Source organism: Myxocyprinus asiaticus, chromosome 36 (genome assembly GCF_019703515.2).
Source record: "Myxocyprinus asiaticus isolate MX2 ecotype Aquarium Trade chromosome 36, UBuf_Myxa_2, whole genome shotgun sequence".
Classification (NCBI taxonomy): domain Eukaryota; kingdom Metazoa; phylum Chordata; class Actinopteri; order Cypriniformes; family Catostomidae; genus Myxocyprinus; species Myxocyprinus asiaticus.
In genome coordinates this window covers 13,891,224-14,034,170 of record NC_059379.1, presented here as the reverse complement: position 1 = coordinate 14,034,170, position 142,947 = coordinate 13,891,224, and the positions used below count along the sequence as shown (strand labels likewise).

At 38.8% G+C, this 142,947-nt stretch overlaps 1 protein-coding gene across 20 annotated transcripts; it reads right to left on the bottom strand.

The window, feature by feature from the left end:
- Positions 1-29,290: 29,290 nt before the first annotated feature.
- On the bottom strand, positions 29,291-136,314 carry tcf7l2 (transcription factor 7 like 2). 20 transcript variants are annotated; one of them, XR_007894866.1, is made up of 15 exons: positions 134,867-136,312; positions 134,638-134,704; positions 134,354-134,478; positions 98,992-99,093; positions 52,615-52,747; positions 48,391-48,493; positions 46,138-46,224; positions 41,530-41,670; positions 41,176-41,338; positions 40,756-40,863; positions 38,765-38,828; positions 38,010-38,060; positions 36,258-36,330; positions 35,192-35,264; positions 30,268-30,412 (listed from the first exon to the last, which is right to left on the bottom strand). XR_007894866.1 is itself a non-coding variant. In XM_051673990.1 (15 exons), exons 1-14 carry the CDS (start codon positions 135,053-135,055, stop codon positions 32,875-32,877), a joined length of 1,449 nt encoding a protein of 482 aa, XP_051529950.1. In that variant the 5' UTR covers positions 135,056-136,314; the 3' UTR covers positions 30,272-30,412; positions 32,857-32,874. The 20 variants fall into 20 exon arrangements, 18 of the variants coding, with proteins under 18 accessions (XP_051529936.1, XP_051529940.1, XP_051529934.1 ...); XM_051673990.1 differs by lacking the exon at positions 35,192-35,264 and adding an exon at positions 32,857-32,917 and having other exon boundaries at positions 30,272-30,412; positions 134,867-136,314; XM_051673992.1 differs by lacking the exon at positions 35,192-35,264 and adding an exon at positions 32,857-32,881 and having other exon boundaries at positions 30,272-30,412.
- Positions 136,315-142,947: the final 6,633 nt, after the last annotated feature.

Here is a 142,947-nt window from a genome sequence, read left to right as displayed (position 1 = left end):
TTCTTTATTTGTGCTGTGGCGGTAAAGAAAGACAGAAGTTCATGGTAGAGTGACATGGATTGCAGAGTGATGACATGCTCCTTGTCCCTCTGTTGAGGTTCCTTCAGCTTCTTATGGTTCAGTGGTGCTACTCTGTTCACACTGGCATTAGACGCTGGGTTCACAGTTAATGAAGGAAAGAGCCATATGAGACATCTGACAAATAAGCAAGTATATAAAAAAATCAATAAAAAGATTCCTCCTAATTTGCAGCTATTTGGCTTTTTTGCAGCTGTTACATTATAAAAAAAAAAGGATATAAAGTAGTAAGGGGAGAGTAAAGGAAGACACATCAGTGCATAAACTATGTTGTGGCTGTCACCCCCTTAAATGTGAATGTGCAGCAAAATAAGATTTGTAATGGAGTTGTGCATTAGAAAACCTATTTCTCTCTCTCTCTCTCTCTCTCTCTCTCTCTCTCTCTCTCTCTCTCTCTCTCTCATTTATGTTCATATTTATATTTGATGTAAATCATTCTCATAATCCCAATCCCAGTTAAATATAACTTAATTCTTGACATGAGGTACAACGTGGGGCAAGTTGTGTACCTGGACCACTTTTTTGTGAAGTAATTTTTTTATGTCCCTATATTTTAGACCAGAATTTGTTTTAAATACTGTATTATTAAGTATATTAGTTTTACTTATATCTAATTTCTCTTTGCCTAGAGAGCAATTTAAGTAAAAGATGGCACAGTTTACCTCTTTCTCCCCTACTGAATTTTGATTATACAGTAAATTACATATTTTCAGATCAGATCAGAGAAATGTTTTATTACTGCAGTAAATTGCTGTAAGATTATAACAAGAAACTTACAACAAGCTAAGCTTAACCTAAAACCTGCATGATCAGCACAAAGATAAAGCTCATGTGAAAGTATTTTCACACATGTATTGTGTTTGTGTGTGCGTTGCTTGCCCTGCAGCAGATACTGAGCACACAGGTGAGTGGTACACAAGGGAAATTCTCTGCCATGAGGAAGAATTTATAGAACCTTGCTGAAACCTGATAAACTTACATTCCCATAACATATCCGTTCCTGTGTGTGTATGGATCTAATGCCTTACAATTTACCCCAAGGTCCTAAAATGACCTTTCCTCCAACCTGTCTCTTTCTTTAATCTGCTACTACTCCAAATTTAACTGCTTTGTTGACTTTTCGATCCATAATACCACATGCACTATGTCTGTCTTTTGTGAAATGCACTGAACAGGGCTTCTGAATTTCATTCTAACCCTGTACACATGGCTGCATAATGATGTGCACACCAAAACATATATCTTTACATCTGCCAAGCTTATATTCACCAATAAGATGAATGTCACAATGACAGTGTAATCCTCTTCCGTCAGCCCATTCTTATGCATGCATTTGATGAATGATTGGCAAGCCTTGCCATGTGTAGATTCTCAGCAGGATGACCAGCAGGAACATTAAGCTGTTGGTTCAAGCATGGAACCTCGTTGCACAGCACAAATCCTGTACCTGACATGTGATGTGTGTGTGTCTGTGTGTGTGTGTGTGTGTGTGTGTTGTTTAAACAGGCATGGAGACCACAAAATGAGATATTTATTTAAATAAATTATGGCAAAAAAATTATTGTTTGTTTTTACCTTAGATAAGACCTTTCAGCTTTCATTCTTGCATAGATCTACAATATATGCAATGTAGTAGTGTCAAATTTGTTCTATTAATATGTACTGTAGAAGGTAAACAGTAGGCTCTAATGTTTATTATAATTTGGACCATAACATGATTTACAAAAATCATAATAAGAAATCATTGTTGAAGCATAGTTTTTTAACAAGCGAAGTGAAATATTTTTAACAAATTGATTTATTTTAGAACTATATATATATATATACACTGGCAGCCATAAGTTTGGAATAATGTACAGATTTTGCTGTTTCGGAAGGAAATTGGTACTTTAATTCACCAAAGTGGCAATCAACTGATCACAAAGTATATTCATATCTGTACTGTACTGTACTGTGAGGACACCTGATGTAAGACTATAATGGAAGAACAGACCAGATGTTGGATTTATGGCCGATGAGGTAAAGTGCGTGCCAGCCCGGTTTACCGTGTATTACCTCACCACAGCCCACAGGTTACTAACCACCAACGTTATCGTCACTCTAGGCCTTCCCATCTCCAGTCCAGGCGCGAGCACATGAACATATAACAATAACAATAATACTAACAACTAACAATAATTTAATTATATATTAGACGAACGTCATGTATTCTGATAATTATTTAAGAGCTTGGATCTGGGCCAGTTCGTCACAATTGTATTGAAGCCTATCACAAACAGGAACTATTTATTTAAAGGGATAGTTCACCCCAAAATAAAAATTGTCTCATCATTTACTCTCCCAGGTCACCCTCATGACAGCCCAGATGTAAATGTCTTTCTTGCTTCTGCAGAACACAAACATAGATTTTTAGAAGAATATCTCAGTTCTTTTGGTCCATTCAATGCAAGTGAGTGGTGGCAAAAATTTTGAAGCTCAAAAAGTTCATAAAGGCAGAATAAAAGTAATCCATTTGACTCCAGTGGTTAAATCCATGTCTTCAGAAACTATATGATAGGTGTGGGTGAAAAACAGGTCAATATTTAAGTCCTTTTTTTACTATAAATTCTCCTCGCTGCCCAGTAGGTGGTGAAATGCACAAAGAGTGCAAATCACCAAAAAACAAAAGAAGAAGAATGTGAAAGTGAAAATGAAGATTTATATTTTTTTTAAAAAAGGACTAAAATATTGATCTGTTTCTCACACTCACCTATCATATCTCTTCTGAAGACATGGATTTAACCAATGGAGTCGTATGGATTTAACTTTATGCAGCCTTTATGATCTTTTTGGACCTTCAAAGTTTTGGCCACTGCACTTGCATTGCACTTGCATTGTATGAACAGAGTGAAATATTCTTCTAAAAATCTTTGTTTGTGTTCTGCAGAAGAAAGAAAGTCATACATATCTGGGATGGAATGAGGGTGAATAAATGAGAGAAATGTAGTTTTGGGTGAACTATCCATTTAATGACTGCAGATACTGATCAAATGTGGTCAATTCTGATCGCAAGAGACTAGGAACATCAATAAAATTATATACATAACATTGTATATATTTTTGTTTTCTAGCATTGTGGGTACTTCTGTCTATTGATGTCTGTTGTTTTTGTACTGAGCTAATGTTATTTTCTATTTTGCAACCCTATCCCTAAACCTAACCCTCACAGAAACCTTTCTGCATTTTAACATTTTATTAAGACATTAATTAATAAGTGTATTAAGCTGTTATCCTTGTATACTTGATTTCAGGTTGTACTGCCTTTGTGGGGAAATAACAAAACCAAACACACACACTCTCACAAACATGCACAGGCTCACGCACATCAGGTTTGATGGATGAGGAAATAGATGGCAAATTGCTGTGTCCACTCTGATGGATGACATCATTTGGCCAATGTGCTGATCATGTATGCCTAAAAGTTGAGTCTCCCTTTTCCTCCTCGCTTTTTCACCATTGATTTTATCAGCTTGTTCTGCTCTCTTTCCCTTTGAATCTAATTCAAGGAGAGGACCATACGTAAAGGTCCTGTCTTAACCCATCAGCATCTGCTCCACAACATCTATCTCTATCTGAGGATCAATGGGCATGATAAATAAACATTCCCCTGACACACACCTGTCATTTCACCTAAATATTTTTCATTCTTTCCATATGATCCAATGTCCACAGTTTCCGTTCTTCTCACTGGGCTGATGGGAGGATGGTTTGTTTCATGTCATTAGGTCAGCTCGTGTTTAATGCAAGAGCAGCAGGATTTTGGTGTCTGTGAATCCAGTGAGATTTCCGGTGCATTTGCAAATAACTGTAGACCTATACTAAAACTGAATTTATCATTATGACTAGGGGTGGGCAGTCTTATATCAAGGTGTGAGTAATTTTATTATATAAAGATATAGTCATGTTTGCTTGTAATTCAACCCAAAAATGTTTTATATATTGCATAACCAGGTAGTATCTATTTTTCAATAATCTTACTAACTTAAATACTTAAATCAAAGGAACTTCATCTCTCTATCTCTCTCTCTCTCTCTCTCTCTCTCTCTCTCTCTCTCTTCTTTTTTTTTTTTTAGTTTTTTTTTTTTTTGTCTAGTTTCAGTGCAAAAACAGCTTCACTTTATCTGACACTTGAGTTAAAAACAAAAGACCTAAAGCTGTAATACATTATATACTGTATAGTATATGATTGGACAAGCCACATTTAAAGCCATTGTAAAACAGCCAATATATGCAATTGCACATCTGTGATGGTGTGATTATACATCAATTAAACTCTATATAAACCTGAGTCAAGTTGCAATGATGCTCAACAACTATTAATATTGTTTTGCACCAGACAAAATAAATCGCTCCCTATATTATCATCGAAGCATTGTACACTGGAAGCTGACTGGAAGCTACATGCATTGTTTTCTGCTTGATGTCTGATTTGTTTTTAAAGTTATAGCGGAATCTCTAGCAGCAGACAGATTTTTACTATATAGCATACATTATACAGTATACATCTAGTCTGTATTTTTGACTATAAAATATATTGGATACATGTTTTAAATACATATTTTCTCTGCTTTTGTGTGAATGTCTTAAGAGAGATTAATCTTGCTGTGAATTGTGGCAGTCATTCATTCAGGGTCTTATATTCATTGTTGGGGCAAGGTGATGAGGACAGCCACTGACTGATGGAGAAGATACTTTCGAGGTGGCCGGGTTTATGAGCCACGTTGCATTTGAATATTGAGAGCGTGTCTGTGTCAACCACCCCATATTATGAATTATTTGACAATATATTTTGTTCAAAACCTGTCACACAAAAATATAAGTTAGGTCTCCCTAGTGTGTGAAATTATGGAGTATGCCCATGAAGAATGCCCTTATAGGCCTTTACTGGGGACCTTACAGATCTGCTCCCAAAATGAGGTTCATGCTCCCAATGGAACAGTTAAAAAAATAAAATAAACATAAAATAATGTCTGATATGTTTAGTTTAAATGAGTGAGTTTCATGCAACATATTTGATCTTGACTTTGTTCTTGGGTTTATATGCTACAATTGTCAGTATGTACTTTTAAATCATATGGTTGCTTTATTACCTGCCTAAAGAAAGAGATACACATAAGCTTTATGTATATTCTTTTGCACTTGATTTATTTATTTATTTTTACCTTGTTGAATATTTTGCAGAATTTTTATTTATTTATTTATTTATTTATTTTTTGCAAATTTACTCTTATTATTGGTCGATTGATGACATCAATGAACAAACAATCAGAGACAAAGTTTTGTTTCTGGTTGATGTGGCATTATTTCTGTAATGTTGTCTTGTGTTCTTTGATTGAGCCGAATTGCATAAGGGTTACTAAATCTTGCCTCACATTGGTAGAGATAATTTCTCTGCTGAGTTTGGGAGAGTTTCAGTGGGGTCTGATGAATTGCATTGGGAAATAAGAAATCTGCCTGTTAGCTATGGAAGGAGATCTGAGAGTGAAACCCTTAAAAATACATAGTATTCAGTGCATTATAACAGAGTCCGGTGCTAATTGTCACACCGGGAAGTTGTCACAAGGGCTATATCTCATTAATTATGAGGTTTTGAGACTAAAGTCCAAATGCACAAATGCTTCTTTTGTCTAGTAGTGGTTTGGCCTGTTGGTTGCAAACACCTAGTTCAAAACTTAGATTCTAAATTTAAATTAGGATAGAATGGGGCATGACATTCATGCCCAGGGTTGGGCGGATTACATTAAGAAAGTAGTCTGGGCTAAATACTGAATACGCTCTCTTAAATGTATTCAGTAAAGTATTCCAAATACATCAAATAAAAAGTAATACATTCAGCATACAAGAATACTTTTAGAATACATATTTATAAAGGCAAGGCACAACTGGAGGAATTAAGTGTGATATGTCATTATTATATTATCTGAAGTGCTACACCTCCAATTTTAACTAATCTACGTGAATCTGAATAGATTGTTTCTTTAAATCAGATGTAGAATTGGACACTAATGTTTTTTCTTTATGGAAGGAAAAAACAAACAAAAGGCAGTTTGTGGTCAACTACAATATTTTAATATTTTAACAACATTTTAATTTTCTTCTTAACCCATTATTTGATAGGTCTGACAAAGAATAATACATTTTTACACAAAATTAGATAAGAAATGCAAATAAACCATATTTATTATCGAGATGATAACTGGATGCCATAAAGTAGTGTCATCATGTGACAACAATATATATTAATAATTTGTAACTAGGCTTGCTTGTATATTTACATATTTAGGCCGATTTATACATTTCGTTTTCCATCTCTTTTATTACCAACACTTTTTACTCGTCCTTTTTTTATTATTGTTTTATATAAATATATATATATATATATACATTTTTTTTTTTTTTTTTGTGAATCGTTCCCTACGAGATGTTTTTTTTTTTTTTAAAAAAAAGAGAAATAATATTAATATGCCTGTATGTTACAATATGTGTCGGACTGAACTAGCCCAATACGTCTATAAGCCACAAATTTTACAGTAGTTATTTACATGAGGTTTTTCTGTCGTCGTTTGGACTCGATCTACTTCAAGTCCGTTCCCTCTTTCAGTCTTTGCAGTAGGCCTACTTTCTCTATATTTATTTTTTTACCTTTTCATAGTAGTCTATTATTGTTGTTAATAACTGCTATTTCTCAACAGTTCTGCAAGATTTTGATGTGGACGTGATTTATCATGAGCTGTCCGTCTTTACTCTGCTTTTACACAAGAGCCGCATCTGCAGCTACATAAATGTATTTACACAGCAACAATCATGGGAAACAATGTGCGCAAATGTTATATTTGTGGAAATAATGTTGCCGACTGTATTGATATTGCTGCACAGCTGACAGCGCGCTGATTGTTAAGATGTGCCGGTTGCCAGATATTCAATCCGGGAATCATTGTACATGAATAAGACGTTGCATTTCCATTCTTTATTGCCTACCATCAGACCTTTTGGTGACTGCGGTCCATTTTTAAAGGATCCCAAAAACCACGATTGTGTTTTCAAATGAGCCCAATTTGGCATGAAACCCTGGCAATGCTGCAGTCACCTGCTGCTGCTGCTGATCTGGGGAAGAGAGAGCTGAAGACACATTTGCAACATGCATCAGTGCTGTTCAGAAAAACTCTTCAGAAAAACAATCAAGTTTCTCACTTGATTGACAATATTTTTTTTCTTTATGCCTTATTTTGTGGTCATTATGAGAGAAGTATTCTAAAGGTATTTTATACAAAATTGTATAAAGTAACGGTATTCTGAATACAGGTGCTTGAAAACATTACTTCATTTTTGTATTTTGAATACGTAACACCGTTACATGTATTCTGTTACAGCCCAACCCTGTTCATGCCCTATTCTTTTTATCGGGGCAAGTCACATATTTTAAATGGTGTAATTTTCTTATTCCATCCATCCATCCATCCAACCATCCATCGTTCCACTACTGTGGCCTCAGTGAAGAACTTGAGAAAGTGTTTTAGAAATGAGTCTGAAAATCTGATAATTTCACATCTTTGTCATCAATCTGAGCTTGAGAGAGAGAGAGAGAGAGAGAGAGAGGGTGGTGGGGGGGGGGGGGGGGGGGGGCCTGGGGGGCCCATAAAGCCCTGTAAGTGGTCAAAAGGGCCCATTCCTCTTCACCCTCTACAAATGACTGACAGATGTAAAATAAAGCTACATGACTCAAGGGAATATTATATTGACTTGTGCTGTTGGTAAAGAAGCTGTTGAAGGGCTAAATTAATTTCCAAAAGCCCTCTTCAGTTTGACAATGTTTTTCATGTTATTATGGTGAAGGGCATTAACCCCTAAGGATTCTTCCTCACAATCTCCTGCTGAGCTGCCTAGTCTTCATGTAAGCCAGCTGAACTCCTCCACCAATCTGGACTCAGCATGGCACCATGTAACAGAATATGTCTTCCTCATTTTTGTCTGATTAGCTAGCTGTAGAATTGTTTTGAATAGTGGAGGTCTGCCTGCTAACTCACAGAACACTGTTTGCTTGTTTTTCATTTATTCAGACTGGATCAGAAACTGTAATTCTCTCAGTCAGAGGGTCTCGTATAAACAGACATCCCTGACTTTAATTTTGGGTTCTAACAATTCCTCATTAGCTGGTACTTGACCTCACTAGAGTGGCTCTAGCCAGCCTCTGCCGTGTTCGTTCCCTCCCTTGATTCATTGTGGTGACAAAAGTCCTCCTACACATTGTAACAGGGTGTGATCGCTTTCACAGAGCAACACAGGAGCCGTCAGCAGTAATATCTTTGCTCTGCCTCTCTCTGTCTGATTCCACACTCACCGTGTCCTGCACATTCTAATTGTCTCTCAGCGTCTGTTGCACCAAACTGCATGAAAGTAACATGGTGCCAAAAGTTGAAAATGTCAACAAGTTATCTGAAAGTGAAAAATAAATAAATAATAACAATAAAATACATATATAAGTACTTTTTGAATATGTCTGAGCTTTAACATCAAACTAACAATTCTTACAGTTTAAAAAAAAATGGAATTCTACTTCAGATATATATATATATATATATTTTGTCTGTGTTCTTAATTTTTTTTTAAAAAATTAAAAAACCAGAGAGCACAATATTAGCTCTTGAAGAGCCTATATTTGGCAATTAGTTAGTTGGTGCATAACGATTGCATTAAAAGGAGGACCAACAAACTTCTATCTTTTTTTTTTTTTTTTTGGTTAACTAGCAGCAGTAAGAGGCCAATCATGGCAAATTTGTCCTTGCATTAAAAAATCTAAACGCGGCAGCACAAATAGAGCAAATAGGTGTCTTGAGACATGTTTTTAACAGTTGATGTTTTTTTAACTTGACATGGCACCTAAGAATGTGGCACTCCTGCACGAGATGCTGAAAAAACAGTGACGGTCAAATAAATCCATCTAGCGCATGTTTATATAAGAGAACATATGAAGAACAGAGTGGACAAATTATGCAATTATTATGAAATAATTCTAAAATTATTTTAGCAGTTCAGTTTGGTGCTGGATTGGAGCAGGTCTTTTGACTGTTCTTTTCTGCTCCCCATGGCTCAGTATCTAGCCTGCTCAGTGCATCCACGTGAGAGCTAACAAACTCATTGACTATTTATACACAGACACTAATTGCAATTTTAAAAGCCACAGGTGTGGGAAATTAACCTTTAATTGCCATTTAAACCTGTGTGTGTCACCTTGTGTGTCTGTAACAAGGCCAAACATTCGAGGGTATGTAAACTTTTGATCAGGGCAATTTGGGTGATTTCTGTTGCCATTATGATTTAAAAAGGAGCCAAACAACTATGTGATAATAAATGGCTTCATATGATCACTATCCTTAAATAAAAGACTTCTTTTTTTTTTGCATGATCAGTCCTATTTTCAAAATCAATGCCAAAATTTCACAATTTCTGCCAGCGTATGCAAACATTTGAGCACAACTGTAACTGTGGTCAGAGCTCTTGAGTAAGCAAATATTTAATTATACGAAGCAAATGTATGTGACTCAAAAGTCTGAAGATACATGCAAGCCCTCAATTTTCCCCTCTAAAACTTTTCTGCCTTTCTTTCTGCATGCCCTGAAAAAGTCAAATTAGTTGTAAAATCACTCTTCTTGCCCGCGGGACTGAAATCACCTAGCCACATGCCTGGTGGGCTTGCTCTAAGCTGAGCAGGTTTGAAATGCATGATTGTCATTCTCCAAACTCTCACAACTCCTCCATTTCACTCTTTGTTGACACACAGATAAATAAGGAACATTTCAAAGGGAGGCGGTCGTATGCTCTCTCCACCCGGAGCACTGGCGCCCCCCTATCTCAATCTTCTTTAATTTTGCAGATAAAATCAAAGAGACTTATTTTCGCCTCTTCATTTGAAGCAGGGCATTGGACCATGGGGCTTAGAGGAAAATCAATGCGGACTAAGTGAGAGATCAAACGCAATATGTACATTTAGAATTCCAGTGACAGTATCTTCATTACAGCAAACAAACCTATCAGCAAATGATGCACGAGGGAGAGTGTTTGTACTGATTGGATGTGTCGAATTGTGTTCACATTCTGTCTAAAAAATCTTTAAGTCATTTTCAAATGTTTCAGGATTGTTATGCCTTTGAGCTATGGTGAAAAGGATGAAAATTAAGTTGGTGGACATGTACAGGTAGCTACACACTGCAGTTTTGGGAGTGACAACCGCATTTAAATGTGGGAGTGAATCCCCAAAATTATTGTTTTGTGTGTGATGCAAAGCCAGTCTGCTGCTGAAATCGGTCCGAGCTTATGCCAGTGGCTGAAGCTGGAAGAGTTGTTGAATGAATGGGCTTGTCTGACCTCCAGTTTCTGGGTGAAATGTCCACAGACTGGTGCCAAAAGTGAGATGAAAAGCAAGTTGTTTTTATTAGTAAATTATGTTATAGAGTCAAAAGGAATGCTTTTTTTTATTAACCATATGCCCTAACCTAAACCCCAACCCGAAACCCAACCATCGGTGGAGAAAAAATTTAATCTTGGAGAGAAAAATGCATCCTCCAAATCGTACTCATTATTAATTACGTGAACGCAATTACATCCTGGTTTTCATGGAACCAGAACCAGTGTCTCTAAGGCTACTCGTGCAACATGCTATTAGTAGCGCCACAGGCAAAGGTAAACACATTTGAATTGATGCAAAGATGTCTGATGGGAGATGCCGCTTGTCAGTAGCTCGGCAGAATGGGGTTGTGTCATGTTACCAAAACATTCGGTAGCAACATGTCGAGTTCCTGTGTTATCATGTTGCTCCCGAATTTTCAACGATTGACTGGTAGGCCGCAACAATGGTCACATTTGTGACCTCTCTCTGTTATTTGATTGTACTGCACTTGGAGAAAAAAGAAACATTTCAGATGTGCTTTTATGTACGTCATTAACAACTAGTTGTTCAGTTCAGTTCTGTACACCCTACACAGATTTTATACAAATACGGTTGTCACTACCTGAGTTTTTTGGAAGTTAATTTACTTGTAGAATATGCTTGTCACCAGTGTTGAGTAAGTTACTCAAAAATTGTAATTCACTACAAATTACTAATTACAAATCAAGTTACTGATTACTTCATCGAAAACATAATGACAAAACTAATTACTTTACTCTTAAGTTATTATATTTTATATAATAATATTTTAGAAATGTGTAACAAGTTATTTATTGAAAAATAATTAACTTAATTAAAAGTCAATAACTGTAATCTGATTGCAATAACTTTAATTATGCATTACACTACTATTTGACTTTAAAGGGATAGTTCACCCATGAAAATTCTCTCATTATTTACTCAACCCCATGATATCTCAGGTGTATATGACATTCTTTCTTCACCAGAACACATTTGAAGAAAAACAGAAAAAATCTTAGCTCAGTAAATCCATGTATCATTCGTTCATTTCATATTCAATTAGGAATTCAAAATCAGAAAAACTAAAAATTACTTATTTCATTGTTCGTTTACAAAACCAACATTAAAAAACAAATAATGACTTGTTTTTTTGTAATTTCGATTTAATGCTCAAGTTAAATTAGCAAAATTGGAAAAATAGACATGGGACGGTCCGTGTACTTTTGCTTTTTAAACCCAAAAATGAAAAACGAAAAATGCAGTTTCTTCTTTATTGGTTTTAACACTGATGAATAGAATAAGCAGAACAAACTCATTTTCTGTTGACTATTTCATTTTCTGTTTAAAAAGGAATAAAGAGAAAGGGGGAAATTGCTCAATTTTCATTTTCTTTCATTGTTTAAAAAATTTATTTACGGCTTGAATATTTGATACGCACATGTGAGTGGCACTGAAACGTCCCTTTTATCTAATTGGTGAACCCACCCCGTCTTCTGTACTGCCTTACTCCTATCGGCCAGAATTAGAGTTGGGATTGCTCTGCAAATTTGTCTTAATTTTCATTAAATATTGTCCCGAACCACAACTAACTGTAAACTACGCATGCCATATGTATTAGAATCTTGTTGCTGGGCACATCATGGTGTTGTTGCGAGGTGTTGCCTTAAATGGACGATGCGTGAGAGATCACAAGCCACATCACTTGGCCATATGCTTACTGGGAGTTGGTCTATTATATATTATTTTTATTCTTATTTATTAACATTGTATGATTTTGTAGTACCTGTGTATTCGTGTCCCATTGATAAATGTAATGTAAATAAAGAGTTCTGGTGCTTTGGATAAAAGCGAATGCTAAATTAATGTGTAGGCATCATGAACATGGATTGGAGTGGACATAAAATTCTAATAGCTAAGATTCGGACACAAGGCGTCCCGACTGTAAGTCCGTCAGGACGTGGGACACGGCGTGTAAAATCAGGACTGTCCCTGTTATTGGGACGTCTAGTCACCCATAAGTGCAATGTTAATTTCTGCAAGCCGTAGATTGCTGATAGAGTGTGCTGCCGATGTAATTGCCTCAGCCTGGATGAACATTTAGTAAATATATTATTAAATGTCAAAAATAAACTTGTGTTAACTCATATTAACTCGTGGGGCTTTGATACAAAGTGATGCAACTTTTTTAAATTACATTTATCAATGGGATGCGGCACTACAGTCACTACAAAATCATACAATGTTATTACAAATAAAAATAATATATAATAGACCAACTCCCAGTCAGCATATGGCCAAGTGATGTGGCTTGTGATCTCTCACACGTTGTCCATTAGAGGCAACACCTCACAACAACACCATGATGTGCCAAGCAGCAAGATTCTAATACATATGGCATGCATAGTTTATAGTTAGTTGTGGTTTGGGACAATATTTAATGAAAATTGAGACAAATTTGCAGAGCGATCTCAACTCTAATTCTAGCTGATGGGATTAAGGTAGTACAGAAGACTGGGCAAGTTGACCAAACAGATGAAAGGGTTGTTTCAGTGTCGCTCACATGTGCGTATCAAATATTCAAGGCGTAAACTAATTTTTAAACACTCAAGGAAATAAAATAATTAGCTTTTTCCCCCAATCTCTTTATTACTTTTTAAATAGAAAATGAAATGGTCAACAGGAAATTAGTTTGTATCTGCTTATTTTATTAATCAGTGTTAAAAGCAAAAAAGAAATTATTTTTTTTTGAGTTTTTCATTTTTGAGTTAAAAAAAGAAAAAGGAATGGACGCAAAAGTACATGGACGTACATGGATTTCAGTAGGTCCTTAAAATGCAAGTTAATGGAGATTTCTCTTTTGAAGCTCCAAAAATCACAGTCAGCATAAACGTCACTGTTATGACTCCAGCAGTTAAATTAATGTCTTCTAAAGTGATACGATCACTTTTGGTGCGAAAAAGATCAATGTTTAAGTACTTTTTAACTATAATCAAACACTTCTGGTAAGCTTCACGAGAGGGTGGAGTTCAAGCGGTCTTTTTGTGTGACGTATTGTACTGCTACAGATGTAATCTCATGTTCTCTACTCAGTTGAAACATCCAGAATAAGCATATAAATGCACCATTGTGAGTAAAGAAACAGATAAATACAGATCTAAACCAAAACCAACCAAGTTACTGTACAGCATTCCTCCTGCTCACTTGTAAACAGCGCTCTTCCGGCTGTGATGCACGTGCGTCAGTTCTAGCGTGTTTCAAATGCCAATGCGATTACGTCTCATGCGCATACCGCTGCGGAACGGAAGCATGAATTAGATTTTTAAAAAAGTACTTAAATATTGATCTTTTTTCACACCAAAAGTGATCGTTTCACTTTAGAAGACTTTAATTTAGCAGCTGGAGTCGTATGGATGACGTTTATGATGACTGTCTGTGATTTTTGGAGCTTCAAATGAGAAATCACCATCCTCTTGCATTTTAAGGACCTACTGAGCTGAGATATTTTTCAATTTTTCTTACAATGTGTTCTGCTGAAGAAAGAAAGTCATACACACCTGGGATATCATGAGAGTGAGTAAATAATGAGGGAATTTTCATTTTGGGTGAACTATCCCTTTAAAAGTAATTAGATTTATGTAACTAATTACTTTGTAATCAGATTATAGACAACACAGCTTGTCACTCATGTGCAGTAAATAACTAAACTCTGTGTGTACTGAACGCAATTAAGCACTCAGTAAAAGAGTGAAAAACATATTTTGCTGCAGTGTGCGTGGCCTTTGCTTTATCATCCTTATAATGTCAATACCCCTGTTTCACAGTGGAGGGTAATATTACACATAGATTGCATCACTTCCATCTTTGTCACTGTGTTAAGAAAACTGCTATGGTGTTTTTTTTTTTTTTTTTTTTTGCTTAATTCAAAAACATTCTCCAAAACAATCTTCTGTTGAAACGGTGGACTTTATCCATGTTTAGATTCCACTCACTCCAATCAAGTAGTTGGTGGAACTTACCTCAGTATGACATCAGTGCTCACATGCACGATGCACTTTTGATGTGTTTGTACAACCTTGGGTGTTCTGTCTCACACAAGAATCAAATCAGCTATTCCCCAATGAGGAATAGCAGCTGTTTACCATTTAAATTTACAGCATATATATATATATATATATATAGAGAGAGAGAGAGAGAGAGAGAGAGAGAGATAGATAGATAGATAGATAGATAGATAGATTTTTTTAAAGGCATCCCTTTTAAAAGTCCTGACAAAGCAGCGGAGGCTAAGAATGTAATTTCTCTACAATACCTGTCTAATGAGGCTCTATTGCACACTTTCAGCTCAACATAATATGAATTATTTGTCTTCTCTCTGTGTGTGTGTACGTGTGTGTGCCTTCAGAAAGGTTGAGTAAATCAGGATGAAGGAAGGCCTTGACGGAGAGATGTGGCATTAGCCCGAGGGCTCGTAGCACAGTGAGGGTAGTTAGCTCACAACATACTGCCATCATTAGGACTGTAGCTGGGCCACTGCAGTCACACACACTCACAGCCCTTTCAAAAACTCCCAGCATATCAAGCAGTACATGTCACCTCCTATACGCCTGTCTTCCCTTCCTCGAACTATCCAAGATAGGGGGAGCTGAGCTTTGGTCACTAAATATATGCAAAAAAACGGCATGGCCAAGCGATTTTATTAATATCAGTTTGCTTGTGGTGACAACAGAAGTGAAATCTCTATGCTGCAGCCTCAATAAAACAGGCAACACACTTTCAGGGGTGTTTTCAACTTTTTACAGTACTGTCTGAAGCACAGGTACAGCAAAACAGTGTACCCTTATTGGGAGTCTGGGGACATGATCCTCCAGGAGAAACTTTTATCAAAAACAGCACTAAAGCATTTTATTCTGCTGACTTTAGGAGCAGCATTTTTACCTTTTCACAAGTATATATCTTGTGTAGCAATTAATGTTACTATGGGCTACAAAGCATTAATAAAAGACTTCTTCACACAGCACATCCAGCACTAGTTAAAGTTTCTCAAAATCAGCTACCTTTAAAAAAGAAAGAAAAGAAAATAGCCTCCTGTGGCAGGACCATGGCTTTGTAATGGTATCAGATGGTAATACTGCGGTGCATTGATGTACACCATGGTATTTACATAGTACTCCAATGCACATGTAAAAAAAACATGCAATGCCACTTTTTGATACCTGTTTGGTTGGGAAAATGGCTTTACCTTGAGTTGTTCAAAAGCTGCACACGCAGGTGTTGAACTTAAAGACATTATTCATCCCTGTCAAACGAAGGATGCACTTGCAGGTTTTGATTCAAAATATCGGCGTCACCGTATGATCGGGGAGAGCCGTAAACTGACACCTACATTTCGCAAATGTTTACATGTTTATTGTAGTAAACTCCACACATTTTTCACTCCAATAGGATTGTTGAGTGTAAAACATGTTGAAGATTAGTGGACAGGTGGCCAGTTCATTAAGTTATGCGCTGTTTCCTTACAAAAGCAGTTTATTATTCTTGTATCTTTTCTCCTCGCCAGTGAACCACCATAAGAATGTTTATTGGACCATTGCATTACGCTTTTTTTGCTAACTTTGCAGGCTCGCCTTGGTAGAAGGGCTCTGGTTGTTATAAAGCAGGGTCCAGGCTGCTAGGTTATGGGGGCTGCTCCACCATTACTGAGAGTTTTTGTGAGACTTGCAGTTGGAGTGCGCTTAATAAAGTTTCAACAGTTAAGTTTACCTCCTCATCTGCTCTGTGTATCATGACAGTAAATATTCCACTTGATTGTTTTCTGTTTATTTCATTTCTATTTTTACGGAGTGAAAAATGCTCCAAACGATACAGTGTGTAAGCTGTTTGATCAATTTTGACCATTTTGCTAAACTGTTTGATTTATTCTTTGAAGGAATCGACTCAAATGAGTAATTCATTCGTAAATTGGGCATCACAGGTTCTGATTCTAAACGCGGGACACACGACATGATTGCAAAAATATTGTCAGAGAAAATGTTTCTTCATACAGTCTTCATACAGAGGATAATCTGCTGGCTGTTACAAACATTTGCTCGGGGTGCTACGGGGATGCAATGGATTTTCTTGGGGAGGCTGAAGCGCACGCTAGCTAGCCTCTCCCTAGTGCCGCCTCTGCAACCAGATCATTGAGTCAGTTAGTTGAACTCCAGAACCAGATCAGCCTGGGTTGTGAATGAATCATTCCAGCCTGATCTCATGACAATTATATGACTGCGGCGGCATTTTTGCAAAATGACATTATATGGTTCAAGAAGCTACCACAATACATAGAAAGAGCTACCAAAAAAATGTTGGAAAAATGTTGGTATAGTAACATGTTTCTATGAAACCAGGTTGAATCATTCAGACTATCAAATGATTAGCTGAAAATATTCAAAATCAATGCAATGTAATTACACAGGAAAAAATTACCAGTAAATTCTTCAAAATTCCTCCTTTTGAGTTTCACAGAAGAAATAAAGTCATACGGGTTTAGAACAAATGAGATAAGTATGAGTAAATTATAACATAATTTGCATTTTTGGGTGAATTATCCCTTTACCCTTTACTACTGGCATACAAAATATAGTCTACAGTAGGAGAAAAGTGGCATTAAAATAATTTCAGAATCACATGTCTCTAAAAGATATGCATTGAAAGAAAGACAGATCATGTACATAATCATATAAACATAAATTGTATGTTTTTGTCATAATAACTGCCAAATGTGTGTAATGTGTAAGAATCAAGTTTAAAATTACTTCACATTTCAGGGTATTTCCCTTGTTGAGATGTTTTGCATTTGATTGTAAAGTATGACGCATAATCAGTGCAACAGTGAAGGCACCATCACAAACCCCTCAGCTCAGGATTACCATTCTGCTGTCAGTCCATTTCTCATCTGCTCCTCCACCCAAAGCCGTCCTGTCATCCAGATTCGGGCCACCAGCAACACTCATCTCATTACCAAAGTACACAGTGCCTCTGTGGGATTCCGGCCCTGTCTCTGTCTCCTCTCTCAAAAGCACATATACACTCAACTTTTTTTCTTTTTTTTCACCGAGCTTAAAAAGTATTAATTCTCCCATGAAGTACTGACAGCTTGAGGCGACAACTGGATGAAGTGACAGTAGGAAGCCACTCATTATGATCACCTCTTCCTATTTCTATCCTTTTCCTCTTTTTCATTTCCCTTCTTTATTCCTTCCTCCTGTGCTTGTCCTTCTTCCCCCTTGACCTGGTCATGATATATTAACCAACACCTCCATGTCATACCTGTCACAGAGGAAAGCAGCAGACCACTCCATAACATCATTCCCATTTCTAATCCCACAAAACATACTCAAGTCATATTTCTTTGTAGGGATATCCCTATACCGATACTGGTATCAGGTCTGATACCGCGCACATGTACTGGTACTGGTACTTGTACTCGTAAAAATGCTCCGATACCAAAAACTGATACCATATGTCATACAAATGTTATTACATAAACATTCAGCCCAAAAATTAACGTTATGTAACGTGTCTAAAAAAAGTAACGTCACGTTATGTCCTAGTGAGATTATTTAAACGCAAAAGCTGTGATTTTATGAGATAAATATATACTTTGCATGTAATTCAAATGGGTGCGCTTGTGAATGTGTGGAGACAGTGTTATGCAGACAATGGCTGCTCATACCTTTTAAAGCTCCTCCTTGGCTCATACAGGGAAAACACTGTCATGAGCATCGCACGCTCTGTCTGTAGCAGATGACAGTAAACAGAGTGCAAATTCATGTTGTAGTGCGAGGCACATACAGAGTACATACTTATTTAAATAAATAGCAGCCTTTTGCAGTTTAATAATCACTCTGAGTCACATAGCAACCGGCTTTTCCAGAGTGGAAATCTGCCCTCAGAGCTTCTATGTCAATGCAACACAGAAACATTTTAAAATAAAAGCTCAGTCAAGATTAAAGTTACATTTATAGGAAACAAGTATGACAGAAATACACTATATTGCCAAAAGTATTCGCTCACCTGCCTTTAGACGCATATGAACTTAAGTGACATCCCATTCTTAATCCATAGTGTTTAATATGACGTCAACCCACCCTTTGCAGCTATAACAGCTTCAACTCTTCTGGGAAGGCTTTCCACAAGGTTTAGGAGTGTGTTTATGGGAATTTTTGACCATTCTTCCAGAAGCGCATTTGTGAGGTCAGACACTGATGTTGGACGAGAAGGCCTGGCTCACAGTCTTCGCTCAAATTCATCCCAAAGGTGCTCTATCGGGTTGAGGTCAGGACTCTGTGCAGGCCAGTCAAGTTCTTCCACACCAAACTCACTCATCCATGTCTTTATGGACCTTGCTTTGTGCATTGGTGTGCAGTCATGTTGGAACAGGAAGGGGCCATCCCCAAACTGTTCCCACAAAGTTGGGAGCATGGAATTGTCCAAAATCTCTTGGTATGCTGAAGCATTCAGAGTTCCTTTCACTGGAACTAAGGGGCCAAGCCCAGCTCCTGAAAAACAACCCCACACCATAATCCCCCCTCCACCAAACTTCACAGTTGGCACAATGCAGTCAGACAAGTACCGTTCTCCTGGCAACCGCCAAACCCAGACTCGTCCATCAGATTGCCAGATGGAGAAGCGTGATTCGTCACTCCAGAGAACGCGTCTCCACTGCTCTAGAGTCCAGTGGCGGCGTGCTTTACACCACTGCATCCGACGCTTTGCATTGCACTTGGTGATGTATGGCTTGGATGCAGCTGCTCGGCCATGGAAACCCATTCCATGAAGCTCTCTACGCACTGTTCTTGAGCTAATCTGAAGGCCACATGAACTTTGGAGGTCTGTAGCGATTGACTCTGCAGAAAGTTGCCGACCTCTGCGCACTATGCGCCTCAGCATCCGCTGACCCCGCTCTGTCATTTTACGTGGCCTACCACTTCGTGGCTGAGTTGCTGTCATTCCCAATCGCTTCCACTTTGTTATAATACCACTGACAGTTGACTGTGGAATATTTAGTAGCGAGGAAATTTCATGACTGGACTTGTTGCACAGGTGGCATTCTATCACAGTACCACGCTGGAATTCACTGAGCTCCTGAGAGCGGCCCATTCTTTCACAAATGTTTGTAGAAGCAGTCTGCATGCCTAGGTGCTTCATTTTATACACCTGTGGCCATGGAAGTGATTGGAACACCTGAATTCAATTATTTGGATGGGTGAGCGAATACTTTTGGCAATATAGTGTATATCACTACTGTAAAGTTATGTAATACTTACTGTACTACTACTATTACTAATAATAATAAATCAGTAGTAATTGTATTATACTTAAGCAGTATCTAACATCTGTGATGCTCTGTATGCAGTACTTTATTTGACAAAATATGACTCCAATGTTGTATTTTGGATTGTGCTGTGAGGTTCTGTATGTAAGCACTTTATTAGATAAACAATAATACAATATTATGTTGATTAAAGTTTTAATGAATTAATTTAATTAAACACCATTTTGATAATAAAACTGTTGATATGAAGTTTAGGAAAATAAACAGGTATAGGACTCGGTATCGGCGAGTACCAAAAATGAAGTATCGGTACTCGTACTCGTTCTCAAAAAAAAATTGTATTGGGATATCCCTATTTATTTGTATAGTGCTTTTCACAACAAGCAACACAACAAAATTTCAAAGCAGCTTTACAGAAAATTATGCTGTAACAGAAAATTATGCTATTAAAGTCCTTATTATGCAGTTCAAATGAATAATGAGATAAAAAAAAAAACTTTGGTACATATATTTTTGTGACATGCGCTAAAACAAGCTAGAATGAAACAAACGCTGGTGTCTCGAGATACATTTTCTGCAATTTTTTTAACTTGACAGTGACAATGTGTCTAAAAAAATATTAATATGAATGTGTGCATCATTTGAAGTCTGAATTGAACATAATCATGTGATTAAAGCACTGAACTGAGCAGAAACTTCAGCATAATCGTCATATGTTGAAGCGCTAATGACAGACGTCACTGCTTTCAGGTCATAGCGATTCACTGATGCCCAGCATTTTTTGCTCCTCATCTGAATAAACTTGAGCATTTATCAACTTTTTGACACTCTCGGCTGCTCTCAACTCTTGCTCCGTGCTGCTGTCAACCCCCCTTGTGAGCGTGGTGCTGAGTTCCTCTTGAGTTGATCCCACTTACCTCCACGGCAGTGACTCCATTCATGCGTGTCTATGAGTAAGATCGCGTGCGCAAAACAAGTAGGCTGATTTATTGTTTCATAAGTTACAAAGTAATACTTGAAAAACTGACTCAAACCCGGCCCGAAACAAACAGGTTTTCAGGTCCAGTATGGGCACCAAAAGCGAGTTGTGAAGCGAGTTGTTTTCAGCTGTACAGGCTGTAAAACAGTGTAGAAGAATGCATATTTTATAAACTGTACTCCCAACCCAAATCTAAACCTAACCATTAATATAGTAAAAATTTAATTGTGACAATTCACTAGTTCTCTCTTTGAAGGAGGAAGCTCTCACTGCAACAAAGAACTGCTGTTAGAGATAATTTCCCACAGCTGTCAATCCTTACTGTTCTTCCTCTCCAGGCCTCGCTCACTACAAACGTGGTTCGGCCACACCCCCATCTCCACATACCCCCATCGCACCACCTAGGCCGGGGAGCCATCAGGCCTTTCGCTTACTTACTCCAGCATTTCTGGATAATAAATCTGCAGTGAGAGCTTACGACTAATGTACAGCACGGGGTGCTCCTCCTCCTCCACCATCTGGGACAGTACGGCTCCCACCTCCTTGTCCAATGCATCCATCTGCAATATAAAAGGGAGAGTGAAGTCAGGAGGGTACAATAACGGCCAGCCGCAAAGGTCTGCTTTCACCCACGTGAATGCCTGCTGACACGGCTCCATCCACTGGAACAGATCTGGTGCCCCCTTTTTAGTGAGATCAGTCAGCGGGCTGGTGACGGTCAAATAATTAGGCACAAACCTGCGATAATAGCCAACCAGCCACAGGAACTGTCTCACCTCCTTTTTGGTCTTAGGTCTCGGCTGCAATCGGCTGCGGTTTTATCAATTTGGGGCTGTACCTGCCCGTGACCCAAGTGGAAGCCCAGATACCGTACTTCCACCCGCCCAATTGTGCACTTCTTTGGGTAGGCCGTGAGTCCCGCCCATCTCAACGACCACAGGACAGCCCTCAGATGCTGCAGGTGCCGCTGCCAATCATTATTGTAAATAATGATATCATCTAGATAGGCAGCAGCGTATGAAGCGTGCAGACTGAGGATTCGGGCCATGAGCTGCTGAAACATAACCGAATGGAAGCATCATGAATTGATGTAATCCGAACGGTTTGGAAAATGCAGTCTTTTCACGGGACATAGGAGTTCAGGGGATCTGCCAATATCCCTTTGTTAAATACAGTGTTGAATAAAAGCAAGCCGTGCTTAACCATTTGAGAAGTTCATCAATCCGAGGCATTGGATATGCATCAAATCTTGACACCACATTGACTTTTCTATAATCCACAGAACCGCAACGAGCCATCACTCTTCGGAACAAGCACCACCGGGTTGGCCCAGTCACTGTGGGATTCTTCTATTACCCTCATATATAGCATGGCCTGTAATTTTTACAAACCACTTTTTTTCGGGTAATGGTAGGGACGACTGCGTACCTCTACCCCTGGGGTTGTTTCGATATGGTGCTCTATGAGATTCAAATGACTGTGATCAGGCGTGAACACATCTGAGCATTTTCTTTGCAACCTGGCAACCTCCGTGACTTGTGACGTGAGAGGTGATCTCCGCAAGTGACCGGGATGACTCGATCGGTGGCTTTTAGGTTCACCTCCGGTCCGAGCTCCTCACTCTCCGGAACCACCATTGCCAAAGTCACGGGGACCGCCTCTCTCCACGGTTTTAGGAGATTGAGGTGGTAAATCTGATGTGCTCCACCTCTATCCATTCATTGTGTGACCTCAAAGGGTCCTTGCCACTTGGTGAGTAATTTAGAGCTCGATGTAGGGAGCAATATAAGGACTTTATCTCCCGGTGTAAATTCCCATAGCTGAGTACCCCTATTAAACAGCCAACTTTGATGTTCTTGAGCCTGAAGCATATTTTCCTGTGTTAATTGCCCCAGTGTGCGGAGTTTTGCTCTCAGGTCAAGAACGTATTGAATTTTGTTTTTGCTGTTTGAAGGTCCCTCCTCCCAATTTTCCCTTAGGACGTCAAGCACGCTGCACAGTCAACGCCTGTACACTAATTCAAATGGGAAGAACCCCATGGAGGCTTGTGGGACCTCTTGTACTGCAAATAATAGAGGCTCGAGCCACTTGTCCCAATTCTGAGTGTCTTCGTGCAGGAATTTACGAATCATATTCTTTAGTGTCTGATGAAATCGTTCGACCAAGCTGTCCGTTCGGGGGTGGTAAATGCTGATCTGAATCGACTTAATCCCTAATAATTCATACAGTTCAGTTAGTGTACATGACAAACATTGTGCCCTGATCAGTGAAGATTTCTTTCGGAATCCCCACTCAAGAGATTATTCTGAAGAATACCTCCGCAACACTACATGCTGAGATGTTGTGCAGAGGCACTGCTTCTGGATATCGCGTTGCACAGTACACCCGAACCAACACAAAGTGATGCCCATGTGCTGTCCGCTCTAATGGCCCGAGGAGGTAATGGCCCGAGGAGGCAATGGCACTATGGGATGGCCAGCGGATTCACCAGCTGACGTTCACAGCATGCCGCACACCACCTGCGAACATCCCCGTGAATGCCCGGCCAATAGATACGGGCCATTTGATGGTTCAGTGTCTTTTCCTGCCCTAAGTGACCCGCTATTGGGTTATAATTAGCTGTCTGGAATAACATTTCCTGATGGCTCCACAGTATTAACAATTGTGTTGTACCCTCCTTTGTCTGAGCGCCCTGCATCACTCGATACAACCGATCCTTGATAATTGAAAAATACGGATATGCGAGTGCAATGTCTGGCTGGAGGCACTTACCATCAATCACTTTCACTTGGTTAAAGGCGTGCCTAAGAGTCTAGTCTCATATCTGCTCCAGAGGAAAATCCCCAGCAGGGAATCTTCTAAGGGCTGGAGAAGGGCTCCTGACGTGGAGCTGACTTAGACAGCCCTGGCTACGCCTCCACAGCCAGCGAGTCACACACGATACACTTTGTTGCAGGACCCATCCACACACATTCCCCTTAATAAGGTAGTAAATGCTGGCCAATTCGTTCCCAGAATTAGCGGACGGGTGAGGCAGGAATTAACAGAAGCCTCGACACTATGTTTTTGTCCCCGAAATTGAATAGTGACCATCACTACAGGGTAACTTTGGATATCCCAGTGCACACACCTTACCTTACAAGGCCTGATATGTACCCCTCTTAATACTCACAGGTATCCGGTACACACCTGCTTGATCTGGGGCGGCCTGTGGCGCATCGCGGACCCGGACCAATGCCTCCACCTCCATCGTGGGGCATCGGTCCTGGAAATGCCCAGGTTCCCCGCAGCTCCAACAGACCTGCCCAGACTTCATGCCCACATCCGCGGCAGGGAATTCACCAGCCTGTGGGGTAGGACGGAGAGGGTTAGGGGAAACCAGTGGGACGAATGGCCCATGGGACCGGGAAACCGGTTTTGGGGTAGGAATTCCCCATTTCCGGGGAATAAGAACAGGATGAGGGGAAGGAGAGGGGGAGGGAGGAGAAAGATAGGGAGATAGAGAGAAGATGAGGGCTCGCTGGCCCCCAAATATGCCGCTATATGGTCCTCTGCCAACTGGATCACCTCAACCAGCGACACCGGGCAGTGGCACTGGACCTATTCTGCCATCCCTTTTGGTAGTCGGTTAATCAGCTGCTCCAGCACCACCAGGTTGACTACAACCGTGGCGTCATGTTTTGCTGCCAGCAGCCAACGCTGTCATGGAGCTGTTGGGCAAAGGCAAATGGGCGGCCTAGCTCGCCAAGCATCAGTGACCGGAAGTGCAGGTGGTGCTGCTCTGCACTGCGGCCGACCCGTTGCAAGATGGCATGTTCCAAGTCCTGATACCCCAGGAAGTTGGCGATGGGTAGTTGTTGGGCTGCCAGTTGCGCTTCTCCTGATAGCAGCGGCAGCAGGCAGACCACCCACTGGGACTCTGTCCATCCCGCTACTTCCAAGGTCACACCAGTGGAAGCCCCCTGGGGTATTAAGCTCCGTAGCACCTGCCGGTCCTCTGCTTGAGCTTGAAGGATGACCTAGAATCGCTGCTCCTGTTCCTGGTGCAGCTCAAGCAGAGCTTGATGTTGCATTTGGTGGATGCTGGTGAGGGTCTTGATCAGCTTGGTGAAGGGCAACGACCCCATGATGGCGTAACTTCCTCCAAATCACGGGTTTTGACACCACTGTGACAGTTCACTAGTTCTCTCTTTGAAGGAGGAAGTGGGAGCCGGATAAACAATCTACGTAATCTTTTATTCACACACTTCACTCTAAACCCATAAAGCTTTGCTTTTCAGCATAACAAATGCACACACACAAGAATCTCTCTCCCTCCTCCAGTGGTCTGGATTGCCTCTTTTAACCCTCTCCAGCTCTCACTGCAACATAGAACAGCTGTTAGAGATAATTTCCCACAGGTGTCAATCATTACGTTCTTCCTCTCCTGGCCTTACTCAATGAACGCGATTACTTAGGTTTCAACGCTGGATCCAAACTCAGGTCTCCCACACCGCTAACGCAATGCGCTTCTGGTCGCGCCACAGTGGAAGATAAACACACTGGAGCCGATGCAAAAATATCTGATTAAAGATGCCACTTGTCGGTGAGTTGCCATAATGTGGCCGATCCTAGTGTACCGGAACTCTCGGAAACTACATGTTGACTTTCTGTGTGATCATGTTGGTTAAATAGTTAGCTCCAGGAAATGTCCAGAAAGAAAAATAAATAAATAAGTATCATGTCAGTAGGCATCAACTTTAACCTTTAAACTATCTCTAAACTTTAAAATTAAATGAGGGCAAGTGTTGCTACAGTAATAGAAGAAATGTTAATGAAAGTGTATAAATATCTATATCTAAAATATAGATTTGTATTCATGAGGTAACATGGTTTACGAGAACATATATCTCTTATCCATCCTAAACCCTTTTGACCTCTTTCGTCTGTCAGGCAATTTTGCTTCTTTGAAAAAGAGTAAGTAAACTCATCTGTTTGACCTTCTCTTCAATAGATCTTCAGTCCATCACTGTCATTCACACGAAAAGGGGAAAGAAAGAATACTGAGTCTAATTTAGACAAAATGCAGCACACTCAAAGAGTTCCTATGAAATGAAAGGAAATGGTCTAAATGGTAATAATGGAATTAAAAGGTGAATTGATGGTCCTTCCAAGGTCAAGAGGGAATCCAAATAAACAACATCACAGTGAAAAGAAGATGATGCTGAACAATACGTTTCGCAGTGGAGTATATTGGAGCAGATTGTAATTACTTTTTTTTTAGGTAGATAAATGGAACCACCCTGAGTGTGAGAAAAGGGTAGGTAGGGACTGTGCTGGTAAACCATAAACTCAACATAAACATACTGTGGATGCAAAATACATCATTTAAAAGTATTAGTTTTTAAAGCCTCAATGTGAATTTCAAAATCTATGAGTAGGCCTATATAAATTAATTCCTATTGCAATAAAACACATTTTGAAATGGAAAGATATACATGGTTTCAAGCCTTAACTATATATTATTTAGTATTAGCCAACACTAGACAACAAAAATGTTTGTAAAACTGCACCGAAATACTACAGCATATAAAATATGGATACAAATACATGAATAATTCTGAGTGCTGAGGGTTTTTTCTCTTGAATATATATATATATATATATATATATATATATATATATATATATATATATATATATATATATATATAAAAAAAAAAAAAAAAAACCCAAGCCCAAGGAACTTAACTAATTTGTAACTTCTTATTTTTCCCTTGGTTCAAAAGTCCAACAGAACACTTTGTTAGGATTTCAGAAAAAAAAAATATTCCAAAAATGTATTCCATCTAGCAAAGTCCTTGACCTTCCTGTACACTTTTGTCCTTCATGGTAGAATAATTATTTTAAATTTGTGGATTTAATGTGCAATAGTTGAACATTGTGTTTATGCATACTTTATTTGGATGCAAACTTCAAATGCAATAAATCTCTTTTTTGATAAAGAGCTCCAAAAAAATAAAAATAAATAATAATAATAATAATAAATAAATTAAAAAATAATATTTTGAACTGTTTTTTAAAGCATACACAATTTTTTTTGTGGGGGAAAAAAAAACAACTGTGTTTGTATCTCCCTTAGCATGGTGAATAGGCGCACAGAGACTGTTGAGTTGATCTGCTGACCTTTGGGAACAATGCCGAAGGATTGTTGATATTCTTGTGAGGCAAAGCTTTGTAGAAGCTTTGAACAGACTTGTTGAAGAGTGGTCTGCATCGACTGAGGTCTTATGAAGCTTGTTTACATCTATTCAGACTGAAGAGACGTTTCAGAATCTCCTCGAAAGAAAGGAATGAAACATTGCTTGTCTGGAATGAAAGGCTGTTTTCAATGGATTAAACTAGTTAGGAGCTTGATACACAACTGTCCCAGAATAAACAAAATGTTCATTTATTTTTTTGTTTAACAGTTCAGTGCATATAAACTGGAAAAAGCTGGAATTATAGGCTAATTGATCCTGGGTTACAGTGAGGCACTTACAATAGATTTATTTTATTTTTTAAATGTAAAAAATAAAATAAAAAAAATAAATTAAGCTTAACTTGTATTGAACCCTAGTACATTTATTTAACAAGCCAACAATAAAAGGTTATGGGTTTCATGTTAAGCAAATAATTTAAACAGATAATAAAACTGTGGGGGAAAAGTTAGAAAAATCAAACATCTTGAAAATAGTTTGTATCTCAATTCAGAACAGGCACTCTTGATCACTTTTAGATCCAGAACTGAATAACTGAATTATTTTGCCTAGTTAAAGTAACAGATCCTGCCAAGGGAATGCTTGTTGTGGAATTCCACACTAAATGTAAACCAGCTGCACAGTGGTGTGTGATAGATTTATGTTGCCCCAACATAGGAGTCTTCTAACTATAGGTCGATTTGGCACAGTTTTATCTCCATTCATCATTATTACTGCTGTCCTTAACAAATGCAGACTACATAAAATTTAGATTACACCTCTTGAGAAACCAAGATGTACCCTGGATATTTACTGTAAAGAGCCACTCATCGAATATGTCTAAAATAGGGCATCATAATCAGATTAAAACATATGAACAAAATATAATGCAAGTAAATTTGGCCAGAAATTAAGCAAATATAGAGATAGAAGACAGAGAAGGCTAGCTCACATACTAACTTGCGTTTATTAATACAGAACTGCATGCTACAGAGACTGTACAGCATTAACATTTATTCATTACAAAAACATGGTTTTTGGGAACCATTTCAAATAATGAAAAACAAAACAAAATAAAAACAAAAATAAACAAAAAATAAAACAAAAATAAAAAGATAAGAGCATAAAATAGGAACAGGAACATCACAGCCGTTAAGGAAACATTCAAACTATTCATCATTAGCATCTTAATAAACCAGAGAAGAAATCGACGGGTTACAGTTGCGTCATGTCAACTACAATGGCACCGAATGGATGATTCTCTTGTAGATTTTTTTTTTTTTTTTTTTTTACAGCTTCTTGCAACATCAACATGCCTATTTTGTCTATCTACCTATATGTAGTAGTGTACTTAAAAGTGGCAGTTTGTGTTTTTTTGTAGTATTTCATAGTTTTTTTACGAACCTCCTAATATACATAATTTGGCCATTGAGGGTTTATACAGTATGACGTCCGTCTTTTATTAAGTTTAAATTTTATTATTTGACAATCTGCTACCAAACACATTTGTTATAGCAACATTTATACTACATACATAGCAATCTATGTAACGTCACAGCAAATTATGGTTGAAAAAGAAAAGAAAAAAAAAACATTTGACAACAAAAGAACTTACAGCGTCATAAGAGGTGGAAAGGAAATTATCTAAAATTTTGGCACGGGAAATCTGTACACAAATCTACAGTCTGGCAGAGATGACTGTGCATTAGAAAAAATAATAATAAAAGGCTGCAGACGAAATTTAACTACTGAAGACATAGAACCCACTGTCCCCATTTCAAGTTTCCTTTTCACCTATTGTAAAATGGCTTATAGATATGTTTCTAGAAATAAACTTGTGCATATGTCTGTTCATTTTTTTGTAATTTTTTTTTTTGTTTTTTTGTAGTTTTTGTTTTTAAGATTTTTTTTGTTTTGAGAATCTACACTGTAGTTTGGGTGGAATCCTGTTTTTTAATAACAATAATAATAATAAAATAAAAAAAATCATGTCAAAACAATAAAAATGTTCAAAACCTCCTTGTAAAAATGGATCATATATATATATATATATATATATATATATATATATATATATATATATATATATATAAGAAAAAGAAAATGTATACAATGTATTAAGAAAAACAAAAGATTTAAAAATGGGACAACATACAAGATACAACAAGCAATCTCTAAAGCAATAAATACTACTGGTCCTAGCATTGTGACAGTTTGTACTGAACATCCCAAACCCACCCCACCCTACCCCAAAATATCCCTCTATTCGAGTCCAACCACCCCAACCCGAGTCAAACTCCCTCCCCTGGTAAACAACGACAAAAGAAAAAAGATAAAACAGACAACGCAATGGAACAATGTATATTAACACAGTAATCCCCCCATATTTCTGTAGATTTAAACAAGAACAAGTGACATCACAATTAAAAGTGGTTCCTCATATGGAGAGGTGTTTCCACGGTCCTCGTGCCCTCTGAGTTTTGGACAGTTGTAAAATGATTGGTTCACAAGCTCGTATTTAATACAAATAATGAAGGAGAACCAACTCTATGAGAAAAGGGCTTTCTGAATCCGCACCTACATTGTATATATGTCTTTAAACATGTCTATGCAAAACTACATAACAATTATGTATTTTTCTGTTGTACAGCTGAAAAGAATGCAAAAAACAAAATCAAAATTCATAAAAAATTTGGCAGATTCACAAAGCTATACTCTACAACTTAGTGTATTTTATTATCAATATTTAATCATAATAATTTCATTTTTTTAGATAATGACAGGTCAAATATTGACCAATGAACTTTGATAAAAAATGAAAAAACATTTCAAAGCCATATCACACAGAAAAACAATTTAATCGAAACATATATATAAAAAAAAAAAAAGACTGAAGACACACGACAAAGAAAGCTGGTTTAAAAAAAAAACGAAGCTAGTCTATTGACTTGGTTACGAGCGAAAGGGGTTGTGTCAGGCTGGAGCTGGACAGTAGAGAGTGGGAATGACATGCCGATGTGGGCCTGGAGGAGGCGGAGCCTGTGGGTCGGGATGACGACATGTCTGAGGGATCCAACGAGCCGTTGTGTGCCGGGCCGGATGTTTTACCAGTCCCGGAGCTGTCCAACAGAACTGAAGGTGGAGGCGGAGCCATGGAGAGGTGTTGGTGTTGGGAGGACGAGAGCAGGGGGGGTGGTTTCATAGTCAGTGAGAGAGGTTGCATTTGTTCAGTCTGTGGTTTGGACTCATTCAAGGATGGGGAGGGAGAGACCACGGAGGGGGAGGATGGGGGGGACTCTAGTAAGCTTCCGTCCGAAGAGGGAGGACTGGCACAGCTGCCTTCACCTTGAATGTAGCGAATGCACTTCTTTTTTCTCCTAAAACATATAAAAAAGACTTGTTTAACCTCTCTCTATTTCGGTTTGCACACCAGAGCTTTAACGTCCATTTAAATGCACTTGACCATCACATGACTCAGTTTAGGACACCCATGCTGATCTTAATATCAACTTTTCTTGGACCAACTTTAGACTCTGCATGAAAATGGACGCTAGAGCTGAACGACAAAGCCCAAAGGACAAAACAGTATCAGAGCAGTCTCGCTCTCACAATGTGTCACATAATTGTACAGTACATGCAGAAGACAGTACAGAAGATGAACAGACAGGCAGGTGCCAAAGAGAGGAGGAGGATGAGGAGGGAGATGAAGAATATCTAACCCCGATGTCACTGTAGGACATGTTCAAAGAGGTGAGGCCTACATCTCTCTTTGTTTCCCTTCAGAACTCCAAACAAAGAACTCCATCCCGGTTTTCGCAAACCACGAGGGGATCCATCCGGTTTACACATCAGCTTGAATTATTTCACTTCTCTTTCTCCCTTCTTTTTTTCCTGTCTTTTTCTTTGCATTCCTTGAGGGGAAGTTCAGATGCTGGGGTAAGAGGTTACAGAGGAAGCGCTACTCTCAGCTTGCCTCTAAGACATGTGTGTGAGCGCTCTGCACAGAGGTCGCTGTGCCATGTTTGCATTTCTGCTCGGGTCAGGACCCTCCCTCGTCTGCTACGCCTACGGCCAGCCATTCCAGCCAGCTACATCGGCAAAACCACACCAGCGCCAAGCCAGCATGCCGTGAGGAAGGGGTAGAAAGTGAGATAGAGTGAAAGAAAGAGAGAGAGACAGAGAAAAGGAGAGCAAGAAAAAAAAACTCAATGTACCTTGCCCTATCTGACCTGACCAACCTCCACATTCCTCCCCAAAAACTGTCTTTATCCTGCCTAAAGGGCAAGCTCAGTGATGCAGCCAAAGCTAACTCCAAAAGAGAAAAGAAAGAAATTAAATCAAAGACAGGGGGAGCTATAGAGTTGCTAGAGTTGGAACTTGGTAAATTAACCAGAAACGTTTTTTTTTTTTTTTTTTTTTTTGTGGTTTTGTAAGAAAATAGAATCTTGGTAAGGATTGTTTCTTAAGTTATACCCCTGCCTGTTCTTATGCGTGTTAGTTTCAGACGAAAGTGCGAGTGAGAGAGGCAGAGAGACAGGGAGAAAGAGACATCGAGAGAGACAGGCAAGGAGGTAGGTAAAGACTATGATGAAGATAAAATGACCAGAGTCAAAAAAAAGAGGAGATTTTGGGGTGGAAAATCTGGTCAACTCTGTACAGTGGGCATACAGAACTTGTAGTCTACTGCAGGGATCTGAACAGAATAGACTTAAGAAGTACAGAGAAGAAATGGCACTTCAGGGTCAAAGATGGGTGAATAGAGAAGATGAGGCTTGGAGATGTGTTAGCTTGATATGTATTTAATCTTTCTGCTATTGTACTCAAGTGTTTTACAGGGTGGTATAGCTACAAAAATAAATAAATAAAAAATACTTTGTGCAGAGGTTGGTAGTGGATTGGTTGGTAGTGGATTGAGGGGCAGTTCTGTCTGCCAAGGTGCTAACTGCCTGTCAAACAGCGGCAAATAAGTTAATATCCATTTTTTAAGAGCCATATTGATTCTAAGTATCTCCCTATGTTCCGTATTGATTTATAGGTCTCCAAGGGAATTTTACCAGATACATCTTTCAGGAAGCAGAGCTGAGTGGGGTCTTTTAACCTTCTAGCTCCCTAAATCAAGATGCAATTACCACCGTTTCACAGCCAAAAAATGCACAGGCTGTTGCTCTACATGAGAAGAGGTGCTGATGAGAGAAACTCCCCCTCAAAAACACTACCTTAAAAACTCCATATCAAAAATAAACACTCATCGAGCACTAAATGCAAGTAAACAACACTGGCTAGCTTGCCAGTATTTTTCTTTAGGAATTGCAACGTAATGCATGGTTTAATTTACAATGTAAGAACGACAGCTTGAACCTTGTTTTTTTTTTCTTTCTCTTTTTAAATCTGTAAAAAGCGATGTGAGCAAATCAAATCAAATAGATTTAAACTTCTTTAGTCTACTCAAGAAAATATCAGTTACAGTTGTGCGTCTTCTCTTAATTTTTAACCATCAGAATTTTAAGAAACTATGAAACTAGAATGGTTTTTTTCTTTTATTTGTTACTCTATAACTTCATGTGGCAACAAATGTCTTTTGTTGTGAATGTGAATTTCGGAAAACCATAGAAAGGTTTATTTCTAGACTACCATGGACAATGAAACCGGTGGAAACAAGGGGACACAGTGGGCCAAGTAGATATGGACCAGGCATAAATGAACAGTGGACTATCACAACAAAACAGCACGATGTCTGATGTCCGCGATGAGGGAAGTGTGAGGAAAGAGTGAACAAACATGACACAGAAAAGGGTATTACTTAGTAGAAACAAATACCTACCATCAACATATTCCCAATTCAAAGACTGCTTGTATTAGAACAGAAAGACAAGAGGTTGGGACTGAATAAAGGGTTATAAGAGAGAAGTGGAGAAGGAAGAAGAAGGGGAGAAAAAAGAGAGAGGTGTGATGAGATGACATCACCCCAACCTTACCCTTCATACAACAAGTGGCTACATCACACAATTCTTCTATAAGTGACCAGGAACGAACAGTACACAAAAGCAGGTAAGTTCCTTGGACAGTTAAATAGCAATACTATGACGTATACTTGAGATAAAAAAATAAAAAATACTAATAATACTAATATATATATATATATATATATATATATATATATATATATATATATATATATATATATATATATACACACACACAAGTCAGAAGTCTGCATACACCTTAGCCAAATATATTTAAACTCAGCTTTTCACAATTTCCTGACATGTAATCATAGCAAACATTCCCTGTCTTAGGTCAGTTAGGATCACTACTTTATTTTAAGAATATGAAATGTCAGAATAATAGTAAATAGAATTATTTATTTCAGCTTTTATTTCTTTCATCACATTCCCAGTGGGTCAGAAGTTTACATACACTTTGTTAGTATTTGGTAGCATTGCCTTTAAATTGTTTAACTTGGGTCAAACATTTTGGGTAGCCTTCCTCAAGCTTCTCACAATAAGTTGCTGGAATTTTGGCCCATTCCTCCAGACAGAACTGGTGTAACTGAGTCAGGTTTGTAGGCCTCCTGGCTCGCACACACTTTTTCAGTTCTGCCCACAAATTTTCTATCGGACTGAGGTCAGGGCTTTGTGATGGCCACTCCAGTACCTTGACTTTGCTGTCCTTAAGCCATTTTGACACAACTTTGAAGGTATGCCTGGGGTCATTATCCATTTGGAAGACCCATTTGCGACCAAGCTTTAACTTCCTGGCTGATGTCTTGAGATGTTGCTTCAACATATCCACATAATTTTCTTTCCTCATGATGCCATCTATTTTGCAAAGTGCACCAGTCCCTCCTGCAGCAAAGCACCCCCACAACATGATGCTACCACCCCCATGCTTCACGGTTGGGATGGTGTTCTTCGGCTTGCAAGCCACACCCTTTTTCCTCCAAACATAACGATGGTCATTATGGCCAAACAGTTCAATTTGTTACATTAGACCAGAGGACATTTCTCCAAAAAGTAAGATCTTTGTCCATATGTGCACTTGCAAACTGTAGTCTGGCTTTTTTATGGCTGTTTTGGAGCAGTGGCTCCTTCCTTGCTGAGCAGCCTTTCAGTTTATGTTGATATAGGATTCGTTTTATTGTGGATATAGATACTTGTCTACCTGTTTCCTCCAGCATCTTCACAAGGTCCTTTGCTGTTGTTCTGGGATTGATTTGCACTTTTCACACCAAACTACATTAATCTCTAGGAGTTTTAATATTGTTTGTACAGATGAACGTTGTACCTTCAGGCATTTGAAAATTTTTTCTGAGGTCTTGGCTGATTTCTTTTGATTTTCCCATGATGTCAAGAAAAAAGGCACTGAGTTTGAAGGTAGGCCTTAAAATACATCCACAGGTATACCTCCAATTCAGTACACCTCCAATCAGAAGCTAATTGGCTAACTGTCTAAAGTCTTGACATAATTTTCTGGAATTTTCCAAGCTACTTATAGGCACAGTTAACTTAGTGTATGTAAACTTCTGACCCACTGGAATTGTGATATAGTCAATTAAAAGTGAAACAATCTGTCCGTAAACAATTGTGGGAAAAATTACTCGTGTAATGCACAAAGTAGATGTCCTAAACAACTTGCCAAAACTAGAGTTTGCTAATATGAAGTCTGTGGAGTGGTTAAAAAAATTTGTTTTAATGACTTCAACCTAAGTGTATGTAAACTTCTGACTTCAACTGTATATATATATATATATATATATATATATATATATATATATATATATATATATATATATATATAAATGTAGTGTATATATATATACACACACAATTAATTTTATATAAATACAATATCTTTAATCAAAAAAGTGTATGATTGACTGGAAATTTTAACTGATATGCCTTAAAGTAATACGTTTTGTTACATCATTTTCTGCTCAAGGATCTCTGTTCCTATACAAGAAGTGTTTTTACAAGTCAGAAAGCAATAGATACAAGTAAGCAGGAAGTCTTTGTAAACATAGAAACTGAAGTAAAGCTTTGAAAATTGGAGGAAAACAATCCATAGAAAGTGTCGAAAGAAGGGAAACTAATTTTTGTAATCTGATAATCATCATCATCATCTATACGTTCTCCCCAAGAGTGGGGCTTGGAATATACCTGCAGGGTTTGCACCATAAACCCAGCTGGTCAAGCCCGAACAAGGCACGACACTTCTTAGGGGTATTTGCATCTGTTATCCATAGAGGAACATAAAAACACAACAAAGAAAGACAAAACGCACATGTCATTGGACACAAAAAGGCATGGGGCTAGAGCAAAGGATTCAGCTATGGACATTGGTATCATGCCTCCCCAATAACTTACCATGGACCAGCCCATCTCAACCCTCCTGGCCACGCCCCCTTTAATAGTGGGAATTAAATCCCGCCTCTTACTCTTTAACCCCACCTATTTAAAATTTGTATGAATAGTAGCACAATATAAACTCCTTGTGTGAACTAATAGAAACTTGCACCCATGAAAGCAGTGACTGCACGAATGGCCATCATCTTAATAATACATTTATAGCAGTTGTTCACCCAAAAATGAAAATTGTCATAATTTATTAACCTTTTTTCAAAATCCATGTTTTTTTCTTCTTCTGTGGAACAACAAAATATTTTAGAGCAGAATGTCCAAGCTGCCCTTTTCCATACAATGAAAGCAAATGGTGACCATAGGGCTGTCATGCAAGATTTTTAGTAAATAATGTAATATATGTAAATCATTCATTATTTTAGTAAATAATGAAGTTTTAAGGGCTATTTTTATGATTTTGTGTTTTTGGAGCTTGATGGTGCCTGGTGCCCACCTATTTTCATTGTATGGAACAGAACAGCTTGAAAATTGTGCTAAAATTCATACAGGTTCGGAACATTATAAAGGCTGTTCAGAATTTTCATGACAGAATTTTCATTTTTGGGTGAACTATCCCTTTAAACTTTTGTGCACACACTCACACAAAAAATGAAAAAGACATCCCTTTACAGTACATTCGCCCCACCCAGTGGAGGGAAAAAAAACTATCCCCCAGATTTGCAAAAGCGGCTGATTGGCAGAGGAAGGCGTGGTGTGGAGAGAATGCGAGGTTGAGAGAGACAGAAAAAGAGGGAGGAGGTACCAACGAGATAGTTCCCAAGCTTTCACCTGCTCTAGCACACCTGCCAGCACACCAGATACACACCTGCATGGGCCACACCAGTTATTCTGCTGGTCAAGCCCGAAGCGTGCACGACACTTCTTTGGGGCGCTCAGATCTGAAGCAATGAAGAGGAGAAGAGGAAGCCAGCGCAGAGAAGAGATGAAATCAGAAAAGAGAGCGAAAAGAAAGATAAATTGAATTCAATGAACGTGAGGACCTCTATTAAATGCTCACTACTATACACTACTTCCCCCTAGTGATAAATGTAAATAATGGCAATTAGAGCTGCACAATTAATCAAAATCTTTATATGGCCTTATGTGACTATTAAATATATAGTATATACATAATGAATCTGTATGCACTGCATGCTTTTAAGTCAAAGGATGGCACTCTGTTCTGTAAGTAGTCCTACATTTTGGCTGTAACAATTTACTACATAAATTGGTGCAGTTTTGTGAACAGAACAGGTTGACAGGTTTCCTTCAATGATAATAACAACAACAACAATAACAATAACAATCAATACAATTTTATAACAAATAATGGACTGGGTTTTAAAAACATTGTGAAGTAAAAGTGGACTGATAATTTTTTTTTTTGTCATCATTCATTTGATAAATTATGACATCCTCAGACACAAAGGAATCTGAGTTTTGTTCTTTTTGTTGTTCTGGTTTTAATTTTTAAGCAATGGCAACATGTGATGTTCAATCACAATTCAAATCACAATTGCAATATTTGCCAAAATATTCACAATATGAATATTTCTGACCAAATCGTGCAGCCCTAATGGCAATCATTTGTGCAGTATGCCTTTACAGTTTGGACTATCATATTTGACCATCATTTGTTAGTTATACAAACATTGGAAATTAAAATCAAACACAAGCCAACAAATATGAAAGTAAATGAATAATAGAAATAAGTATAATAGCACACAATACATGCCTTTAATAACCAAGGCTCAATATGAATAAGAAAAAATGCTTGTTTGTTAAAAGGGGGTAGGATGCAGCAGGTATGGGTACACATCTGCAGTTCTAGGCTGTTAACTAGCTGTTCTAGGCTTGAGGAGGAGATAGGGATAGATTGTTGAGGTAGTAGCAGTAGCTGGGAGGAGCTATAGGAGTGAGGCAGAAGATTAGTTTAAGCCAGGGAAACATTACAAATCTTCATAAGCCAGGCCCACGTTCATCCACCTTTCACACTGGTTCATCCACCTGAGCACTGGTCAAGTAAAGGCCAGTGATTGTGTGAGGAGGGTGAAGGGAGGCCGTTTGTGGAGCAGACCAAGCTTAAAGGAGACAGGGCAGAGCCCGCATTCATTTTGGGGGCAAGAAGGAGATACAGGGGCAGCTACTGAAGACAGTAGATTAAGGAGGTTTACCCTGGTAACAAAATCTCTGGTTATTCTTAGCATAAAGAAATTCTTTGGAACAGCAGTCTTTCCTATAAATATACTGCAGCTGCATGCTTTGAGTTTACCAAATTGGGAACTTTTTACATAATAATGGATGGCTTTTAACACAGAAGCATCATATATTATAAAATTATGTGTATGATGAAAATGGAGCAAAGGAAACAACTGAAAAAGGTCAGCATACTTCGAGCAAAAATAAAGCAATTTATTCTTCAAGAGAATTGGAAAATAAAAAAGATATATAAAGCAAATATGAACATTTAGCATAATATAATTTGTATACTGCACAAAACAGATAAATAAATGCATAAAGAACCAAAAAAGGGGAAAAAAGCAAGTTAGTAATTTAAGACTCAAAATGACATTAGCACCTGTAATCGGAGGAAGTGAAAGGCAAGGGTTTGGAAAATATTCTCTGTGCTCTGGAAAAAAAAAAGAACAAGATACAGAGGCCTTCAAAAGGGGTTTCATGATGGAGAGAGACCGCAAATACATTACTCTGCATTCTTCCTGGACAATACCTCACAATATAGAGAATCAATGATAATCATAAGGAAGCAGAACGGCAAAGTGAATAAAATCAATGTAATCAGCAAACCTCCTTAATGAGTGGGTGAAATGTCAAAATATGCATTTCTTATATATTGTTACTACTTATAAACACATAAAAAGCATGCAGCAGGCACAGCCCAAAGTTACGACCACATAAGAGACACATCAGGCACAGTCCAATGGCGTGACACAAGCATAGAGGCTGGCACAGTTCTTGCACTCAGTCACAAGGGTGATAAACTCTCACACTCTCAAAACATACATATCACAGTATGATAAATGCTGGAGGGGGGCTGGGCGATGAGGGAGGGGGGCAGCTGGTAGGAGGGGAGGAGGGGGGTGGGTCATGCATATTCAATGTTATTAATGCTCAACATCGGGCAAGGGGAAAGAAGGGGGATAACAAGCAGTCTATCGTGTAAATATTGCATTGGGTAGCATAGCTATATACAAAATGAGGCAGGCACAAAAAAAAAGATGAGCAAAAAAAGGCTGGACTTTCATCTCTGAGATGTCACACTTGTGACAGATGATGGGTCTGCTCTAATATAAGAGATAATTGCAGCTCACTTACCATTGCCCTCTCCTGCCTGCTTTTCCCTTTTTCTCTTCTTCTTTTTCCCCTGATAGTTACCCGCCAGAAAGAGAGAAATAGACAGGAACCTTAGTTATTATATTGCAGAAAAGATCGAGACATGAAATGAACAAGAGAGCCCAATGTTTTTCACAGATTTATTTATTCATGTTACAGCCTGAAGGTTTGAATTGCCACTGCAGGACACAACTTTCCCTATCTTCCCCCCTCATCCTGTTTCTCTCCTTTTGTTTATTCCTTCTGTTTCTCTTTGCTGCTTAGTTCTCCTTTTATTGTGAAATGACTGGAAGCTCTTGAGATTTCTTTGAGCGGTTCTGTTTAAATGGGGGGAGAATAGAGTAAGAAAACTTGCATCTGTCCTCACTGAAATGAGTGCATCTTTATGGCTACAGTTCCACTAGATGCACTTGTGACCACTGATTGTATCGAGGCCAAGGCTCTGGACAACGATAAAAGTATGCAGCTTTGACAAGACAAAATAAGTCCAAGGCAATTTTTCTGGTAAAAATATTTGTACCAAAAATTCAATTACTGATTTAATCCCAACCGAAGAGCATCTTTTGATTTTCTACAACAGTAGAACGAGGCCCTTTCAGCAAGTAGCGCTCACTAAAATATATATATACCCTACCGGCCAAAAGTTTTGAAACACTTGACTGAAATTTTTCTCATGATCTTAAAAATCTTTTGATCTGAAGGCGTATGCTTAAATGTTTGAAATTAGTTTTGTAGACAAAAATATAATTGTGCCACCATCATTTATTTCATTGCAAAACTAAAATGTAATTAAAGAAACACTTTTGAAATTGATGACTTGGACCAAATAATAAAGAAAAGCAGCCAATAAGTGCCCAACATAGATGGGAACTCCTTCAATACTGTTTAAAAAGCATCCCAGGGTGATATCTCAAGAAGTTGGTTGAGAAAATGTCAAGAGTACATGTCTGCAAATTCTAGGCAAAGGGTGACTACTTTGAAGATGCTAAAATATAACACAGTTTTGATTTATTTTGGATTTTGTTTAGTCACATCATAATTCCCATAGTTCCATTTATGTTATTCCACAGTTTTGATGACTTTACTATTATTCTAAAATGTGAAGAAAAAAAATTATAATAAAGAATGAGTAAGTGTTTCAAAACTTTTGACTGGTAGTGTATAAGTCTTCTTCCCTGTTTCCACACTAGTGGTCAGACTCCAAGGAGAGTTGACAGGCTGGGCGGTGGGGTCATTTGTTAGACATGAGGGGCGAACGCTCTGCTCCAGAGAAACAGTAAACGGTACGCTCGTTCCCCATTTCTGGCGTTGGAGAGAGATGTCCTCTTTCATCAAAGCTACAAGGCGTTTAGGCCCTGTGGTTATTTAATTACTCTGATCTGAGCTTGCCTTTCTCTTTTTAGGTGAACCAGTGGAATACTAATGAAAGCAGAGGAAAATCGCAGACTGGGAGAAAAAAACAGATCTGACTATGCTGGGAAAAAGCGTGCCTATAGTAGAAAGAGCCTGCTAAAAATCTGCACTGCACTAGTCTGAGAGGACCATCAGAGGCCAGTGTGCTTTAGTTACTTCCACACAATACTGTTAAAACAGTTTGGTTGCTACTGGGCAAATTTATACTAATGCATTTGCCAGACACTTCTATTACAGCTTTTTACAGAGCATTGTGTATTATCTGAGAATCAAATCCATAATCTTGGGATTGCTAGCGCTATACTCTACTAGTTGAGCTACAAGAACACTAGATCTAGATGGTCTTACATCATTATTTGACCACTGAGAAAGGGAAAACAGCTTCACTCCAAAACTTCTTACAGCATTCCCTGGGAATCTAACCCATAACCTTGCCATTGCTAGCAACATGCTCTACTGGTTAAGCTACAGGACCACCAAATCTAGATATCCCTATGTCATTATGTGATCCCTGGGGAAGGAATGAGGCATTGTTACATGTTGAAAACTTAAAAACTTACATAGTTGTCTCGTGCCGACCATCCGGGGTAGAGCTGCATGTGAAGCTGTCGTTCTTTCCTGGCTAGCTCATAATATTTGGCCTGCTCCTCTCGCGACAGAGCGTGCCACTGCAAACAGAAGCACACATCCATCCATCACAACAGTGGCGGTCACAGAGGACAAGACCACTGATATTTTAGGCTCAAGCGACATGGAAGAGTTTCCATGAGCGGTCAAACCACCATGTTCAAATTTCCCCTTCCCCTGTTGTTTGCCATTACACATTTACTCAATAGCAACATTGAGCAAGATTACAATTATACAGAAATAGAAAGGTGAATTAGCACTGCTTTTCCACCACCGACAACACTGCAATCTGTGGTCTTGGTAGCTGAGACAGGCTGCTACATCATGCTGTGGCCTGTGGAATGTATACTCACCCTTCGGCCTAAGATCTGGTTGATAGCTGCGCTTTCTTTTAATGTGCACTCTGCCACCACTTTGGCTCTCATTTCCTTCATATAAAGCATGAACGCGTTCAGAGGCTTCTTTATGTGTGGCTGCTTCTTTTTCTCATCCTCCTTTTTCGCATCCTGATGTTTCCTGTGAAAGGGAGAGAATGGATCTTAGTTGTCCAGCTAGACCAGCACCAAACCAGCACTAACCAGCATAAAAGATTAATCTATCCATATTAATTGATAGACTGACCAATGAGATGCAATCGGCAGACCAACTTGTGATGCTATTCTATTATTACTGAATCTTAGATTTGAGTTTGTCTAAAAGTGACTTACGAGCTGTTGAGGGATCCGATGTCACTGTGAGAGGACTCTTGCTTGACGTTGGGTGTGACGATGGCTGGGTGTGGGATCCCTGTGGTGTGCAAACTGTGATGGGGTGGTAACATGTGAGGAGGGAATCTGGAGGAGAGAAGACTGTGTAAATCGTCAGAGTGGACACGGGTGAAATGATGGATGGACACACACATATACATAGCAGAGCATTGATTATGAGCTAAAGACTTAACACATCACAGTGGCTATAAAACTACAAGCAATGGTTACTCAATACAGCTCTGTTATGTGGAAGACAGGAAGAGACTGCAAATGGCAAATCAAAGAGGAAGATCTAGAACTCACTCTTTGCCAGAGTTATCAAAGACAGCATGAAATGGCATTCGCAACGATTTTAGTTCCAAAATGTAACGTAATTCTAAGTGAAACAGAATATCAGTGGGGTATAATGTAGGACTGGACTTAATTTTATCCCCTGTGATTTGTTTGTAAATAGTGGGTTGTAATATTATTGGTTAAAATTTTGTTCCCCACCCACATGGACTGGATTACATCAGCAAAAAAATAAAATAAAAAAAAATAAAAAGATTACAAGTTATTACATTTTGAAAAAAGATTATGAAAACACTGTTTTTTTAAACTTGAGAATAAAGAAAAATTATGAACCATGCACAATAAAACCACAGACATTTATTAAGTACATAGGGCCAATTTTGATTTATATCGTCTTTAACATCAACCAAAATTTGATTTCTTTGTAAAAAAGTCGATATGATATTATTGGTTAATATTTTTCACGGCTCTCACAGCAGTGGTTACATCAAAAACATAATAATAATAACAATAATAATAATAATAATAATAAATAAATAAAAAGTGTTTTAGAGGTAGAGAAATTAAAAGTTAGTTAATTTTGATTAATTAATTTTGAATTTTTTTCTTTAGAATATCATGAAATGAGAAAGACACATGAATTAAATTGAATTAGGTAAATTTTCATTTTAAGTTGTCTTTAACATCTTAGTTCATCATCTGCCTCGATTTACATCAGCATCCCTCTGATTTAAAATAAATTTTTTTGTGTGGTCTTTTTAGACAATTTTGAGTGGTAATTTTCTTCTCATGTATTTGGCAATTACTGATTATTTTCCTTTGTTTTATTCTTCTAAAATATTTAGCATTCCTAAAAGAATATATAATTTTATCCCCTAGTATTGTGCAAAGATCTGTAGGAAAATGTTAGATTTCTGTGCCTGTGTGTTGTGTGTGTAGTCTGTCCTAGCAGTGCATGGCCAAATCTAGGAGCGAGAATAGGGGATGATGAAAAACAAAATAAGAGAAGAGAAGGAATTTTCTTTTTCTTTTTTTCAAACAGCTCATTATCTGCTTGAGTGTGGCTATATGGCTTGGAGCCAGAATATAATGATGAGCGTAAACTCACAAGGAACAACTAGTTTCTGTTGGAGCCTCTCTCTGGGGACTGTGTTTCCCTCCAATCTCTCTTCTCCACTATCCTCTTCTACCTTCATCCCTGACACATTTGTGTTTGTGCCATGTCATCCGGGCCACTGCCCTCCCGTCTGTTCTATCGAGGGGGGACCAGCGATGTGGCTGCAGTGGCGTAATCATTAGCCCCCCACCTTTCTTCCTCTCTCCCCCCTCCACTTCTTTCTGTCCTTGCATACTTAAAATTTCCTCTGTTCCAACGTCGAATTTTCCCCCCCTTACTCTCCCATCAGTGCCAGTGCGCTACTGTTTCCATAGTGGTTTAAACATGACGACCATCTCTTTGAAGCACGGGTATCATTTCGCTCATCAGCATGTAGAAGATTCTGCCATCAATTTAGCCCCACTGAGGGATGAGTGAGAAATAGAAGGGCTCCTGCAGGGTCCAATGCCTCAATCTTCTTCCTCACCAACCGGGTGTCAGTGAGTGCCATTTAATTGCCAATCGGAGCGATGGCCTTAGCGCCTGTTTAATGTATAATGACCCCGCCGGTGTGCTCGCTCTTTCTGTCTTTCTCTTCCTCTTTCGAAAAAGAAGGGATGGATGTGGAGGTGCGGATGGAGGAACATATCAAAAGACAGGCACGGGCAGGGGGCAAGGGGCCTACATTTCCTCCCCCGTCACCCGGGACAGGTACTACACCTGTACGGCTCGAACCCCATTATCAAAATAATGTAGCTCATTTGCCAGATCCAAGTCTGTGCTGTTCATGCTCTGAAATGTATTTTTTAGGAGGCTGAAGACTCTACATGAAGCCCCGTGTGCTAACGGCATAATAAATGGCAGCAGACAGGGCCATTACATTCTTTCTGAGCCAAAGACTTTAAGGCCGCCTGGAGTCAACATCCACTTCCTAAGTAAATAGGACAAAGCAAGATGTCCCTTTCCCTTCTTTGCCTCTCTCCCTTGTTTTTTTGTTTTTGTTTTTTACAGAAAAAATATAAACACAATTAATGCAACCTTTTCCTGGTGCTCATTATTTTTCACGGAAGGCTGGTGACAGCACAGTCGAACGGCCAGAGAGATCACGCTGCTTGTTTTGACACAAACATGCTAAAGAACCTTACCTCCACAGAGACACAAGACCACCACTTATTAATCTATGCTAATTCAATTACAGATTATCAAAACGCATTAGCTCTTCCCTAGCACATCACCAATCCCCCTAGCCCCCATTCAGTAGATTCAATTAGCCTGCACTGGAAATAGGATGATCACAATATAAAGGCCTCATTAGACCACAATCAGCTGTCACTTAAATGATGGTCCAGTGCTGGAGCAGCAGAGGCTTCAGACCTGCACAGCCGCCTAACAGTGGATAAGGCGGAATGGGCTCATTCCAGGCCTTGAGAGTGTACAGATGACTGCTCTATAAGGCTGAGACCACAAAACACTCATAGTAAAAGCTGTCTGAGTCAAATGTGGGAGGCCATATGTGGTTTAATGCAGGCTGTTATTAAAAATGGATCTTCAAGGGTTAAGACCAGATGCAAAGACCCTGTGCTCATGAGCAGAGCAGCAGCAAATGTAGTCTGATCTTTGCTGCAGGGCTAAATATTGTGTTATAGAACTATGTTATGTTTGGCTTGTCCATTTAAAAATGAGTGCCAATTAAAATGTTGGTGTTAACCTGCTGGTTTGAGATCTCTGGAGATGTTTAACACAGACCAGGACCTTCTCTTTTTCTCCCAAACATACTCAAGCCCAGGCCAGGATTTAAGACCCTGCTGGAAAATTCAGTTTAAGTTGGTAGCTGTGTTTTGGAACATGGTAGTTGGTTTCAAACTTGCTCATGCTGTTAAACCATTTTGGACCAGCAACAAACCAGTTACCAGCTGCTCATACAAGCTTATAATGGTCAAGCTGGTTTTTGGAACATGGAAGCCAGATGACAAACCAATGACTAGCTTGGACCAGACGAAATTGGAATGGAATTGAATTTTCCAGAAGGGGAGAGTCTCACCCTCCCTGTTGCTTCCTCCTTTTCTTGCTCCCCAGCTCACATTTATCCATCAATGTCCTCTGGTTTTAGCTCACCAGGCCTCCAGAGCTGCTTTTCCAATCATGTTGCAATTAAACAGGAGTTTGTCCCTGTCTGGAGACTCAGACTGGGCTTGAGCAGGTCTCCATTTCTAGAAACTATAAACCAGACCTGCCTCTGTGCCTCTCTGGCTAGTCTCACCACCATCATCTTTATATTCATCATCATTGTAAGAAGAGTAACGTATGCTTCAGGCAAATGTGGGAAGGGCCGAGTGAATGCAGAAGGAGGTGACCACCATATGAAACTGTTTGCTTCTGTTGCATCTCTCTTTGTGTTTGAATGACATAAAAGCCAACAACAGCAGAAGGAGATTTGTCATCTACAGCAAACACCTTCCACTTCTCACATAACAGAGACAAGAATTGATCACAAGGGAGCAATCATATTGACAGTGTAAAACAAACATACGCTCTTCCACACACATCCCACAATTCCCCCAACACACAGCCATTAGTGCTCCCCTGGGGACGTTTGTGTCCAAATCGGCACTTGAAATCGACCCCAGTGAGTTGCACAAAGCTCTTGCTCAGAGTCAAACACGAGCCCCCCAAATTTGGAATGTGGATGGTCCTTTACGATTTTTGTTTGTCAGATTGTACAACACGACATGAGATCTTGCGTAAAAGCCAAGGCAGGCTGTATGATATATACCTTTGGTCATGACTGATAGTGCTGACAGGGTGATTTTTTCCAATGATGAAAGAAATCTGTACAATTTTCCAAAGATTTAGGCTCAAATTGTGGCTGAAATCACACAGTGTGCACTTTTACAGAGATTCATTGTATTCCGTATGTGACCAAGGTTTAACCACAGCCAAGACATTTATAGTCATCTCATCTTTCACCATTCAACATGGGTAAATGTTCTTCAGGGGCCTCATTATATAATGATAACAATAATTAATATTTTAATATATTGCAGATCGCTGGGGAACGTCTTTTTGAACACTGAGGCGAGAGCTGTTTCTCCTTAAGGGAGAAGTTTGTGCTGGGTTTGACATGCTCGCAAACCACACTTGCATTCTACGCGAGTCTGCTGTCCCAAAGCTCAACTTACCTTGACATGGATGCATTGACAGTGAGGGCAGTCTGGTAGGGGTGCCTGAAACCTCCCGTTGTGATTGGGTAAACTGGTTGACCTTGCCTAGGAAAAGAAGAAAGGAGGAGAGGTAAAGGAAGGGATAAAAAAAAGAAGAAAGCGCTCTCTATGCAGACAGCTTTATTCTCATTTGATCAGAACAAAAATCTAGGGGATTGCAGAGCGCACATCAAAGGCAAGCAAACTCTGAACAATTTGAATGCCACAAATCTGATAGGAATGGCTAATTCAATTTCATAACCCCGCGTTTGGTGTCGATGGAGGCCCCTCTCCCTGAGCTGAAACTAGGTGTTTTGTTGTGCTAATTAAAGACGAAGCACCGGCCCCTTTAATGGAGCCATCACGCTAATTGAGGTCTACACATCCAAAGACAAACAATAATGAATGTAAATTTATACCAAAATAAAGTGCAGAGAATCAAAGGGCCTTGGCTGCGCTCGGGGCCTCTCTCGGTATTTAGATCACGGTGAGAAAACATTAAATTAACAGAGCTTAATTTGTAGCCTTTTGTCATATTAACAAGTGTTGACAAGAGTTACCAAGGGAGAGCCCCCGTGTGGAATTGTGGGTAAAATACTGGCAATCACAGTTCATTACTCTAATTTGACAATACAGAGACATGCAAAATAGCATTTGCTACAAAGATTTAGCGTTTAGGGATGAAGAAAGCCATGGGTGCATTGCTGTGGCCCCAGCAGTGTATTTCCTGAATGTATAAACTGGAAAGAGGTTAAGAGTTAGCCATTGTGCTATACTGTGCCCAAGTCTTTAAAGGCATCTTAGAAACCTAGAGACCCATAGCAATGTAGAGTGGACAGAGACCTGGTGAACATCACCATTTCTCTCACCATTTACTCACCCTAATGCCATCCCAGATGTGTGATTTCTTGCTTCAGCAGAACACAAACCAATATTTTTAGAGTAATATCTCAGCTCTGTAGGTCCATACAATGCAAGTGAATGGTGACCAGGCCTTTGAAGCTCCAAAAAGGAGATAAAGTTAGCATAAAGGTAATCCATAAAACTCCAGTGGTTTAATACATGTCTTCTGAAATGATCCAGTTGTTTTTTTGGTGAGAGCAGGCCAAAATGTAACTCCTTTTTCACTGTACATCTTGCCATTGCGGTCTCTAGACACGATCATGATTTCAAGCTTGATGATGATCATGAATCATGATCGCCAATGTGTACAGTGAAAAAGGTGTTACATTTTGGTCTGTTCTCACTCCAAACCAACTGGATCACTTCAGAATACACTGATTTAATTAATGGATTATGTTTACGCTGCTTTTTGGAGTTTCAAAGGCCTGGCCATCATTCACTTGCATTAAATTAACCTACAGAGCTGAGATATTCTTCTAAAAATCTTTGTTTGTGTTCTGCAGAAGAAAGAAAGTGATGCACATATTAGATGGCAGGAGGGTGAGTAAATGATGAGATCATTTTAATTTTTGTGTGAACTAACCCTTTAAGTTTACTTCAGTTTTGGTTTTGTTGATTATTGTTTAACCCCGTTAAATAAACAGCAATTGAAGGCCACAGTTTGGGCCCTGTTGTTATTATTATTATTATTTTATTTATTTTTTCAATTAAAATTCTCATAATGTACCAAATTAGATGGTCCCCTGTATAATTCACATACAGAATTACATTCAAATTGGGAAATCTGTATTGTTACCCAACCCTGCTTTAACATATGCTTAAAAGCAGTCTTCAGCATTAAAACTACTTTTTAAATGTACAAATGTCCTTTGAAATATTATTATTATTATTATTATTATTATTATTATTATTATTATTATTATTTATTATATACTGGGTTCCCAAACTTTTGTTCAGTGAATCTTTGATTACTGGTTGAGGATTTAAAAAAATAATTTTAATACAGACTTATTTGTTACTAAATCTTTCAAATGATTCATTACAAAGAACTGACTACAAATAATGATTCACTCACAATCTGCCATCCCTATAGCTTGCAAGCAGAACTACAAAAACATATATTCACCACTGAAATTTACATGAGGCCTGGACCAAAAAAATCCCTGATATTTCAAGGTCTTCAATGACCATGTACATGTACCCTATATATCATGTTACATATAAATCACATTTTATAATAGCACAAAAATCACTAAAGTCTTATCAGACTAAGAGTAATATGAGTCACACAGATAAATAAAAGGAGAGGAATAAAATGGGCTTGCTTACTGTGGTACTAACCATCCTAGCGGATGGGGGATCTGGCCTACAGTGCCAGGTGAAAGGGGGTAGTAAGGGGATATATCTGGAGGATGTGGAGGCCTTGGGATTCCTGCAAGAGATATAGACAAAATGCAAAGAAAAGGAAAAGAGAAATGTTTGAATAGTGTAAAATACGCTTCTGCTCTTGTCCTGACACAGAAATTCCCTGATGAATTTTAAGTGTTAAATTTATCCTTTGTGAGATACACAACTGAACAAAGTCAACATCAGAGGGATGTGGGGAGAGCGAGAGGGAGGAGGCGGAGCTCACATGCTTACTTTTAAATCACACATTCTGATCAAAGCTTGTGGAGGCAGCCCCGATGTTGTATGGCACACGGCGGAGAGCAGAAAAAAGCCCTGTCACATTGGTCTATTGAATCAGAGGATTAACAACGGGCGATAATTGAGGTTCACAAGTCAACAACACAAACACTGTGGCACGTGTTAAGAGAGACTGACATATTGGCGGAGCATTTATGTTTGAGTGCAGACACAATCACAACATTGGTTTTAGAGTTTAACAGCCAATTAACTTTTACCAACAATGTGTCAGACAGGGTTGAAGGTCTAAAAAAGTCCAGAATTAAAGAAGTCAAAAATTTAAAAGGTACTCAAAAAAGGGCAATTTTAACATGACTATCGCCTTCTGGAAAGCTTCTTGTTATTTTGCTCAGTCTCCAGTTGATACCATTTTACATTGAAATCTACAAAAAGCTCACAAGAAATGTCAGATGCCTAAAGCAGAGTCTAAATATTCTGTCCAATACTGCTGGCTAATGTTTGCCACACAGAATGAAGAAAACAATGCCTCCACAGCACATTGGCACTGCGTACACTGGTCTTCATACAATTTGTTAGTGTTGGGTTCGATTCCACCTTAGTCGAGTCCGAGTCTTTAAACAATCGAGTCCGAGTCCAAAAGGGACTGAGTCCATAACAGGCTGAGTCCGTGTCGAGTCCGAATTAATCTGTTAATGAATCTGAATTAAAATTGTAACCGTAAACTCAATATAAATATTTTAAGCTTATTTTAACCTTCACAACTAAGAAAAACAATTTGTCAATTTAAATGCAACAAAAACACCTCTGTTGCATTTCATATTCACAATTTATGATTAGTATCCTGCTGAACAAACTTCAAATTGGTTTTAGAATGAAAGCATATGCTTTAGGTGTATGAAGACAAAACTGTCCTGTGTTCTGTTGACATTTCAGTTATTTGATGTTTTTCCCCTCCACTCAAACATAGACTAAAGAAAGTGAAAACTGCGTTAGGCATTACAACCAGAGTTATTATTATTTCGAATTTTAATTTAGCTTTTATTTCTACTTCATTTTCAATTTGTCCATTCAATTTAGTTTAGTTTTATCTAAAATTATGGGTTAAATACATATAATGTAATTAATTAAATACATTTAATGTGTTTAATATATTTAATAAATGGTAATATTAAAACATTTAATAATTCCCATAAAACTAAATACAACAACAGAAAATAAAAACAGAAAAGATCAGATACCAGGTGTAGCCTACTTCCCTAAAGTTAAGATACAATTTTTTATGACAAACTCTCCTTGAGCTGACGTGTTGTTCTTTTCACATTATATTATGGTATGGATAATAGAGACTTAGGCTTAGTGAATAGAGACTTCTCCCCTCACTTGTGTTCTTCATTGTATTTTCTGACTTTTTTGCCATTGAAACGCAAGTGCCAGCTTTACAGGTAACACACAGAGATTGAGCTACATATATGTGACGGACTGAGTTGTACAATTTCCATCATGGTCTATTTCATCCGTCATATTAGTCTAAATGTCCCTGATATGTAGCATATTTGATTTTGTCTCGATGTAGTCAACATTTTCAGTTAGAAATGGCTTGCACAGTTACGTGAATCTGATAAAACATTTGTTCTATTTAATAATTTGCAGAGTTGGGAACGTACTTTTTAAGTGTACTTATGTTACTGATGTTTCTGGATGAGAGTGGCAAAGCATTTGTGGCAATCACTTTCGCGCACACACATACAGCACGGGTGCGCGAGCGAGAGAGAAAGTACTTTGAAAGAGTGTGCGTTGCCACACTCAGCCAGAATAATCACATGTAAGGACATATACGCGTGAAAACTGATGTGCAGTATCAAATACACAGAATGAATGATAGTACTAACTGTAGAATGAACATCATTATGAAGACAAAGCCAAATCCTGGACATTTAGAGGAAATTTTGAAATCCCAGCCAGACACTTTTTTCAGGTCTGAAAAAGAGGACATGTCCAGGAAAAAGAGGATGTATGGTCACCCTATATTTGTTTGCTTGTTTGTTTGTCATTGCATCACAAATGCCATGGACTCGGCTGGACTCTGAAAAAAATCTAGAGTTCTAAAGATTCGAGTCCGAGTCAAGTCTGAGTAAAAATGCATCTGAGTCCGTGACAAGTCCAAGTTGGACTCATGACTTGGACTTGAGTCCGAACTCGAGTACCCCAACTCTACAATTTGTTAATTAATTAAACTCTAAACTCAATTAAGCGACCCCATTAAGCAGCACATTAAACAGTCTCTGAGCCCTTAAAGTAGCCCTTAGTGATGAGGTCTGTTATGAGAGCGAAGAAGAAGAAGAAAAGAAAAAAAAAAGCTCCTCAAAATTCCACATTCAGTTTGTTGACTGCTTTGAACAGCAGCTGTTCGGCTATACGGAGGCACAGAGGATGAAATGCTTCTCTGTGCAACAAACCGCTTCCTCAACATACAACCAAAATATAACATCCAAGAATAATAATTTTACTTTTGAGATGAAATAACAAATTAATAGTCTGACAGATACAGCATTTGCCTTCAAGTTGAGTTTCCTGGTAAACCTCGACAAGCTGACTGCTTATACAGTTTTCATCTTGGTAGCAAGAACTAGACTCCACTATTGTTCAATTCATATGTCATCAAAAGGGGGTAAGAAAGGAAATTCTTGGTCTGTTCCAAAACCAAGTTAGCGCTCTAAAGAGGCAGCATTTTAAAGGCATCATAGCCACACTGCAGCATAACATGTATGTTTCACTTATAAAGCAAAAAATAAACCCAAGACAGCAGACAAGGTGAGAAAAATGTTGATAATAAACTTCCAATCCATTTAAAACTGCAACATATTGGTAAAAAAAATAGTTCTGTAAAATTAAATATGGATTATTTTACCCAATATTTTTGAGTGCCATGTAGTTTTTCTTATTAGAGTATTGTGCTGTTAGCTTAGCAACATGCTAACATCGCTCTATTCAAATCAATTGCGTGTTGAGTCTCCTAAGAATGCTATTTGTGTAGTGTGCAAAGTTGCTGCCTATGTAGAGCATTCCAAATTGGAGGTAATGAGGTCCCATGATGGTTAGGATACAGTCTTAAAAGGAGGCTGCCTATGTAGGCTGTACACAGCGAGGAAATAAGTGTGAAGGTAACCTTTATTTTGCTCTAGCTCTGGGATCCTGCAGTTAAGTAACAGAGGTGATGTCCTCCTCCCCCAGTCATCTCTCCCAAAAGTTAAGTGGCTCCCCAGGCTTAACATATCTCTGGTCAAAAGCTCCATCTCAAAACACACACAAAAGGAGGGGAGCAACCTTGGCCAAGTGCCAAGACAAGTCCAAATCGCTCTGATGCATCTTAACAGGTAGCTGTGAAATGCAGTAGTACAGCTCTTCCTTGTAAAGACCCCATGAAATGGCTTGAGAAGCACAGTTTTCTTTCATGTGTTGACATATTTCCTATTGAAACAGGATGTTTGGACGGGACATATCGAAGGGCTTGTACGGTTGTTTTTTTTTTTTTTTTAAACCGCAAATAGGCATTAATTTCATCACAGCAATGAAAAGATGTGGCAGGTGGTATTAGGGGGAGGGACATTCTCATTTGAGAGAGCATTTGATTGGACAAAAAGTCAATATTTTGGTATAGTAGAGAAAGACTACATTTTAAATGCATATATCTGTTAAAAGTTTAATTTGACAACTTTTAGGAGTATACTAGCCATAAAACCACAAAACAACAATTGTATTTAATTGGGTCTATGTATAACTGCGCATTTGTGAGATCATGCACTGTAAACATGACAATGGTGCTAGTTAACCCAGCCTGATGTTTAGCCTTGGGTCTCATCCTGGCTGTTTTGAAATTCATGAATGTAAAGGAAGGTGTGCATGTACCTGTTTTGGGGTCCACGTCTGCCTGTAGATGTGGAGGGGGGTTCCCAGGCGTGAAGTGCTCATTGCTGTAGGTAATCAGAGGCGTGAGCGGGTGCACATGGTGAGGGTGCTGTACCACAGGGACCTTATTAGACTGGCAAGAAAGAGAAAGAAAGGGAAGGGGGTGGAGGGAAAGACGGCATTAATATATGTTTGGGTTAAGGCAGAAATACATTGGCGCCTTCATTTCAACTGTATCCATCACAACTGTACAAAATACTCCGTCATCATATAATCAAGACCATCCGTTCAGGACCATTCTCAGAATAGTGTGGTTTGTAATTAAAAACAGTTCTGGAGATGTGTTGTGACACGGGATATTGATTAAAACAGTCATTGGATACAAAGGCAAACTGGTTGCGCTGTTTCTCTGATTCAAAGCTGCACACAAAGCATCTTATTCACAATCAGAGAAACCACCAAGCAAACAAAATGACAGTCAATCCAAACATATTGCAGCCCATGCCCTCACTCCTCCCTCGCCCCCTTTTTCTCTTAGTTACCCACATCTCATCCTCCCACCCCTTCCTCCCTCTTCTCTTCCTTCAGGGTCTGGTTTTGGTAAGGGTTTGCATTATAAAAGATAGGAAAGGAGGAGGGGGAGAGAAAATCCATTTCTGCATTTTGGTCAAATTGGTTTTAGCTATGTAATCTGCTCTTTGTGCTTTTAAGTGGCACAGGCCCCATTTTCAATTACCAAAGATTACAGCTAAGCAGAGGGGTGCTGAGGCATAGCCTGGCATTAGTGTATTCCCAGTACACGCAACCTAACCAGATTACTGCCGTGCTGTAGATTTGACAGGTCTTGCCCCACACACTTCCATGTTTTTAATCTGCAGGATTCCGGAGCCCGAAGATGCTGCATAAATTGGAGTGAACCGATCTGACTGACAGGAAGACATGTGCAAAAAATGACACCCTGAGTTGTTTGGAGGCATGAGAGTTTGCCCCACTGCTGACCTGCTATGAGTAAAACATGTCATCCGCATGTCTGATTGACAGCTGTGTGTGTCCTGCAGCACGTTAGATGAAAAGAAAAGGGCAGAGAGGGGCCACGGTCTCCATTTAAAACATGCCAAATCAAATCCTGTCTCCAACTTCAGGCACTTGCAAAGTGGGTTGTGACAAGGCTTGGGCATTGTTAAAAACAATGGCTGTAAGCTGTTAGTACATGCTTTATAAAAGTGGAGACGAGCCATCCTTTTGTAAAGACTGAAATATTTCAGCTTTTAGAGTGGGGAGGATGAGCCCAGGTTGACTGGGGCCCTGGTCTGAGAGGTTGAAGTCTCCACCCTGGGCCCTTAGATGGGGACGAGAGAGAGAGAGAGAGGAGAGAGAGAGAGAGAGAGAGAGAGAGAGAGAGAGAGAGAGAGAGAGAGAGAGAGAGAGGCCACATTCAGAACTGGGGGCGTTCCACTCTGCCATATTCCCTATGCAAGATTAATGAACTGAACAGGGCAGCTTGGGGAATGAAGGGAGCTCCGGGGACTTATTTGGGGCCCCTGAGATCAGAAAACAATTTAGAAAGAGCTGCAGAAAAGTAGGAAAGAAAGTGAAAGATGGAGAGGAAAGATAACGTGTAAAAAAAAAAAAAGAAACAAAAAAAACAACTTGTCATCAGAAAAACAGACGAGAATGATGACAGCTGCCAAACACAGCTGACGAGTTTGCCATTAAGGCAACAGTGTCACCCCCTCCCACAGCAAGCTACCCCATAACCTCCCCCTCAGTAATGATGTGAAAGAATGTTGTCAATTCTCCCTGTGCTGAAAGGCTTTAGTAGCCATTTAAATGAGTTCTTTTGTGCAGGGCCTCTCCATTGAGGGACAGCTCCAAATGGCTGTCCACTGCAGCCACATTCACCCAGAGACAAGCCAAATGATTTACATCACAGACACTGGGCCTAACAGACCCCCTTTCAAATGCCACACAGCCTCACAAATAATAGACAGTCATTCCGTTTATCTGGCTTCTGCGGAGCGCAGCACGCTATCGCTGCTCACTACAATAACATTTCAACTCGCTCTCCACCTGGTCAGCAAGGCCACAAGAAGAAGAACATGTTGACCGGAATTAGCTTGGAATTACACATTTCTGCTTGTATTATTCTCATGTGTAAGTCATTTTGAAAAAAATAAACAGGCCTGACAATTGACTAAATGTGGACCCATGTTTTGGTCCCATCAATTTTACTTAGCTATCTAAATAAGAACATACCATTAACATCTATTTTTTTTATTTATTTATATAATGCTAAATATAATTGCTATGGACTAACCCTAACCCAAACCCCTAGTGACATTTTGTATTTGCATTTTTAGAATCTCTGAATATCTCAAGAATGAGTTTTGGTCAGATTGAGCTAACTTCTAAACTGGCTAAACTACACCCACTGTGTGTACACAGCTGGACAAAAATAACACTGTCCAATAGATAGTCACCTTTAACACCACACAAAAAACATTCTCCAAACAATTTCCTTTCTAAGTGCTATTCAAGTCCATTACATCTTCAGTCTTTACAAACTCTTCCCAATACATCTGGCTCTATTGACCCCATTGCTATTGTACGATGGCTTTAGCCTCTTCCTCCAGACATGGCTAATTGTCTCTAGTGACTCAGGGGAGTGAGGAAGACCACCTACATAAACCCGCCTGTACCGAAGGACGACCGCATACTATTGGATGCTAACAATTGCCAAATCACTGCTCTTTAAAACCCTACTTCTAAACAACTCATTGAGATTGGAGACATTGTGACACACGAAGGTCCAATGAGACACACAATAAACCCACACAAGGAACGCAAAGAAAATATGTGGGTGTCTTTTTTTTCTATTATCTGCAAAGAAAGCAGGCTACCTCCTGTTCAGTCGTTAGCCAATACCTCCCACCACAACTAGAGGCGGGAAAAATATCGAAATATTGCTATTTTTAAGATATTTTTCCTTGTGATTTTGCATCAATAATTGCAGGCCAAGTATCGATATTAGAATTAAAAAAAATTCACATTATGGTGATGGGAAACATTATTTCTCTTTGTCAAATCAATCTAAGAAATCAAAATCAGACCCTTAGAAGGTGCAGTTATCATGCTTTACATATAATCACCCACTTTTACTAAAATGTATTACAATTTTACAGTAGTAACATTAACTGAGGTACTGTGACCAAAACTTAAGTATCATATTTTCATATGATACTAAAGGTGAATTTCATATTTCACCTTTTAGGTGAAAACTGCTATACTTTGTGTATTGAAACTTTTGTAATAAATAATGAGTTTGAAGTGTTTAGGCTACTACCGAATTCATAAATACTATAATTTATTTTTAGAAAGACTAGCTACATTGACCCAACCACAGAAATAAGGACCCATTATGGTCTTATATGCTTATAGCTTTGCATTGTACTGTACATGGATATTAGATATAAACTACCACTTGCACTGTCCGTCAAACGAGAGACAATGCAAATACATTTGGGCTAGTTTATTATAATTTGAAGTTGTTTTTAAAGTTGTATATTACTGTATTGTATTGTAATTATTTATTAAATGCATATATATATATATAAAAAAAAAAAAATGTAAAGGGGGGAAAAGAATGTTTAATTACTTTTGAGTAACTAAAGAATCACCCCTTCTCTGAAGGGTTTAATGAGCCTGAACGCACATTACTGATTTAGAAAAGGTAGATTCATATGTAGCCTAATATACTAATTAATGTGAGTCAGTAAATATGTCAGTATAGCCACTGAGTGTTTGAGTAAGTCTGTGGACATGCACTCCCTCCTCTGTCCCTGTCTGACCAATGAGACTGACAGTTTCTGCTTGGGGTCGTGACCCCCCAGTGGTGGTCTGACAAAAGCTTGGGCTGTTTTAATGGAGACAGCATGGAGAGGCCTGTTTGTCTTAAGAGAGCATGTCACACTCGTTTTGATGCAGCACCCATCAAATCCTGTCCTTCACTCTCTCTTTCCCTCTCTCTTTCACAAACAAACTAATGTGCACACATACACAGCACGGTTCAAATGGTTGAGACTTCTATTAAAAATGCTTCTATTTTTCATTGTTTTCTAATTTAATTATTTATTTACTTTTCATTACAAATTGTATGATGAGTATGATGAGCATAGAAATTGAGTTTCAGAATTTCATAGTATTTCTTTAATAACACCATGTACACAAGTTGGCATGGACTCCAAAATGTTGTGCGAAAGCTGAGGATCAGTATTGTCCCAGCATGATTTAAGAATGTTCCAAAGATAATTTTATGTGCTTTAATGGATACAATGAAATGTTGTATAGAGTTAACATGGTCAAAGTCAAAAATTTGATTAGTGACTTAGAAATAGTTCAGAATCTTAAATGTCTTCTTCATTTTATGAAAAAAAAAATTCATTGCATGTCATAACCTTTTTTAGTTTTAAATGTTTCAAAATCCAAAAACTTTATTTATTTCCAGGATTAAATGGAAAATAAAATAATCTTAAAATAGAATGTCTATAATTTCAATGTGGACTCAGAATTTTGGACTTCACTGTATTATGATTAGCGTCTATGTGATCTAAAGTTTATCATTTCTTTAGCTGCGTATCTGACAGTTTTTTAGTGTTTGAGAGTTGGATCACAAGAATACACTTTTATACATACAAGATTAACAAACACTGTCATCCAAGTGAACAACTATCATGTGAATCTTACAATACACAAATAATTAGCTTAGCTATATTTGTTTATCCAGTGAAATAACTTTTAAAGGAGACAGAGAGAAAAACAAAACAAGAGGGCTGGACGAGGCTGGTCAGCAGCAGGAAAAAGCTGTTGGTGCTGTATTTCCGCTTGGTGGAACCTTGCAGAGCAATTTAAAGACAAAATGTGAAGGTGGCGACCTTGTGGCCCCCCAAGGGCCCGAGCGCTTCTCTCCGCTTTATGGCATGATATGATGAGTTGTCACTAAAGCTTGTAAGCTCTAATGAGCTGTAGTGGGGCTGGGAGGTGGGAGACACACGGGGGGTGGGTGTGACATCCTCGTGATGGATAGAGCGGCTTTCAGGCCTGCAAAATTCCAGAGCAAGCAAAAAAAGCTGCCAAGTACTTGAACTCAAGAAGTGTACGTGCCAATGGCTCGCATCCAAGCATGGCGGACACAATGCAGAAAACAGCCACACTCTTATATGTGTCTGCATGTTTATGTATAGGAATGTTCAAATAAGCAAGGAACAGATGCAGACAAATTAATGCACTCTGTGTTTGAAATGAGACAGAATAACTTCAAAAGAATATGGAACAATGATGATGTCACCGTCACTATAACAACCCTCATCCGCCCACCGCTCACACTCAGAAACACACATACACACATATACAAACAACATAGATGCCTAACTATGATCCTTAACATCAAGTATGACTATATGAATAGCAACATTCCTCCACTCTTAATAGTACTGAAGAACATGCCAATAATTCTTACTTCCCTCATATAGAAACAAAGTGATACATAACAAATACATATGTCAACATTGCTTCTTGAAATGCAAGCAACCGAAAGGTTCAAGAATTACTTCTGTCAATAATCATTTGCAATAATAATAAATAATAATAAAAATACACCATTCATACTTCTGTCACTTTGAAGGAATTATTTTAAGAATTTCTTACATGCAAATTTCAAATCTTTGTTATTGAAATCACAAGCTGAAATTTAGCACCAAGAATCCTTATGCTATATTCATATAGTGCATACACTGCATTATAACTTCACTTCCTCTCCAGACTCTTCTCTGTCATCACACTCAATGTTTTGGAATATACTTCTAAGATACACACGTTCAAATGACATATCCAATGAATCTACAACTTAGTTCTTGCTTATAACACCCCAACATACACACATCTCTTGAGCCATTCTTAGACAGATAAAGTGACATTACATCCTTCACAATGTCAATCTAAAAAAAAAACACTACAGTACATGTACAGTACATAAAGGAGGTAAAAAAAAAATGCCGTAGGAGTGTGAAAACGGTGCGTCTATCTTTGCTGAACACTTACCCAGGCATTAAGACTCAATTGCCAGCAGCCAACCTGTTGTAGTAAAGACAGCCCAGAGGCCAGCGAGCCGGCATTTCCCCCCCTCTCCTCCAGCCCCAGTGAAAGGCCTTCTCTTGGGTACATGAGCACCAGTGTGGCCCTCCCCTGTCCTCCACCTCTCACTCCAGCCAACGAATAAGAGTATTTCTCCTTTCTTCCTTCTTTCCTTCTTTTTCAACTTCAGCTTCTTTCCCGAAACTGCTATTGTGTTTGAGCGGGCACATGTGTGTGTCCTAACGGCGCACACACAAAAGTTCACACACACACACCATTGTTCGCAGGCTGTTTTTCGCTGTGGGTCTCTGTGAATCACCGTGTCTCAGGACGTCCGGACAGGCCTGTCCTTTGCATACAGATAATCACACATTTCTCTCCATTTCCATGAGGCTTTCCACTTTTCTTTGCTCCTTAGCGGTCAATCGGTCCAGCTCAAAGTGTTTTACAAAGATCTAGAGAAATCTTGATAGTTATCAGAGCTGCAGAGATGTCTTCCCACAAGCATAGAAACTTGAAATAAAGACGAAAAAAAAAAAAAAAAAGCTTATTATCAAGCTCTCATGGTTGTGCATGTGCCTGTCCAAGTTTGTGTGTGTGTGTGTGTGTGTGTGTGTGTGTGTGTGTGCATGTGTGTGTGTGGGTTCTGCAATGCCTCCAGGATGCCCAAAGACGAACTAGCAGCTTGAAAAGCCTTGGCTACAACAAGGTAAAGCAAGCAAGGCAAGGGAAGGAGACAGAAAGAGAGAGAGCGAGAGAAAAGAACAAGAGACAACAACATCCACAAAGGGATGGCAAGATCAGCAAAGTGTGGCAAGCAGTCACTTAACTGTGTGATTCTGACAGTCCCCTCTCTAAGCCCACCATCCAGGGGAGGACAGTGAAAAAGGAGAGAAAGGTATTTGTCTCCGTTTTGACATGGACGTGGCATCAATGTGGGGTCTTGTTTCTATTGTTTTATTCTTTTCTTTTTTTTAACGGTATAAAAAATGTCCTGAACTTAACTCTTTGTGGCCTTGCCTTGACAAAAACACAACTGAACAGGCTTGTTGCACCTACCTCACAATTTGTAGCTTTTTCTTGTCTCTTTCTTGTATTTACTATGTTGTCTTGAAATCTTTCTTCTAAATAAGCACTGATTTCCTGTCCTTTATGAGGAAACCAAGGGAATGAAAGAAGGAAATGGAAGCAAGAAATCGTCACAAATAGCCGATTTAAGAGTGTGACTTCCCTACACAGCAAAGGTCATGTTTACATCGTAATCCAACAGATGCTTTTTTAGTTGTTTTTCTATGACAACAAATATTCAAAACTGTGTTTTTTAACCTGCAACATCAATTTAATAAAAAAAATGTGTCACTATTTTCATGCTTTCTTTGCAAAATTTTGTTCTCATTATACATCTGAATGAATATTTTAAATGTAGATTTTATATGATTATACATATTCCACAATTTAGTTTTTAATCTGCAATGTCAGTTTTCAAAAAGCATCTGTCACAACTTTCATATGTTTATTTGAATTACTTTGTGTTCATTATTATCCAAATTGTATGAATTTTTAAATACAATGCCAGCTATCACTGCTTTTACTTAAAAAAAAAAAAAAAAAATACAAACAATTGTTTGTGTGTGTTCATTATACATTTGAACAAACAATTTTAAACAGTTTTTATATGACTACAAATATTTCCAATGTTATTCATTTCAATTTTAAATTGCAAAGTCAGCTGTCAAAAAGCAATTTTAATTACTTTTCACTTTTGGTATTTCTTTTATATATATATATATATATTTTTTTTTTTTTTTTTTTTTTACATTTGATTGAACATTTACCACAAGCACCTTTTTATGAAACTAAAATAACTGGAAATTGTCCTGAAAGCAGACACCACATGCCGTTTATCAGTGCTTAAATTATCCCTCCCTTTCCCTTCGCCACTTTTCAGCTGCTGTCCTTCGGCCCTAAATGCCAAAACAAAACCCTGGGAATGTCCTCTACAAGAACCACACAAAAGCCAGCCTGACAAGTAAAATATCCCCGGCAACGTGGCAGCTAATTGCCTCCCCTCCCTCCATTCACCCGGGCCGCCACGCTCCCACGGCCCCCCTCTGTCGCACGTGCAATTTTCTTAAGTAAACTTCCAGTTTGGCCGCCGCTGACCAACAGCTCGCAATCATGCCACAAGGACGAAAGTCCGAACACAGAAACAAGACATAATGTACAACAACATTAACAGCCAATATTTACTCTTTCTGACTGTAAATGAGTGAGAGAAAAAAAAAACTGTTATGGAAAAGAATCTAAGACTGTATTAGAGGTGAGTGCAGGAGAACAGAAAAATCTATTAAATCTGTGTTTGGATAAATGGAACGCCATTAAAGACATATATTATATATATATATATATTAACAAAAATATATATTGGCCAATTTAACAAGACAATTTAACAAGACAAATTCTTATTTTAAAAAGTTCTCTGCAAATAACTTTGAATTAATATTGATGCCATAGAAATCTACAATTTCCATTAACTAAAATAAATAATGGATGTGCATTTTATGCCTAAATTAAAATTACAATTTAATAAAATCTATCTGAAATAAACAGTAATTTATAACCAGTAAGAGATTTAGGTAGAATGATATATCAATTTTAAATAACATATAATCAGTTCATAATAGATAAATGGAATCCTACAAATTATATGTTATGGTATAATTATTATATAGATTAAAAAAAAAAAAAAAACTGTGTACAAATATTATTCATTTTTTGTATTTGATTCAATATGTTAAATTTATTTATTGCCAATTCCTAATAAACATATTAGTTTACTATTAACTCGAAAATATTAGTTTCTTTAAATATTGTTTTTTTAATTGAAATAATAATTAAAATTTGTAAAGCCTTATAAAATTATTTGCTTTACAAAAAACCTTGTGAACGACTGTTATACAATGCAATCAAACTGAACACTCTTTCATTATCAAATCTTGTCAACCTGTCACTTAACAACATAAGTGATATAAATTGCAAAATGTCAGGCACATACACACAAACAAAAAAATCCAAAGAAGCTGCCAAACAATAATAATAAAAAAAAACCTCCACAAATACATCTCAAAACAAGAAGAATAATTTGACATGAAAATGTGAAATCTTACCATTTAAATAGGCTCTATATGGAATAGGGTCCTGATGCTGCTCGGTTCCTGGTTAATACAAGCATGCTGGCACTTGCCGTAGCGCTTTGACTACAACAAGATGCACACATCACTATATCATCCGCTAATCCACTGGAGGGCAGCACCTCATCTACAGCTGCCCTCCAGCCCTGATTGCCTGAGCCGATAACACAAAATACCAAGAGACGCCAGGCGCTCTCTCCAACCTACAGCCCGGACGCAGGCAGCCGGTGCTGGTCACCTTCAGTAGGAGCACTCCTGCTGCCCGAGCCTAGACTGGCTGCTCTCCTTCAGCCATTCAACAAAATACGGCAGCTTAGTCCTTCTCTTACTCAGTGGGAAAGGAAAAGAGCCCTCTCTCTCTCTTTCTCTTTCCCTTGCTCATCTTCATATCCTCTTTATTAAGCTCTTTTGAGTCCATCTCTTTCTTCGATAAGTTGAAAGAACAACAAAAAGAGAGGGGGAAAGAGTGAGAGACTTGCCGTTCTCTCTGCTCTTGCTGCGGCTTGGCAAACATTAAGGTACTCGAAGCTCTTCTATAGGAGTTGCCCTAACTTGGCTAAACTCAAGCAGCAGGGTGTCCCTCGTCATGTCAGTAATCCCCAATGCCACGCTCCATTCACAGCAGCGGCAAAAATAAAACACAAATTTTAAAAAAGTGCAGAAGGAGCCAAAGAGCGAGTAATCCGATCCGACCGCGGACAGCCTAGCCGTGACCACCACACAACTCAACCCCGCAGTCCTGACTGTCGCACCCCACAGAAAAGTTTGATGTAGAAAAACAAGCGATGACAAATGGATGAAAGCGGCAGAAAAAATGTAAAAAGACAGATCAGACTTTTCTAAATTAGAGAGGTCTGTACTTGGCAGGGAACTAAGTTTTTCAAATTGCAAGAGGTCTTTTGAGTTGTCACCATAAAAAGTGGCCAATTCAAAAGTGCAACAAATAAACCCTAAATTAACAACTATTAAATAGTACAAACTAAAATGAGCCACATTTCTGGAAGACGAGCAATAGAAAAATTAAGCCTGGCCAACTGATGACTAGAAGTGAGAAAGCCCACTCTTAAAGCCGTGATCCGACCATACACCAAACCACCGCTGTGAGCCTTTAAACCATAGCAGAAAAAAAATCACTATTGATCTTCAAATGGCTATAATTGAAAAGATCAAAAAGATTAAACAAAATCAAGAATGTGCTGACTTACCATGTTATGTTATTCTTTCTGTTGCAACTTTTTGTAAAAAAAAAAAAAAAAAAAAAAAAAAAAAGAAAAGAAAAAGGAGAAATATTTGCTCAAAGATACAGCATCGGAGGTGTCAAATTTGTATGGCACCCTCTTGATCGTATTACTTCCGCAGTCCTGGCTTCCAATGCGTCTGAAGTTTTTTCCTTTTCTCTTTTATTTTGTTTCTGGTACCTAGCCCCCTTTTTTGCCTAAGACTTTAAAAGCCTTCAGCTCAGTAAACCAGCACAAATTATCTTGCCACCTTGCGCAGCTCTGATGCTTTGGCCGCTAACTTTGGAAAGCCCTTTACTACCGCATCAAAATTAGCATTGTCAAAGCAGTTAATGAATATTAATATTGTATTTGTCATTGGAGCCGGCCCGTTGCTGAACTCCGAGTCATCCATCAGGGATGAGATTAAGCACACAATTATTTCTGACTGACAGGGACCAAATCTGCGAGATTCCCCCCCCCCCCCCAACAATTTGAAGAAAAAGACACAATATCTTCTTAAGGTGCCTCCAAGGGACGAGAGACCAGATTAATACACTTTTAATGAAGAAAGATTTCTTTGTACGTGTACAGAAACAGCAAAACAGAGAGACAACTTTATTTCAGTTTCATAATTTCTGGCTTATTTATTTATCTTTATAAGAAGATAGAAGCATTTGATCACTAAAAAAGAAACTACTGAACACAATTCTAATGCAGCCATTAAACATTTTGATTCGGTTGCCTTTCTGTTCTTTATATTTTAACATTTTCAAAAAAAATGATCATTTCCAAGAAATTTGAATAAACCTAGCAAAGAACCTGCAATATAAAAACATCTAGGACACCTATCAATTTCCAACAGATATTTGAGATCATCATTATCATTTTTATTTAACAGCATGTTCTGATGCTTTCTGTGGTGCAAGCTTAGTGGTCCGCAGAGCCGGTTGCCCCAAACCACACAGACAGCTCAGAACAATTACATTTTTCACACTTAAATCACAGCACCACATTCACATATGAAAACTGCTATAAATGAGCAATAAAATACACCAAACACCAAGGCATCAACAAATTTTATCAGAGTAATTTAACCAAATAATAATAATAATTTCAACCAGAAAGAAACCAAATTAATCCTCCATATGAATCTCCTCACTAATCATGAAATGTATCAAAAAATAATTGTTTGATCAAAATCTTCCTTACCTTTAATCGTCTCTTAAGTAAATTAGACAAGTAACATGCCATTTATGCAGTTCAATTCCTATTGTATGGACCACTGCATACGACACACCGTGTATTAAAATACAAAGATAAAACTGGAATATCTCCGACTAAGACAGCGACTAACTTTACGATCAGTCATTTGAAATTTTGAATGCAACTAAATCCTTTGTTTCTCTCTCTCTCCTTGGACACTTCAGTCTTCCAGAAGATACAACAAAAATAATTTCTCCATCACATTCTTTTGTCCCTTTTTATTCATAGATATAACAAAACAAGATAAAAAGTATTGATGGGGGCTGTAAAATGACAGATGCAAGGGCACAAATTGTATCGTGCTGGTGATTCAGTGCGTGTTCGGGTCAAGCTGTGGGCTTACGGTGGTGCGGCCGGCTACCGCTGGCCATCGGTCAGTCCCCTAATACCATTAGCAACCCTTAGATGAACATATTAAACTGGGCTATTGTTCTGGGATGCTGTGCCGACCACTACAGCCAACGGGTGGTCCATACACCCACATTTATCCACCAAAAATAAGAAAAGCTGCTTAAGAACCATTTACATTTTTGTTGCTGTTTTCCTTTAATGTCCAAATGCCGCCGCTGTTGTGATCGGCAACTTATCTTTTTATTTTTTTTTTATTTCTCATTATATTTTTCTTCTTTATTTTAACCATATATGTTTGCTGAATTATTCACTAACATCAACTGGGAATTAAGTTCATTTTAGTTTTCTTGTAAGATATTTTCATTTATGTTTAGATTAAAGAGTATGTTAAATTTCAAATGCTCAATTACAAAATGCAATGTTTAATGTAAAATATTAAATCTCATATGTTAATATTTAATAATATATTAATATTAATATCAAATTGTATATAGTATATATTTAGACTAACCAACTCCTATACAGAAAATTAACATATTTGTAGAATCAAAAGAAAATTCTATTTAGCCAATGCAATTGTCAATAAAACAAATCTATTTTTTTTAATGGCTTCTCATTTTATTTAATGTCTAAATTATCTCAAATTATTAATTATTATGAAAAATAGCAAGAAAAACTTGAATATCTAGAAACTACAAATCACAAATGCACATTTTTAACATTAACCACAACATCCACAATGGTCCACAGTTTCCAAAATCAAGATACACAAGGCAGTGTACAGAGATAAAAAATTAAATTAAAAAAATGCAGCACTTGAAAATGCAGTGTTTGCATGAATCAATGTCAAGTAGAGAAGAACGGGCAGAGATGAAAAGAAGCCATGTCTTAATGCTCATCGAGAGAGGGAGAAGGTGTAATGCATGTGTGTTCGAGCAAGGAATAGCAGCGGCAAGACGCAGAGAGAGAGAGCCGCTGCGAGCCCGAGTGTGTCGACCCAGCACGATCACATCAGCACTGGTATCAAATTAACTCTCAGACTTTGAAACTTATTGATCTGCTATTAAGACACTGGTGAACTTGATGAAGTGAGTGCTGTAGGTGACGCGGTGGCTTCAAAGTCTCACACAAGCCACATAAAACAGCCTGCTTTGATCAAAGCAAGAGAGGGAGCTTCAGAGGTACCCCCAGTTCCACTCATCGTCGATCCGCTTATACGGACCCCCAGTCCAGTGTGATCCTCAACCCCGGCCCCCTGAATCCTCCAGAACAACTATCACTACACACCCTAGCCTGCTAAATTAAAGCGAAATGAACAGAGCCTTATTGTAACGACTCGGGTGTCAACATGCATTTGACAATCGGCTCTAAAAATATGGATGCATATAAATCTTGCTGCATTAAAATGAAATTACAATAAACACTGTGGTCTACAAATGCTGTTTACAATGTGAAAAACGGCATACTGAGAGAGGGGAGAGTATTAACCATGTTAAAACGCACCAGTAACATCATTGTGTAATAAAATATACTCCCTTTGGCAAATCTTCACATCTAACTTGCACTCTGAATATCATCGCTATGACTTATTTCATGCCACTGGGTGGAGATAGCAGATAATAATACCATTTCACTAGATAACGGTTAGCCAACATCAACATGAAAATAAAATAACGTGAGGTAAAAAAAAAGATCCTTTTAAGTTCAATTCATGAACAAAAATTTTACATTTACATTTTACTCTAGGCAACAGCCTCTATTATTTTATCTCTTTTCAGTTCTTCTCTTGCATAAGGTCACTTCACAACACGAGTCTTGCTTAAATGGGTTTCAATGACTTTTTTTTAATTTTAATTTTAATTTTTTTATAAACATAGAACATAAAAAAGCTCTGGTTAGTGCACAAGTTCTCCACTGGCCCAGAGGATTTGCCTAAAATAAATATTAAATGTTAACAACTAAATTATTCATGGGAAGGACAGAGTTTGTACTCTGGCTCCAATTCTCAAGAGGAGTGCGTCTTGGCTTGGAATGCTCGCACTAAGCTGTCTCTGTGTAATTAAAAGCCTAAACAGATGACAAATAGGAGATATTTAAACATTTGCTGTGTGTTTCTCCTTCCGTCTGCACACTAATTTATTTAGTTACGAGAGAAATCAAAGAGGGGGTGTTAAGCATTTCAACAAAAGATGATAGTAGGTTTAAATGCGGCTCTGCAACATGACAGCTTGCACCTAGCAGAATAAGAATTCTGACAACTGGTTTGATGAGTATTGTATTTAAACAAATCTTTTTCTTCTAAATAAATATATGCACATATATTTTCCAAGCATTCAAAATACTGCTTAAAAATATTATTTAATTTCAAATTAATATTTATTGCTATATTATGAGAAGGGTACTAAAACTAAAAATGTAGGTTCATAATTTAGGTTCGTCATGTGATGCCTATAAGCTGAATATTTGCTGTTATTTTCTATTTAAATCTGTTGCCATATGTGAAATCATAGCCTTACTGCATATTTCCCTCTTAAAAATAAGAAATTTAGAATGCCTACAGCACACATTATTTTTAACCCACTTGCAATATCTAACTAAAAGTTATCATTTCCATTGTGACAAAAATAAAAGTAAAATACATAAGGGGTGATGAGTAGGAGGAGTAGCAAGAGCAAAAGAAGGAGAGAAAGAAGAAGAGGAAGGAAAAAAGAGCCTTGTGCCACAAGAATATATATGAGAACTTTCACCAATTAGTGAGGAGAAACAGGAGAGGGAGCTGCTGCAGAGATGGTGCTCAAAGAGCCAGGCCTTGCGGCGAAGCTGTCATGTCGGCTGGATTGATCAACAGGCCTGCTATTTCTAATGGCATGTTGTCATGAAGCTACAGCCATGGGGAGCCACCTGCCTCACTCCTTGCAGACAGCAAAATATGTGTGAGTGTGTGTGTGTGTGTGTGTGTGAGAGAGAGAGAGAGAGAGAGAGAGAGAGAGAGAGAGAGAGAGAGAGAGAAAGGGTGTATATGTGTGGGTGTGCTGCAAAAAAGGGAGAGGGGGTTATGGTGTTTGAGTCTGTCGTGAGGGGTGGGGGGATTCCAGCACCATACTTTTACTTCAACTAACAATTTGAGAAAAAACTCCATTCCTTCTCCCCGTTTCTCTGTGACACCCTCCCCATCCCTCAGCTGTTGATATGACAGGTGCACCACTGCTTTTTTCTTTACACCCAGGCCTGCAACACAAAGCCCTGCAATACGCCGAACAGTCGTCGGCAATAGACTTACCGCAAAGTGAAATGCAAAGGATTTAACGGCAAGTGAATGAAAAAAAAACATGTATGTGGTGGTTTTGGAAGGTTGGTTTTATGTTTAATATCTACGCTCGTACAAAAGCCTAGCTAGCTAATATGTTAGTTAGATGCATGAAAATAAAGTTACAAATTGCTTATCATAACGTATTACAACAATTTGCAAGGACGTTTCATGCTTCTGTGAAAAAACAAACAAGTAGCTGTCCTTCATTTTTGACTCTCCACGGGCGCAGAAGGGCTGCCTAGCTAACGATGAAAAGTCAAATAAAAGTTATAGAACTTTCGAGTTCAAGGTAGCGCAAGCCATTTTGAGTGTATGTCACGTACAGGTAACCTTTTTATCGGGTCCGCCTCTGGTCTCATCAGTCGATGAAATTCTCTGCCCGCGGCGGTGGCTTAGCTGAGGGACACCGACCAATAGAAAAATATTTCATTGTGTTAGCATTTCAAATGCCGAGTGGAGCGCGGGGGGGTGAGGAGGGCCACAAGAACCGCTAACCGATCATTGCCAGCTGAATTAATTGGCTATTCTGAGAATAATGTCCCTTACTGTGGGTCCTTGGAGGGCTGAACGCTAGCAACGTCTACGATTTTTGTTCGGTGTCTTCAAAAAAGGACCGCTTGGGGGTACTGGCCGCATTAGGGTTTTAGCTCATTCCCCTAAAGGGCGGGAAAAAAATAATCAGAGCCACTGAACCGAACTCGGCTAATCCGCACTCTAATTAAAAACACAGAACCCCATTACACCTAGCCATATTGCCAATTGCGAATAACAGTTTTCAGAAGAAAAAAAAGGAATTCAATGTTGTGGAGTTATAGCACACTACTTTCTTAATTTCTTCAAGAAAACATTTAACTAATAAACCAAAATGTTTGAAACAAACAGGTAAATGTTGTAAACAATGGATTTAATTCGGCTTTTGGCCAGTGTTTGATAAATGGCTAAAGATGGAGCAACCATGGTTGTGCTACAATCCTTTTATTCAAGGGGATTTGAATTTAAGCTCTTTTCCACATCGGCCAAGCATATGCATTGACCCTAACTGATATCAGTGCATCTCTTAGACATATCTTTATCTAACCTTATTGAAAGCTCTGCGCCTTTTCAAACTCAAAACAACATTTAGAATACGTATTGTCTGGAGCGGAAGGGTATCCCTGGGAGACGATTTCTTCGAATTGTTGAGCCTGGTTTGGGGCAGTAGCCTTAAGGATACACATCTGCTTATGCACACCAGTCGGATTCTTTTTAGATTACAAGGAGATAAACAAAACAAACCGCAAAAGCAAAAACATGGTGAAAAAGACCAGTCATCCCAAATGTTCTACACTGGGTATTGCTGGTGTCGATTTCACCCCATCCGAAAATGTTTTGGCAAATGCATCAAGTCCCTATTATACGGTTCTCCTTTGCTCATTGTGAATTCCGTCAACGAAGTCAATCTTATTAACTTCCGCGCTGGTTCACACATGACATTTTGTTCAATTTTCTCGGCAACATCAAAAACATCAATTAGTAGCTTGAAAATAGGAAGGAGCGAATGACAGAGTACGATAACACAGACTTATTTGAAGCTAAGAGAAAATCTATTCTCCGGTTTCTGAATGTGTTCATTACAATTTTCAAAGAAGACCTCCAAATAGCAAATAAATTAAGTTTATCTCCCAGAAATGTCCAGAGTTTTTCTTCATCCTCAATGGGCAACACAAAGCGTAATGGTGTTGCATTCTCTGTCTCTCATTATAAGAGATCACAATGCAGAAACTACGGTATAAAATATTTTCCTGACAAAATATAGTACTAAAGAAAAAATCTCACAATAAGAAAAACATTAAATATGTTTTCTCTCCCTCTAAAATTCAATATATGTAGATTTTTGCTCATTCTGTCATACACTACGATCAGTTTCCTGTTATTCTTTTGAATCTCAAAATTCAAAGAAATACAATACTGTGCATTAATAAACTGTGCTTTCCAACCTTTTATTTTTTCTCTGTAAATAAAATGCATGTAACTCAGACTTCTGATAGTAACCTTTAAGTAAAAGGTTATTTTTGCTGATGGTCAAACACTACAACACAGCTTTCCCGTACTTATATTACATCTCCAAGGGAGTGAACACAAGCAACTTCGTGGCTCTGGAAAAACACTCTGGCAGAGTGCATGTGACAGGAAAAGCAGGATCACATTCCTCCGGCCCATTGATTTCTGATCTTTTGACATTATTTAGCTGCTTTCTATTTTCTAGGCTGTCTGTTTTTTCCATGTTGTGAATGACAGCAATGTCCAAACAAGCGATGGTTGGGATATCTACTATCTGCCAAAGGAGTGTACTCTTCCCGGCACTGGAACAGCAGAGAGTACTGACACAGTATCGAGAATTGCCGGGATGAAAATATTACTCTTTATAATGGGGGCTAATCAGATTTCGGATGCCATTTGCCTTCTAGCAAATGGTAGATGGGTGTCGTAGAGCTAGAGCGGTGTAACCTATACACATCCCGTGCCCATTGACACTCCCGGTCCGTCTGCTCCTCAGAGCTAAGAAGATTTAGAAGGTTACATTTATCGAATGACCGATCACCAAAGGGGAAAGATTAGTGCTGGACATCTAGAGCATCTGCTGAGTGCAAAAACCGATGGGTTTTATAGCTTTTAAAAATAAATCTTGATATTTATTATCCTTCCGACAATATTGGATATCTAAATGTATTTATTTGCCCTTAACTTTATTTTTATTTTATTTGCTTAAAAGAAAGATCTTTTCAATCAGATCTTAAAAGAAGATTCAAAATCTTAAATGCAAGTAATAATCTAGCAATAATTAAGGTATTATTTTCCAAACTGTTTTAAACAAAATGAACACAAGGAAATATTAACTGATCATTTTCATGTATATGCATCGATATAAAAAAATATACATCTTGACTAAAAACACTAATATATAAAAATTAGACTTTTGTGAAAATTGTTGATTGTTGACAACTGAATCAGAGTTTTGAATCGATTAATTTAAAAGAACAAAATGAATTGTTTAATTGAAATGAATCAAATGTAACTCTTAAGTTGTGAGACAAGAAAGATCACACTAATGATGCAATCTTTAAAAACTTAATAGGTTAAAAAACAGTGCTATCATTGTGATAATAACAATGTTGCTTAATTTTTAATTCCAACAAAATCATTGCTACTCTAAGGTGAATATTCAATATACTGGTCTAGTGTTCAGTGGATTAAGAGTTTCAAGCCAGAAGAAAAAAAAAAAAAAAAAAATGGTTTACATCGCACTGGTTATGTCTGTTATGTTGAGAGTCGATCATCTTAGCTACCCTTAAAATCAAATCATGGTCAGATGGCTCCGTTTTTCTCATTATAATTTTTCTTAGGCCATTGACTAGACTGGACCCTCTGAGCTGACAGAAAGACAGACAGAGAGAGACAGAGAGACACACCAGGCAACACACATTCACAAAAACAAACTTTACAAATCCTCAAATGTCATTAACCCATTAAATAATTAATTTTAATAATGAGTAATGGAGAAACATCAGTCTGATTTCAGATAAACCAGAGGTCTGGGATTTAGAAATGATTTTCCTATGTCTAAATGATCAAAATGGTGAATTAATGTCCTCTAGTCTGACACTAATGGATTTTCAATAAGGTAATAAAAAAAAAAAAAATGAAATCTTTCACAGTGGTCCCGATTACACAGCGTTTACAGTGGGGTCCATGAGGACAGTGACCCCTGGTTAAATTTAGCTAACCTTTAGCAAAAACCAAGACCGTGTGAGTCGAATTATTGCATCTTTTGCAATCTATAAACAAGGCAACTTATGAAGTAAAAATACAAATTCTAGCATTTTGATTATACTATGGCATGGGAATACCCATGTGCCAAAGAACAGAAACCCCTTTTCTCCTAAATGCTAAGAGACTTCATAGGGGTGTGCCACAAATTAGTATTAGCAAAACCATCCATTCTCTCGTGAACTAAACATTTACCCAAAGTATAAGCAGTGCTTTCTAAATAACATCCTGTCAGTACATCCTATTCTCATTTAGCAAAACTCATCCCTTTGCTAATTTAACCTTAAAAAACAGCTATCCATCCTTCCTACCATTGCTTTTCTAATAACTACATTTTTAGTTAATTTTAGCACAGCCATGTCACTTTAGTACTACCCTTTGCACCTACCTTTCCAATTACTTTTAGAGTTTGGGATTTACAAATTTGCTTTCATGTCCTATGTTGGCAGATAAGTCCCCGGCTTCTAGTCATGAAAGCAGCTTTTTAATGAGATGTGTTGAGGTTAATTGGTTCGCTAAGATCCCCAAGTCATGTGTCTCAATATGAAATTAAGCTATTTCCTGGAGTTTCTCTGACTTATTTAATAAAAAACACTTCAGCCCAATTTTCATTTCCCACAGTATATAGAGTATATATACGGTGTGATACAGATGGAATGGGACCTCACACGTTTTTATTTTCTTTCTTTTTGAATAAGCATTTATTTGTCAAGGACAATTAATCTAAAGAGAGCAAAATTTCCATTTAGCATGAGGGTATATTTTTTTAAGCTATGACATTACTCCATTCTCTTATTTGTTATTTACAGAGGAAAAAAGAGCGCATTTTGTTAAAAATACTACAAAATTCTCTTTATCGACCTGTTTAAACCTCCTATAATCAATGCAAATGTAATAAATTTACTATTCAAAGGGGCAATGACACAAATTACATATCTGACAACTAAATATGCCATTAAATTATCGACTTATCTGCAAACGATATAGAGGTTATTTTCTACAGCACACTAGTTGATGATCATCAGAAAAATGCTCTATAAACCGAAACATAAGAGTGTTGCTTATGTGTGAAAAATGTGTGCAGATGGATGGAAAAGGTGTTCCAAAATGTAATGTTTTTAGGATCACAGCTACACAGTTTGATGATGTGTTATTATGGCTAATAAATACAAAAAAAATTTGTTGTTTTTTGTATTTGTACATATTTTTGTATTTGCTTTTATACACCGATCAGCCACAACATTAAAACCATCTGCCTAATATTGTGTAGGTCCCCCTCGTGCCACCAAAACAGCACCAACCTTCATCTCAGAATAGAATTCTGAGATAATATTCTTCTCGCCACAATTGTACAGAGCGGTTATCTGAGTTGCCGTAGACTTTGTCAGATCGAACCAGTCTGGCCATTCTCTGTTGACCTCTCTCATCAACCAGATGTTTCCATCCACAGAACTGCCCCTCACTGGATGTTTTTTGTTTTTGGCACCATATGGAGTAAATTCTAGAGACAGTTGTGTGTGAAAATCCCAGGAGATCAGCAGTTACAGAAATACTCAAACCAGCCCATCTGGCACCAACAATCATCCATGCAATTATCTAATCAGCCAATCTTGTGGCAGTAGTGCGGTGCATAAAATCAAGCAGATACGGGTCAGGAGCTTCAGTTAATGTTCACATCAACCATCAGAATGGGGAAAAAATGTGATCTCAGTGATTTGGACCGTGGCATGATTGTTGGTGCCAGATGGGCTGGTTTGAGTATTTCTGTAACTGCTGATCTTCTGGGATTTTCACACACAACAATCTCTAGAATTTAATCTGAATGGTGCCAAAAAAAAAAAAAAAAAAAAAAAAAAAAAAACATCCAGTGAGCAGCAGTTCTGTGGACAGAAATGCCTTGTTGATGAAAGAGGTCAACAGAGAATGGCCAGACTGGTTCGAACTGACAAAATCTACGGTAAATCATATAACCGCTCTGTACAATTGTGGTGAGAAGAATAGCATCTCAGAATGCTATTCTTAGATGCAGGTTGGCACTGATTTGGCAGCACGAGGGGGACCTACACAATATTAGGCAGGTGGTTTATATATATATATATATATATATATATATATATATATATATATATATATATATATATATAAAGAAAAAAAAACTATTTAATAAAAGAAGACAACATATAATACTTATGTAAAAATATAAAATATAATAAAACTACAAATATAAATACATTTATATAAAATAAATAATAGTTGAGGAATGAAGGTACTGTTTTTATAGGGGATGGGTCCATTAATGTTTAATTTTTTTGCCCATCAAATTCTAGTTAAGCCACTTGTATTATTCACTTATTATTAGGGGAGACATGAGGTGACTCTGCCAATATAAGAGTGGCCATAATTAACAGTAGGGTGAAAGTGTTAAAGTTAGCCTCTCACTGATACGGTTCAATTCTCCTGACAGAGTAATTACGGGGCTGCTCAACAGCCAACCATTTCACTAAAAAGTTATTCAATCCATCTTAATTTCCCCAGCTCCACCCCCCTCACTGATGGATAGTCATAATTACTGGGTGACAAAACACTGGGTTGAGTGTGCAGAAGGAAATGTGATAATTCTTGAGCCACTGAAGGATGTGTTCACACACACACAAACACAAACACACACACACACACACACACACACACGTTGGTGCGGCTATCCTTATGAGGACTCTCCATAGACATAATGATTTTTATACTGTATGAACTATAGATTCTATCCCCTAACTCTACCCCTAAACCTAACCCTCACAAAAAAAAAAGCATTTTTACATTTTCAAAAAAAAACATTGTTTAGTATGTTTTTTTAAGCAATTTGAATAATGGGGACACTAGAAATGTCCTTATAAACCAGATTTATAGCATAATACCTAAATTATCAGTTTGTAACCTAAATAAATTTCCTCGTAAACCAGCCAAACCCACCCACACACACACATACACTCACCTGTCCAGCACATATATTACAGTGGGAGTCTGGATTGGGAGGATGAACAGAGTGAGATTTATGGGTCACTAACCATGGAGCAACCTGGGAGATTACACACACACACTTCTACGCAAATAGAGTTGTGTCCACAGTCATAAACACACACAGTGCTTGTCTTACAGTGACCTCTTCGTGCAGATGCTACCGTTCTCCTCCAGTCCCTTTTATAGCTTGCTGCGTAGACCGCTTAAAACTAAGAGACACCCACACATGCACACACACTCAGCACAGTCTCATATACGTCACTTTCAACAGTAACCACAAACCACTGATTAACGGAGACTTGTCTGCTTCACTATATTTTAAGTATATGGCTATATTCTGACCCAGTCGGGCTGTATATCTTAATTATGTGTTCTGTATTTTTTTTTTTCCCTCCACAAGGAAGTCGAGGGCCCCAGTGCTGCTGTACGGGGTCTCCTTAAATAAGAGCCTTGCAGACTTCATGGTTTGTGCTTGCAGGTAGCATTTAAGATTACACACGTCAAGAAATCTGCCATGAAGCTGAAGTGTGTAATTTCTGCAGCACTAGCATCAGCAAATGGAACTGCAAAAGAAATGTTTTCAAACAGGTTGACCCGAACAACCCCCTGTCTCATTGGTTGGTCAAACAGACAGTCCCGCACCAAACTCACGCCATTGGTTGCTGTGTCTGGCTGGTTGGGATGCTCAAACAAACAATGTTTTGAACCAGTGTTTACAGTTCATGGGGAAATCAACCTACAAATGGCATATTAAAGTAATAGTTCAACCAAAAATACAAATTCATTTACTCATTATATGGAAAAGATTTGCCATGATATTCTTCAAAAATGCACTTTTGTGTTCCATGGATGAAAGAACGGCATATGGGTTTGGAGTAAATAATGACTGAATTAGCATTATTTGGACAAAGTATTCCTTTAATCTGGGATAGGAGAAAGCATTTTATCTATTTTGAAAGTATTTTAACAAATTTGGAAAAAAATTGCACACTATAGCTTTGAGTGCACATTCATTCTAACACTATGATAAACACAGGCCCATCAGCCAATCACAGATTTCATCTAATTATCTCAAACTCACAGAAAATGAATATGCATTTTATTGTGGAGGCAGATGGAGTCTTTGTTCACACGTAAATCTGGGAAATCTTGATAACAGACGCAAACACTTAACGGCGGCGTGTTGTCGGCGGGGTGCGATAGTCGGGCAGCACGGGCGATCGCACAGCTAAAGGAACATGATGGTCTCACAATGATTATCCCACTCTCTACCGGCTGTCGGTTTCGGGGTCAACGGTGCTACTGAAACATGGCTGGCCTTGCCATTTCAATGATTGAATTTGGTCTGGATTTCTCAATCGATTGTGTGCAGTGACCCCCGAGGGCCCCCCACGAGAATGGCCCAGTGCACCTCACGCACAGCCTGGAGAAAAGCATCTGTACATAAAAGACACACAAACACACTCACAGATCCAAACAAACACACTCGTATACACATTCAAGAGTTCACTAACCAGAAGGCCAACGGCTCTAAACTAAACGAGGACATAAAATATTATTCTACTATTTTTTTAATTACTAAAGTCAAAACCCTAATTCACAATGTCCCAAAAGTTTTTTTTTTTTGTTTTTTTTTTTGCTAAATTTAGCTCACTTTTTGGTGAGAAATTTAGCCCCAAACTATAGCTAAGCACATGCACACACTTTCTTATAAGACTTGAAGGATTTTAACACCTGGCACGGAATTGTTCAACACCCATCCTAAGTGTTCCTGGCAGGTGATATCTAACCACAGAGGGTTGAACCGGGCTCACCAGTGGGTGATCTCTCTCTGTTGTTTACACACCAGCAGAGCCAAAACATACAAAAGTGAATGTGGATAATGTTTAGACCTATGCACTCGTTCTTCTGGCTAACTGTTGAGAAAGTAATACTCATCTTCCAGTAGCAGTGGCACACGACAAGTCTCAACTCATTGAGTGGCACAAACAAACAAACACTCTTGGTGTCTGCCGTGCTCATGCTACACATAACACACACATCCATGCACATGGCAAAGATGGCGTAACACTGTGGCAAATGCAGCGTGCCGGCCTCCAGACCCTGCAGTTTGTTTAGTAACACTTGAGCTTATGACGCCCGAAGGGTGCAATTAAGTCCAATTACAGTCTGTGGTTTTTATTAAGAGCTACAAGCTGGCCAGGCTGCGGGGCCAGTGAGCGGCATGCACACACACATAGAAGTCAAGTTCAGTGCGGCTAAATCAAACCAATTCAGACACATTAAAAGGAATAAATTATGACTTACTGAGTAAGTACAAAAAAGGTAATAAGAGGAGATTGCTACATTTTGTTCAATAACCAGAAAGATGTAATAAAGCGAGTAAATAATTGCAATATATCAAATTTTAAAAAGTTATGCACAATTAATCGAAAAGATTACAATTACAGCCGCCAAAATTAACTAATCTTGAAAAGTATCAATTACGTTACCTCATGTCGGTCTTCTACTGTCAAAAAAAACCAAAACACCAATTACATGCCCTTTTACAGCGGCTGAGCATTGAGAAATCACAGGCATATCAATTGCTTGCTTTGTGTGATTTCTTGAAAACATTAACAACAGTTTTGTTTGCTGCGAAGTGGGCTTACGTGAAGTTGATCCTTTATGTTTTGATTTACTGATGTATAAAACAGCATGATGAAGATGCACATGTACTACACATGTATTTTTATCTATATTCTATTAATTGAAATTAATTACAATAGAGGAAAATAATCTACAGTTATGTATATTTTTGTTATAATCATGCAACCCTAATAACTGTACACTAAACAAAGAATCACAATATTATGGTATCATGACCCAAACATAAAAAAATAAAACGTTGCATCGCCAGGTGTTTTCATTTAATAAATTAAATTCATTATTGAGATATTATTGAGACACTATGAATGGCCATTTTTGTGAGAGGCTCTCTTGAAACTTCGACCCTCTGAAATTGGGCACAGGTCAAAAGGTCAGATGACCTCACACACCCCGGCAATGTCACCGGGGTAAGCCCAAGATCCCCACACAAAAGGGCAGTATGAAAAGAAGCAAAGCAAATGGAAAAGTTGAGGTCACTGCACGGTGGGTTTTACTTGTGCGATTTGGGATAAGTACTCTGAACTCTCCCTCCGGCTAGATACCGCAGGGCACAAGACCCTTTCAGCACTGAATACGTAAATCTGATCAATTTTGAGACCAAGATCCGAGATCCCATATGAAAGCAAGCTCAACCCTGATTCAACTTCACTGATAAAGAGAATAAAATAAAATAAAATAAATGAATATGGCAGGGGCAGATGTCACAAAGCATTCTGGGGTTTTGGTCATGTGACTTTGTGCTGGGGATACTTGGGCGCATGACAAGTGCGCTACAGCTGTGACGGAACAAACAACAAGCATTCATCAACGCATCAAAAACCAGCCCCGTATCAATCTGGCATTCGCGGGGAGTGGTGAGTGAGAGACGCATTTTCCTCTTTGTGTTCCTGTTATTGGGCTGTTAGCTGATCGCTATCATCCTCTTCTCCTCCGCACTGCGCTTGGACACGTTTCAAAAAGACGGGCGTCTTTTTTCCCTTTCTGTAAGGAAACCGTCTACTTAATGGCTTTCAAAACAGGAAGCACAACAATAAAAGTGAAAAGTGAGAATGCTCGCTGCAGACATCTTTACCCTTTTGCAGCGCAACGGCGCGTTGCGCTCTCTTGGTTATACACACACACTCACACAGACATGACACTGACACACTGACCTTCAGACATTCTTCATCCTGTCTAGTGTAATTTTCTAATGTGATGACTGTAGGTTACAAAAATAACTAATTCTCCTTTAGCAGTCAAATCTCTGAGAATTTAAAGGGATAGTTCATGCAAAAAATAAAACTGGCCTATTCACCCTCAATTCAAATTCACTAATGTTTTTTGTTTTCTTTTGAAGAAACACAAAAAAATTTATCTATCAAAATGCCAAATTGCTTTTTTTTTTTTCACAAGATCAAAGTGGATGGTGACCACAGCTATCAAGTACCAAAAAGTAACAAAAGTAGTCCATAAAACATGTTCACTATATGCACTTCCCTAGTCCCTATCCACTTCAACTATATGGAAAAGAGCAGCCAAGACATTCCTCTTTATGATACCCCTGGTTTCATTTACAAATGTGGCCATTTAACAAATCTTATTAACAAATTATGCACCTAAGACCTGTATACTCATCATTTACATTTACCCTCATAATGTTCTAAACCTATATGACTTTCTTCTATGAGAAACAAAAGTCGATGCAAGGCAGAAACAGCCTCAGTCGCCATTCACTTCAACTGTACGGAAGAGCAGTGCCAACATTCTTCAAAAATTACTGTGTTAGAAAAAGAAAATCGTACAGGTTAGGAACGACATGGTGAGTAAAACATGACACAGACGTTGTAATATTTGGGTGAAATAACCCTTTACGGTCATGCAGTGCTAAATTTAGGCCATCCTTATAGCAATTTTAATGCATCATGAAGCATCTAACTTTCCCTGGCTTTTTTACACAACCATCATTACAAAGGATCTTTGACCTAAACCTCTGCACGTCTCAAGAAACTCATACCCATCTGGGACCTTCAACATGCCACGAGAAGCCCTTTCAAGTCACCGGCACAAAAAGCTCAGAGAGACAGCTACACGTACTTCCTCACAGTTGGATAAAATAAACCTTAACAGTACAACTACACCTCACCAAAGCACTTCGTTTTTTTATGCACACCCTCAAAAGTATTGCGTTGTCTCTAGGTACCAAGAACCTATCTATCATTTCAGTCTAAAAACAGAATCTGCATCATCTTCTTCAGTGCTAGCGAAACAACCACCAAATTGATTTCTCCCAGTCGAGACCTTTCCCTGTGCGGACTGCATCCGCAATATTGTCATCTTTACCACCAGTTCTCTTTTAACTGGCTTTTACTCCAGTGGCGGAACGTACAAACGATGAAGGCGGAGGGGAAGAAAGAAACAGAAAAACTGATACGTGCGCTCCAAACTTTCGTCTATTGATTTCTTTTTGATGCACAGCCGAAAAAAAGGCGAGGAGTTCAAAGCTGAGGGGATCTTTTTTTGATCACCACTAGAATAGCTGTGTTGGTAGTTGGCATGGAAGCAGCAGTGCTAGACAGAAAGTGTCTGTGCGGATTCCTTTGTTCTGGTCGAAGCCCCGTGGCAAGCCCCCTGACCTGGTGTGGGCAGCGTGGTCTTTAGCGAGGCCCAACATTAAAGGGATAGTTCGCCCAAAAATGAAAATTCTGTGATCATTTCCTCACCCTCATGTTGTTTCACACAAGTATGACTTACTTTCTTCTGTGCAACAAAAAAGGAGATATTAGGCAGAATGTTAGTCTCAGTCATCATTCACTTTCATTGCATCTTTCTTCTATACAATGAAAGTGAATAATGACAGAGAGGATATCGTTCTGCCAAACATCTACTTTTGTGTTCCATGGAAGAAAGTAATCTTATAAGGTTTGAAACAACATGACGGTGAGTAAACGATCACAGAATTTTCATTTTTGGAAGAACTATTCCTTTATTAACTATTCCTGTCCACAGAATACGTTTAGCTGTACTGCGGAAAATTGCAGAAAATATAATAATTGCTTGTATTCACAAGGGAAAGAGAAGGAGAGACAGAGAGGAGGGAAGTGGGGATGGAAGAGTTGATTGAAGTGAGAAAGTAAGCAAGTGTGAAAAGAGAATGACAGATAGATGGAAAAGGGCAGAGCAGAAAAACAGAGAAGAGGAAGATGAAGACAGCAGTTTATTCTTGTGATGTGGGACAGAGTCAGTCTGCTCTGTACTCTTAATGATAGATGGAGTCGACCATGTGATAAATGGACAGGTAGAGCAATGAGAACTTGATTGGAGAGCCTGTAGCTCAACTGGTAAAGCATGGCACTAGGAATGCCAAGATCATGGAGTTCGATTCCCGGGAAAAACACAAAAACTGTGAAAGGTACCTTAAATGCACTTTGCATAAAAGTGTCTGCCAAATGCATAAATGTAAATGTGGTTTTCTGTTCTTTTCGAAGCACAGAAAGGAACTTTCTTCCATGTCGACTCTCTAATAAAGCATGATTCAGGCTAGATTTGGTGCTGTAATGACTATGCATCCCTGGTAGAGCATGTTGCACTGGATCCTGGCTTGGCCTAGGCTCTCTGTGATATGCAGCTGTGTCCACTGGGGGCTACAATTAGACCATCAAACCCATTCCAGCCGGGAATTGGCACACATCTCCAGAGCCTTTCCTCCAAAGAGACGGCCAACTTGTTAAACTGGGGGAGGTTGCCTTTGATGTGTCGTGTATCGCAGAAGCCTCTCTTTTTGCACATATTAATAGAGAAAAGATATAACAATTAAAGAGAAGGCAGCAGGCAGATAGACAGCCACTGTGCATCTGGAACTTGAATCAGCATACTGGAGGTCCTCCAATAGGCATATGAGCTAAAAGTGTATGACAATGTGTGAGGAATAAAGCTATAGCTACTGTACTTCAGATGATTTTGGATAATGTAAATAGCTGAACTGGCAAAAGGAAACGTTCAAAGATAAAGTGTGTAATTTCTCGCTATCATCAACAAAAAGTATTGCAGACACCGCTGGTACTAGGATGAGATCTTTTGGGTGTGCAATAGGTTCTCTCGATTTAGCGCCCGAACAGGGAATGGGCAAACTTGGTCGTTTTGCCCTCCGACAGATGTGGGGGTCGTCAGAGTTTTCTAGGGGGGCACATGGAAAATCTACTGGGGAAATGCCTCCCCTAGCACCACAACTGTTGGCTGAGCCAACGTTGTTGGAGCAATGTCTTGAAAACGCCATAAAGCCACAGAACTTACACTTTTTGGGGAAATTATGAACTACTTATTTATAGTTGTCTCTGCATATGAAAGTGGGATAGGAGAATGTATTTTAACATAAAAACTTACACATTTAAGCTATTAAAAGGAACACCCAGTGGCGGGCTGGGTTTAATAGCGTAATTAGACATGCAGACAAAAGGTTATAAAAATTATAACATAGTCATAATATTTTGATTAGATCATGTTAAAATGATCTAATGACCGAGTTTGTGGTGGGCCTTCAGACATGTGGCTGGTGGCTATTTCTTGTCAGTACATGCAAGGTGGAGCATAATTCTACTTACTGGACCAGTGCCACACTACAACTAGCTTTTTTCATCTAAATTTTCAAATTTCATCAGTCATGCTGATGCTGCTTTAGATATATGGAGATACTAGTCTACTACAGCTGGTCTGAATGAGAGGAGATCCACTAACATTATATTAGCCATGTGGTACTGGTTTGCTTCTTTCTGGACACAAAGTATACCATGGTGGACAGAAAACATGTACAATATTTCAATGCTTGAAAACAGTTTACTGTTTCTCAGCAAGAAGTCTACTATAGTTCATAAACATTGCATAAAATCGAATAGTTTTATACAGCATTCCTGAAACTGCTCTTGATTACCAGAAGGATTATTTCTTGGCATCATGCATGTGATCATAAATATTATAGTATTCAATGTAGTAGCAAAACGAGGGTTCATGGTGAGGCAGTGGTCTTTTCAATAACCTGAAAAGTCTATCTTCCTACTGAGCACATAAAATCCCTTGCATGCCTAACAAGGCTTAAAGGGATAGTTCATCCAAAAATGAAAATCCTATTTGCTTACTCAACATCATGTTGTTCCAAACCCATATGACTTTCTTCCATTGATCACAAATATGTTTTTTTTTTCTTCTCCATATTGTGAAAGTGAATGTTGACTGAGGCTGAACATTCTGCCTAGCATCTCCTTTTGTATTCAACAGAAGAGTCAAATGGGTTTGGAACAACATGATGTTGAGTAAATGATTTTTGTTGAAATATCTTTCTAAGCACTGCTCGTCTGAACAATTGTAAAACAGCAGAATTTATGTGGCATCTCAACACAAGGTGGAGACAGTGCAAAAAATTTCCAATTAAGGTTTCCATTCACAAAGGGGGTAAATAAAATGGATACAGTGAAGGTCTCGGCTTTCCAACAGGTGTCGGGAGAAATGGGGAAAAAAGACACACTAGGAGCAGCCTCTGTATCTTAAGGATAGTGGTGACATCTCAGCTTTACCTTGTTCCCATCAGGGGTGATGGAGAAAGCAAAAAAAAACAAAAAAAAAAACTGTGGAAAAAAAAAATTCTTGTTACAGAGCAACGAAGCATGTCGTTGATAAGAGTAGGCTGGTGTTCAAAAGGATGCAGGTCACTGAAGCGCTCGCTCCTTTCTCCACGTCGCTGCACTGTCCTTAATGAGCCTCCCAATAAAGCATCGTCTCGCTGTCAGCTGTCCACAGACACCACGCCTGTCTCACTTCAATCATGACTCACCATTTTATTCATAACTGTTCACCCAGGCCTGCATGACTGTCACTGATCTCAGATCGATGTTCACAATATAAATAAATTAATAAAAGTATATATTATGTTTATCTAGACCAGCAAACCAAGCTTAGGCTGTTGGTTTCCATATGGAGGGTTACCACTTATTCAGAGACAGTAGAATTGGGACATGACACAGGTTAGATTCAAACCTGCATCACCCACATGAGCACCGTGGCTCAGCATGTGCACTAACCACTAGGCCATGGCTCTGATGTTTAGCTCATGCTAATCAGTTAAGCAATGTTCAAAAATGTGGTTTCCAGCTGTTAAAAATATATATATTTTTACATTTCTGGGGGTTTTTTTCCATCGCTCCAGCCTTCCTTTAGTCTAGTATCTTGAGGTCAGTGTAGAAAGAAACACTCCTGGAAATGTTAGAATTGCTCAGTTTGCTATCTGTCATAAATTAAGCCTAAATGCTACACATCTGTTTCACCAGAGCGCCAAATGAACGAGCAGAAGTAGACATTCCTCTCATATCTACAACGAAGCTAAATGAATGATAAAGAGGGCATGTGCACACCTGCAACAGCTTGCCTAAACAAGACCACTTTAACTCACTGAATCATTCAAAAAAGGCAGAACTAAAAAGACAAAGAATAAAAACAAAGAGATTTTTTGAGTGAGTGAGATTTTTTGAGTCTTGTGTCATCTTTCTCTTGAGCTGTAATAGAGATAGAAAACTTGGCTCTGACTGCACTTATCGTGGAGAAGCATAAAAAAAAAAAAAACAAAAAAAAAAAACAAAGAAACAAATATACAGTAAAAAAAACGCCAGCAAAGAAACTGCTGAGAGGAGCAAAATCAAATAAACTGGAAATTCGTCTCACAAAAGGCGAGCTGAAGCACACGGTAAAACAATCTGAAGAAGGAGAGCATGAGAGGACAATGCAAAACTGCTCCCAAGTCAGATACTACTGACTGACTTCCAAAAAAAAAAATCCCTGTTGCTCTCTCAACTGAGGACTATGGAAGTGAAAGTGATTCTGGCCAACTAAAGTGCTCCCTGGAAGGGCTTCTCAGAGACAACACACACACATGCACACGCATATTTTAACTGTCACTGCATATTCAGCCACAACAACAAATTGTTATTTGGGAATGTCAGTTTCAGCCCTAACCAAATTCTTATCCTCTCTTTCTTTCTTTCTTTCTCTCTCACTTTGAAACAGCTCACGGCTCACACACACACACACACACACACAAACACACACACACCATAACTCCCGCCCCTGGAGTTCTCCTGAATCTCACCACATCGTGTGGCCAAAACCCTCTGGCCATAAAGCAGTCAGCAATTGTGTCTGAGGCGGGGGGATTTCGTCCAACCTAAACAATGGATTAGTGAAGGAACGTGCTGCAGGACACTAGGTGATTTCAATGGACCTCAGCCGCCGCTACCTTCACGCGCTTAACGGCCATATTCTACACGAAGGATTTCCCGGAAACAAATTCACATAACCACAAATTTGACGGAACGGACTATTAATTTTCACTTCAATTAAATTATTGCGCAAATATATCTGGGATTTATGACGGAGCACAGTGAGTGAGAGGCTTACTAAAACAACCAGGCCGCTTCCAAAAAAAGCTCTGCATTCTACAGGCCACCCGAGGGACAGGGTCTAAATCACTTCAACTTCCTTTCGAAAGTTCACCTTAAACTTCCTGGAAGAAAAGCAGCCAGGCTCAAATAAAAATAAAGAGAGGTAATCTGTAAAAGCAACAATAATTAGGAAAAAATGGATGGAATGGAGGCCAATAGGCCTGAGGAAATATGTATAGACTACATGTCTACAAGCATGCCCTTGGTCCACTGGGTTTATGTCTAATAAACAGACTCATGTTTTAATGAGAACATCCATTACTCTATTAATATTATTTAAGAGCAGATATTATCTTGCCATGTCTTAAAGGGTTGTCTTAAAGCACAACAATTTAGAAAAAACTGAGGTTTTAGCCCTTGTTACTGTCTGCAACCCATTTTATTTCCCTAATTTATCATATTGCCAAGTGAAACAAGATATTCAATAAGAACAAAATGTAGGGTGGTACTTGATTTTCAGACTGATCTCACAGTAAAAGCGGAAACAGTAGGTTGACTTTAGCTAAAATTGGTCTGTGCTTACTGAAATGCGAAGCACTGCCCCCAGTGGCCAAAGCAGAAGGAGTTGTTGGTAAGCTCTTTTTTCTGGGTGTAATGTGCACGGTGGGGTGCCAAAAGCAAGTTGCAAAGAGAGTTATTTTCACTTGTGAAGACGAATGCTTATTTTAAAAACAGTACCCCCCAACCCAAAACCTAACCATCAGTGGAGTAAAAACTTAATGTGACGGGGAAAAAAGGCAACCTCCAAATCGTGCTCGTCACTGATTTTTTAAACGTGATTACTTCCTGGTTTCAACACAGGATCTGAACCTGGGTCTCCCACACTGTTGACACAACACTCTTCTGGTCATGCCACAGGGGAAGGTAAACAAGCTGGAGCTGATGTCTTATGCTGCTTGTCGATGAGATGTGCTTATCGGTGAGTTGGCATAATGCTACCTGTCCTAGGGTTCGGGAACTTTCAGAAACAACATGCCGACTTCCCGTGTGATCAACTTGTGATTTTATCCATTGTGATTGATTGTATCGTGAAAAGTTGTCTCTATATGACAGGAGGTTGGAAGGGAGGGGCTGAAAAATAAGAGGGCTTGGTGACATCAGCTGAAACAAAAAGATATTTCATAGGCGGAGCAAGCTGAAAATTCTTTTTTTTTAAAAAGTATGAAAATTATGAAAAAAATTATGAAAATTTGTTTTTCTTTGGAACAATGTGCACAGATGAATCATTCACAATAAAGAACAAGTTGACCTTCTTCCTTATCTTTTTCCCCTCCTCTTCATCTATTCTGAGAAACTTTCCCAAGCTACTCTATAACAGGCCTGTGAAAGGAGGTCACATATCAATTTACCAAGCCTCGCTCTGACCCCTTCGGCAGCCCACGAGGCCCCATGTCATTCCATTACTCTCTCTCGTTGTCCCCCCTTATTCAGTTCTATACCACCAACTAAAAGCTGCCTCCTCCCCTTGCCTGTCCATATCCCGACACTAATTGGTAAATCTGTTGAACCATAGCACGCCCAACAATGAGACACCTGGAGTTCTGTCAAAACAAGTTTCCCTGTGAAACAGCCTCAAGTGCTAATACAGTACGAGTCCTGGCTAACTCCGTCTCACTCAGTGTCATGCACGAAGTTAATGTGTGTGTGCATGTGGTTGGGGAGGTGCTATAGAAAGGTGTAGTGGAAAGTGTTAATGGCACTTCTATCAAAGTTTAGCTCAAAAGAAGTTTGGGAAGAGGAGCACAATGTTGTCTAGCTCCACTAGTAGCCCACAGGAAGTCCTTTTGGAAGTTTTAGCCCAGCAAAATCACAAACATTCTTGCAGTTCTTGTTCGGCGACCGCCCCATCCACTTTTACTGCTCTCTCTACTCTTTCTCTCTTTTAGATGGACCATGAGTAGAGCGCTATGTAAACTCACAGTGCTAACATGACAACATGCTGTGGTTTGTGTGAAATCATGTGCAACTAAGCTTGAAAACCTAACCCAACTTAACTGACAACATGGAACCTGCACATTTGCTTGCCAGTCAACTGAATCCACACTCACACACACACGGAGGCACAAGCCGGAACACAGACATTATGAAGACAAAATGACAAACATCTGGATCCACAAAAACATTTTCCATTTATACAAGCTTTCTATCTGTCTGTCTTTATCTTCTACTCACAAAACGCACACGATTCAGAGATGTACTACTTGGAGAACTCTTGGTGCACCTTGTCAAACAAGTTCAGTCAGTAATTCTTCACGAAACCACAAAAGTTCTGCCCCTGTAATTAGCGTCAGATATAAAAGAGACAAAGCATTGTTTTCTTAGTGATTTTTATGAACTGCCATTTTTAGGCTCTATCAGAGTTTACTCTAATTTATGCAAGTAATCGTTCCCAGTTGGAAAATCCATCTTAAGCTGGTAGCTATGTTTTGGAACATGGTACCTGGTTTCTAGCTGGTCTAAACTGGTCAATAGCTGGTTGACCAGCTACCATGCTCCTGGTCTGACCAGCTGATAGGTGGTTTTAATGCTGTTTCAAAATGGTCTACCAGTTTGAAACAGCTAATGTCCATCTTGGACCAGTTAGAAACCAGCTAGAATATTAGATATTAATGTATATTCCTGCAGGGTTACTAGAATACAACAGCATACAATATTGAAAAAATGTATATACTGTATATTGCACTGTTCTGAAAAACAAATTTCCATTACCATTACAAATCTCTCATTGTAATGGTCTTGATTTTTTATTATTATTTAAATAATCAACAAGCCAACTGCAGAGACAAAGCTTTGTTTTTTGTGGATTTTTTTAAGTGACTTAATGTCAAGAAATCAATGTTCTGAAAAACTCTTAAGAGATACGCATTCATTGCAATTAATGTTAGGTTCAGGGATAGGTTTAGGGTTAGGGGGTAAGTTCGGTCCAGGGATAGGGTTAGGGGGTGGGTCAGGGGCAGGGACATCATTAAAATTCAAAAATTTGATGGGTGAGCCCCCTCTACCCTGGGCCCAATGAGTAGTGCTAAACAATAGGGGACATAAATGGGCCCTCCTCATCACAGAGCCCCACACAATGCTCCTGGCCATGGGTTGGAGAAGGGTTGCAGAACTCGTATGTGCATCTCGTCAAACCTTTTAGCAGAATGAGGGTTACCATTTAGACATGGCCTAAACAACTCAGAGGGACAGACAAATATAAGTCTTCCTCAATAACAAGCACATCTCACAATGCCACAGCTTCCTCCATGGAGCTAAATACAAGGTGATGAGCTAAACAATCTCTCGCCCTACTGATCTTTGAGTTTTGGCAGTGCAAGGCTACCCGTAGTGCCCCCCTTTTGAATTCCACACACTGTTTGTGTCCGTCAAGGAGGGCCGAGGCGCAATTGAGACACTCAGCAGCAATGGCCTCATGTTACGTCACTCCACGCCACATCAAACTGAAGAACTGTGCCAGACAGACACTCTCGTTCCCTGTTCTCGGTCTTTCTCTCTCAGCCTCATGTCAATGGACAAGAGGACAATTAGAACAACTAGATGAAGGCCTCGTCTAATCCACACATCCTTAACCTCGACCCACGCAAACCGAGTCAAGCTCACATTTACACACATGTGAGTGAGTGTGCACACAAAAACACAAACCACTCCACCTCCTAACTTCTCGCTGGCATACATTCAACCCCAGATGCTACAAATGAAAAGCATCCTCTTCACGCCAGCTGCTTCAGAGAAAAGCAAAAGAAATCAGAGGGAAATAATCGCCACCATTCCGGAAGATGCAAAAAATAATTAACAAGGCTGAAACGGGGCCTGCCAGCAGACAAAGATGAAGCTCAAGAGGCATATATTGGGCTGCCAGGAATCCAGAGATGCTGAATTTTTACACCACTGGAGTGCTAGTAATGCTTTCCTTTAACACATGCAAACATGGTACAACAGGAATTCTGCAACCTGACCAACAGAAGACGAGCAACAGTTTTCAATTACATAAGCTAAAGGCATGAGCCAAGTCTGCATTTAAAGGTGCGTTTGTGTGTAGAGATGCAAAACAGACCCTATCAGATTCAATCCTATTTTACAAAAGAAGAAGAAGAAAAAAATTAAGTTTCCTGCTGGAAAATTCAGCTTTGATTTGGAGGCTGTGTTTTGGAACATAGTAGCAGGTTTCTAGCTGGTCAATAGTCGATCCAAGCTGGTCATAAGCTGGTTGACTAGCTACTATGTTTCAAAAACCAGTATGACCACCTTAAGCTGGTAGCTGGTCTGTTGCTGGTCCAAAATGGTCTACAAGCTTGCAGCAGCTAATGATCAGCTTGGACCAGCAAATGACCAGCTTAGGCCAGCAAGAAACCAGCTACCAAGTTCCAAAACACAAGATCAATATTCCAGCAGGGTTGCCATAACACAATAGCGAACAATAGTAAAGCTTAGAATGACATTGCACTGTTGTAAAATCAAAGTTGTTTTCATTCTCATTGTAATTATCTTGGTCTGTTTTCTTATTGTATTTTTTACTTATTCATTCAAACACTTAATAAGCCAACTGCAAGAAACTTGGAATTCAGAATTCTCACCAACTGTAATTGGTGAAGACTCAGATCTGTCTGTCCAGGAAATTCCAAGCAGAAGGGCCCCTGCAAGGCAAAGACGGACGTCCCAGAGTCACAAAATGAGAACATGACACTCATCACTCAACCAGGGCATAAATGCAAAGGCCTGACTTTAAAACCACAAAAATGTGTAGCTCTGTCACCTCTCTACTTCTCTGTCGTTTATTTATTTAGAGCCTGCTTCCTCTGTTTATGCTGTCAGATCGCTGCCAGGTACAAGCCCAAACATATCTCACATACAACATGCAACACACACACACACACACACACACACACACACACAAAGACTGCAGTTTGTTTACTGTGATTTAAGTTTGTGTTATTGTTAGCATGTTGCCAGTGTGTCTACACTGTGTGCCCAATTATTAGGCAAACTGTATTCCTCAGCATTAATTTTATTGTTGAATAAACACAATGCTCTCAGTCAATCCAAAATGTTATTGAAGCCTGAATGTTTAACAAAGAAAAAGTGAGTTTTGTCTTTCTCAGGGGGATATTAGTGTGCACAATTATTAGGCAACTAAATTACAAAGAATTACAAAGAATTACAAAGAATTTCTCCCAACTCAATTGTTTATTCTCAATTTTTAGAGTAGGTGCAACAAATAAGTAACACAAAATGACAATTAAATAACATTTTTGGCCTTTCAAAAATATTCAGTGACCAATATAGCCACCCTTCTTTTCAATAACTGCCATGAGCCTTCCATCCACAGAGTCTGTCAGTTTCTTGATCTGTTCACGATCAACTTTCACTGAAGCAGCATCCACAGCCTCCCAAATGCTGTTCAAAGGAGGTGTATTGTCTTCCTCACTGTAAATCTCACATTTGAGAAGGGCCCACAAGTTCTCAGTAGGATTTAAGTCAGGTGAGGAATGGGGCCAAGTCATTATTTTGGCATCTTTGAGGCCCTTGCTGGCTAGCCAAGCAGTGGAGTACTTGGATGCATATGATGGAGCATTGTCCTGCATAAAGATCATGGCCTTCTTGAATGCTGAGGACTTCTTCCTGTACCACTGCTTGAAGAAAGTATTTTCCAGAAACTGGCAGTAGGTTTGAGAGTTGAGTTACAGTCCATCTTCAACTCGAAAAGGTCCAACTACCTCATCCTTAATGATAGCAGCCCATACCAGTACCCCTCCTCCACCTTGCTGGCACCTGACTCAAAGTGGTGCACTGTGTCCATTAGTGATCCAGCCATGGGTCCATCCATCAGGTCAATCAAGTCACTCTCATTTCATCTGTCCAAAAAATCTGTCTTCATGTATTTCTTTGCCCAATCTTGACGCTTCAACTTGTGAATATATTCAGTGGTGGTTTCAGCCTTCTTAACCTTGGCCATGTCTCTGAGCACTTGGCACCTTGTACTTCTGGACACTCCAGTTAGGTTGCAGTTCTGGAATATGGTAGTATTGGAGGATAATGGGTTCCTAGTATCTTCACGTTTAATTCTTCTCAAGTCTTTTGCAGTTAATTTGCGCCTTTTCTTCTCCATGCATTTTTTTGCGCCCCAGTTGATGACTAATCGCAACAAAACGTTTGATTGTCCGGTGGTCACACCTCAATAGTAGAGCTATTTCAAGAGTGTTGCATCCGTCTGAAAGGCATTTTACAATATTTGACTTTTCGGTGTCAGTTAAATCTACTTTTTGGCCCATTTTACCCGAGGTAATGAAGCTGCCTAATAATTATGCACACCTTGATATTAGGTGATAGTCACTTTCGCCACACCCTCCCTCATTACACAAATACATACCACCTGAAAATGACTGAATCCAATAAGCATTCAAGTTTCTATGGTTTGGAGTTGGAAAATGTGCATAGAAATAATGATAAGATCAGAATACTCACTTGCCTAATAATTGGACATGCAGTGTATATGAACTGACAGACAGAAAAGGTACTAATCTGGCTTTTAGGGGTGTAACGATCTAACGATCTGTATCAAAGCATCGATCAAATAACCAACGATGCGATGTCATCGATTCAATGCGTAAACATCGATGTATATTTTTTTGCCAGCAACCGTATGATAACCTGATGGTATCTCGCTTTATAAGCACTAAATATGCTTCTCATGCGAGACACAGATATGCGCAAAGTGATAGAAGCCTGATGTTGCGCTCTGTTCAATCCATGCACCGTGTCAAGGGGGCTGCGAGCTCCATGCGACACATTTTTCCACATGAGAATTTTCTATTTTAAAGTACTATGGAGCAATTCAACCATTTCAAATGACTCGACAGACACGATATTCTGAACAGCGCTGTTGATGGAAAGGGAAAACACCTGCCCTGCACCAGCATCAATTACAAGAATTTTCACATCTACACATCAACACCCTTACTAATTTTTAAAACAGTAAACTCTATCAGAATTTTCAATACAACTGTGGCAATGAAAAAACATGGACAGCACATACTCTCCTGTCATGGGTAAGTCTTTTGGATTGAAAGACTTGCTTGACTGTTTTAGAGATTATAAATTGTCACTGTAGTGTTAACGCCATTCCACAAGGCAATGAGCTGTCATCAAACAATTGATGACCACTTGTGTGTGTGACTTTATTTTTTATATTATTTATTTTTCTGTATAAACTGAAGTACCTTATTTTGTTGTGGAAGTCCCAATTTGGATACTGGATTTGCACTTTTCATAGAGCTCATTAAAATATTCAAATTACAGTTTGGTTGCATTTGTGAGATAATAAATGTAATTAATTGTGTAAAATAGACACTTAATACTGTAATATCGATCGCAGGCCCCTGAATTGAATCAAAATCGCATCGCGGCAAACTCTGAGGTATCAGCAAACATCAGATCACTGGCTAAGAGAATCTATATAAGATCGTATTGTGATGTAACAAGCAATTTACACCCCTTTTGGCTTTACACTCATTAAAGGTATTGTACACTATGTTCCTGTTAAACCAAGTACATACACAACAGGAGGCTATAAGGAAAAAGGAAGCAAGCCTTAATGGTAAACATAATGGAGATTAAAAATTAAATGAATGAGGGAGCAAGAAATATTGTATAGAATGGGAGCTAGGGAAAGGGTAAGAAAAAGTTGGTTAAGTGTCTTGTGGCTGTAACACTGGGGTCCTCATTAACAGTGAGGGGGCCGGGGTTTCCCAGCATGGCCCTGGACCTCCCAGCCATTGTCAAGCCAGTCCAGGTGCACCACCATTCAATCCGAAAAAAGGCAGCAAATTACCCAGCAAAAACTACAGGCCAGTGCCTGCTTGAGACAACTAAGTCTTCCTCCTTTACTCAGTTGGGGTCTGGGAAAATTCACTGCAAACTGTGTGTGTGTTTTATTCGTTTTGTTTTTGTCTCCCTGTTTTTATTACTCTATGTACTGTTGATTGCAATACTCAGGATTTCAATACTTCAGCAATAAATAGTTTGAACTTCAGCTACCCTGCTAAAAAGCTGCTGAGAATGGTCAACCAGCAAGGTCTAAGTTTGGCTTATCAACAGCCAGACAGACCAGCACCTAACCAGCATAAACCAGCCTGGACCAGTATGGAAATTCATGCTGGTCAAAGTTAGTCTTTTCAGCAGGGTATTTGACAGATTTTGGCGGTTTAGGTGGGAGGTCCCGCTTTGTCAAAACGTTACACATTCCATCACTTCCTAAATACTAATTACCATACAGGAACAGATCAGGACTCCTCCAGCTTTTCTTCCATGCTCCACCTATTCCATTTCTTCCCCTTTCTCTCCATTCTCACTGTTCCCGCGTTTTCCTGCTTTTGGCTCGCTCGCACACAATACTTGCACGCATACACACACACACACTGCTGTGGGGCCTTGTGGGGAAATAGTTAACACTGCAGCCGTCCCCTGCTGCCTGTGAATGCCCAGAAAACAATGAAGACATTGTCCAGCCTCAACAAGACTCTGACCGAGAGGACAATGTGTGTGTGTGTGTGTGCGTGTGTGTGTGTGTTTGTGTTTGTGTTTTGCACAGTGTGTTTGTGCCTGTTTGTGGTAGTCTGTGTGAGTGTATCCAATGCCTAAGCATTGTAATTTTAGGAACATCATTAAAATATTAAAGACATCTGTCTATGATAATTCCCTAACAATCAATGAACTCTGATTTAATATGATCTGAAAATGATAAAATTAGTTTGATAAAGTAATCTACATTGCACAAACACAGTAGCCGTTAACAATTTGGCATGACACCTGACCTGCACAATGATTGTGCTGGCTTTTCCTTGAGTACGGATTCTGCAGAGTGCAGACCCAACTCTAGTGTGCTCAGTCATATAATATTAGTCTGTATATGGCTAATTTTAGCCTTCACTGACCGTCTGATGCCTAATGCACCCCAAACTGGAAAGCACTTGTGAAAATCATAAGCTCCAACCAGACTGCCGAGCAATTTTATATTTTAAATGAGTTTTTTTTTTTTTTTCCTAACGGGGAATCAGCTATTTCAGACAAATCTGCCCCTAAATGACATAGAAAAACAAAAAGAAACTATAGTTTGTCACTTTACATGTCAGTCAACCAGTCTCTTCCTGCCTAAGTGGGCAGATTTTGGCCAGATTTAAGATGCAAAGTGGACCAGACTTTATGCCACAAGTCAAAAGTCTGGCTAAGCACACTACATAGGGAAACTCTATGGCAGCCAAAGGAACACCAATGGACAGCTGTGCATACAAGCTGAGAAAGAGAACGAGTACAGGGAACTGATCGCGGAACGAATGGCCAATGTGTCACAGATGTGGGGAAATCTCCCATCGTCCTGTTGTTTCCAACTACTTCCCACTGGAGCGCAACCGGACTGGAATCCCATATCGGCTTGGAGATTAGCTTCAGGACAGTCCTAAACCATTGTGCATATCGTCCTTGAGTTCATGTCGGTTTTTGATGCCAAATATACGCTACATGTGTTTGCAGTACACCTGTCTGAACTGTCATGTCTATATTACAGTCTATATAAAGAAAGAACTTCACAATGACATTAGGGGAGATGGCGCGGGACAAACAGCTGGCAGTATTTTTCAGTGATGTGCTCTTTTATTAGTTGTGAACAGGTAATAAATGCATACCGACTGTGTGGGGCTAATAGGCTTTGAAAAGACAGCAGGGCTCTTGAGTTCTTAAAACATCTTGGCACTGCCTTCTATAGGCGTGGACAGAGACGAGCGTGTCACTTCCTGTGCTCTATTTATGGAGCAGTCCAGAGGAGCACCTCTATGGCTACATGTGACTGACTGAAAGAAAAGAAGCCTGTGAACTGTTTCTACGGCTACATTTACATAATTTGTGTTTTGGATAGACAACAGTATTTACGATCAGGTGTGACTCTTGAATTGTCAACATTGTCATATTGTTATACAAAACCAGAAAGGAACAACTCAAATACTGTCTGTATGAATGAATAACCGAAGTCAAGCCCCTTTTCTGTTCTCACAACAACCCTTGAATAACACGTGTAACCATCGTAACAGTACCTTCCATAACACCAGGAAGTCTGATCAGTCTGAAATCTGAAGGAGCGAGTTTATCCATTATATTTTAATCAAAATCTCTGGTGCAAAACAGCTATTGGATCTAAAAAGTTTGGGTGACCAGTTACTGGAACCTGAAGCTGTATGTGAACATCACTGTATTTAGCACTCTAAAAAAGGACTGTTAACCATATTCTGCTGCTGTGTGATCGTAGCTCATGTGAATTTCCTGCCTCTTGTGTGCTACATTATGTCTATCCACTTTTTGTTAGACCTGTTTGTTGTTCCTCATTATGTCTACCTCACTGCCGTACTGCCCTTTTACGGTATCGCCCGTCTCTCCCGCTGTCCACCTGTGTGCCTGTATCTCTCTCTCATTGCTGATTGTTGGGTCACTTGAACTTCAGCTTATGTTCCTTATCTCACGCCCATCGGCGCTCTCTTATCAGTCCACGGCAGACAGGCGTCTTTAGAGGCATGGGTCAAGGTGTGCAGGTGTTCTTCTAATTCGACAGAGAAGAGAAACTACTGTTTACGGTACAATTTATTGATAAGGCCTTCACGTATGGCAGCATATAGGCCAGCTTGAGGAAAAAAAATACAGCTCAGGGCATTCCATTGTTATCTATCCCTGACAATACCAACAGTCTCCAGATAGATTCACCAACGGTATGATGCAAACCAAGGAAACATCAAATCAAACACACGTCAGCAGAAGAGAGAAAGAACAGCAATGGGAGAGTAAGGGAAATAAGACAGAGGGATGAAGAAACAATGCATAGTACATATGACCCTCGATTTGATTGTCCGTTCTAACCTTGGGATCTAAACTCAGGGGGCCTGGTCTGTATCAAACAGATTGTAGAGTATATGAATCAATCAAACCAATACACTGCAAAAAATCATATTTTAATTTATATTTTTGTCTTGCTTTTAATTAAAAATATCTGAACATGCTTAAAACAAGATATATTTACCAGATGAGCAAAACTGTGTATGATCGTAAGATTTCTTGCCACAAGACAAAATACTCATATATTCAAAATACATTATTATGCATTCTTATTTGGCAATCAGACAAACTTAAAACAAGACAAAGGTACTTATTTAGAATATGAAAATAGCTAAACATCCCATATAGAGCACAACGTCTAGCCTGTTCTCTGACTGTAGGTCTTTAGGACTGTGTTTTAAAAGACAATAAAGAAAACTGTTCTGTGCTGATAAGCATTTACAGACCCATGAGTCAGAAGAATAAAACTCAAGTGCAGTATTTACAGTACCCGAGCCTGTTCTTAAAATCATGTTAAATGATTTGGAGCAGTAGGGTAATCATTTTCTCTCTCTCTCTCTCTCTCTCTCTCTCTCTCTCTCTCTCTCTCTCTCTCTCTCTCTCTCTCTCTCTCTCTCTCTCTCTCTCTCTCTCTCTCTCTCTCTCTCTCTCTCTCTCTCTCTCTCTCTCTCTCTCTCTCTCTCTCTCTCTCTCTCCCTTCTCTTAAAATAAGCATGAGAAGTCAATCTAAACCCCACATACAAGTACAAAAATATTGTACTACTTGGACAGAGTAAGCACTGAATGGCTCTTTAGAAGAACTGCCTCTAGATTTCAGTCCTGCAATGGCCAAATCTTTTGGACTAAACATAACAGGCAGGTATCTGTATATAATAAACCCAAGCTTTCCTTATTTCCAGTACCTCCCTTAACATTATTTGCTCATTTTATTAGACAAATGTCTGTGCAGACAAGATGAGTCATCAGTATTTTGGACCGTTTTGCGCTGAAGAGAAAGGCTGTACATTTGAAATGCGTATATCTGCAAAAAGTTTATTCTGTCAACTTTCAGGAGTAGGCTCCAGTAGCATATAAATCTCCCTAAAGATAACAGGCATGTACTAAAAGCCACAAAACTTATATTTTGATTGTAGCTGGGAATGTATAAACTGACTGATTTATGTACCATGATAAAAACCAAACAACCCATACCAAACTAAATAATTCAATTTAATCCAGTATTTTCACCACAAAAAAACAAACTGTGCTTATCTCTTGATGCTATGGATTATTCTCTTGGTTTCCAAAACTTGACCTTGGAAAGACTCTGTAGGTTTCAGTAACTACGGAAACTCAATGAAGCCCCCATGACCCACTATGGAAAGACCAAACTCAAATTTGGTGTATTGTCCAAGGCAGTGAATCAGTGTGGTGGTGTTTTAACATGGTAACAATATTTCAGTCCAGCCGTGTGTCTAACCTTGAAGCCCTTTTCATCTGTAGATTTTAAACAAGAGTTGAATTTGGAGTTAAAAACGTGGATAAGAAGGCAGTATCAGATCCACGTTATAAAACTGCAGAATAAATATGGCATCTCTACTCCAGTCCAGACACTCATTCCCTACACCAAGGTTAACATTGCCTCTAATTATCTGATAGTATTGCCCGATGCCACATTTTTGATAAGAGTTGCATGCGCCATCCAACCAAGACTCAGATGCTCTAAACTACTCTCTTGAGGTACACTGAAATCTCTGAAGCCACATTATAGATCAGGGGTTGGCAACCTATGGGAGGTAATCACTGGCACGCCAGCAACGTCAAGAGAAGAGTAGACTATTTTATTTATATAAATTCCGCACCTGCATTCCGATCTACATCTTGATGTAATCCTTCCTCATGATCACGCAGTGTGTTTTCATGAGCTGAATGGAAGGCTAAACAAAAAGTTCAAATGTGAAGAGACTGCAGTATACCCAACAGACTCGTGCAGCGCGTGCAAGCCATTCATGCATCACGAGCCAGCAGCGCTTCATGTTTGGTTAATTGTGCGAGTAAACGCACCCGCTTTGCTTCAGTCAGGCTGCGCGGATGACAGTCTACATTCCATGTTTCATTTGTTTCTTTTCGCTTTCAGAACAACACGTTTAATCCTTGAGATTTCCTGCCCAGCATACAGGTACACCCTCTTTAAATCATGGTCACACTCAAATTTACATTAAATGATTAAAAGAGAAAACATAAACATTTTAGGATTTTGCAGGTGCGATTCACCAAAAAGGGCTAAATAGTTCATCAGCTTGTGATGTGCGAATGGCTTGCATGTGCAGCGCGAGTCTCGTCACACTTTAATAGTGTTTAGCCTCCCATTCAGCTCATTAAAACATGCCGTGTGATCAGGAGGAAGGACTATATCAAGATGTAGATTGGAATGCAGGTGCGAAAAACTTCATATAACTGTTGCTTGCGTGCTAGTGATTACATGAATACAATGACATAATATAAGAAATATTTAAGATTCCACACAATTTCCTGATCAAGCAAATAAGCAAATTTGTGACATTAACTGTGTTAACTCATTTTGTACAAAAGGACAGGTTTTCTTTCATTAAAGCACATAAGATGCTCTGTGAAAATTCCCATGCAGGATCATGATTATTTCATAATCATCAGGTTTTGCACAAAATTTTCACTCAAACTGTTATGCTGATAATATCATTTGTTATGAAAAATAAATGATTCAACTAGAAAAATGCAAAATAGAAACACTTTCACAAATGGACTCATACTTACGAAAGTTGCATAAATTTTACATCCAATGACCAGGAAAATAAAAAATGGCACTCTATGTCTAAAAGGTTGCCAACCCCTGTTATAGACCAACACATTATAAAACAAGCACCCATTTAAAGATCTGAAAAGTGAATCCCAAGAAAATCTACTCTAGATATTCTTGAGTTTCTTACAATCATTAGTCACTTGCACATCCAATCAACAACTGTGGATTTGGAGAGGAGTGTGAGGCCCCATAGAGCCAAACAATACAGGATAGAGGAAGTAGGTTTGTTTTCATGGTCTGTGCTGTAGAACAAAGAGCTTTGAAAATGCAATGACTCATTTGTGTTACTTACAACGATGTGTGCTGGAGAGGGTGACCTGGCATCTTTAAGTGCTTGTCTACTCTGAAGACTTCCTGCTTGAACATCTAGCAGTGGCCATTTCATCTGTAGATACTGAATGGCAGAAAGAAAAAAATGGAGGAAAAACAAAAGAAAAACATGTTAACAATGCAGAAAACAAAGGTTAACACAACATAAGAGTTAAAATGTTTAAAAAATGACTGTGTGACATACAGTAGAAAGTAAAAGTAAACAAAAAAGAAATTATGCCAAAAAAGATCCAGAATCGAATGATGCATGAGGTGGAACTTCTTGAAAATTGAAACGAGTGGTATTAAAACGAGTTTCACATCAACTTGACTGGCACATTTTAAACCACATTCAAATGCATTTAGGTGAATACGTTCATTATTGTTCTTATATTAATCATGCCCAAATGTTTTGCAAGCCACACTTTCATGCACTCATATTCATATATGGTGATTCATGCTTCGAAGATCAACAGATGAAAATAATCGCCATGAAGACCACCATTACATTTTCAAATTCTTAATTTAAACTGTAAAGCCTTTTAAAATAATACTTCAGAGGGCTCATCATAAAGTAAGAGACATACATTTTAATGGGCATAAGCCCAAAATACAATGAATTCACACACACAGAGCTGTAAGTAAAGGTCAGGTTTCCTATCCAGTTCACTCAGTGACAGGAAGCCAGCATATCAAAACATCTACCCCCTTTCCTTGGCCTCTAATATCTCCATTTTCACTCCCAGCCCAGAACCCTTGCATGTACCCTTGCTGATGCACACAGTCCACTGTCACATGTCTGTTTTCACCCATGGACTGCAGGATCTGCTTAGCAGACCCCTCCTATACATCTCTGTGGCTAAGTGACCTCTTCCTCCTCATGTAGAGATCACTTGCTGGGGCCCATTACAAGCCTGCTGTTACTGTCCAAAAATGCTTTACCTAATTTCCCTAGTCTATTAGCCCACAGCAAGTGAACCTGACCTCTAAACTTTTAACCTGTTTGCAAACAGGCATGGAGACAACCAGCTGATTGTGCGAGTATGACCTGGTCTCAGGGTTTCCCGGCTAACTGAGTAATGGGTGTCGTATCAGAAGAAGTGTAAGGGTCCAAACACTCTTCACACTTGAAGTGTGGCCGTCGCATTTGTTGAATTACCCAGGTCAGGGCTTATCTGGGCCCTGATTGCTGTTATTATAGGAAACATGAACAGAAACAAACACTGAGGTAAAAAAGTGACCTTTGGAAACTACTGCTCTGTTCACTGACACTGATACTTATTTGAGTAATTTCAAATAAGCATTCAAACAACCTATGCTGCTAAATAGGGGTGCTGCTGCCAAAATGTTTAAGTAAAGAAAGACAGACAGACAGAAAAAAGAAAGAAAGAAAGAGAGAGAGAAAGAAATAAAAACAAAATGAAAGATGGGGTAGACAGAAGCTGGGGCAAATTTCTTAATGTTGGGGCAATGTTGGATGCAGTTTTGAGCCCATAACATGAAAAATGAATTTCGAGTACACTCCACATAAAAAACTGTGCTCTTTTTAGACCTAATGCATGCAGTGCTACTTCATCAGATCCCCATAGAAAACTTCTTACAAGTCAGTTGGCCTTGTAACTTGGCCTCAGATGCAGTATGGACATCAACCACTGGGCTAATTCAAGCCAAAAAAAAATCATAATTTTATCACTCCATCCCTGTCTCTGGCCAGATCCAACCAATCACAGTCAACCTTTCAGCTCCTACTCTCTGTCCTCCTCTATCCAATCAAACTGCTTCCTACAGCCTATCGCTGGAGTTTGTTTGACCTTGTCAGGCTTCCTTTGAGATTTCACTCTTCTTTTGAGGGCATTCCAAGCTCTACTTTCTAAAAGACAGAAAAAGCAGGAGCAAAAGAAGGCAAGATGTCTGATTCTAGGGCTTGCCCTTCCAGCAAGGATCCATGAGTTACTTAGTGAAGAGAAATTATAGTTGTATACCTGTGCATGTGTGTGTGCATGTGTGTGTTTCTCAAAGAATAGCACTGAATCCGTGGTAATTAATGGCGGGTTCGTGGCAGAGTGGAGTCCTGCGGTTCTTCCTTGAGGAACTTTTTGACTCCTACATCTGCTTTACTGTACCCACCTCAAACTAGCTGAACAACTGGTGAGACTGGAGCCGACTGTTGGCACGTGTATGTGAATGGCAAATTTCTAAGCAGCTACTGGGACCAGCTTTACTTATAAATAAGTCCTGGATAGGATAGGATTAGTGTTGTCACAATACCAAAATTTCAGAAGTCTGTACCGATCCTAGGGATGTGATGGTATAAGATCACAATATTTGCTAAAGTATTTATCAAGGTTTACAGTATTATCACGGTTTTGTATTGAATTACAAAACAGGTTGAAAGTTAATTAAACTTTACTGTTGTTCTTAATTACAAGATTCAGTTACTTTTTTTGTACTTTTTAAATTAAAGATCACAAAGAAAGAACATTTGCAAAGATCAAACCATATAAGATTAAAAAAAAAAACATGGTGGCTTTCAAAAGTCTGAGTCCAATGCTTCTATTTTGCATTTATCTCATTTATTATGGTTTATTTTCACTGCAAATGTACAAGTAACAACAATGGTAACATTGAGGAGAAAGTTTAATTGAAAAAGAAACATGAATTTTAGAGTTTCCTAGTAATTTGGAATGTCTTCCTATTACTGTAAGAGTTAGAGTGTTGGGAATGTTGCTTTATTGATGGAAATGCTACAGTGCATTCAGTGCATAATAGATTATCTTGAAATTTTTTGTGTAGTTTGAATGGCCCACAATAACAATAATGTGCACGTTAATTATCACGGAATACTTTATTATTGAATATCAGCAAATGTCTAATCGATATCAGTTAAATTTCATGGTTCTGGATATCAATTTCAATACCAAAACAAAAATATGCTAATATGTAATGTGCTATTGAACATACTCCTTTAGCCTATTTAAAGTTAAATTTAGACGTAAATAATAAATAAATAAAAAAGTATGTTTACTTGAAATGTTTCTCAGTTCAGTATACAGTACTTAAGTGTTTTCAAGCAGGGTCCTACTGAAATTGGTTTTCCTTTTTTTCTTTTTCAGAATACTGTTTTAAAGTTTGATTAAATTTCATCATCAAAATGGTTTCTAATCAACTTAATTCTTAAAGCTTTTAACAAGTCAAAATAGAACAACTACTTCTCAACATACCATTGCATTTTTTTACCAAATTATTATTCAGTACAACAGCACTCCTGCTTGTGATATATTCATACATTTGTAATAATATTCATTATTATTTTTCTTATTATAATACTTTAATAATTATTTATTATTATTAATATTACTACAGTGAATATTACAATTGACTATACAGTTGTAATATATTTATGTTGTAATTTCTTCAATTTCAGGCATCTAGCTTTTATTTAGTATCGTACTTTTATTTTGACGTGAGCTTAAATTTTTACGTGTGTTTTTGATGAAAGATTCACTTTTCCGGATAAACAGTTCACTACATGGACCAATGTAATAATTAAAGCCCAGATGCTGTGATTTAATTATATAAATATATATTATAAATAAATATACACTGTCAAAACCCAAATAAAAGTCAAAACCTTTGAAACACTTGACTGAAATTTTTCTCACGATCTTCAAAATCTTTTGATCTGAAGGCATATGCTTACATGTTTGAAATTAGTTTTGTAGACAAAAATATAATTGTGCCACCATATTAATTTATTACATTATAAAACTTAAAATTTAATTGAAAAAAAAAAAGTTTTTGAAATTGTTGACTTGGACCAAATAATAAAGAAAAGCAGCCAATAAGTGCCCAACATAAATGGGAACTCCTTCAATACTGTTTAAAAAGCATCCCAGGGTGATATCTCAAGAAGTTGGTTGAGAAAATGTCAAGAGTACATGTCTGCAAATTCTAGGCAAAGGGTGACTACTTTGAAGATGCTAAAATATAACACAGTTTTGATTTATTTTGGATTTTGTTTAGTCACAACATAATTCCCATAGTTCCATAGTTTTGATGACTTTACTATTATTCTAAAATGTGAAGAAAAAAAAATTATAATAAAGAATGAGTAAGTGTTTAAAAACTTTTGACCGGTAGTGTACATGTGCTGCACGATTTACAGTGGATTAGTGCTCTGCTTTGTCACCTCATATAATACAGAGCACGAATGATTCTCTATTTTTGCAGAGTTTCCAGTATATTTGCGATCGGCTTCATACAATCATTTAAAACACGTACAGTAGTTAATACAGATTAAGATTGCAGCCTTTCGCAGTTAAATAATCACACTAGGACATATTACGATTTTAATTTGAATAATTGTGCATTTCAGTGTAAAAGGAGCACAGACTATTAAATAAATGTGTGAGCATTTGAAAAGTAGTCGTGTGTCAGTCAGACAGCGTGCAATGCAGTGCTCAGTACTACCAGTAGAAACACTGGTATTGTGACTTATTTTTTCATTTTAGCATTGACTTGAGAGTACCGTTACTTTTGACATCACTAGATGGGATAGGATGGTACTTCATTAATTCCCTGAGGCAAATTGAGGAACATCTTGGACATGTGTGCTTGTGGAAAACCGTTTATGGGCTGACAGTGGCAGGCAAAGGGCCAGGTGACATCCTGTGCTTCGGCACTGTAGCGTTTTGTTCTGAAGGGTGAAAGGTGACACCTTGGCCAATCTTGGTGCTGAGAGTAGAGTGCACATACTGACAGAAGTATCCACTTGTGACTGCTATTGCAAATGTTCTCTTTGCCTAATCCCTCCTGCAGGTTTTACAAGCATGCCAAGGAAAACTGAGCCTAGGCCAATCCAAAAATCCCACTAGCCTTCTCTCACAGCCCAACCCCCTTCACTCCGCCTAGCCCGCTGATGGATGTGCCACTTGGGTTTGAGAAGGCTACAACCTCTGACCTCCCCCTGCTTCTGCTCCTTCTTTTAAAAACTCTCCAGCTAGGAGACCTCCTCCATGTAACTTAAGTACTATTTCTATGTGACAAATTGCTCCAGAGCTCAGAAGAACTTGGTACACTCCCCCCTCTTGAAGGAGGAGTCTTCAGAAATACACAGAGTGCACACTCTGTCCTGGGGCTTCAACAGTAGGGGCTCTCCTCTACTGCACCCACCCTTCAACCACCCTCCAGCCCTGCCTCGCCGCCTTCTGCCTTGCTGCGGCACAGCTACAATAGGAATGAATGACTCAATTGTCTCCGATGAAGTGAAAGACAAGGGAGTCCTCTAAATCCTCCCAAAGGGATGAACTCACCCTCCATCCTTCTACTGCCTGTAGACTTCCAGGAGAAAGAGAGAGAAAGGGGGCAAGAAAACAAAAAGGCAGAGAGAGAAAACACAAGGTAACGTTCGACCTGACCTTTGCAGAAATAGGTTATCCCTAATAGAAAAACATCTCGTAAAAACAAAACCATAAATCCACCTAAATTTCCCACTTCATATTCCTACTCCTGCAGCTAAAGTCATGTGGATCAATCAATGTCACTTTATTCTGGAAAGATTTGTAACATTAAGTACTGTAAATTAGAGCACACACAACTAAATGATAACCAAAGCCAAGTAAAGGAATTGTCTGTTTTGGTTTTGGATTAAAAGCAGACGCATTTTTCACAATGAGACAAATCAGATGCTTACATGCCAGAGAGGCTTGGAATGTGGGTATATTCCCAACAGTCTGGCATGAAACGATCTATTAGAAATCATTCCAGCCACATAAACAATGCACATCGGAAGACCTGAAGAGAGAAAAAAAGAGAGGTGGAAGGGAGATCCAGAAAGCATATGTCAGGCCACACTGCCACAAGAGATGCTCCACAGGCCTAAAACATCCTAGACCCATCTTGGCCCAGGGGTCATGCAAATACACATCTACAAACACATATGACACATGCAACATATGCTGACCTAACCATCACTGCTGGCCTAACCATGTTAGACGTTAGAGCACCCAGCCCTGTATTTTGAAACTGGGCTGTCCTATTGCTGATTGCAAAGATAAAACAGGAACTTATCTGTGTTAACAGACACACTTTTCCTTGCCGAGGACAAGAGACATGTCTGAAATTTCAGATTACTGATGTGATTAGTGATGTGATCTGGGTGGCCAAGTGTGGGCAACTGGAGTTCGAATCCGGATTGGGTAATTTTCTGATCACCCCCCAGTGTTCTACCTGTTGTTTTTTGTCTACTCTATCACCGTTCCTATTAATTAAAGGTGCAAAAAGGGCCAAAAAAAATAAATTAAAAAATTAAAAAATCCAATTAAAACATTGATCCGAATCTAAACAGTGTGTTTAAGAGGCTTTTCAATGTGCTTATTACAGAGTTCAGACTGAGAACCACACATGTTTGTATTAGACTTGCAAAAAATACTACTCCCATAGAACAAGCAACAAAAAAAGTCCTTTGTTTTGTTCACAGGTGCGGAGGCACAGGCATGCGTGGATACATACAGACTCACACTTAATACACCCACTTTCTCAAGAGGAGAAATTTTTTGGGGAAAGGACATAATAATGATCCAGACAGGCTCTTTGAAATTCACTGATCCAAAGAGAAGGGGGATTTGCCCATCTGTGAGGCTCCTATCTCTAGAGAGGTAGAGAGAGTGCAAAAAAGAGAGAGAAAGCATGTGTTTGGATGTGTGTGTGTGTGTCTGTATTTGTATGTTTTCTAGAAACATTCAAATAACCTTCATTTTGGATAGATGGAAGCTGGAGGTGGGGGCTAGGGGTGAAGGGGTGGAAGAGAAGGAGGAGTACCTCAACACTAGATGAAACTGAAAGTTAGTCTACACGAAGGCTCTTCACACTTGCTTAGTTCTTCTAATACACATTTTATGAGTAAATAAAAGAAAAAAAAGAGAAAAGAACTCCCCACTAGCACAGATAGCCTGAGGCATTTTGCAACCAGGAAAATAAAGCTGGAATGTGGGCAGGCCTGGGGTTTGTGTGCCCCGAGGCGGGAGAGGGTCCGCAGGGCCCGTATTTACTCCAAAGCTGGAACCACTGGGGGGTTCTCAGCATTCAGACAGCACAGAGCAAGAGCCCCCAGCCTGATCTCCTCCATCCCCTCACCTCTCACCTTGGCCCTCTTCATTCCCCCCTCATATAAACTCCCTCTGACACTTTTCTTTCAGACTACCTCTAAAACTGCATGTTAAGTGTGTACTTTGTTCAAGCATTTACATACATGTGTAGAGTATGTTTCTGGCCTTACAGTTTTTTTCCCTCTCCCTTCAAGAGACAGACTGAGAAAGACAAAATACAATCCAGTTTTTGGACAAAACACTTCACACCAGACTTCTTCCCAATCTCTAATGATCTGATCCAGATAGGATGCCAGACTGTGCCTCAAACATGATAGCACAAGACGTGTGTGGTCATGCTAACGCTCTGTTTGCATAGCAGGTGTTGGCTCGTGTATAAGTCAAACAACAGCTGATTCACCTGAAACGTTCAGAGCGTGTTAGGGAAGAACTTTTGTCTGCACGTACTACTGAGAATAGAGGCTATAAAGAAGTTCTGCCAAGCCTCAAAGCCAGACAAGCTCTTTAAGAGCAGCAAACCTCCTTGCATGACGAGGCAGTAAAACAAACAATCCGTCTCTCATGGAGACAGTTAAAGAGGGTGGCAAGGTTTCCCTATCAAAGTCCATGGAGGCTGATGTAGATTTTGTTGACTCCACAACAGTAGAACACTTCTTAATTTGTTGTTGGGGGTATGATTTTTTTCATCAATATTTTCTTCAAGCAGAACCAAGCTCTTTTTTGTGTGTCTCGTTGAGTTTCATTATTTTACCTATGGTCAAATTAAACAGTTTATCTTATGAATATGAATTATGTTGTGTGACATTTGACCAGTATTCCTTCCTGATTAGCAGTAAGGCAGATGTTGTCAAGTAGGTGCTGCCATTTGGATTGCTACTTGACACTTGCGTGTTGCTTACGCAACTGTTTGGCAGAAGATTCTGCCTTAAAGTTGTAATTTGTCAATGAAAAAAAGGGTGTACGAGCTTAGAAATTTCTAAAAAGTGGGGAGTACTTGCTGCCCCCACTTAAAATGTTTGCTGTGCTCCTGCTTCTACCTTGTCTTCCTCTTATTCTCTTCCTCCCTCTTCTGGGTGATTATGGGCCTCATAAGAGTGCTCTATAAATAGCCCTGCAGGCTCTAGTCTTTGTGGCTGCTGTCTCCTCCAGCAGGGCCCATAATGAGACACAGGCAGCTAAGGCCTTGCAACACACTCAATCGAGCTGCACACTTACTCAGCCTCCAGTGTTTCCACACCAAGAGAGGTCTCATTCCTGCCCTGTGGAATCTCATACACTGACCTACTTCCCAGCTATGTGATCTTCAGCCCGGGCACAAAGTTTAGCACTAGGTGTGCCTTCACATAGGTCCTGCAACAATGTTAACATTGGGTTGGAATGAAGTTTGGACTTTGGAGCTCCCACTCAAACATATACACACAAAAACTCTCTTTGTTGTGGCTTGACTTTAATGTACAGTTGGGGTTCACCCCTGGACACCATCAGGGGGTAATTACCACACTAGTGCACACTCTCGAAATTTAAAATGAAGACTACTATCACCTCCCGCAGCAACATCAACCTTCAAACGGGTCTCAACACACACACACAAACAAACCTTGAAGCACTTCAAACTCCATATTCATACGATTTGGTCCCTGGGTGAATCTGTGCACCATTATCAACCATAAAATTCAGAATGGTTGCAGGACAAGATGTGTCTATGCAAGACACCCATCAGATACCACACAAAACCTAACCATAGTCAGGGCACAGAAGATCAAACACGTTCACCGTATCACAAATACTATAGGCTGTTCTATACAGATTGATCGCACTCTATAAGGCAAATCAACCTGCATTTTAGTGGCAGGGGAAAGGGGTTTATGCTCTATTCTATCTTTACTTGGTGTGACGTATCAGAAGCATAAATACAGTTGGGTAGTTGAATTTGTGCTCCTTTTATACCATTGTACACTTGAATTTCCCCTCAAGGACCAAAAAGTTTACTTATCTATTTCACTAGCAATCGACTGACGGTTACTGGCATAAGGTACTCAGATAGTAACGACGCTAATGACCTGTCCGTGAGCTCACGGCTACCTTCAGGAAAAGGCTACTTTTTTGCTCTCAAATAAATAAATAAAGGACCGGTTAATAGAGCTCATTAAAATGGAGGAGGCAAGGATGACAATAAGACCCAGGGAAGGTCACGCAGTGGGTGCTGTGGGCGAATCACTGTGGGTGATGGTGCAACCCCTCTCTTCCTCTTTTCTGCACCCCACGAAAAGCACCTTTCACCTCCAAATAAACTGAAGTAATGACACCCCCCCCCCCACCCCCCAAAACAAAAATCCTCACACACACACACACATAACCACTCCTCCACCTCTCTGTTAATTATTGCAGACACCATCACCATTCATCCACAAACAGCAGAAACAGACACCATCACATGCAGCAATTACTGCTGAATCTTTAATGCACTCTTTAACCAACTCTCTGCGGCTATGTGCCTCTCTTCAGCAAATCCCAGACCTGTCTTCCTGAACCCTAAACCGGGGGGATGCGGTGGGCATTGGTACAGAGAATAAGCAAAAATATAAGTAAAAACCAGCTGTGTTTTAGCTCTACTCCACTTTGTCACTAACAAAAGCTTCCAAAGGTGAGCAGAAAAATATTTTCAGGTGAATGCCTTTACCATGATCCTCTCTCAATAATGATTGGCTCATTTGTGCTTAGATCAGCTGGAGGGTCTCTCTTTCTCTCTGTATGTGTTTGCATGTGTGAGAGACACAGATGATTAGAGTTACATGTGTAGCTGGATGCAGCTGGGACTAATGCAGGATAAGAGTGAAAACTAATCTCTAGACTTACAGTAGCTAAACAGTGACACATGCCAGACATATAAAATCCTGATCACAGAACATGCTAAGAGGTCTGTTTATAGAAAAAACAATGTTGATGCTTGGGAGTTGACACGTAAAATGTTTAATTTTTTTCTTTTTAAATTGCTAACAATGCTCCAGCTGCATTTCAAATGCTACATCATGCATGAATGGCTGCAAAACATGGGCATGCAGATTGCATGGTGTTGGGATCCGTGTTTTTTTTTTTTTTTTTTTTTTTTTTGCATACATGTTCTATAAAGGTTAACATACATAGAGAAAAAAAAAGGCTTTGCTACAAACTGTGTGTTTTTGTCAGCTGAGGGAAGCAGTACAGGAAAAAAAGGAGAAAAAAAACCTTCAGCCAAGCCATCAAGTTGAACATTGAACTTCACAGTAGTAGCTGCCTTTCTATGCCTCTCCTTTTGATGTTACCTCCAAAGCAAGGGATCAAAGGCTTGGAGTGTGGCGTGGGGAAGTCCCAGGCTCTTAGCCTGGCAGCCCATGATATATGCAAAAGTCTATGCCAGAGAGAGAAAGAGAGAGAGAGAGAGAGAGAGACAGAGACAAGAGAGAGGAAGAGAGAGAGAGAGAGAGAGAGAGAGAGAGAGAGAGAGAATGAGAGAGAAAGAGAGGGTGGGAATGAAAGACAGCAGGCTTGCATGGAATGTGGCTAAATAGTGTTTCACTTTACGAACTCTAGGGTGATGCAATCGCTCCTTTCTGGGTATTTTACAGTAAAGTGTTGAAAACAATGATGTTGTGCCAAAAGAAAGGCTAAAGCTTGTGATAACAGGGATGCAAAATGTGCATGATACCCCACTGACAGATCCACTCCACGACTGCCAAACCCAATGCCTCCCCTTCATTATACAAAAATATACAGTAATAGTAAGTTACTGGCCATATAAAATGCTGTCCTATGTCCTACACAAGGATAGCACACTTGCACATTTAAACATACTGTACAGCCATAAAGACAGACATATGGATACAATAGGCGCAACTGCGCAAAAAAACTATTCTTTACTTTACAATTTTGCACACACACACACTCATAAATATAGGTCTACAAGTGCACACATATACACACCCTTTCCCCAGGGCAATAGGATTAAGAGGTCTGTCTGGCTGACAGCAAGCCCTTCCTTCCCACGTACCCTGTCAATCCCCATCCTCCTTCACTGTTGCTCGGCCCCTCGGCCCCGCTCTGCCAGCCAGGGAGGAGGACACACCTAAACTTGACATCGATCTGCCTGAGCTTTACCAAACACCACACACACACAATCTCAAACGTTCTCATATATACACAATACACTGTGGAAAAAGACTATTAACTGACCAATATTTGGTTATTTTGACATTTTTTGCCTCAGCTGATAACAGCTTGGCCTGAAGCCTGAACATCAGAGTGCACATTTCCTTTTTTTAAATTAAGTGAATTTTTGCATAAATATTCTGTAAAGATGAAAATGTCCATTTAATATAATAATGTCTGGGTACATTTAAATATAAAATTGTTTTTCAAATGTATATTTTATCTATAATATATATTGTATATGATAACATTATACAATATATACAATATGGGCATATATCAGATTGTTTCAGTATTATATCAGCCTCTAAATAAAATGAAAAACATATTTCAGCCAATAAGTTGTTAAAAACCATACTGAAATGGCCATATTTAACTAAATATTTATTGTAATACCAAAAAAAAAAAGGACTTCTGTAATCATTTCTGAGTTAAATAGATAAATAAAATAAAAAAAGAATTGTATTGGTTCACTGAAGCAAACCATCTGAAAGAACAGATTCGTCACAATTACAGTTGAAGTCAGAAGTTTACATACACTTAGGATGAAGTCATTAAAACCCTAAAAAAAAAGTTTAACCACTCCACAGATTTCATATTAGCAAACTATAGTTTTGGCAAGTCGTTTAGGACATCTACTTTGTGCATGACACAAGTAATTGTTCCAACAATTGTTTACAGACAAATAGTTTCACTTTAAATTGACTATATCACAATTCCAGTGGGTCAGAAGTTTACATACACTAAGTTGACTGTGCCTTTAAGTAGCTTGGAAAATTCCAGAAAATGATTTCAAGCCTTTAGACAATTAGACAATTAGCTTCTGATAGGAGGTATACTGAATTGGAGGTGTACTTGTGGATGTATTTTAAGGCCTACCTTCAAATTGAGTGCCTGTTTGCTTGGCATCATGGGAAAATCAAATGAAATCAATCAAGACCTCAGAAAAAAAATTGTGGACCTCTACAAGTCTGGTTCATCCTTGGGAGCAATTTCCAAACACCTGAAGGTACCACGTTCATCTGTACAAACAATAGTTCGCAAGTATAAACTCCATGGGTCCACGCAGCCATAATACCGCTCAGGAAGGAGACGCATTCTGTCTCCTAGAAATGAATGTAGTTTCATGCTAAAAGTGCAAATCAATCCCAGAACAACAGCAAAGGACCTTGTGAAGATGCTGGAGGAAACAGGTAGACAAGTATCTATATCCACAGTAAAACAAGTCCTATATCGACATAACCTGAAAGGCTGCTCAGTAAGGAAGAATCCACTGCTCCAAAACCACCATAAAAAAGCCAGACTACAGTTTGCAAGTGCACATGGGGACAAAGATCTTACTTTTTGGAGAAATGTCCTCTGGTCTGATGAAACAAAAATTGAACTGTTTGGCCATAATGACCATCATTATGTTTGGAGGAAAAAGAGTGAGATTTGCAAGCCGAAGAACACCATCCCAACCGTGAAGCATGGGGGTGACAGCATCATGTTGTGGGGGTACTTTGCAGCAGGAGGGACTGGTGCACTTCACAAAATAGATGGCATCATGAGGAAGGAATATTATGTGGATATATTAAAGCAACATTTCAAGACATCAGCCAGGAAGTTAAAGCTCAGTCACAAATGGGTCTTCCAAATGGACAATGACCTCAAGCATACCTGCAAAGTTGTGGCATAATGGCTTAAGGACAACAAAGTCAAGGTATTAGAGTGGCCATCACAAAGCCCTGACCTCAATCCGATAGAAAATTTGTGGGCAGAACTGAAAAAGCGTGTGTGAGCAAGAAGGCCTACAAACCTGACTTGGTTACACCAGTTCTGTCTGGAGGAATGGGCCAAAATTCCAGGAACTTATTATGAGAAGCTTGCGGAAGGCTACCCAAAACATTTAACCCAAGTTACAAAGTGTATGTAAACTTCTGACCCACTGGGAATGTGATGAAAGATATAAAAGCTAAAATAAATAATTCTCTCTACTATTATTCAGACATTTCACATTCTTAAAATAAAGTAGTGATCCTAACTGACCTAAGACAGGGAATATTTTCTATGATTAAATGTCAGGAACTGTGAAAAACTGAGTTTAAATGTATTTGGCTAAGGTGCATGTAAACTTCTGAGTTCAACTACAGAGGGCACTTCATGAAGAAAAGAAGAAGACACATTTTCTGAGGACTTTGAAATCTCGGTCACCCCACTCAACACAACATAATGCGATCACTTTTTTAATGCTTTGCGTCAAACCTCTTTACTCATTTCATTTCACCTGTGTTTAAAACAGCACACATGATACTTTACTCACACATACGCACCCAAACTGCCCGGCCACTGTTACTGGTGGTATTGGGTCAGTGTGTGTGTGTGGATGTGTGGGCAGGTTTAAGTGGTTTACGAGGACTTTTTTTGTAGGTTGCAAACTGGTAATTACAAAGGTATGATGCTATAAATGTGGTTTATGAGGACATTTCTAGTGTCCCCATAATTCAAATCACTTAAAAAAAAAAAAAAACACACACACTAAACGATGTGTTATTGATAATGTAAAAATGCAGAAAGTTTTTATGAGGGTCAGGTTTAGGGGTAGGGTTAGGGTTAAGGGATAGAATCTATAGTTCGTACAGTATAAAAATCATTATGTCTATGGAGAGTCCTCATAATGATAGCTGCACCAACATGTGTGTGTGTGTGTGTGTGTGTGTGTGTGTGTGTGTGTGTGTGTGTGTGTGTGTGTGTGTGTGTGGCCCCTGGTTAGGCAGGCAATGCCAGTGTATCTGCTACAGCACCAGATTCTTTAAGAGTCATGGCCTTGAGAGGGAGGAGAAAAAGCCGAGTGTGGATAAAAGGCCTGTTGTTAAAGGAATAGAGGAGAGAAGGAACAAAAGAAAGAAAGTGGGAATGAGAGGGGAGGAATATTAAAGACAAGCAGATCCTGTTTCACTCTCCAGGTCATCCAGAGGCTGCTGCACTTGCTTTTCTCCTCAGTGGTTCTGATTCGTGTACAATCACACATACACTTGGGATGTGCGAGACTAGTCGACTAAACGATTCTGATGCTGTAATTCGACACTGGAATTACAAGTCGTTCAATATTTTTCCCAATTAAACTGTTCAACATTTTTACACATTTACATTTGTCTTTTTATTTTTACACAGGACACGATTAAATTACCGTCATGTTAATGTTACATTTTATATATAATTAATAATACAATTTTTTAAAAAAAAGAGGATATGGAGCAGATGTACACAAATTCAACTCAGGTTGTGCATGCTTCTTCCCTCTTTCACTTACAGTGCATGCAGGAAAAAGTCCTTTTGCAAGATGAGCAAAGCAGCTATGGAAATCCCTTCGGTGGTGGTGCGGGAAGCGGATTTCCGAAACATTGACTTGCAAGTCGCTGTGTTTTCACATTTGAGTCTTCTTTAAATCTGTGCGTGCTTGCAAGTTTTTTCCCGCATTTTCAAGTGCAGGATAATCACCTCAGGTGAGTAAGTTCCCGTATTTCACCAGACCATGTTGGCATGTTAATTTTGCCTAAAAAAAAATGACTGTTTTAGGCTAAGCATGCCAATTTATTTATTTATAATTATTATTTTTACCCTTCTGATCAAGAAGGCTATTTTCAAAGATGTGCCGACTGGTTAACTGGTTAAACAACCTTTATTCTGCATGCACGTCATGTTTAGAAAAATACATTTGGTTTATTGTACGTTTCTCCCAGGCCTATTTTTTCTACCCTGGCTTTTTTTTTCTTTTTTTCATCGTAACTATTATAGATTAACATTATTAACCAAACTGCTGTTATATTAGATCATAGGCTAATGCACTTGAAATACAGGCAACTTTTCAGCACATTTTTTCTCTCTAGTAGATTTGGCTTACCTGTTAATTATTTTCAACAATGTCCTGACTGTTTTAATATTTTAGGAAATTTTCCTTGGTGAATTCCATTTAGAACAGGCTATTAGGGTTGCTCTACTGATCCTGCACTATTCACTCAATTGTTTTCAATAAATATGCCTGTATTCGCTAATGTTGATTCAGTGAATGTGTGTCATGTTCTGTATTTCATGTACAATGATCATGATGCAAGGCAAACGTGTTGCAGATAAATGCCCTTTTCAGGGGAATGTAGTGTCGGATTTGGCTGTTGGACTAGATTAAGTATTTTAAATGGTCTCCTAAACACACAATGTTTTTTGATTGTTTTCTGGGGGTTTCTTACTTTCTAGACTAGTCGACTCCAAAATATACATTTAAACGTCAGTGAAATAGTCATTCCGCACATCCCTAACATGCAACCCAGTAGGGCTGTGTGATATGGAGAAATTGTTTTATCGATAATCGCCTTAAAAAACACTGCGACATTCAATTACCTCGTCAACCCCCCTGCAGAGGGTCAGTGAATATATTTGCTTTATTGATTTTGCTTTAAAAATGTAATTCATTTATTGAAACACAAAAAACATAAACAAAAGACATTTCTAAATTCAAATTGCACTTTAAACTAAACAAAAAAAGCAATAAAATAACAAAGTGATCAAAAAAATCTTATTTAACCACCTTATTTAAACATTTACAGTCTCCAACGGCTCCATTTGCCATCATGCAAGCATCTGTCAGTGACACTAGGTGGAAAATTACTAATAGCCTACAGATTAAGAACTAAAGATAATCATAAACGTAAAGATAATAATAATCATAATAATAAAGCCTAATAAATTCCTTTGTGTTCCCAAAATAATGCTGCCAAATGTGTGTTCTTATCGAATTTGTGTTTGTATTGCGTTTTGGTAATACAGTTAATGCTGCCTAAAGAAAAGAAAATAGAACTCAGTTTTAGGTTCAAGGTGAACGTGTCTTGTATTATTTTATGATTTAATCACTTTCGTCTTTGCTTCTTTAATACAAAGTTATATATTACTGAAACTGCTGTGTTGCGTTCACAATGCACGCCAACCGCGTGGAAACAAAGCAAACTAAACTCAAAGAACCTCCCGAGATGATCGGAGATAATTTGCAGCGTTCTCATAGATTACATTATTCTTGCAAACAGTTTTCAGATGAATGAAAAAGTGAAAACTCTTTACATGCACTTGTTCCATGAGACAGGCTTGTGCTGCACACCGACATACGTGTGTTCCACATGACAGGCTCGTGCTGCACGCCTCTAAACAAACAGCGAATCAGACACGAGCAATGACGGCTTTTCATTTGTCTGTTCTTAAAAATATAATAAAGTGTGTTTCTTCAAGCACATGTCTTTGTGACTAACAAAATTACCGCGCATGAAATACCTACATTTGGACGAGGAGCTTGTGAACTGGATTCAGCCTTGTTGCATTTTGCGGGTGGCGGGTGCTAGTTTCACACCCTGGCCACTGTTTAATATATTTGCCGCCTTCCCAGATCCACGGTTTTGCCATTTCACAATATTGTCGATCATCATCTGTTCGCAATCAGCAACGGGATCTTTGTAAGACATCGTTGATATCCGATTACACTTTCCTATCACCCAGCCCTACAACCCAGTATATTTCAGCATCTTTTAAGATTGGATGGACTTTAGCCAGAACTGCCTGAGGAAATTGTTGTCTCACTTCATAAAACGGATAATTCTTATTCTAAATTCTGATTGGATGAGCCACATTCAACGCAGTTGTAAAATGACTACAAAAACACAACTGTGACCGCACCTTCCATATTAATGTGCGTAATTGCTTGGCAACCAAAAACAGCCCACAGATAGGCTTATCAACTTCACAATTTGGCAAACAAATTATTCAGATTATTAGTAGGAAACTATTTATTGAATACAATAAAATAACACATATTCAATACAATACATTTTTTAACTTTTGTAATATTATAATTCTACTATACCTTGACCATAATATAAGTCATCATTTAAGATTTTCACAGAATATATTATCACAGGACTCCACACTTTTTTTTGTCAGTTGACCATCATTGAGGTGAAACACTAGGGTCTTGCAAGCACTGGGATGCCTAAGCACGTACAGGTATATTTGCGCTGCAATAAAAATACGCAACGAGCTGCCATCTGGGCCTATGCAGCTAAAGCTGGGCTTCAATTTGAGCTGCAGTGATAGACGGCTAATGAGAGCAAAAAAATACATCCCGTATAACAACAAAATACCACTGACACGCCCAATCGCTAGCTCGCCACATTCCCAAGATGAGCCAAGGAGTGAATAAGAACAAGGGAGAGAGAGAGAGGGAGAGAAAACTCACAATGATGACTCGTAAGTGCAAAGAGCGATTAAGGATTTACTTTCAAAAGGGCCTCCATTGATCTTTTTTGATAGACCTGCAATAAATCAAACCAGATTGACTCACATGAGAACAAGGCCTAATCCTTTAGTCAGATCCAGAAGAACTCAAACCAAACCAGCTGTTAATTTAGGCTTTACAAGATAAAGCAGACGAAAGCCAACCTGATGTACCCTAGGGCAGGGGCTTACATCATCTCTGTAAAGCAATCAACTTAATGCCAGTTTGGAGAGGTAATCAGGGTGCATACTGGGAGGAGAAAGACAGAAAAGTGAATGGCAGGTAAGGTGAAAGTGTGAATAGGTTTTTAAAGGCATAAATAAAGAGGCTGTATGAGAAAAGCAGACAGAGAATGAATGGGGGAGGGCTGAATGATTTGGACAAAAAAATCTAATTGTGATTATTTTTAAAAATGCTGCGATTGCAATTTGAACTGCGATATGATAAACATAAAAAAACAACAGCAAAAAAAATTTTTATTCCTTTTGACCAAAATTAAACCATGTTTTTTCAATACTTTACTGCCGACCAGAAATACTCTTCTAGAAAGGGTTTTCTTTTCACTCTTGAGTCCTCTTAAAAAGAACTAAATAAATAAATAAAACAGTGAAACAAAGGGGGAAAAAACATCACAATCACATTTCATCAGTCTGCTTTGTACCTTCTTTTTGTCCAATTTGTGAAAGGGTCAGCTCACTTTTCATCATTATTTTTTTATTATTTTAAATTAGGGAGCCTGGGTAGCTCAGCGAGTATTGATGCTGACTACCACCCCTGGAGTCACGAGTTCGAATCCAGGGTGTGCTGAGTGACTCCAGCCAGGTCTCCTAAGCAACCAAATTGGCCCGGTTGCTAGGGAGGGTAGAGTCACATGGGGTAACCTCCTCGTGGTCGCGATTAGTGGTTCTCGTTCTCAATGGGGTGCATGGTAAGTTGTGCGTGGATCGAGGATGGAGAGTAGCATGAGCCTCCACATGCGGAGTCTCCGCGGTGTCATGCACAATGAGCCTCGTGATAAGATGCGCGGATTGACGGTCTCAGAAGCGGAGGCAACTGAGACTTGTCCTCCACCACCCAGATTGAGGTGAGTAACCATGCCACCATAAGGACCTACTAAGTAGTGGGAATTGGGCATTCCAAACTGGGAGAAAAGTGGTTACAAATAAAAATGTTAAATTAAGAAATGATTATAGAAATATATTATCTTATAATAAAAGTAATAATAATAATAAATAAATGAATAATAATAATAATTATTATTATTCTATTGTAATTTATTTCTTTAATAATTTCTCAACTTACTCATGGCTTTGCTACTGTATGCAGTCAGGTTAACCCCTCAAGCCGTTATTTTGGCGAAAATTTTTATTTTGAAGACTGAAGGAATGGAAATTTATTTTGTTTGTACTGGAGTTGACAACAGCCTTTTAATCCAGTGAAATGCTTTCATCTGCCTTGCTGTCCACAAAAACCCGCTGTCAAGGGGTTATTTTAAAAAGACAAATGAGAGGTCCAGAAAACAGGCCAAGGGTTATTACATGCTAAAATATGTAGCGATGCTAGAGATATGGCGAAACACACTAAATATGAGGAGGAGGCAGTGCAGGCTCTATTTCTTGCCTGGGCACCCTGTAATTTCCCTGTAAGCTTGGCTCTGTGCCCATAGCCAGTGCCACCTCGGTCATGTCCGGTCAACCACACAGAGTCAGCGCCATAGCCAGCCATTCTAATTAGTGCAGTTATTTTTGTTTGTGCAAATATTTTTCTTCCTTTTCTCTACCAAACTTCTGTCGGACAGAAGCATCGGGAAGCGCCATCTAGTCTTTGCTGTCTTCTTTTCGAATGTTTGTTTTTTTTTCAGTCCGACATCCTGTTTGTGCATTGGAGTGAGGGAGAGGCAAAGACATTGAGATATACATTAAGATAGAACTAAAAAAAAAGAGTTGGGGGGAGGAGGGGACCAATATATGTTGCTGATTTGGACAGTGACAGGGAAGCATCACTCAAACACACCCAGACACGCATCCACTCATTAGGCCCCATGTTCTAGCCTTTAATATTCTGTTTACTACGCACAACAAGATCAAGTCTGAAATCCAATTCCAGGGCTAACCAGGGCCTTTCACTTTGGTTCTGAAGGAGCCTTGAAAAAAGCCAGGCTTGTAGTCTCTGGAAAGTGTCCAAGGAAATCTGAGGCTCAAGAGTCCAAACAAAAACACCAGGTGAACTCAGAGTAAAAGCAGGAGCCCGCATCCCCACCTCCCTCTGACACACTGCCTGCACACAGGGATCACTTAGACTTTGGGTGTCTGCTCTACCTGACTAAATTGAAGTTAAACGAGCAAGGATGGATGAGGGTGTTTGACACGTGCAAGTCCATGTAAAGAGTTTGGCACTTCTGCAGCGCTCTGTTGCACATAATATATTTAGTGCTGCACTGAGGTACTTGGCCACCCCACCTCCTCCTTCTCAAAAGCGGGCATACCACTCAGCCTTGTGCCATCAAAACCCTCCTCCCTGTTCCACCACGGGGTCACACTTTTAATTACACAGAAACAGTAATCCTATCAGACAGATGGCAAACAGGCCGTCTCCCAAAGACTTTATGCCCAATTGAATCATTACTGATGTTATTTGCTAAATTATTGCAAAACACAACAACACAGCCAAGCAGGATTTGCGCGAGAAGCTAGCGAAAGCAGATGTGCCCTCCTGTCGAGCATCTGTGAAGGAGATCAAGAAGGCGTGAAGACAAGTAGTGCAAAGCTGGGTCTGTTTTAAATGAATAACATTCTAATCAGAGCAAGTAAATGCAAACCCTTATTATGCATTGTAAAAAAAACAAATACGAGGCCTCTACCGGACAAAGCATTTCCAAGCAGCTTGGTTTGGTAAACCACATAACAAGTACAATTGAGAAGTGATGAGAGTATTCTTTTGTTAAAAGAGGGGACATGTTTGTTTTATGGGCTTTGCTCGGCACCACCTTTTGTCTTTTAAGGAACATCCCAAGAGTCCACTTTTTCTTGAAAACCAAACACAGAGCTTCAGTCCACAAACTTGCTGCCAGAGCCCATTCATCCTCTCTGTTTCTCTCTTCTTTTCCTCTGCCCGTCGCTTCTGTCAACAATTAGCGGTCGCCTCTTCCAGAGTCCCAGACCACAGCACCCCAAGCATTAAACTATGAAATCTCCCAATCAGACTCTTAACATAAATTATAGCTTGTGACATCGCTTGGGAAAGACAGTTCCTATAAAATTGTTTATGATGGCAAGAATACAAAACTCCAAATTCAAACCAATAGTTGGACTTGTAACTTTGAAAGCCCTATGGCATTAGCCATAATAATGTCAATAAAAATATTTGAAGCCTGTATTCTTTGGCTTGGAGCAGGGCCTGATTGGTCACCTGTTGTGTTGCTTGGTGTTAATGTATCTCTGATTGGTGCATGTTTTGGCTGGGCCCCAGGGTGTCGTGTTCCATGCTGGGTGGCTAGACTTTATGCCACAGATGGGAACAGCTCCTCAGCCCAACACTGGAGCAGTAAATCTACACCTAAACTTTGGTGGACAAGCCACTCCATAATGCAAAACTAACATTTTCCATTTCATAAAACACAATAAGGCCAAGGCAGAATTACATCTTTGTGCGCCCAGACTTATGATTTTAATTATTGCTTCTTAGCTACCATAAGGCAGAGGGCATAGGGTCATCACTTAAGACAACAACTCGGCCACCAAATCCAATTATTTTAAGCCCAGCTCAAATTAGTCCATATAGAATAGCTGTTTAAAATACTTGTCCTCTGCTTGGCCTTGATAAGACTGGCAGCTTCTCCACAAACCGGAGCAGTTTTGTCTAGAGGCATGTCCATTGCTGTAAAGTGATCCAAGGAGTATATAGAAAACTTCCAAGCGGGTTTTTTTTTTTTTTTTGTCTTGATCCTTTCCTGACTATTGGTCAATACTATTTGCCTGCAGTTGTTCTTACATGCAGACATGTGAGATACTGAGATGGAAAAAGAAGAGACCCTGGGGCCTCAGTAAAATAGGGAACAGTGCTCCAAAGGGGACTTCAAGAGGTAATTTGCAAAATGTTCCAAACAGCATGCCAAAAAAAGGGGTTCCTGGTAGGGATGGGTCCAATTCTGCACTTCCGTACTTGTACTCGTACTCGTGAAAATGCTCAGATACCAAACACTGATATCGACGTATAAATGTAATTGCGCAAACATTCAGCACACAAATTAAAATCCTAAAGTGGTTATTAAACAGCAAAGGCTGTGATTTAATTATATGTACAGTCTACTTGTGCTGCGAACTTCAAAGTGAATGTGTGACGCTGGCTGCTCATATACTGAAAAGACCTCATCATGATCATCACGCTCTCTTGTATGTAGTAGATGACAGAGTACAGCGTGTATTCACTCTACAGCATGCAGCACATACAGACTATACGGTATATTTATTTAATTAAATCGCAGCCTTTTGCAGTTTAATAATACTGGGTCATGTAGTGACCTGATTTTCCAGTGGTGTGAAGCTGACATCAAAAACATACAAACTAAAAAGGCTGTAGACGTTGAGAAACGAGCGAGTAAAAGAAAAAGACATGTTGTATTCAATAGTGGTCACCTCAGCAATTCAGGCAAGAAATGTTTCAAACACATCTACGAATTCTCCATTATTCCTCCTCCTTCGAAATGTAAATTAAAGTCAGCTGGCCTGCAACCAAGGAAGTTTGGGGTAAGAATTGGGAGTTTTGGAGGAAAACAGCCGAAAATACACCTTTTTATCTCCACATCCGCTGCTTTGATGCTAGGCTTGTGTCCATGACTTTTGAAGGGGTGGGGTTAAAATTGACTAACACTTGCATATGTCAGCAAAGAAGAGTAAGTCATGTCACCGGAAGAGCAAGTTATGCCATTTTAATTTAAAGATTACAAGGTCAAATTTTATTTTTTTTTTTTATAAAATAGCAAATATGCATGGATGAATCATTAATAATAAGACCAATTACATGCATTAATAAAATAAATAGGGTCCGTTTTGATTTCATGCCAACTTGCTTTTGTGCAGCACTTTATTTGACAAAAACAACTCCAATGTTTAATTTTGGATTGTGCTGTGAGGATCTGTATAAAGTACTTTGTATGATAAAAAATACTGCACTGTTATGTTAGAGATATTAGTTTAGACACCATTTTGATGAAAAAATTTAATTAAGCGAATATGGAATTAAAAAATGAAAATAGAAAACAGAAATAGTGGGAAAAAAACTGATAAAATAAAACCTGATTTGTTGATAATTTTATGACAACTAAAAATGACTTTTTTTGATGATGTCTTTTGAGTAACAGTTGCAGAAACATAATGAACACACTGTCCTCAAATCATCAGTATTTTATTTGAAAAAAAAAACAAAAAACAGGTATCATTTCAGCAAGTACCAAAAATGAAGTATCGGTCTCTGTCTCAAAAAATTGAATTGGGATATCCCTAGTTCCTGGGGCATATACAGCAGATTTAAATCACAATTTCTAAGCCAGAGATGACTAATATATATATGCTGGGCTACTGAAATGAGAGGTTTCTGAAAAAAAAAACAACAACACAGAATTTCAGGGAAAAGCAATTCCCTTTGTCGAAGCTTTGCTGAGGTGATCTGGTTCTCCATTTCAAGACAGAAATACATTTGCGCTAACTGACAGTCAAAATAAAATCTGCACACACTTAAGTAGTATCAGTATGATCTGACCACAAAAAGCAACATGAGTGTTTCCCCCTCAAGTGCACGTTTGCACTCCTGGACTCTGGTCCCAGAGGCGAGTGTGTTGAGTGTACGATTGTGAGGCTGAGGGCCACACAGCAGCTGTGAGAACAGCACAGGGCCAGCTGCTTCCTCGCTGTCTCCGATTTCCTGACCTTGCAGCCCGAGAGGCACACAGTCAGGTGACCAAATCTAAAACCTGCCCGGCCTCAAACACACGGTCCTCATCCACCCAAGCACAAGCTTTTGGACAAGAGGGCACCCATACACTTTTCTGCTTTCAAACTTTCACAGCACTTATTGTGTTGATAAAAGGCTTTGGTTCAATCTGCGGCTGAGCGCTGTAAACCGATGCCTTTTTCCTCATAGTGCTCCCCAGGCTGTGACCACTGTGTTTGCATACCACAAATCTTGTGTAACTATCAAGAGGTTTCTCACCAATGAGACTTTATATGAATGGTGTTTGGAACAGGGATATTCTTCCACTCAAAATCAATAGATGCAGAGAGTGGAAGCCAGGCAGATTGGTATGCCTCAGGAGAGGAACAACAGGTTCCACTGTTTACCCACGAGACGTTAAGAAAGACTTTCTTTATATAATTCCTCAAGTGGAAGTCAACAATGGTGTTTAAAGGGTGATCAATACTATTGTGCCCTTTAGAGGGACAATGAGATGGGCTGGAAATGGGCATTCAGAGGTAATGCTGGTCTCAAGCGAGCTGCCTGTGACATTGGCCTCAGCCTTGCGTGTCTTGAGTAAATAGCAGCCTCCATGCAATAATTGTAACTTAATTTTAAACTGAGGAGAGTTCACGGAGAATGTCAGAGTCAAACTAGGTCAGCAACGGCCCTACTTTAGCCTGACTAAGACACTTCTCAACCTGTCGTCCAAACACCCTGAGAAACTAAAACAGGTGGTGTGTGTGCCACAGTTTTGTTTGGTTGGTCGTGATTGCAGACTCTGGGGGCGTGTTAGGCCATGTTCAGTGAGTTGCCCTACAGAGCATTAGCCCTCTTCCTGGCTCATTTGAACAGCAATCCTGCTCTCCTGCTCTAAGTGCATCTTTTTGTCATTTGAGAGCTCATGCCCCATTTGTATTATCCACTGAAATGATGGGGGGGGGGGGGGTAGGAAAAAGGAGGGGCTTGGAGAAGACAGCGCAAAGCTTGCATCACACCCCCAATTCCCCTTGTTGAAACAAACACACAGACCCACACACACTCCTTGACTAATGTGCCACGACACTCATACATCACCCACAAATTGGCCAAATGAATTAACCACGGCCCCTGGTTAGCGTTTCAGGCTTTAAATGGATTTTCCCTCTCCTGGTCTGCCCAATAATTGCATTTATCCATCTTGTTGAAGCACGGTTTACACACTTGCTAACATCATGCCAATCCAGGCTACATTTTCTGCTCCAGTGGCAGGAGAGGGGGAGATTTGTCATTGGATCATAACAGGTAATTCAAACAAAAATTAGTTCGATGACTCCCCCGTATGTCAATGTCAATGTCTGGAGAGAGGGGCTCTTCTATCTCTCCCTCAATCTGTCTTTTTTCCTCAGTCTCTCCATCTCTCAATCAACCTGCTTACTGAGATGAATTGAGCTCAGCTGCTCTTTAGTACCGCTCACCCTCACCACTAGGCGCAAGCAAACAACATCCAAAGTAAATGGCGCCTGCAACTATGGACCCTGACTCCACAATTTTTCAGCACTCGCACAGACACACTCACACACAAAGAGCCCGACACAGCACTCGTGTTAAAGGTTGCTGCAGGGGTCAGCTCTGCACTCTCAAGTGTTTGAACAGTAGTGCATTAAAGACTTCAGGGCCCACAGGACAATTGTGCTATGTAAACATTGTGGGATTTCCTTCCCTGCAGATCTTCAGACCTGGGATAAGACGGCCCACTATTTAAACACATCTGAATTCCTGCACTTGCTTACCGCCAAACATCTGCTGTCTTTGCTATCAACCAGGCCAAACCATGTGATAGTACACAGCTCAGGAACATCATCACAGGCTCAGACGTCATTCAACACAATAAATGACAAGGCTCTTGTATCAAAACTAAAACATTGTTATATTTTAAGCTTCCACGGATCTCTGCGCTCAAACAGTTCAGCGCTAGATATTTTTTTCCTCCGTGACCTGAAATCTTTAGATTCTACGCCACCTGTTATGACAAAGCAGGCAATTTATCTTTATTGATATTTGAAAAAAGCAAAGCATGACGGTCCATAAAGATACAGGTGCCGTAAAGCTGTAGATAAAGAAAAACTCCCTGTTCTAAAGAGCATCCTGATGAACGTCACTCCACCACAGTCACCTGACTATTCCATCCCAGCAATGCTTCAACTGATTGTCGGCCAAATAAAACAGCTCCAGGTCAGGATTAAACTATTTCCTTATAAATCACTCCTGCTCGTCACTAAATCTTTCCGTTCACCAGATAGCCAGTGGAGAGAGATCACTATTCACCATGACTGGCAAGCAGTCATCATCTCTATTTAACTCAGAGGGCTGCTGAATTACACCACCTCTATGTCAGTGTTCAGATCTAAACACTGTGAAAGGACATTTATTGCAATCGGACACCACATCTGCCTCCGCTGGCTATCACTGATCAGACTCACGGAGCCCTGAGGGCAACTGGCCAAAGATACACCTCCATTCAATTATACCCCTCTCTCACAATGCAACTGACAATTCGCTCAGCGAGGGACATCAATTCCCTCCGTTTTGGAATCAACCGTACTGAGTGTTCACACCGTCCTCTAATGAGATGTAGCCAGCGACAGCTGATCCAGGCTAATCTTTAAGGGTAGAAACGTACAAACTAACAAACCGACATTTCCTGCAGTCTGTGGTAAAAACTATTTATCTGAGCGCAGGAGGTGTAGACAATTCCTTCTAATTTAATGTAAGCCCCTAGTTATGTTTTTCCTCAAACACATCAACTAGACAAAACTGGCATACAACCATGTGACAAGCACAATGCTAATCAGCTGAAATTTTATCTATATTGTTTGACAGCCACTCAGTTGGATATGGCCAATGAAATAAAGAAGACAACCCAACAGACGTAAGACTCCAAGAATGCCATCTCACACACGTAATTTTGGGCAGGGGATGGTTATCTTCAGATAAAGGAAGGTATTTACAGAAAAAATAATATATATATATATATATATATATATATATATATATATATATATATATATATATATATATATATATACACTGTCTATATATAAAATAAAAACATAGCAGACATTGGTTTAGAATTCATAAAGCACCAATCTTTTTTAATGTATGCAAATATTGGCCTGTTGTACCTCTAGTCCAGGAGTCAGCAACCTTTTTGACATGGAGTACCATTTTTTATTTTTCTGGTCAAAGGCTGTGCCAACCCCACCCCCCAAAAAAAAAAAAACAAGGACATGGATGTGATTTTCCAAAGTTTGAGGCGACAAATATTTCTATATAGCATTTTTCCAAATTTATTTTTCATTACAAATTATATTATCAGCATTAACAGTTTGAGTGAAAAATTTGTGCAAAACCCAATGATTATGAAATAATCATGATCCTGCTTGTGAACAGATTTAATGAAAGAAAACCTGTTTTTTTTTTTTCGTTGTACAAAATGAGTTAACAGTTAATGTCACAAATTTGCTTATTTGTTTACTGATCACGAAATTGTGTGGAATCTTAAACATTTCTTATATTATGTCATACATTTTTCAAAATCACACAGAGGGGTAATCACTAGCACGCAAGCAATAGCAAGAGAGGAGCAGGCTATTTTACTTATAAGTTTTTCGCACCTGCATTCCAATCTACATCTTGATGTAATTCTTCCACATGATCACGCAGCATGTTTTCATCAGCTGAATGGGAGGCTAAACAGCATTAAGTGTGAAGGGACTCGCGCTGTGCATGCAAGCCATTCGCGCATCACAAGCCAATCAACTATTTAGCCCTTTTCGGTGAATCGCACCTGCAAAACTTTATTTCCAGGTTTAATTTACATTTTGAAAAGATTTTTGAACCCAACGATGTGGGTTTATGTTTTCTCTTTTAATCTTTTAATGTAATTTTGAGTGTGTGACCATGGTTTAAGGAGGGTGTACCTGTTTGCGAAATCTCAAGGATTAATAGTGGTGTTTTCCAGGGGCCTGGGTAGTTCAGCGAGTAAAGACGCTGACCACCACCCCTGGAATCGCAAGTTCGAATCCATGGCGCACTGAGTGACTCCAGCCAGGTCTCCTTAGCAACCAAATTGGCCCGGTTGCTAGGGAGGGTAGAGTCACATGGGGTAACCTCTTCGTGGTCGCTATAATGTGGTTTTCGCTCTCGGTGGGGTGCATGGTGAGTTGTGCGTGGATGCCGCGGAGAATACCGTAAAGCCTCTACACGCACTATGTCTCCGCGGTAGCACGCTCAACAAGCCACGTGATAAGATCACGGATTGACGATCTCAGACACAGAGGCAACTGAGATTCATCCTCCGCCACCCGGATTGAGGCGAGTCACTACGCCACCACGAGGACTTAGAGCGCATAGGGAATTGGGCATTCCAAATTGGGGAGAAAAGGGGAGAAAAAATAAATAAACAAAAAAAATTGTGGTGTTTTCCTTATTACACGGCATGTTGCTCTGAAAGCAAAAAGAAACAAATGAAACATGGAATGTAGGTGCTCATCCACACAGCCTGTCCGAAGCAAAGCAGGCACGTTTACTCGCGCGATTACCTGAACATGAAGCGCTGCCAGCTCGTGATATGTGAATGGCTTGCATGCGTTGCACGAGTCTGTTGGGTATACTGCAGGCTCGTCGTATTTTGTTTAGCCTCCCATTCAGCTCATGAAAACATGCTGCGTGATCATGAAGAAGGATCACATCAAGATGTAGATTGGAATGCAGTTGTGGGATTTATATAAATAAAATAGTCTACTTCTCTCTCACCGTTGCTGGCGTGCCAGTGATTACCCCTCCATGTGCCAATGCTTGCACGTGTGCCATAGGTTGCCGACCCCTGCTCTAGTCTTAATATAAACCCCATGATTAGTGGATTAATTTACCTCTACCCTGGTAGAAGTAAAATCTCTTTCACCTTTTGTTCAGTTCTAAATGCAGCACCTTTGCTAGAAACAAGCATGCAATAAACTCATTAGTGAACAGACAAGCACACACACACACACTCTCCAGGCCCAGATCAGAGCTTATCCCTTGGCAATTAAAAGTTTAATTAGAAGATTAAAAATACATGGGCTAAGTTTTATCACCTATTACTTTCTCAATTATGTGCTTTACCCATACAAAACGCTCCAGACATACTGTATCTACAGGAAGTAATGCAGATTATCGAAGTAAACAGGATTTAACTTTCTACAATAGAACATTGTAGAATCTCAATTTGCAATCAGAGCTAGAGGACAGACATGTCAATGTGACACCGAATTAGCTCGTTTTCTTATCAAAGAGCAACATTTCACAGAACTGAATAATTAACAATCAAAACAGCAAATGGTCAGGCCTCATCTGTTTTTAGAAGCTATAAAAATGTAACGACAAGTGCCTAATAAAATGCAACTTTGTCCTACTTTTGTGTTAAAAATAGATGCTGGTTTTTATTTGTTTTTCTGCTGAAGGTCCATAAAGAAGTTTCGCTGAAAACGTACATATCATTTGTCACAATATCACACTTTTTATCAGAGCATAATATTCTAGTTAACTCACTACGCATACACACAAATGAAATTACGTTTTCTGTACTAGATGTACACCTGATATACTGGCAACGCCAGCCATTATGTTTTAAAGTCTGATAATAATGTACACTAAAAATAATCAAGACTGTGCACCAATGAGCACAACACACCCACACACACACTCCTCCAATGGAAACTTAAGCACTCCTATCATTAAGCATAGAAGAGTTAGATGGCAGCTCCAGAGAGCATGTGTGTGTGCACTTTGGCCCAACCCGAGCACGTTCCAATCCAAACAAAAGCCCAGTGCAACCAAATTCCACCAGCGTCACTCAAGCCTCAATGCTGGAGATTTTCCAGGAGACATTTTGATGACGAGGTGGGAATCAGGAAGCGCTAAGGATTTAGCCAGCATCATTAAAAAAATTTTTTTTTAAAAAAGTAAAGAAAAAAAAACATCTGTCCATCAAGCGTGACCATAAATTTGTCACCTCCTTGTCTTTTTACAATTCCCGCTGTGTTTTTTTTTTTCCTTTCGTCCATTTTTTTTCCCCTTAGTTGATAAATGTGGGGCCTGGGGGCTCTATTGTTTGGACATCTAACCAGGAACTGTCTCCACTCTCATTGCCCCCACATTAGCAGCAATTATGCGTCCTATTCAGACGGTCTTTGTGCATCTCCCTCTTCTCCATCCTCCATCTCCCCCACTCTGCCAAGGCGGGCAAATCAAGCTCGCTTTTTCCCGCTTTTCCTAATCCTCTCCTCCGATCCAGCAAGCTGCATCAGGTAAACTCCTTTAAAAACATGCAACTGAAAAACTTCCTCGATGCCATTTTACAGATTTCTATTCATTTGCAGAGGAATATTTATACTACATATACAGTATATAATTTATAACATACATATATGATTTATATGTTAGGGTTTAGGATCTATAATAAAGGATGTTTAAGATGGTTGATACATTTAATAAAATAATTTATCTAGTAATCTGACAAAAATTTTAAACATATATTTAAAAAAAAGTAACATTTATTTACTGTATATTAAGCTCCATATTTAGAATACAAACTGTGCACATTTTGCAGTTTCCACAACATTATAAACAAACAGTTTATTTGCATCAAGCCATTTACCCGCTTTGTTTGTCAATTATGATTGCAAATGACCTCATCTGTCAAATCTTCTAAATATTAATGTAACTGCCAGAACAAGTACTTTTCATTTCATTTTCATTTCCAGTTGGAAACTCTATAGAATGCTTGCACTTCTTGTACTCAATCAATATTAAAGATATCACTCCATAAATAACTACCATCACACACCCCTTCAGTAAAATCTTCCTGTCATGTAAGAATTCACATATAACTATCCTACAGCTGCGCAGGTCTGTATACCGTGCATGTGCACCCGGTGAGAAAGACTAATTTAATTTCCATGTTTCAAGAGCCCCTCGCCATGTAGGCCAGCAGCAGGACTATATTTAACAAATGACAAAAGTTGCATTCCAGACGTACAGTGTGATCTCTGTGTTGATCTTTGTGTATGGAAATAAATGGTGAAGACGAGAGAGAGGTGAGGGGTGGGGTCAATAACACACAGCTGCTAATCCAATGCTGCTCCAAGAGAAGTAGAATTTACAACAGCTTCTATCCGAGTTCCCATTTATCGGTTAGAGGCCAGAATTGTGTTTGCAGCTTTAAAAAAACAAACACACTGGAAATATATCAAGAAAAAGACTGTGGCATCCTATAAAATTGGAAGCTATTTTTTTTTCGTGATATAATTATGAAATTCTTAGTCAACATCTAACATCAAAAAGTATTAAACTAGTGCAGAACATTGTATATAGTAATGTTAGCTAAAACACAAGCATGGCACATTGTAGAGAAAGAAAGAAAATAAAAACAATCAAGGGGGGAAAAAAAAACCCAGGTTATTCTTGTACACATTCATACAGAGCTAATTGCCAAAATCATCAGTGTAAGACAATTGAGCCCAGCAAGCACAAAAAACCCATCTCAGTAAATATTTACAGCACAAATCCTTTCCATTCATTTACAAAGCATTAACAAAACCTTACTGTACTATTTCTTTCACTCCCCCCACCACCACCCCACATCTGTGATTCATTGACTTTACAATTTACCACATGTCGAGATGGGAGAAGTCGGGACTCTATCTGAATCACGACACAAATATGCAAGTGATTTATTGTTTTAAAAACCATGAGCTGATTTAGTGCAACTCCACTCTTCCCGAGCATTACTCCTATTGGCAGACCATGAACAATTACAGTTTGGACTAATTAAACCCCAAGAATGTGCTGCGCGCCACTAATGTCTCACAGGCACCGATTTCAGTTTAATGGTGCCAAACTTTGCTCTCCAACTTAACTCTCACAAATCCAAAACAGATTGCACTTTTTTTATGGGCGTTTATCAAGCCCCAGCAAAACAGAGAACGATGCAATTTTTTTTCTGCCTGGGATAAGAGGAGAGCCAGGGAGGAGGAGAAGAAAAAAAGAGGAGAAGGAAAGAGTGGTAAAGGGAGAGAGAGAGTCTTGCTTCCGCCATTCTTTGTAAACAAAAGTGATTTGCAAAACAAAAGGATGGCAACCTTCTAAATAAACTGAGAGTGTATTTTGTGGAGAGCGGCACAAACGCGAGCGCGTAGCTCGGTGAACCCCCTGCGGATAGCAATTAGGGGCCATTAACATGTAAAGCCAATTTGATAAGGTATGAGTCTATCCCCGTAAATCCGTATTAAACTATCTTCTGCCCCTCACACGACAGGCTTTTCAACATGGATGCAGAACACACATAATCCATATGATAAAACCATTGTTATGGATGTCTTAATGAAATGGCTAAAAAGATTCAGCTATGGTATATTAATAAATATAATATGTACATCCAAGGCTACATGAGGGACAAATGCCATGCATTTGCCATCAATTTTCAAATTCGTTTAAAACTCAAAAACAATTTATTCTCATTAATAAATTATAAATCTGATTTAATATTTAAATATGCACTGTATGGTGTGGCACAAACATTTAATCACAAATTATATATAAAAAAGAGAAATAACTATTGTTATTTTATTGCTGTACAATAAAGAAACCGTTATGCTCTTTATCTCTTTTCTTAATTCCAAATAGCGGAGAGTACATTGGATGTTGCATACTTTTTTTAAACTACGCATAATTATACATTGAAATCTGAAACCCCTGCCTAAAGTCTGCAGGCCTAAGGAATTATGGGGCCAGGGGTGGAGAGGCAGTAAATAAACCCAGCGTATTTACAGGCATAAAGCCCCCTACAAGAATACAGCCGCACAGACCTCTGCTCTACCTCACCGTCTCCCTCTCCACAGACCTGTTGAGGTGTGATTTTAGCCTACAGCCACCCAGTTAACCCAGCACCTTTCTAACCATAACACACACCATAACTGTGTGCACCACACAAACCATGCACACAATAAAAGGGAGAAGAGTGGCTATTATTTGTAGGTTGAGAGAAAAGGGGGAAGAAAGAAAAAACGGGGCAACGGCATTGTCAGTACAGCTTCATGTCAAATTGCTAAATGCTACTAAATCATCATAAGGCTTTTCAGATTGAGGCAGTTGGAAAAACAAACTCCCCATTATTATAGCTCTCAGAGATCAGACAAATTTAAACTGTTCTCTCCCCTCACTCACACATGCACAACACACACACTCGCATTAGTGCAGTGGGAAACGCATTTCATCGTTATTTCAATGGTGAGCCTTGGGGAAAATTAGCTGACACAAGACATATGAAAATAAAATAATAATCATTTTAAAAAGTAGTCACATTTCTGATATCAGCCTGCATGCCGATGTGTGCCATTACATAAACTCTCCTGGCTTACATCATTCTGCAGTAGCAAATTTATCCTGAAAAGAAAACAACTAGTGCAATATATACATCCAAATGTGTGAAACTAAATAAAACTGCAATGCATCATCCAGGTGAAGAAAAAAAATACAAATAAATGGAATACATCATCTGCTTGTTTGCTGAAATTTAAAAAAAAAAAAGGGATGGACCCAAAAGGTGTGATCAGAGCTCAGCACCGGAGAGGAAAAATTTCAGAAATAACATCTTATAACCACATCATCGGCAGCTAACACCAACAACCCCCGTGCATTCGTTAAACATAGAGACACCTAATCGATGGTCAGGTGAATTATTTATCCTCTACTTAAGTAATGCGTTTATGAATACAACGGCTTTCAACTTCAAAGCGGTGTGGGTCGGACGCCCAGGCAGCACATAGGTAGTAGACCTCATGGCAAAAGAAGCGAAAGGGTGCGGGGCTACATCACGATGTCAAAGACTGAGATCTGTAGGCCTGGTTACAGTAAGAGATCAAACAGTACACCATACAGCAATAAAGCAATTCACGATTTCTATCAATATAATATTTAGGTTAGAGGGCAAGAACAGACCAGCCTCCACTCAGTCATTGGTAAATAGAAGAGGATGAATCAAACAAGGATCCTAATTCCACGGGATATCGTTAAATATATTTTCAGTAGCCAAATAAGGGGATAAATAAGCCATCGGTTTAGTAAGGACTTCATCTCAGCAGGTAGAGGAACTATCAGACTATGAGCTTTTGGTAACTGCATCCCTAAGATTCTTTACAACAGTTCAGAGCTTCGCTACCATACAGAAGACTCACAAACATGTCAAATATGTCCTTTATATTCCCTTTAATATTTACATCTTTACAGTGGCCATACTGATGCTTTCATTGTTTTTGTGTGTTTGTTTACATGTGAATTATTCTACGTTCATATTCATGGACATACATTTGCACATTTTTTCAAAGAATACTCCACATTAGGTCAGAACAGCCATGCCACGATAAACACAAACACTCGGTGATGATGATTCTATGAGAATTCCTCACTGGTACTTTAAACAGCATTATGTTTTTAAAATACCTGAAGTGAAATCCCAAATTCAGGGCACCACATTTCAAATGTAGTTATTTATCTAATTTCAGGTTATGCCACATGTCATTGTGATAAAGTGCACCTTCGTGTTTCAGATTAAACCTGGAGCCATTTATGAAAAACAGAAATGACAGCAGGGTTTTACTGCATACTTTCCTTATCATGTTACAGTGTATGAGTTGATCTGAAAGCAATGAAATATTTAAAAATATATATATATAAAATATATATATATAAAAGTGACAACTGTGTGTAAAAAAATTAACCTATTACAGAATCACTAATTTCTTATGGTACTGGGAAAAGAGCTGGAAATTTGTGAATATGCATAAGCATGCAAAGCTGATTTTTACAACACAAACTTTATTTACATTGGTATATTATGCATATGCAAATAGTACACGCTATTCAACATACTGAACTCTCTTAACAAGACATCCATCATGCCTTGACAAATAATGTCAACACAAACATAAAATGTATTCCATTTAAAGCAAATGTTAATTCACTTCAAAATATTTCAAACACATCTGACACTACTACTGTCTAATATTTTACTACACTCACGTAATGGATTGTATGAGCAATATTGTGCTTTCATTCTGACAGTCACAAATTAATTGACTGACGTTCACTAATTACCATAAACTTTTCCCATGATGCTCGTTTGCATTAACGTTTGTGTGTATTTTTTTCTTTATATAACACCAGGGCAAAAACATTAAGTTAAACTCAGATAAATTTGTCAATGTGGCAGCTTTTGTCAGGAGTCATTATAACAACGATAATAATGGTAATAATAGTAATACTACTACTACTACTACTACTACTAATAATAATAATAATAATACCTTGTCAGAATACATTTAAACATTATTTTACATTTTCGGATATAATAAAATAATAATAAAAAAACTTTCTAGTCTAAAGCAATTGAAGTAGCCCAGAAAATTAAAAGACATCGTATTGTAAAATACATAAACAAACGGGTTGAGCTGCTGGGAATGCAAGTAATTTTGAAAGAAATAATAATAACACATGAGCAAAAAGTTCATTAAGGTGTGTGTCTTTGTGGACGTCATAAAAGCACAACTATGCGTGCCACTGTACATGCCGCTCGCGCGGGTCTGTTCACGCGAGTGGCATGCCACTGTACAGTACAGACACAGAGTGCACTGTGGCAGATTTTCACAAGCCGAATTACTTGACACCAAAACAATCCCTTAACATGGAAGCTGTGCTACGTGTAAAAACACGTAAAAAAAAAAAACACTTACTGTGCGTGCGGTCGGAGAGAGTGATCCGTTCGGGAGGTACGGGCTCGTGAGGTCGGGAATCATTATAAATGGATAGCCCGGGTACGGTGGGCTCTTGAACAGCCCTCCATCTTGCCTTTTCGCAGCTAACATGGCGGGGGGGGAAAGAGGAAAACTTTCATAAGTTACATTCCCAAAAACTTTGTATGCATGCTTAGAACAAGGGCAACTGAGGCACCGTGTTGTTGTCCTATGCAAAAAAATAGTGTTAAGGACAAGATCGTTTAAAGAAAACAAGCACTCACCCTCCTCTAAACTTTCTCTTGTTTTGTCTCTGAAACTTTCAGATCTAGGCGGAGGCCGTCTTTCCGCCTTGAAATGCAACGAAACACAGGGATTGCATTGAGTAATAATCACAGTGGGGAAATCGTGAGCTCTTTAGCAGCGTGTTTGTAAAGCACATGTCGCGCGATTAAAAAGCAAAAGTGCACGTAAACTATTGGACAAGTCGAATCGCTGTTATTTGTCACTTACCTCAGAATCCGAAGAGCTGTTTTGATTCGTTTCCGACTCGTTCACGAGAGAAGACTTGACATCTGCTAAATCCCTTTCTGCAGAGGAGTTCTCCGAAATTTTTTCCTCCTGCTCGCCTTCGTCTTTGAAGGAAATCATTTCATCGTTCGCGCCCAGATCGTCTCCTCCACCGCCGTTGAGCTGCGGCATGTTTCCCGAGGAGCGCTAATTTTGCGGGGGGCCAAAAACACCAAAAGTTTTTAAACCCTTGATCTTGGTGTGATCCCCGAATCCGGAGTTTAAGTTTAGGGACTCGCACTGGCGTTTGGCTGGGTAAGTGCTCAAAACTAAAAAAGAAGAGGGCAATCTTGGCAGAAACAGAAGCCGGAGACGGAGCTGAGGCGCTCGGATTGAGGGAGTTGAAGTTGGTCGGAGTGGTTTTCAGTTCAAAGGCGGCGCTGATTGACAGATAGAGAGGGATGGAAATAGAGAGAGTCTGGATTCGGGATTATTGACAGGGAGAAACACACAAGAAAAAAAACTAATGAGATTCAAACAAGGAGGGACCTGAAGTGACGTTTTCATAAATAGAGAGGGGCAGGAAAAAGTATTGGAGGGGGGAACAAGGGCTTGAACGAGAGAGAGAGACGGAGAGGAAAGGAAAATAGCTTTTGGTGAAGAGCAGGACAGTTTAAGCGAGTCGCCCCTGTTTGCTTTTGTACAGGAATGAATGGCAAAATAGGCGGAAGAGACACTTGTGAAAAATTCTGCGATAGTCTTCGTGTATCTGAGCGGTGAAACACAGCAAGAATCAGATTATTCGCTTCCTTGTTTTCTCCAGTTTTAGGGGTGGGCTGGAATAACCTCTCTAACTCACTCCAAACATGCTGACCTAATGAACTAATATTGGAAAAAATAAAAAATAAAATCTACTAAATCAAACCTGTTTATGATAGCATGACTTCAAAACAATTTTAGTTATAAAGGGGAAATTAAATATAAAACAATCAGAGGCAATGATTAAAAAAAAAAAAAAAAAAAAAATCAATGTATTATTTTACTGCATTTTCACCGAAAAGGCTCGTTTTACAACAGGAGAAAGAAAAATGCAAAACAGGCTGGCATGGCACAGCATATGATCTATAATTATAAACATGACCTATATATACAGAAACAATAAATGTACACGTATACATATAATTATAATATAACTTAAAGCATAGTATTAGCCCATAAATTTGTTGGTTTTGAGAAAGGCGGGCTGGACTGAGCCCAAACGGGCTAATTGAGGCCAGATAACCTGTATTCATTATGAATAAAGACACGGGTGGGGGTAGAAACCCGTGTCACGCGGTGTCTTTGTTACAAATACATACATAAATAAATCCAATAAAAATATTGCGTGTACAAGCATAATTATATAAAGTAAAATGTTATGGAATTAAAATAAACTATGGGCAACTGGCTTCTTTTTTATAGGCTAATGTTAGCCTGCTGACTGAGAGTTATTATTATTTCATTTAACATTAATTGATCATTTATATAGGCAATGCATGTTTTAAATTACCATATTACATCCGTTTTAACAGTCAAGGTCCCTCAGGTATCAGGAGGCTAATTAAAGTGAACGGAAAGCTTCATTAATATTTTTCTACCTGAATTTCAGGTACAATTATGTTAACAATGCCATTTGTACCACAGTCTTGCAGTGTAGCCCATATATTATACACTGAAAAAAATAGTGCTGGTATTATGCACATAAACATATACAACGTGCAAATAGGCCTATAATGTTGTACTTGTATATATTTTGTTGTTGCAACTACAGGCAGTATTTAATTTCAATATATGCAACCATATAGCTTAATTATAGAAACACCAAAACTAAGCACTGCCAACAGAATATATTTGTACAGAATTTACAAATAATGTTATAGCCTATAGATGATTCCTGCTTTGATCATCCTCCCCCCAAAATTTTGCAGGAAATGCAGCATGAAATATCTTCACATTCTTTTAAGTTATATATAAATATAAATATAAGAGTTATTCAATAGATGTGCATCCTTGGCTGTTATAGCATGAGTCAATATAATTGAACAATAATGACTCAGTACTGAAAACGTGTTGTCAGCAGCTGAAAGATGCCCCATTGCTTTTTGACTTCAGAAGTCTGCAGCCTGCAGATACCAGACCAAAGCGACGGAGCCCCTAGCTAGCATCTCCCTGGATTGCCGCAGCAGGTTACTGAGAGTTCACTTAGATTGGGTGCGTTTTATCAGCCTCGCTAAGCCAAGCCTTAGTCTATTTAGTCCCCTGCTGGATCTAAACCTATATGACCAATCCATGGGTTAAAGCTCAGTTCAAAATGACCTGTTCTCTCTTGGCCAATATTTTAGTATGCTTAAAGGGACAGTTACAATTTCTGTTCAATTTAAAATGTATAAATTACAATTCTGTGAAAGTCATTTACTCACTCTTATGTTGTTCTGAATCATTTGACTGTCTTTCTTTTGTAGAACATGTGAGGAGATGTTAGGCTGTATGTTCTCAGTCACCATGCACTTTAATCGTATAATTTTTCCATACAATGAAAGTAAATGGTGACTGCCCAACATGCTTGTGAGGAGATGTTAGGCTGTATGTTCTCAGTCACCATGCACTTTAATTGTATAATTTTTCCATACAATGAAAGTAAATGGTGACTGCCCAACATTATTCTGCATAACATCTGCTTTAGTGTTCCACAGAAAAATACAAAATAAAAAGTCATAAAGGGTTTGGAACAGCATAAGGGTGAGTAAATGATGATTTTTTTTTTTTTTTTTTTTCATTTTGGGTAAACTATCCCTTTAAGTAAACAAAAAATACAAAGTATTCTATTTCAGATTTGTTAATAGCAGTAAAATGAGAGACATACTTTGATTTATGCACACTTCCCCTTATGTTTTTTAGCACACTGTAATCTTACCTGATAACATTTTTGTGTATTTCCTCTGTGAGTCAAGCCTGTGTGCAAACAGTTAATTACCCACAATGCCCGTGTGTACCCGACCCGTGCTGGGTGAAATGGCTCGGTTCTTAATTAGCATATTACAGGCTCTGTTAATTGTCTTTCTGGTTGTTTTCATTGTAACAATACTGTATGTGTATTTTAAAAGCTGGGTTAATAGTGAATGCAACTTGATTTATGCCAGATCCCCTCTAAGCTAGTTGAATAAAACAATATAAAGTTTTCTAGTTTTTACAAGTGGATCTTGGCATTTAACCTTTTTGCATTTAGTCAATTGCAAATTTCCCCATTGTGAGAGAGGTGCTGCACACCATTGTAGCATTTTTGTTCCTGTAGGAGTTCAGATGAATTGTATCCTGTGAATAATAAAGTGGTTAACCACAATTATGTGTTTCTAATGGAACTTCATGTTTTGTGGGCATATGACAACATTAGGGAAATTATTTTCTTTAACACATTATGCAAAGTTTCATTTTATAATGTATGTTTTAAGAGGGAATTTTGTAAAGAAAAAGGATCAAACTAATTGAGTTATCCTTTCAGAGCCATTTCATTTTGAAAAGATTACAAAGAACATTCAGTACAGATTTGTATGTTAGCAAATTAGTTTTGTTGGAATGGAAATGTTAATAGATTCCTAAAGCCCCAAACTCTAGTACTATTATTGAAGTCAAATCTTATGTTGCATCTTTTTCACTGTTATTTTATAATTCATATGAATCACAGGAATTGACTCAAAGATGTGTCATAAAATTGCTTCTGTGAATCAAATTTGGATGAGTTAAACTGAACACCACATAAAAGTTTAGCCTTAGGAACCTGTTTATGGTAAACAACACTGATCCATACAGTATGTAAATAAAACATTGTGGTCACATCCAGGGCATATCTCCATCTCTCTGAACATTAACTGTCTCTAAACATTCATGTCTCACTCATTGAGTCTGTGTTTGGGAAATGTGTTTGGGAAAGGAGGAACACTGCCTATGTTTTCCAAAACAAACAGCAGACATTTTCATACATAGATGTGATAGCCATTTATTAAGGAGAGATATACAAATATGTAGCCACCTGAACTGGTGCTTCAGTGTGCATGTGTGTGTGTGTGTGCTCAGATCTATTAAAACTGTGTGGTCACATCGAATATTGGAGCCAAGGCACACAGAGAGAAAACTTTCTGACATCACACCAAACCTACATTACACAGAGGGTGAACCCATGACCCCAGAGTTATCTCTAGAGCACAGCCTCTGCTTCAAATGCTCCCTCTCTTCCAGACAGCCTATTCCTGCCTACAGTTTTCATATAGTCTGTGCACAATTTAACCTCTGTATAAATTATATACAAACGTGCTTGTCGCAAAGGCAAAAAGTCTAATGTTGTATGATTACATAAAGTCCTCTGGATCTTTATAATGCCTGTTGCAGCCCGCCAAGGTCTCGGTTTTCCAAATATTGCAAACAATTTATGAGTGCTGCTCTGTAATAGATTAGCTGAATTTGTTGAGCAGATATCGTTTTGGCATTAGAGAAGCACAGTTCAGGCACTGGCCCAAAAATAGACTAAACAGCATCCAGCAGCCTGAGAAATGTGTCTTTGTGTTTTCCTTGTAATCTTTTTAAGCTGTTGTGCTTTTAGATAGAAATCCTAAATACAATGACAAAAGGCATCAATAGGCAATACATAAAGGTAATGATATAACCAAATATTCAAGATTGGGGGGGAGGGTGGTGGGGGCACATACTGACCACTAATCTATAAGGGAGACCAGGGCTTGTTTTTACGCAATGAACATTTCTCAGGGTAGGTTTATTTTTGAAAGTCAATATCTGCAATTCTGCATTGCCACATACTTTGAAGCCTTGGCTACAAAAAAGCTATAAAAATTGTATAGATACAGATCATTGAACACAAGTTGAGCTTTCATGACAACTTGCCCCAATAGTGGGGCAATAGTTTTGTCATACTAAATGGGGTAAGTCCAGTCGAACAGCTAGTAACACTTCACTGATCACTTGCATCACGTCATTCTCTTAAAACTGAAAATATAAACAATAAATTTACTAAAGCAGTTGCCGACCTACCAGTGTGGGCCGCTGCACCTACGTGCACAGTCAATTCGGGATGAACTTAAAATACACTTAATCAGTAATCTATAGTTCAATCAATATCCTTTAGTTATAGGGTTACATTGCCCAACAAAAATCAACACAATTTATAAAGCTGCTTTGAAACAGTATTGTAAAAGCGCTATACAAATTAAAATTACTTACTGATTTACTAAGTTGCCACTGGGAACAGGTTCGTCCATATATACCCTTGCCTTAATGTATGCCAGTGTGGTTTGATTATGTTCACCTGTTGACCCAAAATTTGATCATTGTGAAAATTCACAAAAATATTCTATTGCTAAGAGGTTTTTAAGCAGTTGTTTAAAACCAACATACAAAACCAGTGCTAGGGAAAACACACATTTGCACAATTGAACTTTTGACTCCAAATTTTTTTGAGACTTAGCCCTTGTGACATCTTCCTTGTGTGACAATTAGCCCCATTCTCCCCTATTTTAAGGGATGAGTGCCCTTCAGTTGCTATGATTGTTACAGCCCTTCATATGGTTATCTGTGTGCTTTTTTATTAACACTTTTTTTCTGCTGTTGACCTAATGAGTTCATTATTTGCTGAGCGTTTGTTTTAGCTGACACCCTCTCCTTTTTTGAGTTCAAGGATATGTCTGTAAAGCTTCTTCCTGGGCAAGATACAGGAAACAGCAGGCAGTTTCCCAGGCAGAAAGAGCAGGAAAAGTTTTCAATGCAGTAGGGGCAATGGCTGACAGTTATCATAAATCACAGTGCTGGGTCTGAACTGGAGAGTATGGATGTGTGTGGTGAATGTGAGTAGGAAGGGGAAATAAATTTGCATCCATAAATTTGCAAACATGCATCCAATAATAACAGAATCAATGTAGAATCAGCTCTAAATGTATTTAAATAATCAGTACTAAATACTGATTGTAAAATTTCAAGCTCTGGAGACATGAGTTCACAGTTATGTTTCAAAGTATCCAATTTCTCCTGAAATTCCTTAGGAGAAATTAAAATACAAACAAATGAGACAATGCAGTAAGAGTGCAGAGCTATAATATTGATGTGGGTAGTATAACTCCATTTGTAATTTGAGGATAGGAATGGTCTTGGTCCTTGAAAGTTTCTTGGAAGAATTTGAGAAATAGTTTGAGGTCATATTGAAATCTCTGACTTTTAATTGGTGACTACTTGCCATTTGCGAGCATAATTTGTGATAATGTTGAGATCTCTTCTAAGATTTGTTTCTCAGGATAAATTTTTTTTCTACATGTAATCACATTGCTGTCTAAAAGAAACAATTAAGATTTTAAAGAGATCTTATTCATGATTTTTGTAGTTAAAAAAAAGAAGTCCGTCGGATTGAATTTTTAAATGAGGTTCTCTGCTGACTCCTAGATGACTATTACTGACTCCTAGGGTCTTCATACCAGGGCCTAATTAAAAAATGAATGCAAGAAAATCTGGCTAACATTGGCCTCCACTGTAACTATGACACCTCCAAGCTAAGACCAATCAAAGCCCTGTTAAAGAGAGCTTTTTCTCTTTATTTTGAAAACTGTTGCTCAGGTGTTTTTGTGGGGGTTTTTTTGCATTTCAATACCATCAATGAGGAGGAGGAGGTTTTTATCTTTTTATATGATATTTCTAAAGTGATATATATGAGTATCTGTATTTGTGTCAATGTCTGTGAACTTGAACACCAGTATAGAACTTCTCTTTTAACTGAGAGCTTTATAATTTCTACATGGTATTTCCTTACATCTGTATTGAGTGCTTTCATGTGCATGTATGTGAATATGTGAATTTAACATGTAAAAGATTAGCATAAAGCCAGGAGCATCATGAGTGTAATTCACTCGCTATGTAGTGTCAACCTGGGAATCTTAATGATTATGCACATACAGCAACCTTGAGCTCAAGCTTTACGTAAATCCACTCATTATGACCTAAAAAAGGGAGGGTAAAAGGCTGAAACAGCTGTCTTTTTATAGTGTACCAAAGAGAAGAACACATATTTATATGTACAAAACCACTCCAGAATAAAGCTCAGCTGTCACACAGGAGAAGCAGTGAGGTCCGCACTCACTTTAATGCAACGTTAGTAGCAGGAGCTTTTGTTCATATGAATGGACAGAGCGAAAATGAATTTTCCACCCGAGTCGCCCATGCCATCCTCTCCCTGGGAAATGAGTTCCACATCCTATTTTTGTTCATTAACCATCTCCAAAATGCATCATAAGCACAGAGATCACATCACAGTATATTTTATCAATATTAATAAGGATAGGAAAACTCTACTGGTTATTAAGAGACTCCCCAAGCTTTGATTTAGACCATTACTAACGCCTCTGCATCTTTAGATTAAAAAACCGACCTCTTTTATTTAATAACATTAAATCCTGGCATGTCTATTCTAAAAGCTTTAATAAGACAAAGATAAGATTTGCATCCCCATACAAGTGTCTTTTTCAATTGATTATGAAGCCGCCATTGATGTGTGAGAAATTGATGTTTTCCTCTGTTCTTAAGGGGCTCTAATAGAAAGGGCGGGATTTGAGGAGGAGACTTTGCCACTTTGATCTTCAATCAGTAAAAATTCTCACTTCTTCTTTGTCAGACTATATTTGGTAAATAACGGTGACAATCCATGCTCTTTAATAAGATGAAATGATGGGAAAGAAAGGGAAGGGAGGAGAAATAGTGAGGGAGAGAGAGAGAAAGCGTACAAGACAGAGGGGGGACAGAGAACGACTGGATCTCTCATATGTGATTTTGTCATTTTGGAAGGTGTTGGTGAGATAGCCCAGGTCACAGCTCTGTTGGAGATGATTTTTCCAGCTGAATGTACTAGCAAACAGATGCAAAACCTATGTACTCTCATACCGCAGAGGTTCAAGGTTTCAAAATAGAACAAACTCTGGACCAGAGTAGCCAAAGACTACGAGTGTTAACATGAAACAAACATGGTTTGGGGTTTGTTTGTTTGGTGTGACTCAAATTTT

Bases quoted from the DNA above. Each gene is read 5' to 3' on its own strand.
- tcf7l2 (XM_051673974.1), bottom strand. From the start codon at position 135,055: ATGCCGCAGCTCAACGGCGGTGGAGGAGACGATCTGGGCGCGAACGAT. The intron at 99,094-134,353 runs GTAAGTGTTTTT...TCTGCCATTCAG, and splicing joins TCTCTCCGACCGCACGCACA to TATCTACAGATGAAATGGCC. The intron at 41,339-41,529 runs GTAAGTCACTTT...TCCCTTTCACAG, and splicing joins ATCGGATCCCTCAACAGCTC to GAAACATCAGGATGCGAAAA.